General features: G+C 47.2%; 3 protein-coding genes across 3 annotated transcripts; 2 read left to right on the top strand and 1 right to left on the bottom strand.

Moving 5' to 3' along the window:
* The first annotated feature begins 32838 nt into the window (after positions 1-32838).
* LOC139402790 (proline-rich protein HaeIII subfamily 1-like) lies at positions 32839-33978 on the top strand. The gene has a single exon (XM_071146707.1). It carries the CDS (start codon positions 32839-32841, stop codon positions 33976-33978), a length of 1140 nt encoding a protein of 379 aa, XP_071002808.1.
* A 3980-nt stretch (positions 33979-37958) lies between these two features.
* LOC139402793 (RNA-binding protein 25-like) lies at positions 37959-79496 on the bottom strand. The gene is made up of 18 exons (XM_071146709.1): positions 79366-79496; positions 78891-79002; positions 78325-78374; positions 77993-78166; positions 74164-74221; positions 70561-70721; positions 69934-70134; positions 66616-66699; positions 63326-63684; positions 63127-63238; positions 60280-60369; positions 58214-58287; positions 56690-56840; positions 54896-55364; positions 43862-44172; positions 41972-42070; positions 40301-40348; positions 37959-39991 (listed from the first exon to the last, which is right to left on the bottom strand). Exons 2-18 carry the CDS (start codon positions 78982-78984, stop codon positions 39899-39901), a joined length of 2628 nt encoding a protein of 875 aa, XP_071002810.1. The 5' UTR covers positions 78985-79002; positions 79366-79496; the 3' UTR covers positions 37959-39898.
* Positions 79497-80496: 1000 nt separating this feature from the next.
* On the top strand, positions 80497-90948 carry LOC139402792 (arginase-2, mitochondrial-like). Its single transcript, XM_071146708.1, has 8 exons — positions 80497-80722; positions 80828-80900; positions 85541-85715; positions 85961-86120; positions 86894-86988; positions 89128-89232; positions 89414-89550; positions 90485-90948. The coding sequence occupies exons 1-8, from the start codon at positions 80612-80614 to the stop codon at positions 90670-90672; spliced, it is 1044 nt and encodes a 347-aa protein (XP_071002809.1). The 5' UTR covers positions 80497-80611; the 3' UTR covers positions 90673-90948.
* Positions 90949-124237: the final 33289 nt, after the last annotated feature.

The raw sequence follows: 124237 nt of genomic DNA, 5'->3' as shown, positions 1-124237 counted from the left end.
GAGACAACAACAACCCACAACCCATAGTGGGAAAACAGGCTGCCTAAGTATGGTTCTCAATCAGAGACAACAACAACCCACAACCCATAGTGGGAAAACAGGCTGCCTAAGTATGGTTCTCAATCAGAGACAACAACAACCCACAACCCATAGTGGGAAAACAGGCTGCCTAAGTACGGTTCTCAATCAGAGACAACAACAACCCACAACCCATAGTGGGAAAACAGGCTGCCTAAGTATGGTTCTCAATCAGAGACAACAACAACAACCCACAACCCATAGTGGGAAAACAGGCTGCCTAAGTACGGTTCTCAATCAGAGACAACAACTACCCACAACCCATAGTGGGGAAACAGGCTGCCTAAGTATGGTTCTCAATCAGAGACAACAACTACCCACAACTAACAGTGGGGAAACAGGCTGCCTAAGTATGGTTCTCAATCAGAGACAACAACTACCCACAACCCATAGTGGGAAAACAGGCTGCCTAAGTATGGTTCTCAATCAGAGACGACAACAACCCACAACCCATAGTGGGAAAACAGGCTGCCTAAGTACGGTTCTCAATCAGAGACAACAACTACCCACAACCCATAGTGGGAAAACAGGCTGCCTAAGTATGGTTCTCAATCAGAGACGACAACAACCCACAACCCATAGTGGGAAAACAGGCTGCCTAAGTACGGTTCTCAATCAGAGACAACAACAACCCACAACCCATAGTGGGAAAACAGGCTGCCTAAGTATGGTTCTCAATCAGAGACAACAACAACCCACAACCCATAGTGGGAAAACAGGCTGCCTAAGTATGGTTCCCAATCAGAGACAACAACAACCCACAACCCATAGTGGGAAAACAGGCTGCCTAAGTATGGTTCTCAATCAGAGACGACAACAACCCACAACCCATAGTGGGAAAACAGGCTGCCTAAGTATGGTTCTCAATCAGAGACAACAACAACCCACAACCCATAGTGGGAAAACAGGCTGCCTAAGTATGGTTCTCAATCAGAGACAACAACTACCCACAACCCATAGTGGGAAAACAGGCTGCCTATGTATGGTTCTCAATCAGAGACAACAACAACCCACAACCCATAGTGGGAAAACAGGCTGCCTAAGTATGGTTCTCAATCAGAGACAACAACAACCCACAACCCATAGTGGGAAAACAGGCTGCCTAAGTACGGTTCTCAATCAGAGACGACAACAACAACCCACAACCCATAGTGGGAAAACAGGCTGCCTAAGTATGGTTCTCAATCAGAGACAACAACCCACAACCCATAGTGGGAAAACAGGCTGCCTAAGTACGGTTCTCAATCAGAGACAACAACAACCCACAACTAACAGTGGGAAAACAGGCTGCCTAAGTATGGTTCTCAATCAGAGACAACAACCCACAACCCACAACCCATAGTGGGAAAACAGGCTGCCTAAGTATGGTTCTCAATCAGAGACAACAACAACCCACAACCCATAGTGGGAAAACAGGCTGCCTAAGTATGGTTCTCAATCAGAGACAACAACAACCCACAACCCATAGTGGGAAAACAGGCTGCCTAAGTATGGTTCTCAATCAGAGACAACAACTACCCACAACTAACAGGGGGAAAACAGGCTGCCTAAGTATGGTTCTCAATCAGAGACAACAACAACCCACAACCCATAGTGGGAAAACAGCCTGCCTAAGTACGGTTCTCAATCAGAGACAACAACAACCCACAACCCATAGTGGGAAAACAGGCTGCCTAAGTATGGTTCTCAATCAGAGACAACAACAACAACCCACAACCCATAGTGGGAAAACAGGCTGCCTAAGTATGGTTCTCAATCAGAGACAACAACAACAACCCACAACCCATAGTGGGGAAACAGGCTGCCTAAGTACGGTTCTCAATCAGAGACAACAACTACCCACAACTAACAGTGGGAAAACAGGCTGTCTAAGTATGGTTCTCAATCAGAGACAACAACTACCCACAACTAACAGTGGGGAAACAGGCTGCCTAAGTATGGTTCTCAATCAGAGACGACAACAACAACCCACAACCCATAGTGGGAAAACAGGCTGCCTAAGTATGGTTCTCAATCAGAGACAACAACAACAACCCACAACCCATAGTGGGAAAACAGGCTGCCTAAGTATGGTTCTCAATCAGAGACAACAACAACCCACAACCCATAATGGGAAAACAGGCTGCCTAAGTACGGTTCTCAATCAGAGACAACAACAACCCACAACCCATAGTGGGAAACAGGCTGCCTAAGTATGGTTCTCAATCAGAGACAACAACTACCCACAACCCATAGTGGGAAAACAGGCTGCCTAAGTACGGTTCTCAATCAAAGACAACAACAACCCACAACCCATAGTGGGAAAACAGGCTGCCTAAGTATGGTTCTCAATCAGAGACAACAACAACCCACAACCCATAGTGGGAAAACAGGCTGCCTAAGTATGGTTCTCAATCAGAGACAACAACAACCCACAACCCATAGTGGGAAAACAGGCTGCCTAAGTAGGGTTCTCAATCAGAGACAACAACAACCCACAACCCATAGTGGGAAAACAGGCTGCCTAAGTATGGTTCTCAATCAGAGACAACAACCCACAACCCATAGTGGGAAAACAGGCTGCCTAAGTACGGTTCTCAATCAGAGACAACAACAACCCACAACTAACAGTGGGAAAACAGGCTGCCTAAGTATGGTTCTCAATCAGAGACAACAACCCACAACCCACAACCCATAGTGGGAAAACAGGCTGCCTAAGTATGGTTCTCAATCAGAGACAACAACAACCCACAACCCATAGTGGGAAAACAGGCTGCCTAAGTATGGTTCTCAATCAGAGACAACAACAACCCACAACCCATAGTGGGAAAACAGGCTGCCTAAGTATGGTTCTCAATCAGAGACAACAACTACCCACAACTAACAGGGGGAAAACAGGCTGCCTAAGTATGGTTCTCAATCAGAGACAACAACAACCCACAACCCATAGTGGGAAAACAGCCTGCCTAAGTACGGTTCTCAATCAGAGACAACAACAACCCACAACCCATAGTGGGAAAACAGGCTGCCTAAGTATGGTTCTCAATCAGAGACAACAACAACAACCCACAACCCATAGTGGGAAAACAGGCTGCCTAAGTATGGTTCTCAATCAGAGACAACAACAACAACCCACAACCCATAGTGGGGAAACAGGCTGCCTAAGTACGGTTCTCAATCAGAGACAACAACTACCCACAACTAACAGTGGGAAAACAGGCTGTCTAAGTATGGTTCTCAATCAGAGACAACAACTACCCACAACTAACAGTGGGGAAACAGGCTGCCTAAGTATGGTTCTCAATCAGAGACGACAACAACAACCCACAACCCATAGTGGGAAAACAGGCTGCCTAAGTATGGTTCTCAATCAGAGACAACAACAACAACCCACAACCCATAGTGGGAAAACAGGCTGCCTAAGTATGGTTCTCAATCAGAGACAACAACAACCCACAACCCATAATGGGAAAACAGGCTGCCTAAGTACGGTTCTCAATCAGAGACAACAACAACCCACAACCCATAGTGGGAAACAGGCTGCCTAAGTATGGTTCTCAATCAGAGACAACAACTACCCACAACCCATAGTGGGAAAACAGGCTGCCTAAGTACGGTTCTCAATCAAAGACAACAACAACCCACAACCCATAGTGGGAAAACAGGCTGCCTAAGTATGGTTCTCAATCAGAGACAACAACAACCCACAACCCATAGTGGGAAAACAGGCTGCCTAAGTATGGTTCTCAATCAGAGACAACAACAACCCACAACCCATAGTGGGAAAACAGGCTGCCTAAGTAGGGTTCTCAATCAGAGACAACAACAACCCACAACCCATAGTGGGAAAACAGGCTGCCTAAGTATGGTTCTCAATCAGAGACAACAACAACCCACAACTAACAGGGGGAAAACAGGCTGCCTAAGTATGGTTCTCAATCAGAGACGACAACAACAACCCACAACCCATAGTGGGAAAACAGGCTGCCTAAGTACGGTTCTCAATCAGAGACAACAACAACACACAACCCATAGTGGGAAAACAGGCTGCCTAAGTATGGTTCTCAATCAGAGACAACAACAACCCACAACCCATAGTGGGAAAACAGGCTGCCTAAGTACGGTTCTCAATCAGAGACAACAACAACCCACAACCCATAGTGGGAAAACAGGCTGCCTAAGTACGGTTCTCAATCAGAGACAACAACAACCCACAACCCATAGTGGGAAAACAGGCTGCCTAAGTATGGTTCTCAATCAGAGACAACAACATCCCACAACCCATAGTGGGAAAACAGGCTGCCTAAGTATGGTTCTCAATCAGAGACAACAACAACCCACAACCCATAATGGGAAAACAGGCTGCCTAAGTATGGTTCTCAATCAGAGACAACAACAACCCACAACCCATAGTGGGAAAACAGGCTGCCTAAGTATGGTTCTCAATCAGAGACAACAACTACCCACAACCCATAGTGGGAAAACAGGCTGCCTAAGTATGGTTCTCAATCAGAGACAACAACAACCCACAACCCATAGTGGGAAAACAGGCTGCCTAAGTACGGTTCTCAATCAGAGACAACAACAACCCACAACTAACAGTGGGAAAACAGGCTGCCTAAGTATGGTTCTCAATCAGAGACAACAACAACCCACAACCCATAGTGGGAAAACAGGCTGCCTAAGTATGGTTCCCAATCAGAGACAACAACAACCCACAACCCATAGTGGGAAAACAGGCTGCCTAAGTATGGTTCTCAATCAGAGACAACAACAACCCACAACCCATAGTGGGAAAACAGGCTGCCTAAGTACGGTTCTCAATCAGAGACAACAACAACAACCCACAACCCATAGTGGGAAAACAGGCTGCCTAAGTATGGTTCTCAATCAGAGACAACAACAACCCACAACCCATAGTGGGAAAACAGGCTGCCTAAGTACGGTTCTCAATCAGAGACAACAACAACCCACAACCCATAGTGGGAAAACAGGCTGCCTAAGTACGGTTCTCAATCAGAGACAACAACAACCCACAACCCATAGTGGGAAAACAGGCTGCCTAAGTACGGTTCTCAATCAGAGACAACAACAACCCACAACCCATAGTGGGAAAACAGGATGCCTAAGTATGGTTCTCAATCAGAGACAACAACTACCCACAACCCATAGTGGGAAAACAGGCTGCCTAAGTATGGTTCTCAATCAGAGACAACAACAACCCACAACCCATAGTGGGAAAACAGGCTGCCTAAGTATGGTTCTCAATCAGAGACAACAACAACCCACAACCCATAGTGGGAAAACAGGCTGCCTAAGTATGGTTCTCAATCAGAGACAACAACTACCCACAACCCATAGTGGGAAAACAGGCTGCCTAAGTATGGTTCTCAATCAGAGACAACAACAACCCACAACCCATAGTGGGAAAACAGGCTGCCTAAGTATGGTTCCCAATCAGAGACAACAACAACCCACAACCCATAGTGGGAAAACAGGCTGCCTAAGTATGGTTCTCAATCAGAGACAACAACAACCCACAACCCATAGTGGGAAAACAGGCTGCCTAAGTACGGTTCTCAATCAGAGACAACAACAACAACCCACAACCCATAGTGGGAAAACAGGCTGCCTAAGTATGGTTCTCAATCAGAGACAACAACAACCCACAACCCATAGTGGGAAAACAGGCTGCCTAAGTACGGTTCTCAATCAGAGACAACAACAACCCACAACCCATAGTGGGAAAACAGGCTGCCTAAGTACGGTTCTCAATCAGAGACAACAACAACCCACAACCCATAGTGGGAAAACAGGCTGCCTAAGTACGGTTCTCAATCAGAGACAACAACAACCCACAACCCATAGTGGGAAAACAGGCTGCCTAAGTATGGTTCTCAATCAGAGACAACAACTACCCACAACCCATAGTGGGAAAACAGGCTGCCTAAGTATGGTTCTCAATCAGAGACAACAACAACCCACAACCCATAGTGGGAAAACAGGCTGCCTAAGTATGGTTCTCAATCAGAGACAACAACAACCCACAACCCATAGTGGGAAAACAGGCTGCCTAAGTATGGTTCTCAATCAGAGACAACAACTACCCACAACCCATAGTGGGAAAACAGGCTGCCTAAGTATGGTTCTCAATCAGAGACAACAACAACCCACAACCCATAGTGGGAAAACAGGCTGCCTAAGTATGGTTCTCAATCAGAGACAACAAAAACAACCCACAACCCATAGTGGGAAAACAGGCTGCCTAAGTATGGTTCTCAATCAGAGACGACAACAACCCACAACCCATAGTGGGAAAACAGGCTGCCTAAGTATGGTTCTCAATCAGAGACAACAACAACAACCCACAACCCATAGTGGGAAAACAGGCTGCCTAAGTATGGTTCTCAATCAGAGACAACAACTACCCACAACCCATAGTGGGAAAACAGGCTGCCTAAGTACGGTTCTCAATCAGAGACAACAACAACCCACAACCCATAGTGGGAAAACAGGCTGCCTAAGTATGGTTCTCAATCAGAGACAACAACAACAACCCACAACCCATAGTGGGAAAACAGGCTGCCTAAGTACGGTTCTCAATCAGAGACAACAACAACCCACAACCCATAGTGGGAAAACAGGCTGCCTAAGTACGGTTCTCAATCAGAGACAACAACAACCCACAACCCATAGTGGGAAAACAGGCTGCCTAAGTACGGTTCTCAATCAGAGACAACAACAACCCACAACCCATAGTGGGAAAACAGGCTGCCTAAGTATGGTTCTCAATCAGAGACAACAACTACCCACAACCCATAGTGGGAAAACAGGCTGCCTAAGTATGGTTCTCAATCAGAGACAACAACAACCCACAACCCATAGTGGGAAAACAGGCTGCCTAAGTATGGTTCTCAATCAGAGACAACAACAACCCACAACCCATAGTGGGAAAACAGGCTGCCTAAGTATGGTTCTCAATCAGAGACAACAACAACCCACAACCCATAGTGGGAAAACAGGCTGCCTAAGTACGGTTCTCAATCAGAGACAACAACAACCCACAACCCATAGTGGGAAAACAGGCTGCCTAAGTATGGTTCTCAATCAGAGACAACAAAAACAACCCACAACCCATAGTGGGAAAACAGGCTGCCTAAGTATGGTTCTCAATCAGAGACGACAACAACCCACAACCCATAGTGGGAAAACAGGCTGCCTAAGTATGGTTCTCAATCAGAGACAACAACAACAACCCACAACCCATAGTGGGAAAACAGGCTGCCTAAGTATGGTTCTCAATCAGAGACAACAACTACCCACAACCCATAGTGGGAAAACAGGCTGCCTAAGTACGGTTCTCAATCAGAGACAACAACAACCCACAACCCATAGTGGGAAAACAGGCTGCCTAAGTATGGTTCTCAATCAGAGACAACAACAACAACCCACAACCCATAGTGGGAAAACAGGCTGCCTAAGTACGGTTCTCAATCAGAGACAACAACAACCCACAACCCATAGTGGGAAAACAGGCTGCCTAAGTACGGTTCTCAATCAGAGACAACAACAACCCACAACCCATAGTGGGAAAACAGGCTGCCTAAGTACGGTTCTCAATCAGAGACAACAACAACCCACAACCCATAGTGGGAAAACAGGATGCCTAAGTATGGTTCTCAATCAGAGACAACAACTACCCACAACCCATAGTGGGAAAACAGGCTGCCTAAGTATGGTTCTCAATCAGAGACAACAACAACCCACAACCCATAGTGGGAAAACAGGCTGCCTAAGTATGGTTCTCAATCAGAGACAACAACAACCCACAACCCATAGTGGGAAAACAGGCTGCCTAAGTATGGTTCTCAATCAGAGACAACAACTACCCACAACCCATAGTGGGAAAACAGGCTGCCTAAGTATGGTTCTCAATCAGAGACAACAACAACCCACAACCCATAGTGGGAAAACAGGCTGCCTAAGTATGGTTCCCAATCAGAGACAACAACAACCCACAACCCATAGTGGGAAAACAGGCTGCCTAAGTATGGTTCTCAATCAGAGACAACAACAACCCACAACCCATAGTGGGAAAACAGGCTGCCTAAGTACGGTTCTCAATCAGAGACAACAACAACAACCCACAACCCATAGTGGGAAAACAGGCTGCCTAAGTATGGTTCTCAATCAGAGACAACAACAACCCACAACCCATAGTGGGAAAACAGGCTGCCTAAGTACGGTTCTCAATCAGAGACAACAACAACCCACAACCCATAGTGGGAAAACAGGCTGCCTAAGTACGGTTCTCAATCAGAGACAACAACAACCCACAACCCATAGTGGGAAAACAGGCTGCCTAAGTACGGTTCTCAATCAGAGACAACAACAACCCACAACCCATAGTGGGAAAACAGGCTGCCTAAGTATGGTTCTCAATCAGAGACAACAACTACCCACAACCCATAGTGGGAAAACAGGCTGCCTAAGTATGGTTCTCAATCAGAGACAACAACAACCCACAACCCATAGTGGGAAAACAGGCTGCCTAAGTATGGTTCTCAATCAGAGACAACAACAACCCACAACCCATAGTGGGAAAACAGGCTGCCTAAGTATGGTTCTCAATCAGAGACAACAACTACCCACAACCCATAGTGGGAAAACAGGCTGCCTAAGTATGGTTCTCAATCAGAGACAACAACAACCCACAACCCATAGTGGGAAAACAGGCTGCCTAAGTATGGTTCTCAATCAGAGACAACAAAAACAACCCACAACCCATAGTGGGAAAACAGGCTGCCTAAGTATGGTTCTCAATCAGAGACAACAACAACAACCCACAACCCATAGTGGGAAAACAGGCTGCCTAAGTATGGTTCTCAATCAGAGACAACAACTACCCACAACCCATAGTGGGAAAACAGGCTGCCTAAGTACTGTTCTCAATCAGAGACAACAACAACCCACAACCCATAGTGGGAAAACAGGCTGCCTAAGTATGGTTCTCAATCAGAGACAACAACAACAACCCACAACCCATAGTGGGAAAACAGGCTGCCTAAGTACGGTTCTCAATCAGAGACAACAACTACCCACAACCCATAGTGGGGAAACAGGCTGCCTAAGTATGGTTCTCAATCAGAGACAACAACTACCCACAACTAACAGTGGGGAAACAGGCTGCCTAAGTATGGTTCTCAATCAGAGACAACAACTACCCACAACCCATAGTGGGAAAACAGGCTGCCTAAGTATGGTTCTCAATCAGAGACGACAACAACCCACAACCCATAGTGGGAAAACAGGCTGCCTAAGTACGGTTCTCAATCAGAGACAACAACAACCCACAACCCATAGTGGGAAAACAGGCTGCCTAAGTATGGTTCTCAATCAGAGACGACAACAACCCATAGTGGGAAAACAGGCTGCCTAAGTATGGTTCTCAATCAGAGACAACAACTACCCACAACCCATAGTGGGAAAACAGGCTGCCTAAGTATGGTTCCCAATCAGAGACAACAACAACCCACAACCCATAGTGGGAAAACAGGCTGCCTAAGTATGGTTCTCAATCAGAGACGACAACAACCCACAACCCATAGTGGGAAAACAGGCTGCCTAAGTATGGTTCTCAATCAGAGACAACAACAACCCACAACCCATAGTGGGAAAACAGGCTGCCTAAGTATGGTTCTCAATCAGAGACAACAACTACCCACAACCCATAGTGGGAAAACAGGCTGCCTAAGTATGGTTCTCAATCAGAGACAACAACAACCCACAACCCATAGTGGGAAAACAGGCTGCCTAAGTATGGTTCTCAATCAGAGACGACAACAACAACCCACAACCCATAGTGGGAAAACAGGCTGCCTAAGTATGGTTCTCAATCAGAGACAACAACCCACAACCCATAATGGGAAAACAGGCTGCCTAAGTACGGTTCTCAATCAGAGACAACAACAACCCACAACTAACAGTGGGAAAACAGGCTGCCTAAGTATGGTTCTCAATCAGAGACAACAACCCACAACCCACAACCCATAGTGGGAAAACAGGCTGCCTAAGTATGGTTCTCAATCAGAGACAACAACAACCCACAACCCATAGTGGGAAAACAGGCTGCCTAAGTATGGTTCTCAATCAGAGACAACAACAACCCACAACCCATAGTGGGAAAACAGGCTGCCTAAGTATGGTTCTCAATCAGAGACAACAACTACCCACAACTAACAGGGGGAAAACAGGCTGCCTAAGTATGGTTCTCAATCAGAGACAACAACAACCCACAACCCATAGTGGGAAAACAGGCTGCCTAAGTATGGTTCTCAATCAGAGACAACAACAACCCACAACCCATAGTGGGAAAACAGGCTGCCTAAGTATGGTTCTCAATCAGAGACAACAACTACCCACAACCCATTGTGGGAAAACAGGCTGCCTAAGTACGGTTCTCAATCAGAGACAACAACAACCCACAACCCATAGTGGGAAAACAGGCTGCCTAAGTACGGTTCTCAATCAGAGACAACAACAACCCACAACCCATAGTGGGAAAACAGGCTGCCTAAGTATGGTTCCCAATCAGAGACAACAACAACCCACAGCCCATAGTGGTAAAACAGGCTGCCTAAGTATGGTTCTCAATCAGAGACAACAACTACCCACAACCCATAGTGGGAAAACAGGCTGCCTAAGTATGGTTCTCAATCAGAGACAACAACAACTACCCACAACTAACAGGGGGAAAACAGGCTGCCTAAGTATGGTTCTCAATCAGAGACAACAACAACCCACAACCCATAGTGGGAAAACAGGCTGCCTAAGTATGGTTCTCAATCAGAGACAACAACAACAACCCACAACCCATAGTGGGAAAACAGGCTGCCTAAGTATGGTTCTCAATCAGAGACAACAACAACCCACAACCCATAGTGGGAAAACAGGCTGCCTAAGTACGGTTCTCAATCAGAGACAACAACAACAACCCACAACCCATAGTGGGAAAACAGGCTGCCTAAGTATGGTTCTCAATCAGAGACAACAACAACCCACAACCCATAGTGGGAAAACAGGCTGCCTAAGTACGGTTCTCAATCAGAGACAACAACAACCCACAACCCATAGTGGGAAAACAGGCTGCCTAAGTACGGTTCTCAATCAGAGACAACAACAACCCACAACCCATAGTGGGAAAACAGGCTGCCTAAGTACGGTTCTCAATCAGAGACAACAACAACCCACAACCCATAGTGGGAAAACAGGCTGCCTAAGTATGGTTCTCAATCAGAGACAACAACTACCCACAACCCATAGTGGGAAAACAGGCTGCCTAAGTATGGTTCTCAATCAGAGACAACAACAACCCACAACCCATAGTGGGAAAACAGGCTGCCTAAGTATGGTTCTCAATCAGAGACAACAACAACCCACAACCCATAGTGGGAAAACAGGCTGCCTAAGTATGGTTCTCAATCAGAGACAACAACTACCCACAACCCATAGTGGGAAAACAGGCTGCCTAAGTATGGTTCTCAATCAGAGACAACAACAACCCACAACCCATAGTGGGAAAACAGGCTGCCTAAGTATGGTTCTCAATCAGAGACAACAAAAACAACCCACAACCCATAGTGGGAAAACAGGCTGCCTAAGTATGGTTCTCAATCAGAGACGACAACAACCCACAACCCATAGTGGGAAAACAGGCTGCCTAAGTATGGTTCTCAATCAGAGACAACAACAACAACCCACAACCCATAGTGGGAAAACAGGCTGCCTAAGTATGGTTCTCAATCAGAGACAACAACTACCCACAACCCATAGTGGGAAAACAGGCTGCCTAAGTACGGTTCTCAATCAGAGACAACAACAACCCACAACCCATAGTGGGAAAACAGGCTGCCTAAGTATGGTTCTCAATCAGAGACAACAACAACAACCCACAACCCATAGTGGGAAAACAGGCTGCCTAAGTACGGTTCTCAATCAGAGACAACAACTACCCACAACCCATAGTGGGGAAACAGGCTGCCTAAGTATGGTTCTCAATCAGAGACAACAACTACCCACAACTAACAGTGGGGAAACAGGCTGCCTAAGTATGGTTCTCAATCAGAGACAACAACTACCCACAACCCATAGTGGGAAAACAGGCTGCCTAAGTATGGTTCTCAATCAGAGACGACAACAACCCACAACCCATAGTGGGAAAACAGGCTGCCTAAGTACGGTTCTCAATCAGAGACAACAACAACCCACAACCCATAGTGGGAAAACAGGCTGCCTAAGTATGGTTCTCAATCAGAGACGACAACAACCCATAGTGGGAAAACAGGCTGCCTAAGTATGGTTCTCAATCAGAGACAACAACAACCCACAACCCATAGTGGGAAAACAGGCTGCCTAAGTATGGTTCCCAATCAGAGACAACAACAACCCACAACCCATAGTGGGAAAACAGGCTGCCTAAGTATGGTTCTCAATCAGAGACGACAACAACCCACAACCCATAGTGGGAAAACAGGCTGCCTAAGTATGGTTCTCAATCAGAGACAACAACAACCCACAACCCATAGTGGGAAAACAGGCTGCCTAAGTATGGTTCTCAATCAGAGACAACAACTACCCACAACCCATAGTGGGAAAACAGGCTGCCTAAGTATGGTTCTCAATCAGAGACAACAACAACCCACAACCCATAGTGGGAAAACAGGCTGCCTAAGTATGGTTCTCAATCAGAGACGACAACAACAACCCACAACCCATAGTGGGAAAACAGGCTGCCTAAGTATGGTTCTCAATCAGAGACAACAACCCACAACCCATAATGGGAAAACAGGCTGCCTAAGTACGGTTCTCAATCAGAGACAACAACAACCCACAACTAACAGTGGGAAAACAGGCTGCCTAAGTATGGTTCTCAATCAGAGACAACAACCCACAACCCACAACCCATAGTGGGAAAACAGGCTGCCTAAGTATGGTTCTCAATCAGAGACAACAACAACCCACAACCCATAGTGGGAAAACAGGCTGCCTAAGTATGGTTCTCAATCAGAGACAACAACAACCCACAACCCATAGTGGGAAAACAGGCTGCCTAAGTATGGTTCTCAATCAGAGACAACAACTACCCACAACTAACAGGGGGAAAACAGGCTGCCTAAGTATGGTTCTCAATCAGAGACAACAACAACCCACAACCCATAGTGGGAAAACAGGCTGCCTAAGTATGGTTCTCAATCAGAGACAACAACAACCCACAACCCATAGTGGGAAAACAGGCTGCCTAAGTATGGTTCTCAATCAGAGACAACAACTACCCACAACCCATTGTGGGAAAACAGGCTGCCTAAGTACGGTTCTCAATCAGAGACAACAACAACCCACAACCCATAGTGGGAAAACAGGCTGCCTAAGTACGGTTCTCAATCAGAGACAACAACAACCCACAACCCATAGTGGGAAAACAGGCTGCCTAAGTATGGTTCCCAATCAGAGACAACAACAACCCACAACCCATAGTGGTAAAACAGGCTGCCTAAGTATGGTTCTCAATCAGAGACAACAACTACCCACAACCCATAGTGGGAAAACAGGCTGCCTAAGTATGGTTCTCAATCAGAGACAACAACAACTACCCACAACTAACAGGGGGAAAACAGGCTGCCTAAGTATGGTTCTCAATCAGAGACAACAACAACCCACAACCCATAGTGGGAAAACAGGCTGCCTAAGTATGGTTCTCAATCAGAGACAACAACAACCCACAACCCATAGTGGGAAAATAGGCTGCCTAAGTATGGTTCTCAATCAGAGACAACAACTACCCACAACCCATTGTGGGAAAACAGGCTGCCTAAGTACGGTTCTCAATCAGAGACAACAACAACCCACAACCCATAGTGGGAAAACAGGCTGCCTAAGTACGGTTCTCAATCAGAGACAACAACAACCCACAACCCATAGTGGGAAAACAGGCTGCCTAAGTATGGTTCCCAATCAGAGACAACAACAACCCACAACCCATAGTGGTAAAACAGGCTGCCTAAGTATGGTTCTCAATCAGAGACAACAACTACCCACAACCCATAGTGGGAAAACAGGCTGCCTAAGTATGGTTCTCAATCAGAGACAACAACAACAACCCACAACCCATAGTGGGAAAACAGGCTGCCTAAGTACGGTTCTCAATCAGAGACAACAACAACCCACAACCCATAGTGGGAAAACAGGCTGCCTAAGTATGGTTCTCAATCAGAGACGACAACAACAACCCACAACCCATAGTGGGAAAACAGGCTGCCTAAGTATGGTTCTCAATCAGAGACAACAACAACAACCCACAACCCATAGTGGGAAAACAGGCTGCCTAAGTATGGTTCTCAATCAGAGACAACAACAACCCACAACCCATAATGGGAAAACAGGCTGCCTAAGTACGGTTCTCAATCAGAGACAACAACAACCCACAACCCATAGTGGGAAACAGGCTGCCTAAGTATGGTTCTCAATCAGAGACAACAACTACCCACAACCCATAGTGGGAAAACAGGCTGCCTAAGTACGGTTCTCAATCAAAGACAACAACAACCCACAACCCATAGTGGGAAAACAGGCTGCCTAAGTATGGTTCTCAATCAGAGACAACAACAACCCACAACCCATAGTGGGAAAACAGGCTGCCTAAGTATGGTTCTCAATCAGAGACAACAACAACCCACAACCCATAGTGGGAAACAGGCTGCCTAAGTAGGGTTCTCAATCAGAGACAACAACAACCCACAACCCATAGTGGGAAAACAGGCTGCCTAAGTATGGTTCTCAATCAGAGACAACAACAACCCACAACTAACAGGGGGAAAACAGGCTGCCTAAGTATGGTTCTCAATCAGAGACGACAACAACAACCCACAACCCATAGTGGGAAAACAGCCTGCCTAAGTACGGTTCTCAATCAGAGACAACAACAACACACAACCCATAGTGGGAAAACAGGCTGCTTAAGTATGGTTCTCAATCAGAGACAACAACAACCCACAACCCATAGTGGGAAAACAGGCTGCCTAAGTACGGTTCTCAATCAGAGACAACAACAACCCACAACCCATAGTGGGAAAACAGGCTGCCTAAGTACGGTTCTCAATCAGAGACAACAACAACCCACAACCCATAGTGGGAAAACAGGCTGCCTAAGTATGGTTCTCAATCAGAGACAACAACAACCCACAACCCATAGTGGGAAAACAGGCTGCCTAAGTATGGTTCTCAATCAGAGACAACAACAACCCACAACCCATAATGGGAAAACAGGCTGCCTAAGTATGGTTCTCAATCAGAGACAACAACAACCCACAACCCATAGTGGGAAAACAGGCTGCCTAAGTATGGTTCTCAATCAGAGACAACAACTACCCACAACCCATAGTGGGAAAACAGGCTGCCTAAGTATGGTTCTCAATCAGAGACAACAACAACCCACAACCCATAGTGGGAAAACAGGCTGCCTAAGTACGGTTCTCAATCAGAGACAACAACAACCCACAACTAACAGTGGGAAAACAGGCTGCCTAAGTATGGTTCTCAATCAGAGACAACAACAACCCACAACACATAGTGGGAAAACAGGCTGCCTAAGTATGGTTCCCAATCAGAGACAACAACAACCCACAACCCATAGTGGGAAAACAGGCTGCCTAAGTATGGTTCTCAATCAGAGACAACAACAACCCACAACCCATAGTGGGAAAACAGGCTGCCTAAGTACGGTTCTCAATCAGAGACAACAACAACAACCCACAACCCATAGTGGGAAAACAGGCTGCCTAAGTATGGTTCTCAATCAGAGACAACAACAACCCACAACCCATAGTGGGAAAACAGGCTGCCTAAGTACGGTTCTCAATCAGAGACAACAACAACCCACAACCCATAGTGGGAAAACAGGCTGCCTAAGTACGGTTCTCAATCAGAGACAACAACAACCCACAACCCATAGTGGGAAAACAGGCTGCCTAAGTATGGTTCTCAATCAGAGACAACAACTACCCACAACCCATAGTGGGAAAACAGGCTGCCTAAGTATGGTTCTCAATCAGAGACAACAACAACCCACAACCCATAGTGGGAAAACAGGCTGCCTAAGTATGGTTCTCAATCAGAGACAACAACAACCCACAACCCATAGTGGGAAAACAGGCTGCCTAAGTATGGTTCTCAATCAGAGACAACAACAACCCACAACCCATAGTGGGAAAACAGGCTGCCTAAGTACGGTTCTCAATCAGAGACAACAACAACCCACAACCCATAGTGGGAAAACAGGCTGCCTAAGTATGGTTCTCAATCAGAGACAACAACAACAACCCACAACCCATAGTGGGAAAACAGGCTGCCTAAGTACGGTTCTCAATCAGAGACAACAACTACCCACAACCCATAGTGGGGAAACAGGCTGCCTAAGTATGGTTCTCAATCAGAGACAACAACTACCCACAACTAACAGTGGGGAAACAGGCTGCCTAAGTATGGTTCTCAATCAGAGACAACAACTACCCACAACCCATAGTGGGAAAACAGGCTGCCTAAGTATGGTTCTCAATCAGAGACGACAACAACCCACAACCCATAGTGGGAAAACAGGCTGCCTAAGTACGGTTCTCAATCAGAGACAACAACAACCCACAACCCATAGTGGGAAAACAGGCTGCCTAAGTATGGTTCTCAATCAGAGACGACAACAACCCACAACCCATAGTGGGAAAACAGGCTGCCTAAGTATGGTTCTCAATCAGAGACAACAACAACCCACAACCCATAGTGGGAAAACAGGCTGCCTAAGTATGGTTCCCAATCAGAGACAACAACAACCCACAACCCATAGTGGGAAAACAGGCTGCCTAAGTATGGTTCTCAATCAGAGACGACAACAACCCACAACCCATAGTGGGAAAACAGGCTGCCTAAGTATGGTTCTCAATCAGAGACAACAACAACCCACAACCCATAGTGGGAAAACAGGCTGCCTAAGTATGGTTCTCAATCAGAGACAACAACTACCCACAACCCATAGTGGGAAAACTGGCTGCCTATGTATGGTTCTCAATCAGAGACAACAACAACCCACAACCCATAGTGGGAAAACAGGCTGCCTAAGTATGGTTCTCAATCAGAGACAACAACAACCCACAACCCATAGTGGGAAAACAGGCTGCCTAAGTACGGTTCTCAATCAGAGACGACAACAACAACCCACAACCCATAGTGTGAAAACAGGCTGCCTAAGTATGGTTCTCAATCAGAGACAACAACCCACAACCCATAGTGGGAAAACAGGCTGCCTAAGTACGGTTCTCAATCAGAGACAACAACAACCCACAACTAACAGTGGGAAAACAGGCTGCCTAAGTATGGTTCTCAATCAGAGACAACAACCCACAACCCACAACCCATAGTGGGAAAACAGGCTGCCTAAGTATGGTTCTCAATCAGAGACAACAACAACCCACAACCCATAGTGGGAAAACAGGCTGCCTAAGTATGGTTCTCAATCAGAGACAACAACAACCCACAACCCATAGTGGGAAAACAGGCTGCCTAAGTATGGTTCTCAATCAGAGACAACAACTACCCACAACTAACAGGGGGAAAACAGGCTGCCTAAGTATGGTTCTCAATCAGAGACAACAACAACCCACAACCCATAGTGGGAAAACAGGCTGCCTAAGTATGGTTCTCAATCAGAGACAACAACAACCCACAACCCATAGTGGGAAAACAGGCTGCCTAAGTATGGTTCTCAATCAGAGAAAACAACTACCCACAACCCATTGTGGGAAAACAGGCTGCCTAAGTACGGTTCTCAATCAGAGACAACAACAACCCACAACCCATAGTGGGAAAACAGGCTGCCTAAGTACGGTTCTCAATCAGAGACAACAACAACCCACAACCCATAGTGGGAAAACAGGCTGCCTAAGTATGGTTCCCAATCAGAGACAACAACAACCCACAACCCATAGTGGTAAAACAGGCTGCCTAAGTATGGTTCTCAATCAGAGACAACAACTACCCACAACCCATAGTGGGAAAACAGGCTGCCTAAGTATGGTTCTCAATCAGAGACAACAACAACAACCCACAACCCATAGTGGGAAAACAGGCTGCCTAAGTACGGTTCTCAATCAGAGACAACAACAACCCACAACCCATAGTGGGAAAACAGGCTGCCTAAGTACGGTTCTCAATCAGAGACAACAACAACCCACAACCCATAGTGGGAAAACAGGCTGCCTAAGTACGGTTCTCAATCAGAGACAACAACAACCCACAACCCATAGTGGGAAAACAGGCTGCCTAAGTATGGTTCTCAATCAGAGACGACAACAACCCACAACCCATAGTGGGAAAACAGGCTGCCTAAGTATGGTTCTCAATCAGAGACAACAACAACCCACAACCCATAGTGGGAAAACAGGCTGCCTAAGTATGGTTCCCAATCAGAGACAACAACAACCCACAACCCATAGTGGGAAAACAGGCTGCCTAAGTATGGTTCTCAATCAGAGACGACAACAACCCACAACCCATAGTGGGAAAACAGGCTGCCTAAGTATGGTTCTCAATCAGAGACAACAACAACCCACAACCCATAGTGGGAAAACAGGCTGCCTAAGTATGGTTCTCAATCAGAGACAACAACTACCCACAACCCATAGTGGGAAAACAGGCTGCCTATGTATGGTTCTCAATCAGAGACAACAACAACCCACAACCCATAGTGGGAAAACAGGCTGCCTAAGTATGGTTCTCAATCAGAGACAACAACAACCCACAACCCATAGTGGGAAAACAGGCTGCCTAAGTACGGTTCTCAATCAGAGACGACAACAACAACCCACAACCCATAGTGGGAAAACAGGCTGCCTAAGTATGGTTCTCAATCAGAGACAACAACCCACAACCCATAGTGGGAAAACAGGCTGCCTAAGTACGGTTCTCAATCAGAGACAACAACAACCCACAACTAACAGTGGGAAAACAGGCTGCCTAAGTATGGTTCTCAATCAGAGACAACAACCCACAACCCACAACCCATAGTGGGAAAACAGGCTGCCTAAGTATGGTTCTCAATCAGAGACAACAACAACCCACAACCCATAGTGGGAAAACAGGCTGCCTAAGTATGGTTCTCAATCAGAGACAACAACAACCCACAACCCATAGTGGGAAAACAGGCTGCCTAAGTATGGTTCTCAATCAGAGACAACAACTACCCACAACTAACAGGGGGAAAACAGGCTGCCTAAGTATGGTTCTCAATCAGAGACAACAACAACCCACAACCCATAGTGGGAAAACAGGCTGCCTAAGTATGGTTCTCAATCAGAGACAACAACAACCCACAACCCATAGTGGGAAAACAGGCTGCCTAAGTATGGTTCTCAATCAGAGAAAACAACTACCCACAACCCATTGTGGGAAAACAGGCTGCCTAAGTACGGTTCTCAATCAGAGACAACAACAACCCACAACCCATAGTGGGAAAACAGGCTGCCTAAGTACGGTTCTCAATCAGAGACAACAACAACCCACAACCCATAGTGGGAAAACAGGCTGCCTAAGTATGGTTCCCAATCAGAGACAACAACAACCCACAACCCATAGTGGTAAAACAGGCTGCCTAAGTATGGTTCTCAATCAGAGACAACAACTACCCACAACCCATAGTGGGAAAACAGGCTGCCTAAGTATGGTTCTCAATCAGAGACAACAACAACAACCCACAACCCATAGTGGGAAAACAGGCTGCCTAAGTACGGTTCTCAATCAGAGACAACAACAACCCACAACCCATAGTGGGAAAACAGGCTGCCTAAGTACGGTTCTCAATCAGAGACAACAACAACCCACAACCCATAGTGGGAAAACAGGCTGCCTAAGTACGGTTCTCAATCAGAGACAACAACAACCCACAACCCATAGTGGGAAAACAGGCTGCCTAAGTATGGTTCTCAATCAGGGACAACGATCGACAGCTGCCTCTGATTGGGAACCACACCAGGCCAAACACAGAAATACAAAACCTAGAACACACAACATAGAATGCCCACCCCAACTCACTGACCAAACTAAAACAGAGACATAAACAAGGAACTAAGGTCAGGACGTGACACCTGACATAAGGTCAAGACATGGTAGATAGATTCTGTCTCTTTGGAGCAGAAACTCTCTACAATTTTGATTTCAACTGTTTCTTTCCATCGAGGGAGTATATTGTGATGTTTATGTCTGTATCACGCCCGATTTCTGAGAAACGCACCGCTTCCTGCTTTCCTGCCCACACAGACAGGAAGTTTCCGTGACACTCTGCAGCGCTGCAGTGCATCATGGTCTCAGACCTACCGACGCTCAGGTGGAACAGATATACATCGCCTTCAGAAAGTATTCTGTGTTATTTTGTTGTTACAGCCTGAATTCAAAATGGATTTAATATAAACACATTTACCTGTCTACACACAATACCCCATAATGACAACGGGAAAACGGGTATTTAGACATTTTTATGAATTCATCTGAGTCAAATCTTATTTTTCCACAAATAAGGGGAGTTGCGTTCACAACAGTCTAAAATCATGCAAGTTGAACACTGAGCGAAACATTAGGAACACTTGTTACAGTATTTACAGTACCAGTCAGTTTTTGACGAAGACTGATGAGATGAGAATCGCCCAGCCCATTGGGTACAGTGCGTTCAGGAAGTATTCAGACCCCGTCAATTTCTTGTTACTTTACAGACTTATTCTAAAATTGATCAAATATATATTTTTTCTCATCAATCTAAACATAATACCCCATAATGACAAATCAAAAACAGGTTTTTAGAAATGTTAGCAAATTTCTAAAAGATTAAAAAACAGAAATATCACATTTACATAAGTATTCAGACCCTTTACTCAATACCTTGTTGAACCACCTTTGGCAGTGAGGCAGATGTTAATGTGAGGGTAGCAAAATGCTTGTGTTTCTAGTTCCGACAGTGCAGTAATATCTAACAAGTAATCTAACAATTCCCTAACAACTACCTAATACACACAAATCTAAAGAGGTGAACGAGAATATGTACATGTCAGTATATGGATGAGCGATGGCCGAGCGGCATAGGCAAGATGCAGTAGATGGTATAGAATACAGTATATACATATGAGATGAGTAATGTAAGATATGTAAACATGATTAAAATGGCACTGATTTAAAGTGACTAGTAATCCATTTATTAAAGTGTCCGGTGATTGGGTCTCAATGTAGGCAGCAGCCTCTGAGTTAGTGATGGCTGTTTAACAGTCTGATGGCCTTGAGATAGAAGCTGTTCTTCAGTCTCTCGGTCCCAGCTTTGATGCACCTGTACTGACCTCGCCTTCTGGATGATAGCGGGGTGAACAGGCAGTTTGGGTGGTTGTTGTCCTTGATGATCTTTTTGGCCTTCTTGTGACATCGGGTGGTGTAGGTGTCATGGAGGACAGGTTAGTTTGCCCCCGGTGGTGCGTTGTGCAGACCGCACCACCCTCTAGAGAGCCTTGCTCAAAGACATTCAGGGACTTGTCCCAAAGCCACTCCTGTGTTGTCTTGGCTGTGTGCTTAAGATCGTTGTCCTGTTAGAAGGTGAACCATTGCCCCAGTCTGAGGTCCTGAGCGCTCTGGAGCAGGTTTTAATTAAGGATCTCTCTGTACTTTGCTCCGTTAATCTTTCCCTCAATCCTAGCTAATCTCCCAGTCCCTGCCCCTGAAAAACCTCCCCACAGCATGAGGCTGCCTCCACCATGCTTCACCGTAGGGATGCTGCCAGGTTTCCTCCAGACGTGACGCTTGGCATTCAGGCCAACGAGTTCAATGTTGGTTTTATCAGAACAGAGAATCTATTTTCTCATTGTCCGAGAGTCCTTTAGGTGCCTTTTGGCAAACTCCATGTGGGCTGTCATGTGCCTTTTACTGAGGAGTGGCTTCCGTCTGGCCACTCTACCATAAAGGCGTGATTGGTAGAGTGCTGCAGAGATGGTTGTCCGTCTGGAAGGTTCTCCCATCTCCACAGAGGAACTCTGGAGCTCTGTCAGAGTGACCATTGGGTTCTTGGTAACCTCCCTGACCAAGGCCCTTCTCCCCCAATTGATCAGTTTGGCCAGGCGACCAGCTCTAGGAAGAGTGTTGGTGGTTCCAAACTTCTTCCATTTAAGAATGATGGAGGCCACTGTGTTCTTGCGGTCCTTCTATGCTACAGAAATGTTTTGGTACCATTCCCCAGATCTGTGCCTCGACACAATCCTGTCTCGTAGAGCTACAGATAATTCCTTCAACCTCATGGCTTGGTTTTTGCTCTGACATGCACTGTTAACTGTGGGACCTTTATATAGACAGTTGTGTGCCTTTCCAAATCATGTCCAATCAAAATAATTGACCACAGGTGGACACCAATCAAGTTGTAGAAACATCTCAAGGATGATCAATGGAAACATGATGCACCTGAGCTTAATTTCAAGTCTCATAGCAAAGGGTCTGAATACTTATGTAAATAAGGTATTTCTGTTTTTATTTTTTAATAAATTTGCTAAAATTTTGAAAAACCTGTTTTCTCATTGATGAGGGAAAAAAATACATGTATTCCATTTTAGAATAAGGCTGTAACGTAACAAAATGTGGAAAAAGTCAAGGAGTCTGAATACTTTCCGAATGCACTGTACATACTATGAATTAAGACTGACACTTAAGTACTGTGGTCGGTTTGTATTACCTTATGAACTAAATTAAAGTATAGTGGTTGGTGGTGGTCTACTTGGGGGGGAGTTGGTCCACCTAGATGAGGGGTGAGTGGAGGCCCCACGCACACCTCAGAGAAGTGTCTGATACCCTCCCAGTCACCCCATCCCAGTCACCCCATCCCAGTCACCCCATCCCAGTCACCCCATCCCAGTCACCTCAGAGAAGTGTCTGATACCCTCCCAGTCACCCCATCCCAGTCACCCCATCCCAGTCACCCCATCCCAGTCACCCCATCCCAGTCACCCCATCCCAGTCACCCCATCCCAGTCACCCCATCCCAGTCACCTCAGAGAAGTGTCTGATACCCTCCCAGTCACCCCATCCCAGTCACCCCATCCCAGTCACCTCAGAGAAGTGTCTGATATCCTCCCAGTCACCCCATCCCAGTCACCCCATCCCAGTCACCCCATCCCAGTCACCCCATCCCAGTCACCCCATCCCAGTCACCCCATCCCAGTCACCTCAGAGAAGTGTCTGATACCCTCCCAGTCACCCCATCCCAGTCACCCCATCCCAGTCACCCCATCCCAGTCACCTCAGAGAAGTGTCTGATACCCTCCCAGTCACCCCATCCCAGTCACCCCATCCCAGTCACCTCAGAGAAGTGTCTGTTACCCTCCCAGTCACCCCATCCCAGTCACCTCAGAGAAGTGTCTGTTACCCTCCCAGTCACCCCATCCCAGTCACCCCATCCCAGTCACCTCAGAGAAGTGTCTGATAACCTCCCAGTCACCCCATCCCAGTCACCTCAGAGAAGTGTCTGATACCCTCCCAGTCACCCCATCCCAGTCACCCCATCCCAGTCACCTCAGAGAAGTGTCTGTTACCCTCCCAGTCACCCCATCCCAGTCACCTCAGAGAAGTGTCTGTTACCCTCCCAGTCACCCCATCCCAGTCACCTCAGAGAAGTGTCTGTTACCCTCCCAGTCACCCCATCCCAGTCACCCCATCCCAGTCACCTCAGAGAAGTGTCTGTTACCCTCCCAGTCACCCCATCCCAGTCACCCCATCTCAGTCACCTCAGAGAAGTGTCTGATACCCTCCCAGTCACCCCATCCCAGACACCTCAGAGAAGTGTCTGATACCCTCCCAGTCACCCCATCCCAGTCACCTCAGAGAAGTGTCTGATGTCCTCCCAGTCACCCCATCCCAGACACCTCAGAGAAGTGTCTGATACCCTCCCAGTCACCCCATCCCAGTCACCCCATCCCAGACACCTCAGAGAAGTGTCTGATGTCCTCCCAGTCACCCCATCCCAGTCACCTCAGAGAAGTGTCTGTTACCCTCCCAGTCACCCCATTCCAATCCCCCAGATAAAGCCCCTCTCTATTCTCACCATTAAATCTTCGTTATTATGAGGAATAATACAGATTCCTAATCTGTCCAGAACTCTTATTCATTTTACAATGGATTTGCAATTCACACAAATATTGAATACATTTACATTGTAGAATAATGAAGTCCTTCATTCTCCCTCTCCCAAACTAAATCCATCCCTCTCCACCAGCCCCTCCCAGTTCTCCCCCTTTACCTCTACCAAGCCAAGCTTATCCCAACCTCCCATCTTTACTCAACCATGCCAATCCTATCACCACCTTCCAGCCCTATCTGCCCTCAGAACAGCCTCAATTCGTCAGGACTCTCCAAGGTGTCAAAAGCGTTGGATGGTGGACCGTTCTCAATACACACAGGAAACCCAGCAGCGTTGCAGTTCTTGACACAACCAGTGTGCCTGGAACCTTCTACCGTACTCCGTTCACAGGAGCTTAAATCATTTGTCTTGCCCATTCATCCTCTGAACGGTATACATACACAATCCATGTCTCAATTGTCTCCAGGCTTAAAAATCTTTATTTAACCTGTCTCCTCCCCTTCATCTACCCTGATTGAAGTTGCGTAAGGCATATAATATGATACAAGACATATAATATGATGCAAGACATATAATATGATGCAACATATAATATGATACAACATATAATATGATACAAGACATATAATGTGATACAAGACATATAATATGATACAACATATAATATGATACAAGACATATAATGTGATACAAGACATATAATATGATACAACATATAATATGATACAAGACATATAATGTGATACAAGACATATAATGTGATACAAGACATATAATGTGATACAAGACATATAATATGATACAAGACATATAATATGATACAAGACATATAATGTGATACAAGACATATAATATGATACAACATATAATATGATACAAGACATATAATATGATACAAGACATAGAATGTGATACAAGACATATAATGTGATAAAATACATATAATATGATACAACATATACTATGATACAAGATATAATATGATACAACATATACTATGATACAAGATATAATATGATACAACATATAATATGATACAAGACATATAATGTGATACAAGACATATAATATGATAAAAGACATATAATATGATACAACATATACTATGATACAAGATATAATATGATACAACATATAATATGATACAAGGCATATAATATGATACAACATATGTGCAACAAAACAACAGCAAGGTGACAGGAAGTTCGATGCTCTCTCCATCACGTAGAGGAATGGGGGGGGGTGTTAGCAGTTAAGGTGAAACTGGGCCCTGGAGGCCTGCAGCTCTGTGGGGGTGGAGGTGGAGAGAGAGGAGAGAGAGAGAGAGAGAGAGAGAGAGAGAGAGAGAGAGAGAGAGAGAGAGAAACAGCCGATGAGAGGATATGGTGAGAGAGAGAGAGAGAGAAACAGTCGATGAGAGGATGTGGTAAGAGAGAGAGAGAGAGAGAGAGAGAGAGAGAGAAACAGAGAGAGATGAGGAGAGGAGAGGAGAAGAGAGGATGTGGTGAGAGACACAACACCCTGAGTGCTGAAACACAGGCAGGATGATGAGAAACAACGAACGTGTACCCTTCCATCTCACCACAACCCAAACCACCCCTCTTCTCTGCTCAGGTTTCTGCAAACACAACCGTTTGTCACAGGGGTGTTTGACGCGGGACAATGTTCCATTTCTATCTGTGTCACACATGTTGTCACAGTCACATACACAGCTGTTCCTGTTGAATCTGGTGCAAAGAAATGACAAGTAGTGTAGCCTATCTAGTTTAGTATAGTGCCCAATGCACATACTGTGTCGTATCTCTCCTGGGTCATGTCTCTATGTTCTATGAATGTAGTTGTACATTATATACAGCTCCCTATACTGTTCTGAAATCAAGGAGTTTCTGAGACTCACGTCTCCAGTAATGTTACTGTGAGTCCCTGGGAATATAGTGTTCTAGCTACAGCAATGGTCATGATGCCATCTGTTGATTTGGAAAGAGGAGAAGATAATGATTCCTGTAATCAACTCACTGTAAATAGCAGCACCACATTTAAACACATGCTGTAACATTTAGTCCCTGTGAGAGTTAATGACTCTTAATGATAGTGTGTGTGTGTGTGTGTGTGTGTGTGTGTGTGTGTGTGTGTGTGTGTGTGTGTGTGTGTGTGTGTGTGTGTGTGTGTGTGTGTGTTTGTGATGGTGGGTTTTCGTACAGCGCCCTGGCGGACCTGTCATAGTGTGGGCGCTGGCAGCACAGTACCAGACAGACAAGACAGACCAGACAGTACCAGACAGACCAGACAGTACCAGACAGTACTAGATAGACCAGAGAGTACCAGACAGACCAGACAGTATCAGACAGACCAGACAGTACCAGACAGACCAGACAGTACCAGACAGTACCAGACAGACCAGAGAGAACAGACAGTACCAGACAGACCAGACAGTACCAGACAGACCAGACAGACCAGACAGACCAGTCAGACCAGAGAGTACTAGACAGACCAGACAGTACTAGACAGTACCAGACAGACCAGAGGGTACTAGACAGACCAGACAGACCAGACAATACCAGACAGACCATACAGACCAGACAGTACTAGACAGACCAGACAGTACCAGACAGACCAGACAGTACCAGACAGACCATACAGACCAGACAGTACTAGACAGACCAGAAAGTACCAGACAGACCAGACAATACCAGACAGACCAGGCAGACCAGACAGACCAGAGAGTACCAGACAGACCAGACAGACCAGACAATACCAGACAGACCAGGCAGACCAGACAGACCAGACAGTACTAGACAGACTAGACAGTACCAGGCAGACCAGACATACCAGACAGACCACACAGTACCAGACAGACCAGGCAGTACCAGGCAGACCAGACAGTACCAGGCAGACCAGACAGTACCAGACCGTACCAGACAGTACCAGACAGACCAGACAATACTAGACAGACCAGACAGTACCAGACAGACCAGACAGTACCAGACAGACCAGACAGTACCAGACCGTACCAGACAATTCCAGACAGACCAGACAATACTAGACAGACCAGACAGTACCAGACAGACCAGACAGTACCAGACCGTACCAGACAGTACTAGACAGTACCAGACAGTACTAAACAGACCAGACAATACTAGACAGACCAGACAGTACCAGACAGACCAGACAGTACCCGACCGTACCAGACAGACCACACAGACCAGACAGTACCAGACAGTACTAGACAGTACCAGACAGTACTAAACAGACCAGACAGTTCCAGACAAACCAGACAGTACCAGACAGTACCAGACAGACCAGAGGGTACCAGACAGGCCAGACAGACAGTACCAGACATATCAGACAGTACTAGACAGACCAGAGGGTACCAGACAGTACCAGACAGTACCAGACAGTACCAGACAGACCAGACAGTACCAGACAGTACCAGACAGACCAGACAGACCTGAGGGTACCAGACAGACCACACAGTACTAGACAGTACCTGACAGACTAGACAGACCAGACAATACTAGACAGACCAGACAGTACTGGACACACCAGACAATACCAGACAGTACCAGACAGTACTAGACAGTACCAGGCAGACCAGACAGACCAGAGGGTACCAGACAGACCAGACAGACCAGACAGATAGTACCAGACAGACAAGACAGTACCAGACAGATCAGACAGTACTAGACAGACCAGATAATACCAGACAGTACCAGACAGTACTAGACAGAACCAGACAGTACCAGGCAGACCAGACAGACCAGAGGGTACCAGACAGACCAGACAGACAGTACCAGACAGACAAGACAGTACCAGACAGATCAGACAGTACTAGACAGACCAGAGGGTACCAGACAGTACCAGACTGTACCAGACAGACCAGACAGTACCAGACAGTACCAGACAGTACCAGACAGACCAGACAGTACCAGACAGTACCAGACAGACCAGACAGTACCAGACAGTACCAGACAGACCAGACAGACCAGAGGGTACCAGACAGACCAGACAGTACTAGACAGTACCTGACAGACTAGACAGACCAGACAGACCAGACAATACTAGACACACCAAACAGTACCAGGCAGACCAGACAGACCAGAGGGTACCAGACAGACCAGACAGACAGTACCAGACAGATAAGACAGTACCAGACAGATCAGACAGTACTAGACAGACCAGAGGGTACCAGACAGAGGGTACCAGACAGTACAATACCAGCCAGTACCAGACAGACCAGACAGTACTGGACACACCAGACAATACCAGACAGTACCAGACAGTACTAGACAGTACCAGACAGTACCAGGCAGTCCAGAGGGTACCAGACAGACCAGACAGACAGTACCAGACAGACAAGACAGTACCAGACAGATCAGACAGTACTAGACAGACCAGAGGGTTCCAGACAGACCAGACAGTACCAGACAGACCAGACAGACCAGACAGACCAGAGGGTACCAGACAGACCAGACAGTACCAGACAGACCAGAAAGTCACAGAGAGCTATTGTAAGAAACTACATCAGATAATTTTTGGATATTACTGACATTTTTTTAAATATATATATACTTTTTTGGAGAGTTTGAAATTGGGATCCTTTGCTCCAAACAAGGGCATTTCCAGACTGACATGGAAATAAATAACATTCAATGTATTTAGAAAATTCCCAAAACAAGTATATTCTCTATAAAAAAATATATTTTCCATGCCGGACAAGGATTGTCTTGACTTTCAAGATTCTCTGATCTAATTTCCTGCTATTCTACACATTTTGAAATGAGACAGAGAAAAATCTGCAGTTTTAATGTTAATTTCCTGTTATTCTAAACATTTATTTCATGACTTATGGCATGTTAATGTGCTATCTGGGGGACCCGGTGGACGGTTAAACTCACACTGAAAGAAAAGAAGAGTGGGCAACTTCATGATTGGTTCCTGTAAAAATGACTGAAAAAGTGGAAACTACAGGTGTCACCACCACGTTTAAAAACCCCATCTCAAAGTAATACTAAAGTGGGTGTACACACACACGTAACAGATCCAGTGTTAACACCAGTCTCAGGTTTAGCATGTCCTCTAGTGGTTATGAGTGGTAGTACACCAGTCTCAGGTTTAGCCTGACCTCTAGTGGTTATGAGTGGTAGTACACAAGTCTCAGGTTTAGCCTGACCTGTACTGATTATGAGTGGTAGTACACCAGTCTCAGGATCATAGCCTGACCTCTAGTGGTTATGAGTGGTAGTACACAAGTCTCAGGTTTAGCCTGACCTGTACTGATTATGAGTGGTAGTACAACAGTCTCAGGATCATAGCCTGACCTCTAGTGGTTATGAGTGGTAGTACACCAGTCTCAGGTTTAGCCTGACCTCTAGTGGTTATGAGTGGTAGTACACCAGTCTCAGGATCATAGCCTGACCTCTAGTGGTTATGAGTGGTAGTACACCAGTCTCAGGTTTAGCATGTCCTCTAGTGGTTATGAGTGGTAGTACACCAGTCTCAGGTTTAGCATGTCCTCTAGTGGTTATGAGTGGTAGTACACCAGTCTCAGGTTTAGCCTGACCTCTAGTGGTTATGAGTGGTAGTACACAAGTCTCAGGTTTAGCCTGACCTGTACTGATTATGAGTGGTAGTACACCAGTCTCAGGATCATAGCCTGACCTCTAATGGTTATGTGTGGTAGTACACCAGTCTCAGGAGCATAGCCTGACCTCTAGTGGTTATGAGTGGTAGTACACCAGTCTCAGGTTTAGTCGGACCTCTAGTGGTCTCAGGTTTAGCCTGACCTCTAGTGGTCATGATGGTATGGCCTATTTTCTTTACTGCCAATGCTTCCTATGGAGCATCTTGAGTTCTTCAAGCTGATGACTATTCTGTAGGGACTTGGTGAGAGTCAAGAGGCATTGTTCAAGAGGTTCTGATAGACTCGGCCACAACATATTTAATCAAAATCAAATTTTTTATTAATCCCAATAATTACAAACAGTAGAATGAAACAAAAATTAACCAAATGAGTCAATACGATACAGCAGCAACAGCGATTAAGAGTGGAGTTTATCTGGTACAGCAGGAAGACAATTTGTCAGTGGAAGAACAATGGAGTGGCTGTTGAATTGACTCAGTTTAAATAAAAATCGACCTGTAGCTGACTACAAGGAAAGAAGAGCCCTGACCTCACAGATGCCTGTGTCTCTGTGGGAGGGGAGGGGGGGGTCCCTCATCTCCACAACAACCAGTCCCTCTTAGCTCCACAACAACCAGTCCCTCTTAGTTTCACAGCAACCAGTCCCTCTTAGTTCCACAGCAACCAGTCCCTCTTAGTTCCACAGCAACCAGTCCCTCTTAGTTCCACAGCAACCAGTCCCTCTTAGTTCCACAGCAACCAGTCCCTCTTAGTTCCACAGCAACCAGTCCCTCTTAGTTCCACAACAACCAGTCCCTCTTAGTTCCACAACAACCAGTCCCTCTTAGTTCCACAACAACCAGTCCCTCTTAGTTCCACAACAACCAGTCCCTCTTAGCTCCACAGCAACCAGTCCCTCTTAGTTCCACAGCAACCAGTCCCTCTTAGTTCCACAACAACCAGTCCCTCTTAGTTCCACAGCAACCAGTCCCTCTTAGTTCCACAGCAACCAGTCCCTCTTAGTTCCACAACAACCAGTCCCTCTTAGTTTCACAACAACCAGTCCCTCTTAGTTTCACAACAACCAGTCCCTCTTAGTTCCTCAACAACCAGTCCCTCTTAGTTCCACAACAACCAGTCCCTCTTAGTTTCACAGCAACCAGTCCCTCTTAGCTCCACAGCAACCAGTCCCTCTTAGTTCCACAACAACCAGTCCCTCTTAGTTCCACAACAACCAGTCACTCTTGTACAGTACAGTATAGTACATTCCCTGAACAAAAGCATGATCTAGATTATACAGCTCTATCTGAACAGATGCAGGCAAACATAGTCAGTCCCTTTGATTCTTGATGACAACCCCTTTGATTCTTGATTACAGTCCCTTTGATTCATGATGACAGTCCCTTTGATTCATGACGACAGCCCCTTTAATTCATGATGACAGCCCCTTTGATTCATGATGACAGTCTTTTTGATTCTTGACGACAACCCCTTTGATTCTTGATGACAGCCCCTTTGATTCATGATGACAGCCCCTTTGATTCATGATGACAGCCCCTTTGATTCATGATGACAGCCCCTTTGATTCATGATGACAGTCCTTTTGATTCATGATGACAGTCTTTTTGATTCTTGACGACAACCCCTTTGATTCATGATGACAGTCTTTTTGATTCTTGACGACAACCCCTTTGATTCTTGATGACAGTCTTTTTGATTCTTGACGACAACCCCTTTGATTCTTGATTACAGTCCCTTTGATTCATGATGACAGTCCCTTTGATTCATGACGACAGCCCCTTTAATTCATGATGACAGCCCCTTTGATTCATGATGACAGTCCCTTTGATTCATGATGACAGTCTTTTTGATTCTTGACGACAACCCCTTTGATTCTTGATGACAGCCCCTTTGATTCATGATGACAGCCCCTTTGATTCATGATGACAGCCCCTTTGATTCATGATGACAGCCCCTTTGATTCATGATGACAGTCCTTTTGATTCATGATGACAGTCTTTTTGATTCTTGACGACAACCCCTTTGATTCATGATGACAGTCTTTTTGATTCTTGACGACAACCCCTTTGATTCTTGATGACAGTCTTTTTGATTCTTGACGACAACCCCTTTGATTCTTGATGACAGCCCCTTTGATTCATGATGACAGTCCCTCTGATTCATGATGACAGTCCCTTTGAATCATGATGACAGCCCCTTTAATTCATGATGACAGCCCCTTTGATTCATGATGACAGTCCCTTTGATTCATGATGACAGTCTTTTTGATTCTTGACGACAACCCCTTTGATTCTTGATGACAGCCCCTTTGATTCATGATGACAGCCCCTTTGATTCATGATGACAGCCCCTTTGATTCATGATGACAGTCCTTTTGATTCATGATGACAGTCTTTTTGATTCTTGACGACAACCCCTTTGATTCATGATGACAGTCCCTTTGATTCATGATGACAGTCTTTTTGATTCTTGACGACAACCCCTTTGATTCTTGATGACAGTCCCTTTGATTCATGATGACAGTCCCTTTGATTCATGACGACAGCCCCTTTAATTCATGATGACAGCCCCTTTGATTCATGATGACAGTCCTTTTGATTCATGATGACAGTCCTTTTGATTCATGATGACAGTCTTTTTGATTCTTGACGACAACCCCTTTGATTCATGATGACAGTCCCTTTGATTCATGATGACAGTCTTTTTGATTCTTGACGACAACCCCTTTGATTCTTGATGATAGTCCCATCGATTTTTACACAGTGAATGATTGAGACATGACGACAGTCCTTTTCCATAGATGCTGAAGACCTAAGGGCTGTTTGGCGGTTCAGAGTTAAGGGGCCAGTTTCCCAGACCCAGGTTAATTAAGACCAGTCCTGGACTGAAAAAGAGATTATAAATTGAAAGTGTTTTTAGTCCATGCAGCACTGGGCTTTTAATCTGAATGCCGGAAACGGGCTCCAAGTGTTCCAGGTTTTATACTAGTGCCCTTCCACAGGGCCCCAACCTCAACCCTTCCCCTCCACAGGGCCCCAACCTCAACCCTTCTCCTCCACAGGGCCCCAACCTCGACCCTTCCCCTCCACAGGGCCCCAACCTCAACCCTTCCCCTCCACAGGGCCCCAACCTCAACCCTTCCCCTCCACAGGGCCCCAACCTCAACCCTTCCCCTCCACAGGGCCCCAACCTCAACCATTCTCCTCCACAGGGCCCCAACCTCGACCCTTCCCCTCCACAGGGCCCCAACCTCAACCATTCTCCTCCACAGGGCCCCAACCTCGACCCTTCCCCTCCACAGGGCCCCAACCTCGACCCTTCCCCTCCACAGGGCCCCAACCTCAACCCTTCACATCCACAGGGCCCCAACCTCGACCCTTCCCCTCCACAGGGCCCCAACCTCAACCCTTCCCCTCCACAGGGCCCCAACCTCGACCCTTCTCCTCCACAGGGCCCCAACCTCAACCCTTCCCCTCCACAGGGCCCAAAACTCAACCCTTCCCCTCCACAGGGCCCCAACCTCAACCCTTCCCCACCACAGAGCCCCAACCTGGACCCTTCCCCTCCACAAAGCCCCAACCTGGACCCTTCCCCTCCACAGGGCCCCAACCAGGACCCTTCCCCTCCACAGGGCCCCAACCTGGACCCTTCCCCTCCACAGAGCCCCAACCTGGACCCTTCCCCTCCACAGGGCCCCAACCTGGACACTTCCCCTCCACAGGGCCCCAACCTGGACCCTTCCCCTCCACAGGGCCCAAACTTGGACCCTTCCCCTCCACAGGGCCCCAACCAGGACCCTAACCAGGAACCTTCCCCTACACAGAGCCCCAACCTGGACCCTTCCCCTCCACAGGGCCCCAACCTGGACCCTTCCCCTCCACAGGGCCCCAACCTGGACCCTTCCCCTCCACAGAGCCCCAACCTGGACCCTTCCCCTCCACAGAGCCCCAACCTGGACCCTTCCCCTCCACAGAGCACCAACCTGGACCCTTCCTCTCCACAGGGCCCCAACCTGAACCTTTCCCCTCCACAGGGCCCCAACTTGGACCCCTTGTTTGTAAACAATGTCATTGTAAATGCTGTGTAGCCTCAAAAGATGGTTAAAACTATAATTGTGACATCATGGATGGTCAGTCCTTGCATCCATAGCTCTGTGAATAAATTTGAAAGCATCATTCCTCAGACGGACAACACAGACAACTAACAACAACATGATATTGGGTGGTGGTCTGTTTCCCTGTCTTTCTAGTCACTGAGCACAGAACAGCGCCCCCTTCTGGATGACAGAATTCTCCTCCCTGGATCATACATCATTACACACCATGATCACAGGGGACAGTGTTTATTTTATTCCTCATGTTTGTGAAACTACTGATGGTCAGTGTTCAATAAATGTGTTTCAAACAGTGAATTCTACTCTTTATTACATAAAAAACAAGTGAATATAGAGTTATAGTTATAGGACTTATGTTGTTTATGTTCAGTACTGTCTGGTATGCTTCTGTTTCAGTGTGTTTGAAAGCTTGCACGTGCGTGACCTATATTATGAACTGTTAGTAGTGGCCGGGGGGGGGGGCGGGGGGGGGGGATCTCAGGCAAGCAACTGGAAACTGCATCTTTAGTCCCCGTAGATAGGGTTTAAACACCTTGTGATCTTTAGTCCCCGTAGATAGGGTTTAAACACTGTGATCTTTATTCTCAAACAGTCGTGAAATAACGCTGCATTTGAATCATCACAGATGAGACTTCAGATTGTCCGAGAGAGGCGTAATTAAGAGTAGGTAACAAGGGAAATGGAGTAATTAAGAGTACGTAACTAGGGTATTGGAGTAATTAAGAGTACGTAACTAGGGTATTGGAGTCATTAAGGGTGTCACTAGGGTATTGGAGTCATTAAGGGTACGTAACTAGGGTATTGGAGTCATTAAGGGTACGTAACTAGGGTATTGGAGTCATTAAGGGTACGTGACTAGGGTACGTAACTAGGGTATTGGAGTAATTAAGAGTACGTAACTAGGGTATTGGAGTAATTAAGAGTACTTAACTAGGGTATTGGAGTCATTAAGGGTGTCACTAGGGTATTGGAGTCATGAAGGGTATGCAACTAGGGTATTGGAGTCATTAAGGGTACGTAACTAGGGTATTGGAGTAATTAAGAGTACGTAACTAGGGTATTGGAGCCATTAAGGGTGTCACTAGGGTATTGGAGTCATTAAGGGTACGTAACTAGGGTATTGTAGTCATTAAGGGTACGTGACTAGGGTATTGTAGTCATTAAGGGTACGTGACTAGGGTACGTAACTAGGGTATTGGAGTAATTAAGAGTGCGTAACTAGGGTATTGGAGTAATTAAGAGTACGTAACTAGGGTATTGGAGTAATTAAGAGTACGTAACTAGGGTATTGGAGTCATTAAGGGTGTCACTAGGGTATTGGAGTCATTAAGGGTACGTAACTAGGGTATTGTAGTCATTAAGGGTACGTGACTAGGGTATTGTAGTCATTAAGGGTACGTGACTAGGGTACGTAACTAGGGTATTGGAGTCATTAAGGGTACGTGACTAGGGTATTGGAGTCATTAAGGGTACGTAGCTAGGGTATTGGAGTCATTAAGGGTACATAACTAGGGTATTGGAGTCATTAAGAGTACGTAACTAGGGTATTGGAGTCATTAAGGGTACGTGACTAGGGTACGTAACTAGGGTATTGGAGTCATTAAGGGGTACGTAACTAGGGTATTGGAGAAATTAAGAGTACATAACTAGGGTATTGGAGTCATTAAGGGTACGTAACTAGGGTATTGGAGTCATTAAGAGTATGTAACTAGGGTACGTAACTAGGGTATTGGAGTCATTAAGGGTACGTAACTAGGGTATTGGAGTCATTAAGGGTGCGTAACTAGGGTATTGGAGTCATTAAGGGTACGTAACTAGGGTATTGGAGTCATTAGGGGCGGCAGGGTAGCCTAGTGGTTAGAGCGTTGGACTAGTAACCGGAAGGTTGCAAGTTCAAACCCCCGAGCTGACAAGGTACAAATCTGTCGTTCTGCCCCTGAACAGGCAGTTAACCCACTGTTCCTAGGCCGTCATTGTAAATAAGAATTTGTTCTTAACTGACTTGCCTAGTTAAATAAAGGTAAAACTTAAAAAAAAAATTAAGAGTATGTAACTAGGGTATTGGAGTCATTAAGAGTATGTAACTAGGGTACGTAACTAGGGTATTGGAGTCATTAAGGGTACGTAACTAGGGTATTGGAGTCATTAAGGGTACGTAACTAGGGTATTGGAGTCATTAAGGGTACGTAACTAGGGTATTGGAGTAATATTGGGTACGTAACTAGGGTATTGGAGTCATTAAGGGTACGTAACTAGGGTATTGGAGTCATTAAGGGTACGTAACTAGGGTATTGGAGTCATTAAGGGGTACGTAACTAGGGTATTGGAGTCATTAAGGGTACGTAACTAGGGTATTGGAGTCATTAAGGGTACGTGACTAGGGTACGTAACTAGGGTATTGGAGTCATTAAGGGTACGTAACTAGGGTATTGGAGTCATTAAGGGTACGTGACTAGGGTATTGGAGTCATTAAGGGTACGTAACTAGGGTATTGGAGTCATTAAGGGTACGTAACTAGGGTATTGGAGTCATTAAGGGGTATGTAACTAGGGTATTGGAGTCATTAAGAGTACGTGACTAGGGTACGTAACTAGGGTATTGGAGTCATTAAGGGTACATAACTAGGGTATTGGAGTCATTAAGAGTATGTAACTAGGGTACGTAACTAGGGTATTGGAGTCATTAAGGGTACGTAACTAGGGTATTGGAGTCATTAAGGGTACGTAACTAGGGTATTGGAGTCATTAAGGGTACGTAACTAGGGTATTGGAGTAATATTGGGTACGTAACTAGGGTATTGGAGTCATTAAGGGTACGTAACTAGGGTATTGGAGTCATTAAGGGTACGTAACTAGGGTATTGGAGTCATTAAGGGGTACGTAACTAGGGTATTGGAGTCATTAAGGGTACGTAACTAGGGTATTGGAGTCATTAAGGGTACGTGACTAGGGTACGTAACTAGGGTATTGGAGTCATTAAGGGTACGTAACTAGGGTATTGGAGTCATTAAGGGTACGTGACTAGGGTATTGGAGTCATTAAGGGTACGTAACTAGGGTATTGGAGTCATTAAGGGTACGTAACTAGGGTATTGGAGTCATTGAGGGGTATGTAACTAGGGTATTGGAGTCATTAAGAGTACGTGACTAGGGTACGTAACTAGGGTATTGGAGTCATTAAGGGTACGTAACTAGGGTATTGGAGTCATTAAGGGTAGGTAACTAGGGTATTGGAGTCATTAAGGGTACGTGACTAGGGTACGTAACTAGGATATTGGAGTCATTAAGGGTACGTAACTAGGATATTGGAGTCATTAAGGGTAGGTAACTAGGGTATTGGAGTCATTAAGGGTAGGTAACTAGGGTATTGGAGTCATTAAGGGTACGTAACTAGGGTATTGGAGTCATTAAGGGTAGGTAACTAGGGTATTGGAGTCATTAAGGGTACGTGACTAGGGTATTGGAGTCATTAAGAGTACGTGACTAGGGTACGTAACTAGGGTATTGCAGTCATTAAGGGTACGTGACTAGGGTATTGGAGTCATTAAAGGTAGGTAACTAGGGTATTGGAGTCATTAAGGGTACGTAACTAGGGTATTGGAGTCATTAAGGGTACGTAACTAGGGTATTGGAGTCATTAAAGGTAGGTAACTAGGGTATTGGAGTCATTAAGGGTACGTAACTAGGATATTGGAGTCATTAAGGGTAGGTAACTAGGGTATTGGAGTCATTAAGGGTAGGTAACTAGGGTATTGGAGTCATTAAGGGTAGGTAACTAGGGTATTGTTGTCATTAAGGGTACGTGACTAGGGTATTGGAGTCATTAAAGGTAGGTAACTAGGGTATTGGTGTAATATTACGAGGTTCATTCCCAACTCCTTTGGTGAAAAACAGAAAACTAAATAATTACTTCCAGTATTGACTTCTTATTTCAGTTTGAACAAAACTGCACCACTTTATTTTATTTTTAAAAGCTTCTTTAATTTCATCATCATTAGATCACACAGTGGAGCGAATCCTCCAATCAGACGGTACCAACGAGATAAGAGATACCTTCCTGACAATACTAAACCATAAAGCCCAACGTGTCAGTGAGACGCAGTGGAGCAGACAAAAATAATCATGGATAAAAACACACAGCTGAGACGGCTTTGACAGGCTCTCTCACACCAGCTTAGAAACAAAACCATTTGGATACCATGCAGTGGGCTTGTGGGCACTTTCACATTCAACACAGTCAAGCTCTCTCTTGCAGACACACACACATACAGACACACACAGACACACACACAGACACACACACACACACAGACACAGACACAGACACACACACACACACAGCAGCTGTTGTTGTTCTTTACTGATGGAATGGGGTTTGGGGAGCGGTAGAGGGGGATGAGTGGTAGAGGGGGATGAGTGGTAGAGGGGGTTTGTTGCGTGGTAGAGGGGGTTTGGTGCGTGGTAGAGGGGGTTTGGTGCGTGGTAGAGGGGGTTTGGTGCGTGGTAGAGGGGGTTTGGTGCGTGGTAGAGGGGGTTTGGTGCGTGGTAGAGGGGGTTTGGTGCGTGGTGGAGGGGGTTTAGTGCGTGGTAGAAGGGGTTTGGTGCGTGGTAGAGGGGGTTTGGTGCGTGGTAGAGGGGGTTTGGTGCGTGGTAGAGGGGATTTGGTGTGTGGTGGAGGAGGGATGTGTGGTAGAGTGGGGTTGGGGAGAGGTAGAGGGGGTTGGGGAGCAGTAGAGGGGGTTTGGGGAGCGGTAGAGGGGGTTTGGGGAGCGGTAGAGGGGGTTTGGGGAGCGGTAGAGGGGGTTTGATGCGTGGTAGAGGGGGTTTGGGGAGCGGTAGAGGGGGTTTGGGGAGCGGTAGAGGGGGTTTGATGCGTGGTAGAGGGGGGTTGGGGAGAGGTAGAGGGGGGTTGGGGAGAGGTAGAGGGGGTTGGGGAGAGGTAGAGGGGGTTGGGGAGCGGTAGAGGGGGGTTGGGGAAAGGTAGAGGGGGGTTGGGGAGCGGTAGAGGGAGGTTGGGGAGCGGTAGAGGGGGGTTGGGGAGCGGTAGAGGGGGTTTGGGGAGCGGTAGAGGGGGTTTGGGGAGCGGTAGAGGGGGTTTGGGGAGCGGTAGAGGGGGTTTGGGGAGCGGTAGAGGGGGTTTGGGGAGCAGTAGAGGGGGTTTGGGGAGCAGTAGAGAGGGGGTAGAGGGGGGTTGGGGAGCGGTAGAGGGGGTTTGGGGAGCGGTAGAGAGGGTTTGGGGAGCGGTAGAGGGGGTTTGGGGAGCGGTAGAGGGGGTTTGGGGAGCGGTAGAGGGGGTTTGGGGAGCGGTAGAGGGGGTTTGGGGAGCGGTAGAGGGGGTTTGGGGAGCAGTAGAGGGGGTTTGGGGAGCAGTAGAGGGGTGTTGAGGGGGATTGGGGTAGAGGGGGTTGGGGAGCGGTAGAGAGGGGGTAGGGGAGCGGTAGAGGGGGGTAGGGAGGGATTGGGGTAGAGGGGGTTGGGGAGAGGTAGAGAGGGGGTAGAGGGGGTCGGGGAGCGGTAGAGGGGGGTAGGGAGGGATTGGGGTAGAGGGGGTTGGGGAGAGGTAGAGAGGGGGTAGAGGGGGTCGGGGAGCGGTAGAGGGGGGTAGGGAGGGATTGGGGTACAGGGGGTTGGGGAGAGGTAGAGAGGGGGTAGAGGGGGTCGGGGAGCGGTAGAGGGTGGTTGGGGGGTAGAGGACTGGTAACAGGCCCATGTTCATAGTCTCGACACCCTACTGAGTGAGAGGTGTCCGTGTGATCAGTCGATCAGTCAGAGACATAAAGAGACTTGAAGCCAGAGGGAGAAAAAAAACTGTCCTTGACAGCAGTAATACTGTAGTAGTACTAGATAGTAGTACTGTAGTAGTACTAGATAGTAGTACTGTAGTAATACTAGTCTTCATTTCCCCAGGCCAATCTTCTTGGCCTCCGTTTCGTAGATCAACAGCCTCCACATTTTAACTATGAACACCTCGGCCTCTTCGTCCAGAACCTGCAGGTACAGTACATCATTCAGTCAAGTTAGTTAGTGATCTCGTCTCTTAACACTTTTATAGCCAACTCAAATGTAGGATTTACATGTCCTTTAGCAGACTCTTATCCAGAGCGACTTACAGTTGAGTGCAGTCATCTTAAAAATAACTGAGGTGAGACAACTACACATCTCAAGTCGTAGAAAGTCTGAACGAGTGGAACAAGCTAGAAGTAGCTCATACGTGTGAACATACGATCACTATTAGTGGTTCAGCCTTGAAGATCGTTCTAATGACCATGTTTAATGATTGGCTAATGATCTACTCACCATGGCAACATCATCCAAGATCCCCTGCGGTGTGCCGTGAGACATGACCTTTAGGAGATAACATAACAAGCTGGTCAGACATCACACCGTGAGACATGACCACTACAGTAGTGAGTCATTTAGCAGACTCTCTGATCCACTACAGTAGTGAGTCATTTAACAGACTCTCTGAGCCAGAGCCACTACAGTAGTGAGTCATTTAACAGGCTCTCTGATCCAGAGCCACTACAGTAGTGAGTCATTTAGCAGACTCTCTGATCCACTACAGTAGTGAGTCATTTAACAGACTCTCTGAGCCAGAGCCACTACAGTAGTGAGTCATTTAACTTCTTGACCATACTTGAGACGCAGACGTCTCAAGTATGCCCCTGGAAATGCAAATGCGCTACGCTAAATGCTAAATGTACTCGTTACAACTCAATCTTTGATCAAAATTCACAAGCAGGGTATTGAATTAAAGCTACACTCGTTGTGAACCTAGCCAGCAAGTCAGATTTTTAAAATGCTTTTCGGCGAAAGCATGAGAAGCTATTATCTGATAGCATGCACCCCCCAAAATGCCAGCCCGACACGTAAACAACAGATTTTGCGGTAGCCGGCGCTACCCAAAACGCAGAAATAAAATATAAAACATTCATTACCTTTGACGAGCTTCTTTCTTGGCACTCCTATATGCCCCATAAACATCACTATTGGGTCTTTTTTTCGTTTAAATCGGTCCATATATACCCAAAATAGCTTTGTATGGAAGCTGTGTCATTCAGAAAAAAACATCGTTTTTAAACGCTGCGTAATTTTTTAAAATTAAAAAAGTCGACGATAAACTTTCACAAAACACTTCGAAATCCTTTTGTAATCCAACTTTAGGTATTAGTAAACGTTTATAATCTATCAAAATGATTACAGGGCGATGTATTTTCAATAGGTCTTCACTTGCAAAACAATGGCTTCTAATGTCTTCATCAACTACATCCGGGTGAAGACTGGGAAAATGGAGGTCAGATAGATGGATTTTCCAACAATTAATTCAATTGAAAATGAGGACAATGGCGCCATCGTGCGGAATTTGTATGAATTGCAGGCAGTTCGATATTAAATTCTGTTCTCTTTTAACAACTCGTGGAAGTGACTTATGGAAATTATTTTTAGCTTTCAGAGAGCAGTTTTTCTTGCGTTTTTCAATGAAACACACGATCTGTTATAGTCACAGCCGTGATTTAACCAGTTTTATAAACTTCAGAGTGTTTTCTATCCACACATACTAATCATATGCATATACTATATTCCTGGCATGAGTAGCAGGACGCTGAAAAGTTGCGCGATTTTTAACAGAATTTTCGAAAAAGGAGGGGGTAGAAGTAAGATTAACAGACTCTCTGAGCCAGAGCCACTACAGTAGTGAGTCATTTAACAGACTCTCTGATCCACTAAAGTAGTGAGTCATTTAGCAGACTCTCTGATCCAGAGCCACTACAGTAGTGAGTCATTTAACAGACTCTCTGAGCCAGAGCCACTACAGTGGTGAGTCATTTAACAGACTCTCTGATCCAGAGCCACTACAGCAGTGAGTCATTTAACAGACTCTCTGATCCAGAGCCACCACAGTAGTGAGTCATTTAACAGACTCTCTGAGCCGATTACAGTTAGTGCAGAAAGACAGGTACAACTCACCTTCGAACAAACGAAGTCGACTAGCGTAGCTTCCTCCTCTCCGATATATTCTATAATCTTCTTGTTGATCCAGGGTCTGATGCGACGGTCCATCAGAGTCTGAGGAGAAGAACAAAAAGGTGGCAGACTTGGTGTTTTAAAAAGAGACACAGGAACGACACAGGAACGTTTACCCCCCTTATAAAACGTACACACACACACGCCCAAATTCCTACCGGCGCGATTAAACGGTTAGCCGCGGCGCCTCGGAAATGTAAAAGGGAGAGAGCACATCTCCAACAAGATTCCCCGGGACAAGATGAAAAAAATAAATAATGAAAAGAGGCATTCGTGGCTCATTCCGGCTGCAACCGAACTCTAATTTACAAAACGAGAGACTTTATTCCAGACCTCGGGACGACTAAGTATAAATCCACTCCTACAAAACATAGCTAAGAGAGATTACAACACAACATTCAGGTTCTACTTCGCTATCGAACAAGCTGAGTCGACAAAAACATGTTTACAATAGTGGTGGTATATGTACCCCACTTTGGGCGGAGTCTCCTCCTCCTCCTCGCTAAATCATTGCATCTTTATTGCTAGGCAGGAAACTAAAGTGATACGGACAACAAACTGTTCCTTCTCCCTGACCTCGACCCCGCCCCTTAATTAAACGTGACCTGACCTCGACCCCGCCCCTTAATTAAACGTGACCTGACCTCGACCCCGCCCCTTAATTAAACGTGACCTGACCTCGACCCCGCCCCTTAATTAAACGTGACCTGACCTGACCTCGACCCCGCCCCTTAATTAAACGTGACCTGACCTCGACCCCGCCCCTTAATTAAATGTGACCTGACCTCGACCCCGCCCCTTAATTAAACGTGACCTGACCTCGACCCCGGCCCTTAATTAAACGTGACCTGACCTCGACCCCGCCCCTTAATTAAACGTGACCTGACCTCGACCCCGCCCCTTAATTAAACGTGACCTGACCTCGACCCTGCCCCTTCATTAAAAAACGTGACCTGACCTCGACCCCGCCCCTTCATTAAAAAACGTGACCTTACCTCAACCCTGCCCCTTAATTAAACGTGACCTGACCTCGACCCCGCCCCTCTTCATCACTAATACATGACTCTCTCCCCTTATCAATGCCTGCCACATGTGATCGTCCTCTCTAACACTCCCAAGCTTAATTGCACACACACTATATACCTTCCTCCTACAGATACCCCATTAACCTCTGGTGTACACACTCTAAACCATAGCACTCAATAATTCAATAGAATACCTGATAATTCACCCTATTTCAAGTGTGGGAGTTAGAATCCATCACTCTATATTTAGAGAAGAGAGCTCTAGCCTGGGTCTGTTTGTGCTATCATCTATTGGGAGTTGAAATGAAACATACCAGATACCAGGCTAGAAGAGCTCATCCTAAATGAGTCCACAGCAGTCTGTTTGATGTAAATCTCAGTAATCTATCCATAAGACCAGGTCATATAGTCTCTCCACAACCCCTCTTCATCCTAAATGAGTCCACAGCAGTCTGTTTGATGTATATCTCAGTAATCTATCCATAAGACCAGGTCCCATAGTCTCTCCACTGCCCTCCTCATCATCCTAAATGAGTCCACAGCAGTCTGTTTGATGTATATCTCAGTAATCTATCCATAAGACCAGGTCCCATAGTCTCTCCACTGCCCTCCTCATCATCCTAAATGAGTCCACAGCAGTCTGTTGATGTAAATCTCAGTAATCTATCCATAAAACCAGGTCCTAAAGTCTCTCTGCCCCCTCTTCATGCTTAATGAGTCCACAGCAGTCTGATTGATGTAAATCTCAGTAATCTATCCATAAGACCAGGTCCTATAGTCTCTCCACTGCCCTCCTCTTCATCCTTACCGAGTCCACAGCAGTCCAGTCCAGAGGGTAGTTAAACAGCTCCGGTCTGGCTGTAGGGATCTTCTCAATGAGACTCCTGATGTGTTTCCGTTTCTCCTCTGTGTTTTGTCCTCCTTTCCCTCCGGGTACCTCTGCCCCGTCCAGACCCAAGCTCTTATCATCCTCGCCGTAGTCCAGCGGAACCAGCTTACGTTTACGAGGCGCCTCGTCGGCCTCCTCCTCGCCGAACTTGTTGAAGACGCTGTCGACGTTGGCAAGCTTCTTACGTTTACTCCCAGTGTGGACCTGATGGCTGGGGCTGGCGCCGGCTCCTGGAGACGGGAGAGGGGGAACAAGAGAGAAACAGTGGGTTATAGTGGGGAAGGAGAGAGAGAGAGGGAAGGAGAGCGAGGAGAGAGGGAAGGAGCGAGAAAGAGAGGGAAGGAGAGCGAGAGAGAGAGGGAAGGAGAGCGAGAGAGAGAGGGAAGGAGAGCGAGAGAGAGGGAAGGAGAGCGAGAGAGAGAGGGAAGGAGAGCGAGAGAGAGAGGGAATGAGAGAGAGAGCGAGAGAGAGGGAAGGAGAGCGAGAGAGAGGGGGAAGGAGAGCGAGAGAGAGAGGGAAGGAGAGCGAGAGAGAGAGGGAAGGAGAGCGAGAGAGAGCGAGAGAGAGGGAAGGAGAGAGAGAGAGAGAAAGAGGGAAGGAGAGCGAGAGAGAGCGAGAGAGAGAGAAAGAGGGAAGGAGAGCGAGAGAGCGAGTTAGTGGGGAAGGATAGAGAGAGAGAGACGGAATGAAAGTGTGTTATAGTGAATGAAGGGCCAAATCGATAAGGCCAGGCTGAGAAATGAAGATGACAACTATTAACTTTTAAATCTATTAGAAGAAAAGTGATGTATCCTTTAACATAAAATGTTAAACTTCTTCAGACACCACTTCACTTTTTCCACATTTTGTTACAGCTTGATATTAAAGATCGGGTCACACACACACTACCCCATAACGTCAAAGTCGAATCATGTTTTTAGAAATACTTTACAAATGAAAAGCCGAAATGTCTTTAGTCAATAAAGTATTCGACCCCTTTCGTTATGGCAAGCCTAAATACATTCAGGAGTAGAAATCTCCTTTAATCTGATCACATACTAAGTTGGCGCATGGACAGCGTAGGCAATAAGTGTGTTTGACATGATTTTTGAGTGACTGCCTCATCTCTGTACCCCACATATAAAACTGTGGCGAAATGAAGCACCGTGCGTTGACACAGAGGGAAAAAGATCGCTCCTTCGGCTCTTTGTGGAGAACTACAGTGCCTTGCGAAAGTATTCGGCCCCTTGAACTTTGCGACCTTTTGCCACATTTCAGGCTTCAAACATAAAGATATAAAACTGTATTTTTTTGTGAAGAATCAACAACAAGTGGGACACAATCATGAAGTGGAACGACATTTATTGGATATTTCAAACTTTTTTAACAAATCAAAAACTGAAAAATTGGGCGTGCAAAATTATTCAGCCCCTTTACTTTCAGTGCAGCAAACTCTCTCCAGAAGTTCAGTGAGGATCTCTGAATGATCCAATGTTGACCTAAATGACTAATGATGATAAATACAATCCACCTGTGTGTAATCAAGTCTCCGTATAAATGCACCTGCACTGTGATAGTCTCAGAGGTCCGTTAAAAGCGCAGAGAGCATCATGAAGAACAAGGAACACACCAGGCAGGTCCGAGATACTGTTGTGAAGAAGTTTAAAGCCGGATTTGGATACAAAAAGATTTCCCAAGCTTTAAACATCCCAAGGAGCACTGTGCAAGCGATAATATTGAAATGGAAGGAGTATCAGACCACTGCAAATCTACCAAGACCTGGCCGTCCCTCTAAACTTTCAGCTCATACAAGGAGAAGACTGATCAGAGATGCAGCCAAGAGGCCCATGATCACTCTGGATGAACTGCAGAGATCTACAGCTGAGGTGGGAGACTCTGTCCATAGGACAACAATCAGTCGTATATTGCACAAATCTGGCCTTTATGGAAGAGTGGCAAGAAGAAAGCCATTTCTTAAAGATCCATAAAAAGTGTTGTTTAAAGTTTGCCACAAGCCACCTGGGAGACACACCAAACATGTGGAAGAAGGTGCTCTGGTCAGATGAAACCAAAATTGAACTTTTTGGCAACAATGCAAAACGTTATGTTTGGCGTAAAAGCAACACAGCTCATCACCCTGAACACACCATCCCCACTGTCAAACATGGTGGTGGCAGCATCATGGTTTGGGCCTGCTTTTCTTCAGCAGGGACAGGGAAGATGGTTAAAATTGATGGGAAGATGGATGGAGCCAAATACAGGACCATTCTGGAAGAAAACCTGATGGATTCTGCAAAAGACCTGAGACTGGGACGGAGATTTGTCTTCCAACAAGACAATGATCCAAAACATAAAGCAAAATCTACAATGGAATGGTTCAAAAATAAACATATCCAGGTGTTAGAATGGCCAAGTCAAAGTCCAGACCTGAATCCAATCAAGAATCTGTGGAAAGAACTGAAAACTGCTGTTCACAAATGCTCTCCATCCAACCTCACTGAGCTCGAGCTGTTTTGCAAGGAGGAATGGGAAAAAAATTCAGTCTCTCGATGTGCAAAACTGATAGAGACATACCCCAAGCGACTTACAGCTGTAGTCGCAGCAAAAGGTGGCGCTACAAAGTATTAACTTAAGGGGGCTGAATAATTTTGCACGCCCAATTTTTCAGTTTTTGATTTGTTAAAAAAGTTTGAAATATCCAATAAATGTTGTTCCACTTCATGATTGTGTCCCACTTGTTGTTGATTCTTCACAAAAAAATACAGTTTTATATCTTTATGTTTGAAGCCTGAAATGTGGCAAAAGGTCGCAAAGTTCAAGGGGGCCGAATACTTTCGCAAGGCACTGTATCAGTTGGCAGTTCGACAGTTTGTGCAACTCTGTAGAAGTCTTGTTAATTTTCAGCGTGTTTAGCTTGTGAAATGTTTAAGTCGATGGCCCTGTGTTAGCGCTCTAGCTCGTGGTTATCTGTTGGGACCGCTCCGGGGTCATCGATCGCATGGAGTGGTAGCAACATCGTTGTGAAGCTACGACAAACAAACCAACCAACCAACCACCAGGTGTATCCGACGGACAGTCAGTGAAACTACAAGGCAAGAAGTCAACAGGTGGAACTACAAGGCAAGAAGTCAACAGGTGGAACTACAAGGCAGGAAGTCAACAGGTGGAACTACAAGGCAGGAAGTCAACAGGTGGAACTACAAGGCAAGAAGTAAACAGGTGGAACTACAAGGCAGGAAGTCAACAGGTGGAACTACAAGGCAGGAAGTCAACAGGTGGAACTACAAGGCAGGAAGTCAACAGGTGGAACTACAAGGCAGGAAGTCAACAGGTGGAACTACAAGGCAGGAAGTCAACAGGTGGAACTACAAGGCAGAAAGTCAACAGGTGGAACTACAAGGCAGGAAGTCAACAGGTGGAACTACAAGGCAGGAAGCCAACAGGTGGCACTACAAGGCAGGAAGTCAACAGGTGGAACTACAAGGCAAGAAGTCAACAGGTGGAACTACAAGGCAGGAAGTGAACAGGTGGAACTACAAGGCAAGAAGTGAACAGGTGGAACTACAAGGCAAGAAGTGAACAGGTGGAACTACAAGGCAGGAAGTCAACAGGTAGAATTACAAGGCAGGAGGTCAACACCGTTCTCTCACCGACAGGGGAGCTCAGGGGATCCAATCTTGCAACTTTACATTTAACTAGCCCAACGCAATAACGACCTGCTTCTCTCTCGTTGCACTCCACAAGGAGACTGACTGCCTGTTAAGCGAATGCAGTAAGCCAAGGTAAGTTGCTAGCTAGCATTACATGTATCTTATAAAAAACAATCATAATCACTAGTTAACTACACATGGTTGATGACATTACTAGATATTATCTAGCGTGTCCTGTGTTGCATATAATCTGACTGAGCATACAAGTATCTGACTGAGCGGTGGTAGGCAGAAGCAGGCGCGTAAACATTCATTCAAACAGCACTTTCGTGCGTTTTGCCAGCAGCTTTTGTTGTGCGTCAAGCATTGCGCTGTTTATGACTTCAAGCCTATCAACTCCCAAGATGAGGCTGGTGTAACTGAAGTGAAATGGCTAGCTAGTTAGCGCACGCCAACTAGAGGGACGGAAGCTATACTGTTACACTGGCAATACTAAAGTGCCAATAAGAACATCCAATAGTCAAAGGTTGATGAAATACAAATGGTATAGAGGGAAATAGTCCTATAAATACTATATTAACTACAACCTAAAACTTCTTACCTAGGAATATTTAAGTCTCATGTTAAAAGGAACCACCACCTTTCATATGTTCTCATGTTCTGAGCAAGGAACTTAAACGTTAGCTTTCTTACATGACACATATTGCACTTTTACTTTCTTCTCCAAAACATTGTTTTCGCATTGTTTAAACCAAATTGAACATGTTTCATTATTTATTTGAGGCTAAATTGATTTTATTGATGTATTATATTAAGTTAAAATAAGTGTTCATTCAGTATTGTTGTAATTGTCATTATTACAAATAAAATTTAAAATAAAATACATTTAAAAAAAATAAAAATAAAAAAATCGGCCGATTAATCGGTATCGGCTTTTTTGGTCCTCCAATAATCGGTATCGGCTTTTTTGGTCCTCCAATAATCGGTATCGGCGTTGAAAAATCCTAATCGGTAGACCTCTACCTTTGATGTTAAGTGTTGCTGGACTGTCATTGCCCTGCCAGACGTATCTGGGCATCTCAGTTAAAGGGAGGTTGCTGCCCGTTTGTTGTTGTTTGAACTCCATTGAGTTGGTACTATTATAATTTGGCTGAGACGAGGTTGGACATTTTAATAAAGGACTTTTGTTTTATCTATGAACACACCCATTCCTACCCCCACCACACACACCCCCCCATTCCTACACACCACCACACCCCCATTCCTACCCCCCACCACACACCCCCATTCCTACACACCACCACACACCCATTCCTACCCCCACCACACCCACCCCCATTCCTACACACCACCACACCCCCATTCCTACCCCCCACCACACACCCCCATTCCTACACCCCACCACACACCCCCATTCCTAACCCCCACCACACACCCCCATTCCTACACACCAACACACACCTCCATTCCTACACACCAACACACACCCCCATTCCTACACACCACCACACACCCATTCCTACCCCCACCACACCCCCATTCCTACCCCCACCACACCCACCCCCATTCCTACACACCACCACACCCCCATTCCTACCCCCCACCACACACCCCCATTCCTACCCCCCACCACACACCCCCATTCCTAACCCCCACCACACACCCCCATTCCTACACACCAACACACACCTCCATTCCTACACACCAACACACACCCCCATTCCTAACCCCCACCACACACCCCCATTCCTACACACCACCACACACCCCCATTCCTAAACCCACCACCACACCCATTCCTACCCCCCACCACCACACCCCCATTCCTACCCCACACCACACAATCCCATTCCTACACACCAACACACACCCCCATTCCTACACACCCCCATTCCTCCACACCACCACACACCCCCATTCCTACACACCCCCATTCCTACACACCACCACACCCCCATTCCTACCCCCACCACACCCCCATTCCTACACACCACCACACCCCCATTCCTACCCCCCACCACACCCCCCCATTCCTACCCCCACCACACACCCCCATTCCTACCCCCACCACACCCCCCCCCCATTCCTACCCCCCACCCCACACACCCCCATTCCTACACACCACCACACACACCCCCATTCCTACACACCACCACACACACCCCCATTCCTACACACCACCACACACACCCCCATTCCTACCCCCCATTCCTACCCCCACCACACCCCCCCATTCCTACACACCACCACACCCCCATTCCTACCCCCCACCACACACACCCCCATTCCTACCCCCCACCACACACACCCCCATTCCTACCCCCACCACACCCCCATTCCTACCCCCAACCACACACACCCCCATTCCTACCCCCCACCACACACCCCCATTCCTACCCCCCACCACACACACACACATTCCTACCCCCCACCACACACACACCCATTCCTACCCCCCACCACACACACACCCATTCCTACCCCCCACCACACACACACCCATTCCTACCCCCCACCACACACACACCCATTCCTACCCCCCACCACACACACACCCATTCCTACCCCCCACCACACACCCATTCCTACCCCCCACCACACACCCATTCCTACCCCCCACCACACACCCATTACTACACACCACCACACTCCCATTCCTACCCCCCTCCTCACTCCCCCCCATACCCCCCCCCCCCCTCGCCCATTCATACCGCCCCTCTCCCCCCACACCCAATCACTCCTCCCACACCCCAGTAGGCTAGTTGAGAACAAGTTCTCAATTACAATTGCGACCTCCCCCCACACCCATTCATACACCAATTAAGTACCTTACTGTAATAGATTTCCATTACAATCACCAGAGCCATTTCTCAAGGAAGAATTTAACTAGGACTGTCTGGGAGTGGTCTGATTGGGTAGAGGAATACTGGAAACTAGTTGTTATTGGCAGAGAGGTTTGGAACTCTGTCATTGGTCTATTAACCAATTTACCACATGGTGATGTAGTATAGGCTTTGACAGCAGCTACAGGTCTGAGTCGGCCCAGTTCTACCTACCCGGCCCAGTTCTACCTACCCGGCCCAGTTCTACCCGGCCGGCCGGCCCGGTCGGCCCAGTTCTACCCGGCCGGCCGGCCCGGTCGGCCCAGTTCTACCCGGCCGGCCCAGTTCTACCCGGCCGGCCCGGCCAGTTCTACCCGGCCGGGCCGGCCGGCCCAGTTCTACCCGGCCGGGCCGGCCCAGTTCTACCCGGCCGGCCCGGCCGGACCAGTTCTACCCGGCCGGCCCGGCCGGACCAGTTCTACCCGGCCGGCCCGGCCGGACCAGTTCTACCCGGCCGGCCCGGCCGGACCAGTTCTACCCGGCCGGCCCGGCCGGACCAGTTCTACCCGGCCCGGCCGGCCGGCCCAGTTCTACCCGGCCGGCCCAGTTCTACCCGGCCGGCCCAGTTCTACCCGGCCGGCCCGGCCGGCCCAGTTCTACCCGGCCGGCCCAGTTCTACCCGGCCGGCCCAGTTCTACCCGGCCGGCCCGGCCGGACCAGTTCTACCCGGCCGGCCCGGTCGGCCCAGTTCTACCCGGCCGGCCCGGTCGGCCCAGTTCTACCCGGCCGGCCCGGTCGGGCCAGTTCTACCCGGCCGGACCAGTTCTACCCGGCCCGGCCGGACCAGTTCTACCCGGCCGGCCCGGCCGGACCAGTTCTACCCGGCCGGCCCGGCCGGACCAGTTCTACCCGGCCGGCCCGGCCGGACCAGTTCTACCCGGCCGGCCCAGTTCTACCCGGCCGGCCCGGCCGGACCAGTTCTACCCGGCCGGCCCAGTTCTACCCGGCCGGCCCAGTTCTACCCGGCCGGCCCGGCCGGACCAGTTCTACCCGGCCGGCCCGGTCGGCCCAGTTCTACCCGGCCGGCCCGGTCGGCCCAGTTCTACCCGGCCGGCCCGGTCGGGCCAGTTCTACCCGGCCGGACCAGTTCTACCCGGCCCGGCCGGACCAGTTCTACCCGGCCGGCCCGGCCGGACCAGTTCTACCCGGCCGGCCCGGCCGGACCAGTTCTACCCGGCCGGCCCGGCCGGACCAGTTCGACCCGGCCGGCCCAGTTCTACCCGGCCGGCCCGGCCGGACCAGTTCTACCCGGCCGGCCCAGTTCTACCCGGCCGGCCCGGCCGGACCAGTTCTACCCGGCCCGGCCGGCCGGCCCAGTTCTACCCGGCCCGGCCGGCCGGCCCAGTTCTACCCGGCCGGGCCGGCCCAGTTCTACCCGGCCGGCCCGGCCGGACCAGTTCTACCCGGCCGGCCCGGCCGGACCAGTTCTACCCGGCCGGCCCGGCCGGACCAGTTCTACCCGGCCGGGCCGGCCGGCCCAGTTCTACCCGGCCCGGCCGGCCCAGTTCTACCCGGCCGGCCCGGTCGGCCCAGTTCTACCCGGCCGGCCCGGTCGGCCCAGTTCTACCCGGCCGGACCGGTCGGCCCAGTTCTACCCGGCCGGACCAGTTCTACCCGGCCGACCCGGCCGGACCAGTTCTACCCGGCCGGCCCGGCCGGCCCAGTTCTACCCGGCCGGCCCGGCCGGCCCGGCCGGACCAGTTCTACCCGGCCCGGCCGGCCGGCCCAGTTCTACCCGGCCGGGCCGGCCCAGTTCTACCCGGCCGGGCCGGCCCAGTTCTACCCGGCCGGGCCGGCCCAGTTCTACCCGGCCGGCCCGGCCGGACCAGTTCTACCCGGCCGGCCCAGTTCTACCCGGCCGGCCCGGCCGGACCAGTTCTACCCGGCCGGCCCAGTTCTACCCGGCCCGGCCGGCCGGCCCAGTTCTACCCGGCCGGGCCAGTTCTACCCGGTCGGACCAGTTCTACCCGGCCCAGGCCTACCCGGCCCGGTCGGACCAGTTCTACCCGGCCCAGTCCTACCCGGCCCGGTCGGACCAGTTCTACCCGGCCCAGTCCTACCCGGCCCAGTCCTACCCGGCCCGGTCGGACCAGTTCTACCCGGCCCAGTCCTACCCGGCCCGGTCGGACCAGTTCTACCCGGCCCAGTCCTACCCGGCCCGGTCGGACCAGTTCTACCCGGCCCGGTCGGACCAGTTCTACCCGGCCCAGTCCTACCCGGCCCGGTCGGACCAGTTCTACCCGGCCCAGTCCTACCCGGCCCGGTCGGACCAGTTCTACCCGGCCCAGTCGGACCAGTTCTACCCGGCCCAGTCCTACCCGGCCCGGTCGGACCAGTTCTACCCGGCCGGCCCAGTTCTACCCGGCCGGCCCGGCCGGACCAGTTCTACCCGGCCGGCCCAGTTCTACCCGGCCGGCCCGGCCGGACCAGTTCTACCCGGCCCGGCCGGCCGGCCCAGTTCTACCCGGCCGGGCCAGTTCTACCCGTTCGGACCAGTTCTACCCGGCCCAGGCCTACCCGGCCCGGTCGGACCAGTTCTACCCGGCCCAGTCCTACCCGGCCCGGTCGGACCAGTTCTACCCGGCCCAGTCCTACCCGGCCCAGTCCTACCCGGCCCGGTCGGACCAGTTCTACCCGGCCCAGTCCTACCCGGCCCGGTCGGACCAGTTCTACCCGGCCCAGTCCTACCCGGCCCGGTCGGACCAGTTCTACCCGGCCCGGTCGGACCAGTTCTACCCGGCCCAGTCCTACCCGGCCCGGTCGGACCAGTTCTACCCGGCCCAGTCCTACCCGGCCCGGTCGGACCAGTTCTACCCGGCCCAGTCGGACCAGTTCTACCCGGCCCAGTCCTACCCGGCCCGGTCGGACCAGTTCTACCCGGCCCAGTCGGACCAGTTCTACCCGGCCCAGTCCTACCCGGCCCGGTCGGACCAGTTCTACCCGGCCCAGTTCTACCCGGCCCAGTCCTACCCGGCCCGGTCGGACCAGTTCTACCCGGCCCAGTCCTACCCGGCCCAGTCCTACCCGGCCCAGTCGGACCAGTTCTACCCGGCCCAGTTCTACCCGGCCCGGTCGGACCAGTTCTACCCGGCCCAGTTCTACCCGGCCCAGTCCTACCCGGCCCAGTCGGACCAGTTCTACCCGGCCCAGTTCTACCCGGCCCAGTCCTACCCGGCCCAGTCGGACCAGTTCTACCCGGCCCAGTTCTACCAGTTCTACCCGGACCAGTTCTACCCGGCCCAGTCCTACCCGGCCCAGTCCTACCCGGCCCAGTCGGACCAGTTCTACCCGGCCCAGTTCTACCAGTTCTACCCGGACCAGTTCTACCCGGCCCAGTCCTACCCGGCCCAGTCCTACCCGGCCCAGTCGGACCAGTTCTACCCGGCCCAGTTCTACCCGGCCCAGTCGGACCAGTTCTACCCGGCCCAGTTCTACCCGGCCCAGTTCTACCCGGCCCAGTCGGACCAGTTCTACCCGGCCCAGTTCTACCCGGCCCAGTCGGACCAGTTCTACCCGGCCCAGTTCTACCCGGCCCAGTCGGACCAGTTCTACCCGGCCCAGTTCTACCCGGCCCAGTCGGACCAGTTCTACCCGGCCCAGTCGGATCAGTTCTACCCGGCCCAGTTCTACCCGGCCCAGTCGGACCAGTTCTACCCGGCCCAGTCGGACCAGTTCTACCCGGCCCAGTTCTACCCGGCCCAGTCGGACCAGTTCTACCCGGCCCAGTCGGACCAGTTCTACCCGGCCCAGTTCTACCCGGCCCAGTCGGACCAGTTCTACCCGGCCCAGTCGGACCAGTTCTACCCGGCCCAGTTCTACCCGGCCCAGTCGGACCAGTTCTACCCGGCCCAGTCGGACCAGTTCTACCCGGCCCAGTCGGACCAGTTCTACCCGGCCCAGTCCTACCCGGCCCAGTCGGACCAGTTCTACCCGGCCCAGTCGGACCAGTTCTACCCGGCCCAGTCCTACCCGGCCCAGTCGGACCAGTTCTACCCGGCCCAGTCCTACCCGGCCCAGTCGGACCAGGTCTACCCGGCCCAGTCCTACCCGGCCCAGTCGGACCAGTTCTACCCGGCCCAGTCCTACCCGGCCCAGTCGGACCAGTTCTACCCGGCCCAGTCCTACCCGGCCCAGTCGGACCAGTTCTAACCGGCCCAGTCCTACCCGGCCCAGTCGGACCAGTTCTAACCGGCCCAGTCCTACCCGGCCCAGTCGGACCAGTTCTACCCGGCCCAGTCCTACCCGGCCCAGTTCTACCCGGCCCAGTCCTACCCGGCCCAGTCGGACCAGTTCTACCCGGCCCAGTCCTACCCGGCCCAGTCGGACCAGTTCAACCCGGCCCAGTCCTACCCGGCCCAGTCGGACCAGTTCTACCCGGCCCAGTCCTACCCGGCCCAGTCGGACCAGTTCTACCCGGCCCATTCAGAATAGTTCTAACTCACCCAGTTTGAGGCTGAGGCCTATCTTGGGCCGGTGTTCATCTGTGGGATGGGCGTCTGGAGAGTTCTCATGAGGAATGATGATGCCACACGGAGACTCGTTGCCAGGGGAGTTGGGCGTGGCGCCGCCGCTGCCCGACGACACAGAGGGTGCCGACGTGATTGGCCGCAGTGTGGGCTTGAGGTGTGGGTGTGTCCTGGCGTCTGACGAGTCGTCCCCGTCACGATCGTCAAGCTCCTCTCCATCCTCCACGTCATCGTCTGATTGGGACTGAGGGTGTTCGGGAGGAGGCCTGTCTGCACCTCCTCCTCCTCCTCCTCCTCCTCCTCTCCTGTCCCTTTGGTGCTCCCTCTCTCGGTGCTCCCTCTCTAGGTGCTCCCTGTGCTCCCTCTCCCTGTGTGGTTTCTCCTGCTGCACCTCCTCCTCCGGCTTCACTGGGGGCTGCCGCCTCCGCTCTGCCTCCTCCTCCATCTTGGTTTAAAATCAAATCACTATTTATTTAAAGTCTCAACACACTTTTACAAATGAAAATAAAGAAAAACAAACTGTCATGAATGTGCCTTGTTGATTAGTGTGTATTGTCCCCATTGGACAGGTACAATACACACTGATCAACATTTCTCCTTTCTGTTACTGTGCCAAAGTTAACCAGCTGGCTGATTTTACTCTGTAGTACAGGAGACAGACAGGAGGCGCACAAGAGACGCATGAGAGACAGGCAGGAGACAGGCAGGAGACACACAGGAGACACACAGGAGACACACAGGAGACACACAGGAGACACACAGGAGACACACAGGAGGCGTTTTCCCTTGCAAAACGCATTGTTACGATATGCCCTTCTGAACACGACCTTGGTCATATAGGAGCTCCACAACAGCCAGACAGACAGACATACCCTCTGCAGCTCCTGTTCTACAACAGACAGACATACCCTCTGCAGCTCCTGTTCTACAACAGACAGACATACCCTCTGCAGCTCCTGTTCTACAACAGACAGACATACCCTCTGCAGCTCCTGTTCTACAACAGACAGACAAACCGTCTGCAGCTCCTGTTCTACAACAGACAGACAGACATACCCTCTGCAGCTCCTGTTCTACAACAGACAGACATACCCTCTGCAGCTCCTGTTCTACAACAGACAGACAAACCGTCTGCAGCTCCTGTTCTACAACAGACAGACAAACCGTCTGCAGCTCCTGTTCTACAACAGATAGGCAGACATACCCTCTGCAGCTCCTGTTCTACAACAGACAGACAGAGACAGACATACCCTCTGCAGCTCCTGTTCTACAACAGACAGACATACCCTCTGCAGCTCCTGTTCTACAACAGACAGACATACCCTCTGCAGCTCCTGTTCTACAACAGACAGACATACCCTCTGCAGCTCCTGTTCTACAACAGACAGACATACCCTCTGCAGCTCCTGTTCTACAACAGACAGACATATCCTCTGCAGCTCCTGTTCCACAACAGACAGACAGACATACCCTCTGCAACTCCTGTTCCACAACAGACAGACATACCCTCTGGCTCCTCTTCTACAACAGACAGACAGACAGACCCTCTGGCTCCTGTTTTACAACAGACAGACAGACATACCCTCTGCAGCTCCTGTTCCACAACAGACAGACATATCCTCTGCAGCTCCTGTTCCACAACAGACAGACAGACATACCTTCTGCAGCTCCTGTTCCACAACAGACAGACATACCCTCTGGCTCCTCTTCTACAACAGACAGACAGACAGACCCTCTGGCTCCTGTTTTACAACAGACAGACAGACATACCCTCTGCAGCTCGGCCTCAGGGTCTGGGTGTCCCTCAGCTAACAGTCTCTGTCTGATCTGATCATGCTCCTCCTTCTCCCTCTTCCGGTCTCTCTCATCCAGCTCCGTCTCCTTCTCACGGTCTCTCAGACGTTTCTGTAAAGCACTACCCCTGAGGGGAGGGGGACAGAGAGACAGTCAGTCATACAGACTAACACTACAGACCTGGGTTCAAGTACTATTTGTAATCATTCAAATACTTAGCATTTGCTTTAGGCTGCCTATAGCGCCAGATGGGCGGGGTTTGCTATTTGTTTTACACCACACAAACTCAAAATCAAGCCCAACTTGAGTTTATGAAATGATTTAAAATAGCATTGGAACAGCAGGCTCCTTTGTTTGTGGCTTCCACAGACCAGTTCCTACAGCTAGTATTTTGACTCGTCTCACCTGTAGTATTTGGACTCGTCTCACCTGTAGTATTTTGACTCATCTCTGTTATAAACGGTGTCATCTCACCTGTAGTATTTTGACTCGTCTCACCTGTAGTATTTGGACTCGTCTCACCTGTAGTATTTGGACTCGTCTCACCTGTAGTATTTTGACTCGTCTCACCTGTAGTATTTTGACTCGTCTCACCTGTAGTATTTTGACTCGTCTCACCTGTAGTATTTTGACTCATCTCTGTTATAAACGGTGTCATCTCACCTGTAGTATTTGGACTCGTCTCACCTGTAGTATTTTGACTCGTCTCACCTGTAGTATTTGAACTCGTCTCACCTGTAGTATTTGGACTCGTCTCACCTGTAGTATTTGGACTCGTCTCACCTGTAGTATTTGGACTCGTCTCACCTGTAGTATTTGGACTCGTCTCACCTGTAGTATTTGGACTCGTCTCACCTTTAGTATTTTGACTCATCTCACCTGTAGTATTTTGACTCATCTCACCTGTAGTATTTTGACTCATCTCACCTGTAGTATTTGGACTCGTCTCACCTGTAGTATTTGGACTTGTCTCACCTGTAGTATTTTGACTCGTCTCACCTGTAGTATTTTGACTCGTCTCACCTGTAGTATTTTGACTCGTCTCACCTGTAGTATTTTGACTCGTCTCACCTGTAGTATTTTGACTCATCTCTGTTATAAACGGTGTCATCTCACCTGTAGTATTTTGACTCGTCTCACCTGTAGTATTTTGACTCGTCTCACCTGTAGTATTTTGACTCGTCTCACCTGTAGTATTTTGACTCGTCTCACCTGTAGTATTTTGACTCGTCTCACCTGTAGTATTTTGACTCGTCTCACCTGTAGTATTTTGACTCGTCTCACCTGTAGTATTTTGACTCGTCTCACCTGTAGTATTTTTACTCGTCTCACTTGTAGTATTTTGACTCGTCTCACCTGTAGTATTTTGACTCGTCTCACCTGTAGTATTTTGACTCGTCTCACCTGTAGTATTTTGACTCGTCTCACCTGTAGTATTTTGACTCGTCTCACCTGTAGTATTTTGACTCGTCTCACCTGTAGTATTTTGACTCGTCTCACCTGTAGTATTTTGACTCATCTCTGTCATCATCATAATCTTCCAGGAACTCTTTCAGACGCTTGCCTTCTTTGGTCTGGAGGAAGAGGAAGAACACTGGATGACATACTAACTCTAAGTCTCCACACATCACAGATTTAGGACAGAATCAGAGGCAACTAAACGGATAACATGTACGTGGCATTACTGTCACGTTCGTTAGTATAGACGAACCAAGGTACGTAGAGTTCCACGTTATTTATTAGAGAGTGAAACTTAGAAAAAGCAAAACAATAAACGAACCGTGACGACAATGCAGAGCGAACAGGCAACGAAACATAAACAATATCCCATCACCCACAGGTGGGAAAAAAAAATGCTACTTAAGTATGATCCCCAATTAGAGACAAAGATAACCAGCTGCCTCTAATTGGGAATCATACAAATCACCAACGTAGAAAATCAAACCAAGAACCCCACATAGAAAATATAAACTAGAACACCCCCCACGCCCTGACCTACTCTACCATAGAAAATATAAACTAGAACAACCCCCCAGTCACGCCCTGACCTACTCTACCATAGAAAATATAAACTAGAACAACCCCCCCAGTCACACCCTGACCTACTCTACCATAGAAAATATAAACTAGAACACCCCCCGTCACACCCTGACCTACTCTACCATAGAAAATATAAACTAGAACAACCCCCCCAGTCACACCCTGACCTACTCTACCATAGAAAATATAAACTAGAACACCCCCCCCCCCCCCGTCACACCCTGACCTACTCTACCATAGAAAATATAAACTAGAACAACCCCCCGTCACGCCCTGACCTACTCTACCATAAAAAATATAAACTAGAACAACCCCATCAGTCACGCCCTGACCTACTCTACCATAGAAAATATAAACTAGAACAACCCCCCCAGTCACGCCCTGACCTACTCTACCATAGAAAATATAAACTAGAACAACCCCATCAGTCACGCCCTGACCTACTCTACCATAGAAAATATAAACTAGAACAACCCCCCCCCCAGTCACGCCCTGACCTACTCTACCATAGAAAATATAAACTAGAACACCCCCCCCAGTCACACCCTGAACCTACTCAACCATAGAAAATATAAACTAGAACAACCCCCCCAGTCACACCCTGACCTACTCTACCATAGAAAATATAAACTAGAACAACCCCATCAGTCACGCCCTGACCTACTCTACCATAGGAAATATAAACTAGAACAACCCCCCGTCACGCCCTGACCTACTCTACCATAGGAAATATAAACTAGAACAACCCCATCAGTCACGCCCTGACCTACTCTACCATAGAAAATATAAACTAGAACAACCCCCCCAGTCACGCCCTGACCTACTCTACCATAGAAAATATAAACTAGAACACCCCCATCAGTCACGCCCTGACCTACTCTACCATAGAAAATATAAACTAGAACAACCCCATCAGTCACGCCCTGACCTACTCTACCATAGAAAATATAAACTAGAACAACCCCCCCCCCAGTCACGCCCTGACCTACTCTACCATAGAAAATATAAACTAGAACAACCCCCCCAGTCACGCCCTGACCTACTCTACCATAGAAAATAAAAGCTTTCTATGGTCAGGACATGACAGTTACAGGTTGACAGAGTCAGGAAGATTGCGTTCAATAAGTATACATATACAGTGGGGCAAAAAAGTATTTAGTCAGCCACCAATTGTGCAAGTTCTACCACTTAAAAAGATGAGAGAGGCCTGTAATTTTCATCATAGGTACACTTCAACTATGACAGACAAAATGAGGGGGAAAAAATCCAGAAAATCACATTGTAGGATTTTTAACCTCATGGGACGAGCAAACCCGTATCCGGGAGCGTAATCATAGCCTCAAGCTCATTAGCATAACGCAACTTTTCCTATTCAAGAAAATCGCAAATGAAATAAAATGAATATATTCAAACACAAGCTTAGCCACAATTACAGGCCTCTCTCATCTTTTTAAGTGGGAGAACTTGCACAATTGGTGGCTGACTAAATACTTTTTTGCCCCACTGTATAGAATCATCTCTCTGACCATCTCATGGCGTCTCTCCTCCTCTCTCTGGTTCTCTTTGTCGTAGTCCCGAGCCTTCTTCCTCTCCCTGATCTCCCAGTTCTTCAGACGCTGAGAAGAAGAGCAACAGCATCTGATATATATACACACACACACACACACGGAATGCTGTTTCAGCCAATCAGCATCCAAAACCAACTGTAATTTGCATCTACACATAGACAGGTGTTCAATTGAGTTGTCTGAAGACAGAGCACAGTGGTTGTGTCTCAAAAATAACCCTGCTCTGGTCTAAAGTAGTGCACTATATAGGGAATAGGGCTCTGGTCTAAAGTAGTGCACTACATAGGGAATAGGGCTCTGGTCTAAAGTAGTGCACTATATAGGGAATAGGGCTCTGGTCTAAAGTAGTGCACTACATAGGGAATAGGGCTCTGGTCTAAAGTAGTGCACTACATAGGGAATAGGGCTCTGGTCTAAAGTAGTGCACTATATAGGAAATAGAGTGGCATAGGGCTCTGGTCTAAAGTAGTGCACTACATAGGGAATAGGGTGGCATAGGGCTCTGGTCTAAAGTAGTGCACTACATAGGGAATAGGGTGGCATAGGGCTCTGGACTAAAGTAGTGCACTACATAGGACTCTGGTCTAAAGTAGTGCACTACATAGGGAATAGGGCTCTGGTCTAAAGTAGTGCACTATATAGGGAATAGGGAGGGCTCTGGTCTAAAGTAGTGCACTATATAGGGAATAGGGAGGGCTCTGGTCTAAAGTAGTGCACTATATAGGGAATAGGGCTCTGGTCTAAAGTAGTGCACTATATAGGGAATAGGACTCTGGTCTAAAGTAGTGTACTACATAGGGAATAGGGCTCTGGTTTAAAGTAGTATACTACATAGGGAATATGGTTCTGGTCTAAAGTAGTGCACTATATAGGGAATAGGGCTCTGGTCTAAAGTAGAGCACTATATAGGGAATAGGGCTCTGGTCTAAAGTAGTGCTCTATATAGGGAATAGGGCTCTGGTCTAAAGTAGTGCACTATATAGGGAATGGGCTCTTGTCTAAAGTAGTGCACTATATAGGGAATAGGGTTCTATAGGGCCCTGGTCTAAAGTAGTTCACTACATGGGAATAGGGCTCTGGTCTAAAGTAGTGCACTACATAGGGAATAGGGCTCTGGTCTAAAGTAGTGCACTATATAGGGAATAGGGCTCTGGTCTAAAGTAGTGCACTACATAGGGAATAGGGCTCTGGTCTAAAGTAGTGCACTACATAGGGAATAGGGCTCTGGTCTAAAGTAGTGCACTATATAGGGAATAGGACTCTGGTCTAAAGTAGTGCACTATATAGGAAATAGAGTGGCATAGGGCTCTGGTCTAAAGTAGTGCACTACATAGGGAATAGGGTGGCATAGGGCTCTGGTCTAAAGTAGTGCACTACATAGGGAATAGGGTTCTATAGGGCCCTGGTCTAAAGTAGTGCACTATATAGGGAATAGGGCTCTGGTCTAAAGTAGTGCACTATATAGGGAATAGGGAGGGCTCTGGTCTAAAGTAGTGCACTATATAGGGAATAGGGCTCTGGTCTAAAGTAGTGCACTATATAGGGAATAGGACTCTGGTCTAAAGTAGTGTACTACATAGGGAATAGGGCTCTGGTTTAAAGTAGTATACTACATAGGGAATATGGTTCTGGTCTAAAGTAGTGCACTATATAGGGAATAGGGCTCTGGTCTAAAGTAGAGCACTATATAGGGAATAGGGCTCTGGTCTAAAGTAGTGCTCTATATAGGGAATAGGGCTCTGGTCTAAAGTAGTGCACTATATAGGGAATGGGCTCTTGTCTAAAGTAGTGCACTATATAGGGAATAGGGTTCTATAGGGCCCTGGTCTAAAGTAGTTCACTACATGGGAATAGGGCTCTTGTCTAAAGTAGTGCACTATATAGGGAATAGGGCCCTGATCTAAAGTAGTGCACTACATAGGGAATAGGGATCTTGTCTAAAGTAGTGCACTATATAGGGAATAGGGCCCTGATCTAAAGTAGTGCACTATATAGGGAATAGGGCTCTGGTCTAAAGTAGTGCACTACATAGGGAATAGGGCTCTGGTCTAAAGTAGTGCACTATATAGGGAATAGGGCTCTGGTCTAAAGTAGTGCACTATATAGAGAATAGGGCCCTGGCCTAAAGTAGTGCACTATATAGGGAATAGGGCTCTGGTCTAAAGTAGTGCACTATATAGAGAATAGGGCCCTGGCCTAAAGTAGTGAACTATATAGGGAACAGGGTGGCATAGGGCTCTGGTCTAAAGTAGTGCACTATATAGGGTATAGGGAGGCATAGGGCTCTGGTCTAAAGTAGTGCACTATATAGGGAATAGGGTGGCATAGGGCTCTGGTCTAAAGTAGTGAACTATATATTGGGAATAGGGTGGCATAGGGCTCTGGTCTAAAGTAGTGCACTATATAGGGAATAGGGCTCTGGTCTAAAGTAGTGTACTATATAGGGAATAGGGCCATGGTCTAAAGTAGTGCACTATATAGGGAACAGGGTGCCATTTGGAACAGATGCCTAAGTGCCTTAATTAAGCCTGAGGGAATCAGAAAGAGTTGTCAGACTGGTTGTGTTCTCATGCTACGACAGTATATTGCAGTAGTGCCTAAAGTAAAGCCTAATTTACCCTACACACACACACGTATGTGATGCAAGAAAGCTGTTAGCAAATAAGAATGTTAATCGTGTTTGTGTATTTTTGCAACGTCACAGAACTACCACCATTCCTCCGTGGGTAATGTAGTTCTTACGTTGTGTACTTGCATAGGGTATAAATTCAGCCTCGTCAAACATGGACTACATGTCAAACTTACTTCCTGGTAAGCAGTCTCCTTGTCCCTCATCTTCCTCTCCAGTTTCCTGCGTTCGTACGCCTCCTCCTGATCTTCCTCGCGGTCGTGTTTCTTCTCATCGCGGCTCCGTTCTCTACAGGCAGAGACGTGAGTTCAAACACTCGCCACTTGGACAGCTGACCAGCGCCTCAGAGTGCTGAACTAGGGACCTCATACCAACCTGGATTTACTGCGGTCTTTGCTGACTTCTCGACTCCGCTCCTTCACGCGTTCCCTCTCTCCTCGTTCCCTCTCTCCTCGTTCCCTCTCTCCTCGTTCCCTCTCTCCTCGTTCCCTCTCTCCTCGTTCCCTCTCTCCCCTCTCCCTTTCTCTCTCCTTCGTCCGTTCACGTTCCCGATCGATCCGGTCCCGGTCTCTGTCCCGCTCTCTCTCCTTGATGTTGTCGTTTCTCTCCTTCTCCTTCTCCCTCTCGCGGTCCCGGCGCTCCCTCTCTCGCTCCCTCTCTTTGTCCCTCTCCCTCCTGTCCTTATCGATCTCTTGCCGTTCCTGCTCTTTCTTTCCCTTCTCCTCCTCCAGTTTCTACGGGAAGAAGAGGAGTACCCGTGTTAGTCACTCTACTGTTGTATCCCCCATAGACAACACAGTCAATACAGCGAGAGAGAGAACAAGCTACCTGAACCATGAAAAAACAGCCCTAGACCATTATTTCTCCTACACCAAACTTTACAGTTGGCATTCTGCATTGGGGCAGGTAGCGTTCTCCCGGCATCCGCCAAACCCAGATTCGTCCGTCGGACTGCCAGATGGTGAAGTGTGATTCATCACTCCAGAGTCCAATGGCGGCGAGCTTTACACCACTCCAGCTGACGCTTGGCATTGAGCATGGTGATCTGAGGCTTGTGTGCGACTGCTCGGCCATGGAAACCCATTTCATGAAGCTCCCGACAAACAGGTATTGTGCCGAAGTTGCTTCCAGAGGCCCATGTGACACCTGAACTGGACTCGATCGTAAGGAATGCACGCATTGGGGTCTAGGAAACTGTGCAGTATCCCAACATCCCTACGGACGATGCCCACTACCCACCTGGACAAAAGGAATGCATTAGTGAGGATGCTGTACATCGACTTACCAAACTCACCACAATGCTCACAGCCCTGGGACTGAACTCCTCCCGACGCAACAGCTCCTATCTCAAGGCCATCAGACTGTTAAATAGCCATCCCTAGCCGGCATCCACCCTGCACCTTAAGAGGCTGCTGCCCTACATACATAGACATGTCACTAGTCACTTTAATAATGTTTACATACTGCTTTACTCATCTCATATGTACATACTCAGTTTTAGTTAATGCCACTCTGACATTGCTCGATTTAATATCTATATCTTAATTCATTCCATTATTTTTACTTTTAGATGTGTGAATTGTTAGATACAACTGCAATGTTGGCGCTAGGAACACAAGCATTTCGCTACACCCGCAATAACATCTGCTAAACACGTGTATGTGACCAACACAATGTGATTTGATTTATACAGTGAATTTGGAAAGTATTCAGACCCCTTCCCCTGTGTCCACATTGTGTTACGTTACAGCCTTATTCTACAATAGATTGAATTTTAAAAATGGTCCTCATCAATCTACACAAAATACTCCACAATGACTCAATACCCCACAATGACTCTATACCCCACAATGACTCTATACCCCACAATGACTCTATACCCCACAATGACTCAATACCCCACATTGACTCAATACCCATAATGACAAAGCAAAAATAGGTTTTTGCAAATGTATTAAAACAGAAATACATTTACATAACTATTCAGACCCTTTGCTATTAGTCTCGAATTTGAGCTCAGGTGCATCCCCTTTCAATTGATCATCCTAGAGATGTTTCTACAACTTGATTGTAATTGTGGTAAATTCAATTGATTGTACATTATTTGGAAAGGCACACACACCTGTCTATATAAGGTCCCACAGTTCACAGTGCATGTCAGAGCAAAAACCAAACCATTAGGTTGAAGGAATTGCCCGTTGAGCTCCTGAGGCAGGATTGTGTGGAGGCACAGATCTGGGGAAGGGTACCAAAACATGTCTGCATCATTGAAGGTCCCTAAGAACACAGTGGCCTCCATCATTCTTAAATGGAAGAAGTTTAGAACCACCAAGACTCTTCCTAGAGCTGGCCACCCGGCCAAACTGAGCAATCAGGGGAGAAGAGGCTTGGTAAGGGAGGTGACCAAGAACCCGATGGTCACTTTGACAGAGCTCCAGAGTTCCTCTGTGGAGATGGACGACCATCTCTGCAGCACTCCACCAATCACGCCTTTATGGTAGAGTGGCCAGATGGAAGCCACTCCTCAGGAAAAGACACATGACAGCCTGCTTGGAGTTTGCCAAAAGGCACCTAAAGACTCTCAGACCATGAGGAACAAGATTCTCTAGTCTGATGAAACCAAGATTGAACTCTTTGGCCTGAATGCCAAGCGTCACGTCTGGAGGAAACCTGGCACCATCCCTACGGTGAAGCATGGTGGTGGCAGGATCATGCTGTGGGGATGTTTTTCAGCGGCAGGGACTTGGAGACCAGTCAGGATCGAGGGGAAGATAAACGGAGCAAAGTACAGAGAGATCCTTGATGAAAACCAAGGATCCAGAGCGCTCAGGACCTCAGACTGGGGTGAGGGTTCACATTCCTATTCCCTACATGGAGGCGGCCTAGTGGTTAGAGTGTTGGGCTAGTAACCGAAAGGTGGCAAGTTCGAATCCCCGAGCTGACAAGGTCCAAATCTGTCGTTCTGCCCCCTGAACAAGGCAGTTAACCCACTAGGCCGTCATTGAAAATAAGAATTTGTTCTTAACTGACTTGTTAAATGAAGATATAATAAACATATTACACTCCTTTTGACCAGCGTCGGGTGCATAGCGTATATATATATATATAGTGCAGTAACAGTCTCAGAGCCAGCTGCCCCTACGCAAGTCCTCCAGAAAGGAACGCCTGAGACGTAGAGAGGAGGAATTAAAAGATGATGCTTACATCATCCCCAAAGCTCTGAGATTCATCAATATATCGTCTACCATAATGGTTGGGGGTTTATAATCAATAGATTTAAAAGAACCATTACATTACATCCACCTTACTCTCTAGCTGGTAGTTCTACTGCGTAGTTTCATCTCAAGTCACTATTAGTTAACAGTTGATCCTACGATGTTGGGGCTACTGAAATAGCAGGACATTGTCGACTGATGGATACATATTGTTTATAAAATATTATAAGTTCAATTGATCTAATGCACAAAATGAGGAAATATCAACTAATGTTGTTGACAATATGAATGAATGATCTTAGGAAGGGTGTTCAATACATGAATTTGAAGTCCAATAGGTAACAGGATGTTAAAACTACACTAGGTGTAGTGTAGATGTGGGTATTGTAGTTCTTTTCTCTCCAAAACCTAATGTGAGTGGTAAGGTAAGAGAACAGTGGGCTGTGTTACCTTGTGAGTGTCCCGGAACTTAGAGATCTCTCTGGATATCAGGTCTCTTTTGTCATCCTCCATCTCCATCACATTGATGTCCTCCTGGGAAAAACATGTCACGAAACAGGTTATCCAATGGCTGGAGGTAATACAGTACAGGAAGACAAGTCACGAAACAGGTTATCCAATAGCTGGAGGTAATACAGTACAGGAAGACAAGTCACGAAACAGGTTATCCAATAGCTGGAGGTAATACAGTACGGGAAGACAAGTCACGAAACAGACTACTGTACATACAATAACATTACCAAAAGTACGTGGCCACCTGACAGATTCGTCCGTCAGAACGCCAGATGGTGAAGTGTGATTCATCACTCCAGAGAACGTGTTTCCACTGCTCCGGAGTCCAATAGAGGTGAGTTTTACACCACTCCAGCCGACGCTTGGCAATATGAGGCTTGTGTGCGGCTGCTCGGCCATGGAAACCCATTTCATGAAGCTCCTGACGAACAGACAGCTCTTGTGCTGAAGTTGCTTCCAGAGGCAGTTTGGAACTCAGTAGTGAGTGTTGCAACCGAGGACAGACGATTTTTACGCGCTACTCGCTTCAGAACTCGGTGGTTCCGTTCTGTGAGATTGTGTGGCCTACCACTCTGCGGCTGAGCCGTTGTTGCTCCTAGACGTTTCCACTTCACAATAACACCACTTACAGTTGATCCGAGGCAGAGCTAGCAGGGCAGAAATGTTACGAACTGACTCGTTGGAAAGGTGACTTCCCGTCGACGGTGCCACGTTGAAAGTCCCTGAGCTCGTCAGTAAAGGGCCATTCTACAGCCGATATGCCAATGTTTGTCTATGGAGATTGCATGGCTGCGTACTCGATTTTATACACCTTTCAGCAACGGGTGTGGCTGAAATATCCAAAACCCACTAATTTGAATGAGTGTACCGGTAAATGTATGTAAATGAGTTTGATAAGATGGCATTCTCTCACCATAAAATGGCTAGTATTTAAATATGACCAATGGGGTGAGACCACCTTTATGATTTCAGGTCAACCAGAATCACTAATTGTAGTAGCATTTGTTGGTAGCTCTCAGTCGGGCTGAATTAATACATGCATTTACATTGACCAACTTCATTTCATCTCTAAGTCGTCGATGTCCTCCTGGAACATACAGCGCCTTGCGAAAGTATTCACCCCCCTTGGCATTTCTCCTATTGTGTTGCACTTTCAACCTGGAATTAAAAATCTATTTTTGGGGGGAGGATGTATCATTTGATTTACACAACATGCCTACCACTTTGAAGATGCAAAACATTTTTTTGTGAAACAAAACAAATAAGACATAAAAAAACTGAAATCTTGAGCATAACTATTCACCCCAAAAACGCCAAGGGGGATGAATACTTTCGCAAGGTTCACGTAAGTAAAGAAACAAACACACTCCGTAAGCCAATCAGATTGATAAGATGACAATCTCTCACAAAATGGTGACTCAAGAATTTAAAGGGCCAGCGCATTTAAAATGTGATATCCTGTGTTTGATATATATTTCCACACTAATAGGTTAAAATAATACTGTGAAATTGCGAAAATTATGATCATGCCCATTTAGTGTAAGAGCTGTTTGAAAAGAACGAACAGAAATGTCTACCTGTTTTGGTGGGATGGAGTTTTGTCGTTCCACTGTGACATCACCAGGCGGTGAATTAGTTAATAGACCAGTCATACTACTACCTCCTCGAAATGGGACTAGGACTTACAGATGGTAAATTCTACCAGAAGGCAGTGGTAGCTTACTGGTAGCCTGCAGTCATACATGCAATTCTACACCAATTTACAAACATACATTTCTAGTAGAACGGGCGCTACTACCTCCTCTGTCCGGCGGAACGGACGCTACTACCTCCTCTGTCCGGCGGAACGGACGCTACTACCTCCTCTGTCCGGCGGAACGGACGCTACTACCTCCTCTGTCCGGCGGAACGGACGCTACTACCTCCTCTGTCCGGCGGAACGGACGCTACTACCTCCTCTGTCCGGCGGAACGGACGCTACTACCTCCTCTGTCCGGCGGAACGGACGCTACTACCTCCTCTGTCCGGCGGAACGGACGCTACTACCTCCTCTGTCCGGCGGAACGGACGCTACTACCTCCTCTGTCCGGCGGAACGGACGCTACTACCTCCTCTGTCCGGCGGAACGGACGCTACTACCTCCTCTGTCCAGCGGAACGGACGCTACTACCTCCTCTGTCCGGCGGAACGGACGCTACTACCTCCTCTGTCCGGCGGAACGGACGCTACTACCTCCTCTGTACTGCGGAACGGACGCTACTACCTCCTCTGTCCGGCGGAACGGACGCTACTACCTCCTCTCTCCGGCGGAACGGACGCTACTACCTCCTCTGTCCGGCGGAACGGACGCTACTACCTCCTCTGTCCGGCGGAACGGACGCTACGCCCTCCTCTGTCCGGCGGAACGGACGCTACTACCTCCTCTGTCCGGCGGAACGGACGCTACTACCTCCTCTGTCCGGCGGAACGGACGCTACTACCTCCTCTGTTCAGCGGAACGGACGCTACTACCTCCTCTCTCCAGTGGAACGGACGCTACTACCTCCTCTCTCCAGTGGAACGGACGCTACTACCTCCTCTCTCCAGTGGAACGGACGCTACTACCTCCTCTCTCCAGTGGAACGGACGCTACTACCTCCTCTCTCCAGTGGAACGGACGCTACTACCTCCTCTCTCCGGCGGAACGGACGCTACTACCTCCTCTGTCCGGCGGAACGGACGCTACTACCTCCTCTCTCCAGTGGAACGGACGCTACTACCTCCTCTCTCCAGTGGAACGGACGCTACTACCTCCTCTCTCCAGTGGAACGGACGCTACTACCTCCTCTCTCCAGTGGAACGGACGCTACTACCTCCTCTGTCCGGCGGAACGGACGCTACTACCTCCTCTCTCCAGTGGAACGGACGCTACTACCTCCTCTCTCCAGTGGAACGGACGCTACTACCTCCTCTCTCCGGAGGAACGGACGCTACTACCTCCTCTCTCCAGTGGAACGGACGCTACTACCTCCTCTCTCCAGTGGAACGGACGCTACTACCTCCTCTCTCCGGAGGAACGGACGCTACTACCTCCTCTCTCCAGTGGAACGGACGCTACTACCTCCTCTCTCCAGTGGAACGGACGCTACTACCTCCTCTCTCCAGTGGAACGGACGCTACTACCTCCTCTCTCCAGTGGAACGGACGCTACTACCTCCTCTCTCCAGTGGAACGGACGCTACTACCTCCTCTCTCCAGTGGAACGGACGCTACTACCTCCTCTTTCTTCTCTCTCTTCTTCTTGCGGGGCTGGTTGTCTCCGTCCTGAGAAGGGGCGTTGAGCTCACTGCCGTACTCCCGGATCAACCCCTCGATGGCCCCTTTCACTATCTGGTCACGGCGCTTTGTGTCCTCATCAAGATCCTCCTCCTCCTCTTCCTCTTCCTCCTCCTTGAGCCCGTCCTCTGACATGGCTCCCTATGAGACAGAAACAGAAAGCGGAGACGGATGGTTCTCATTATGAATTCCCATTTCTAATGGATATGATATTTACCTAAATGGAATCATAGGTTGTATCCCAAGTGGTGCAGCGGTCTAAGGCACTCCATCTCAGTGCTAGAGACGTCCCTACAGACACCCTGGTTCAAATCCAGGCTGTATCACAACCGGCCGTGATTGGGAGTCGCATAGGGCGGCACACAATTGGCCCAGCTTCTTCCCGGGTTTGGCCGGTGGTAGGCCGTCATTGTAAATAAGAATGTGTTCTTAACTGACTTGCCTCGTTAAATAAAAGGTTAAATTAAATATGTAATTAAATCTGAGTCGGTCCTTCATCACCTCTGATGATAGACAGGACATAGGTCTACTGATCACCCCATGTTCTGTGTGTGTGTGTGTGTTCACCCCGTTGGAGTTCCTCTTCCTAGCTTTCCATTCTTCAAGCTGGGCCTTGGTCTTAGCATCCACCTTGACCAGCAGCTTCTTGTCTCCCAGCAACAGCTCATGTAGCAGACGAAGGGAACGCAGGGTGGACTCTGGCTCCTTGTACTCACAGAAACCAAACGCTACAGAGACACAGACAGAGAGGAAGGGAGCGAGGGAGATAGAGAGAGTGAAAGAGAGAGAGCGAAAGAGAGAGGAAGGGAGCGAGGGAGAAAGAGAGAGAGCGAAAGAGAGAGGAAGGGAGCGAGGGAGAAAGAGAGAGAGCGAAAGAGAGGGGAAGGGAGCGAGGGAGAAAGAGAGAGAGCGAAAGAGAGAGGAAGGGAGCGAGGGAGAAAGAGAGAGAGCGAAAGAGAGAGGAGGGGAGCGAGGGAGAAAGAGAGAGAGCGAAAGAGAGAGGAGGGGAGCGAGGGAGAAAGAGAGAGAGCGAAAGAGAGAGGAAGGGAGCGAGGGAGAAAGAGAGAGAGCGAAAGAGAGAGGAAGGGAGCGAGGGAGAAAGAGAGAGAGCGAAAGAGAGAGGAAGGGAGCGAGGGAGAAAGAGAGAGAGCGAAAGAGAGAGGAAGGGAGCGAGGGAGAAAGAGAGAGAGCGAAAGAGAGAGGAAGGGAGCGAGGGAGAAAGAGAGAGAGCGAAAGAGAGAGGAAGGGAGCGAGGGAGAAAGAGAGAGAGCGAAAGAGAGAGGAAGGGAGCGAGGGAGAAAGAGAGAGAGCGAAAGAGAGAGGAAGGGAGCGAGGGAGAAAGAGAGAGAGCGAAAGAGAGAGGAAGGGAGCGAGGGAGAAAGAGAGAGAGCGAAAGAGAGAGGAAGGGAGCGAGGGAGAAAGAGAGAGAGCGAAAGAGAGAGGAAGGGAGCGAGGGAGAAAGAGAGAGAGCGAAAGAGAGAGGAAGGGAGCGAGGGAGAAAGAGAGAGAGCGAAAGAGAGAGGAAGGGAGCGAGGGAGAAAGAGAGAGAGCGAAAGAGAGAGGAAGGGAGCGAGGGAGAAAGAGAGAGAGCGAAAGAGAGAGGAAGGGAGCGAGGGAGAAAGAGAGAGAGCGAAAGAGAGAGGAAGGGAGCGAGGGAGAAAGAGAGAGAGCGAAAGAGAGAGGAAGGGAGCGAGGGAGAAAGAGAGAGAGCGAAAGAGAGAGGAAGGGAGCGAGGGAGAAAGAGAGAGAGCGAAAGAGAGAGGAAGGGAGCGAGGGAGAAAGAGAGAGAGCGAAAGAGAGAGGAAGGGAGCGAGGGAGAAAGAGAGAGAGCGAAAGAGAGAGGAAGGGAGCGAGGGAGAAAGAGAGAGAGCGAAAGAGAGAGGAAGGGAGCGAGGGAGAAAGAGAGAGAGCGAAAGAGAGAGGAAGGGAGCGAGGGAGAAAGAGAGAGAGCGAAAGAGAGAGGAAGGGAGCGAGGGAGAAAGAGAGAGAGCGAAAGAGAGAGGAAGGGAGCGAGGGAGAAAGAGAGATAGCGAAAGAGAGAGGAAGGGAGCGAGGGAGAAAGAGAGAGAGCGAAAGAGAGAGGAAGGGAGCGAGGGAGAAAGAGAGAGAGCGAAAGAGAGAGGAAGGGAGCGAGGGAGAAAGAGAGAGAGCGAAAGAGAGAGGAAGGGAGCGAGGGAGAAAGAGAGAGAGCGAAAGAGAGAGGAAGGGAGCGAGGGAGAAAGAGAGAGAGCAAAAGAGAGAGGAAGGGAGCGAGGGAGAAAGAGAGCGAAAGAGAGAGGAAGGGGGCGAGGGAGAAAGAGAGCGAGCGATAGAGAGAGGAAGGGAGCGAGGGAGAAAGAGAGAGCGAAAGAGAGAGGAAGGGGGCGAGGGAGGAAGAGAGCGAGCGATAGAGAGAGGAAGGGAGCGAGGGAGAAAGAGTGAGCGATAGAGAGAGGAAGGGAGAGAGGGAGGGAGAAAGAGAGCGAGCGATAGAGAGAGGAAGGGAGCGAGGGAGAAAGAAAGAGAGTGAAAGAGAGAGGGGAGCGAGGGAGAAAGAGAGAGAGTGAAAGAGAGGAGGGGAGCGAGGGAGAAAGAGAGAGAGTGAAAGAGAGTGAAAGAGAGAGGAAGGGAGCGAGGGAGAAAGAGAGAGTGAAAGAGAGAGGAGGGAGCGAGGGAGAAAGAGAGAGAGTGAAAGAGAGAGAGGGGGGAGGGGGAGACGGAGAGAGAGAGAGAGAGAGAGAGAGAGAGAGAGAGAGAGAGAGAGGAAGGGAGCGAGGGAGAAAGAGAGAGAGAGAGTGAAAGAGAGAGGGGGGAGGGGAAGATGGAGACGGGGGAGAGAGAGAGAGAGAGAGAGAGAGAGAGAGAGAGACATGGAAGATGTCACTAACGTTACAAACAGAGAGTGGTTACTAGTGTACACTCAGGTGGGGAAAAGACAGGACAAGAGTACCGAACATCAGCGATCAAAAAAAAAAGTGCATTTGTTTCTAAAAACCCATCTGTTGTACAGAACTAGAGCCAACTCCTTAACTAAACATGAAGCTGGTCTCATCACCTCACTATGTAAACAGTCATCATGAGGCTGGTCAACCATGACATTCTAGAGACGTGGTGGTAACAACACGGTAACAACACGGTAACAACACGGGCTTGGCGGTAACAACACGGTAACAACACGGGCTTGGAGGTAACAACACGGTAACAACACGGGCTTGGAGGTAACAACACGGTAACAACACGGGCTTGGAGGTAACAACACGGTAACAACACGGGCTTGGAGGTAACAACATGGTAACAACACAGGCTTGGAGGTAACAACACGGGCTTGGCGGTAACAACACGGTAACAACACAGGCTTGGAGGTAACAACACGGTAACAACACGGGCTTGGCGGTAACAACACGGTAACAACACGGGCTTGGCGGTAACAACACGGTAACAACACGGTAACAACACCGGCTTGGAGGTAACAACACGGGCTTGGCGGTAACAACACGGTAACAACACAGGCTTGGAGGTAACAACACAGTAACAACACGGGCTTGGCGGTAACAACACGGGCTTGGAGGTAACAACACGGTAACAACACGGGCTTGGAGGTAACAACACGGTAACAACACGGGCTTGGCGGTAACAACACGGTAACAACACGGGCTTGGCGGTAACAACACGGGCTTGGAGGTAACAACACGGTAACAACACGGGCTTGGCGGTAACAACACGGTAACAACACGGTAACAACACGGGCTTGGAGGTAACAACAAGGTAACAACACGGGCTTGGCGGTAACAACACGGGCTTGGAGGTAACAACACGGTAACAACACGGGCTTGGAGGTAACAACAAGGTAACAACACAGGCTTGGCGGTAACAACACAGGCTTGGAGGTAACAACACAGGCTTGGAGGTAACAACACGGTAACAACACGGTAACAACACGGGCTTGGCGGGTAACAACACGGTAACAACACGGGCTTGGCAGTAACAACACGGTAACAACACGGTAACAACACGGGCTTGGAGGTAACAACACGGTAACAACACGGGCTTGGAGGTAACAACACGGTAACAACACGGGCTTGGAGGTAACAACACGGTAACAACACGGGCTTGGAGGTAACAACACGGTAACAACACAACAAGGAAAGGGGGGAAAGTATAGTAGAAGTATTGTACCTGTTTTGTTTTTACCTTGCAGTTTCCCAGAAGCCCCTTGGACCCTCTTCCAGCTCAGGACCAGGCCACATTTCTACAGGATGGAGGAAAGGAGGGGACCTCATCTGAGACTAAACACCAATGTCAGAGTGATCCATCATCATTCAATCACATTACTTAATATTAGAAGTCGACCTCTACTTAATATATGCCCTTTTTATGTAAAACGGTTGTCTCAAAGTGTTTTACATTTTAACACGGACTAGAACCCAAAGAACAGGCAGAAGAAAAGTGCCCAAAGGAAAAATAAAACGCAAGAAGAACCAGAACAAACACAAACTAGAAATGGGTCATTTTCTTGAAGATACATTATGTGTGGGGTTTACAGTAATATGACTGAAACTCATATTGATCTCAGATGGATTGTCTGGGGCCAAAGTTAACCCTTTCATGTCAGAAAGTCATGACCATCATGTTTTTAGGGAAAGAGGATCATTTTGTACATTTTGCGAGTTTGACCAATTCCAGTCCCGTTGCTGAAGGACTCCGGGGGATTCTCTTCTCTATAATGAATTTATTTTATTTATTATGCTGACATCATCAAAACTATCATTTTTCACCTCTAGAAATGAGCCCAATAACATATTGGTAAAAATTATTTTTAAATATTGGACCATGGATATGGGGCTCCCGAGTGGCGCAGGGGTCTAAAGGCACTGCATCTCAGTGCTTGAGGCGCCACTACAGACACCCTGGTTCGAATCCAGGCTGTATCACAACCGGCCGTGATCGGGAGTCCCATAGGGCTGCGCACAATTGGCCAAGCGTCATCCGGGTTTGGCCAGTGTAGGGTGTCATTGTAAATAACAATTTGCTCTTAACAGACTTGCTTAATTAAATAAAGGTTAAATGAAATACAAATAATATAGCCCAGGGTTCTCTAATATTGTACCTGGAGAGCTACCGTTCTGTAGGTTTTTGCTCCAACCCTAATCTAGTGCACCTGATTCTAATAATTAGCTGGTTGACAAGATTAATCAGGTTTGTAACAACTGGGTTTGGCCCGAAAACATACAGGAGGGTATCTCTCCAGGAACAGGGTTGGAGAGTCCTGGACTAGATAGATGTCAACCTACAGTAGATATCTCTCCAGGAACAGGGTTGGAGAGCCCTGGACTAGATAGATGTAAACCTACAGGAGGGTCTCTCTCCAGGAACAGGGTTGGAGAGCCCTGGACTAGATAGATGTAAACCTACGGTAGGTATCTCTCCAGGAACAGGGTTGGAGAGCCCTTGCCTAGATAGATGTAAACCTAAAGTAGGTATCTCTCCAGGAACAGGGTTGGAGAGCCCTGGACTAGATAGATGTAAACCTACAGTAGGTATCTCTCCGGGAACAGGGTTGGAGAGCCCTGGACTAGATAGATGTAAACCTACAGGAGGGTCTCTCTCCAGGAACAGGGTTGGAGAGCCCTGGACTAGATAGATGTAAACCTACAGGAGGGTCTCTCTCCAGGAACAGGGTTGGAGAGCCCTGGACTAGATAGATGTAAACCTACAGTAGGTATCTCTCCAGGAACAGGGTTGGAGAGCCCTGGTCTAGATAGATGTAAACCTACAGTAGGTATCTCTCCAGGAACAGGGTTGGAGAGCCCTGGACTAGATCAATATAAACCTACAGTAGGTATCTCTCCGGGAACAGGGTTGGAGAGCCCTGGACTAGATAGATGTAAACCTACAGGAGGGTCTCTCTCCAGGAACAGGGTTGGAGAGCCCTGGTCTAGATAGATGTAAACCTACAGTAGGTATCTCTCCGGGAACAGGGTTGGAGAGCCCTGGACTAGATAGATGTAAACCTACAGTAGGTATCTCTCCAGGAACAGGGTTGGAGAGCCCTGGTCTAGATAGATGTAAACCTACAGTAGGTATCTCTCCAGGAACAGGGTTGGAGAGCCCTGGACTAGATCAATATAAACCTACAGTAGGTATCTCTCCGGGAACAGGGTTGGAGAGCCCTTGCCTAGATAGATGTAAACCTACAGTAGGTATCTCTCCAGGAACAGGGTTGGAGAGCCCTGGTCTAGATAGATGTAAACCTACAGTAGGTATCTCTCCAGGAACAGGGTTGGAGAGCCCTGGACTAGACTTGCAACTTCAATGCTCCTCGATAGGAATATTTATCTGGCATTGGACAAGTCGACTAAGTAAACAGGCCAACTATTCTATAGGGTTGGCCGAGTTTGTTCTTAATAACAACATTACATGCAAAAATAGTCGACTGGAAAGGTACATCCTGAGACCTGAGTGATAAAGTAGAGGCTTTGAATGACTTTGCCAGCAGGCTACATTAGGCTACACACCACTGTCTGAGTGGAGCGCCGCGTGGTAAGCATTACAGATGGTTTGATTCCTTTCATCTGAACATCGGAGTGTCAGCAACAATCATGCATGTCAGTGCCGTGCACACAGCGTAACAGAGAAAATGTCATATTTGAGAACACATTAGGGAATATATTTATTTGGGAATATATTTAATAAAGGGAATATATTTATTCAGGATTATATTTAATAAAGGGAATATATTTATTTGGGATTATATTTAATAAAGGGAATATATTTATTCAGGATTATATTTAATAAAGGGAATATATTTATTCAGGATTATATTTAATAAAGGGAATATATTTAATAAAGGGAATATATTTAATAAAGGGAATATATTTAATAAAGGGAATATATTTAATAAAGGGAATATATTTAATAAAGGGAATATATTTAATAAAGGGAATATATTTAATAAAGGGATTATATTTAATAAAGGGAATATATTTAATAAAGGGAATATATTTAATAAAGGGAATATATTTAATAAAGGGAATATATTTAATAAAGGGAATATATTTAATAAAGGGAATATATTTAATAAAGGGAATATATTTAATAAAGGGAATATATTTAATAAAGGGAATATATTTAATAAAGGGAATATATTTAATAAAGGGAATATATTTAATAAAGGGAATATATTTAATAAAGGGATTATATTTAATAAAGGGATTATATTTAATAAAGGGAATATATTTAATAAAGGGATTATATTTAATAAAGGGAATATATTTAATAAAGGGAATATATTTAATAAAGGGAATATATTTAATAAAGGGAATATATTTAATAAAGGGAATATATTTAATAAAGGGAATATATTTAATAAAGGGAATATATTTAATAAAGGGATTATATTTAATAAAGGGATTATATTTAATAAAGGGAATATATTTAATAAAGGGATTATATTTAATAAAGGGAATATATTTAATAAAGGGAATATATTTAATAAAGGGAATATATTTAATAAAGGGAATATATTTAATAAAGGGAATATATTTAATAAAGGGAATATATTTAATAAAGGGAATATATTTAATAAAGGGAATATATTTAATAAAGGGATTATATTTAATAAAGGGATTATATTTATTCAGGAATATATTTAATAAAGGGAATATATTTATTCAGGATTATATTTTGTAGAACAGACATGCTTCTGTATTAGGCTATGTGATCTCCATACCCCCCTCTGTGTGATCTCCATACCCCCCCCTGTGTGTTCTCCATACCCCCCTCTGTGTGATCTCAAAAACGACCTCTCCAGAATCCATATGACGGAAATCCGTCACAGTGACTGAGAGCTTTAACCCCCGTGTGTGATCTCCACACCCCCCCCTCTGTGTGATCTCCACACCCCCCCCCCTCTGTGTGACTGAGAGCTTTAACCCCCGTGTGTGAGACTTGGTTAAGCTGAACAAAAGTATTATTTCTATATAAAATTCTAACCCGTGTTTCCAATCCCAGGCTTGCTTACCGCTAGCAGCTGTCTGACCAGCATGTCTGAAGCCTTCTCGGAGATGTTCCCTACAAACACTGTGGTGGTGGGACCACTGCCCCCCTCCTGGTTCTCCTTGGCTCTGACTGGGTTCAGCTCTTTCCTCTGAGCAGGAGGCTTCTGGACCATAGACACTGTGGTAGGAACCAGGACCTGCAATACAACACAATACACACATTAGGAAATAGAGTTGTCTGCCAGCCAGTGTGATGAACGTATACCTGTGTGTGTGTGTGTGTGTGTGTGTGTGTGTGTGTGTGTGTGTGTGTGTGTGTGTGTGTGTGTGTGTGTGAATAACAGTTCAAGCTCACCGTAGGTGCAGAGGTCATTATCCCCATGTGGACTGGAATCATGGGCGTACCTGGAAGAAAACCGAGAGACATCATCATAATCTATCACCTTCAAACTCTCCCCTCGGTAGAGCTGAATATCAATATCCCTTAAAGTGGACGAAGAATGTTCTGATATCAATGAAATATGTTTGCTAATATGGGAGATTGTTAATGGGACAATTGATGAGGGGCGGCAGGGTAGCCTAGTGGTTAGAGCGCTGGACTAATAACCGGAAGGTTGCAAGTTCAAACCCCCGAGCTGACAAGGTACTGCCCCTGAACAAGGCAGTTAACCCACTGTTCCTAGGCCATCATTGAAAAATACGAATTTGTTCTTAACTGACTTGCCTAGTTAAATAATGGTAAATTAAATAAAAATGACTACAACAAACTAGTTGTTTGAAATATCTTTTTTTTTTTTTACGGTGGTGCACATTAATGTTATAAACGTATCGTTCCATGTATCGTAATCGCATCAATTCAGGCAATGTTTTGCGCTATGGATATTTGTCCATATTGCCCAGCTCTACTAGACTTTAACCCACCTGCTGGGACTCCCTGGGGGAACCCTGCGAAGTGGGGAGGGCGAATCCCGGGGGGCAACTGGGGGAGGCGGTTCAGGTGAGGGGGGTACGACATCTTGGGAGGCGGAGTGACCTGGGGGAACAAGAAGAGACGCACAGGTTTAGGGACTACCATGGGGGTACCCATGGATAGATTCTGGCCTGCGGGGATAAACTAGCTAGGCTGGCTATACCGGCTAGCTTAGGTTACTGCTATCCTTAGGTATTTGGTTAGCCTACACAACCTAAAAAAAAAATCCATGCATTTAAACATAGAATAGAAGGTTCAATTCTACATACTGGCTGGTTAGCTAGCTAATCAATACAACAACATTGATTTCACATTCCCTGCTAGTTCACATTCCCTGCTGGCTGGTAGATACCACCGCTACCACGCAAGTTAGCTAGCTAGCTAACGTTATGGACTATTTACTAAAATAGTTTAGTGTTAACATACCTGAAAACAGGCGTCGTGCACACAATGTACTCGTGTAATCAACGTATTATATCTGTTTTCATATAAGTCAGTCTAAATTACTATATGAACGATATTTGATCGGTCTTTCAATAGCTAACTTGCTAGCTACGTTATGCCTCTAACAAGGACCTGTGTTTTTTGCAATGCATTGTGGGATATGCCATTGAAACATAAATTAAAAAGTTTACAATTGTTCAACACTTGGGGGCGACAGGGGTACATACCGGTCCAAAATACCCCTGTTTATTATATATAGTACGGTACCCTGGCCCCATACCACCGTTTAGTTTTTTTCATGTTTTTGCTCCATAACATGTCAACGGAACAGACACAAACCACTGTGTTTAGGTGATGAGAAGCTGTACCCATGGGCAACGTTCTGTTACATTATGTTCTTCAATAACAACAACACAATTCATCTAAATTATTGTATTTCCACAAAATAAAACAATGGTTGACTTTTACTGTATAGCCCATAATAAAAATATACCTATTTGCTATTTTAATAAGCCTATCCTAGCCCCCCCCCCCCCCCCTCAAAAAAAAAACAGGCTTATTGAAAGAGCAAATTGGTATATGGTCAATCGGTCGCACTCCAATGCAAGTAAACAGAGGGTACAGACTGATATCTAATATGTTTTTCACAACTATGGAAAGCAGACATCGAGGTCAAGCAACATGTTTGGCAACCGCAGTTTGCTGTGTTGGTGGAAATTTCCGCCCCTGCGAAATTGCGGGATCATGGGTGCGTTTCAGAAACACAAGACACTCCTTCGGAACAAACCCATCTATTGGACTCATCTCATTGGCTTGTGCGAAGGTGTGGCATGCGGTATTGACGCACGTTCCCCAATGAGGTTTGTCCTGTGTAGGCCGTCATTGTAAATAATAATTTGTTCTTAATTAACTGACGTGCCTAATTAAATAAAGGTTCAATCATGATTTGGGGTTTAAAAATAATAATAATTATAATTATAATTATACTGCCCAGTGATGCTTAGAAACAAATGAAGGATTACACATTTCAGTTGATCGTGCTCTTGGCATCCTCTCATGAATATTAATGAGATCAAAGGGGAGCATAAGACCAGCCCCCGGTAGAGCATCAACATCATAAGAGAGAGGGGGGGATCTTACAGAAGACCTTTTGAATCGCAGCCTTGGTCGTTAAACGGCTGTTATCAATTATTTTGAAGTTAACGGATAAATTAAATAGGATTTAAACATGACTTTAAGAGGGCCACTGTGTCGTCTCCTACGGACGCAACTCAACAATACCTGTCAGAGCAGAGCGCATTCTGTGGCTGTTTTAGGAGCACCATTCTCAAAAGGACAGGTAAGGAAAAAGCTCATATACTATTAGGATTAATTTATTTAATGATTATTTGATTGGGCTATTTCGTTTACCAGAATTATTGAACGTTGTCGTTTTTTCTTTTAGAAAAGGGGAGGGGTGGAAAATGGACCCAAAGCCATCAGAGATGCTGGTCTGATCGAGAGACTTTCACATCTGGGTAAGTGATGGAAAATCTTAAAATTATAAAACAAACTTAGAAATGTACTGGTGGATTAAAATAATTGTGTATAAAACCTATTCTAACCTTGAAATAGGTTAATGTTTTATGTGAGAGCTGCTTCCTCTTTTCCTTCTATTACGGGAAGTAAAAGCATTATGTATTACATCAGTCTGTTACAATAAATGGGTCTAAGCTAATGTTGCCAAACAAAGAAAACAATCATATTTAGGATATTGTTTAGACCTTGAATGCTGGCGATCTAAACAGATGTATTTATTTATTTTTAATCTAAAACGATTATTATCTCGTAAATAAAACGGTAAAAGAGCGGTTTTATTGGGCCACATGGGCGAGAAAGAATGAGCAAGTCTCTGCTGTCGTCACGCCTTACGCACATACAGAACCTTCCCCGAAAAAGCGAACTCTCTCCTCCCATGTAGGACTACAGCTCTCCCTTTGTACGCTCGCGACTATAATAGATTCATTGGAGGCCCTATCGCTGTCTTGAATGTTTGAAAGATGAAACGAAAAAAGTTTGTGTAAACCTAACAGTGAGATTATATCACCCATCCGGCTCCACGTGACTGCATACTGTAACGTTAATGTCTTTGGTAATATACAGACTGTGTTCCAATCCAGAGTAAACCATGGTCACAAATTGCCTCAGACAATATTCTTACACTTCCAAATACTTAATAATTAAATAATTAAAAGGGTCAGATCTTAATTGTGAAAAGATAAAATAATCTACACAGGCTAGGCTAGGCCACACAGAACGAGTTTTTCTCAGCAAAACAGTAGAGCAGTAAGTTGGTAAATCGTAGAACATTGTCCATGTGTGAGGCTACTTGTCTGCCTAAGGACACTATATGGACCGGGTCTTAGCAGAGGCTCATTCATTTCCTCAGACAAGATGATTCCACTTCTTAACCAATGGGATTATTGTCAGGTCATAAATAGCGAGTCCTATGATGTCCCAGAGAATGGCAAGTTCTCAGCACACACAACACAGCTGAATGAAGTGCAGCAAGCCTAGTTGAGTGTAAACGTTTAAGTGAGACACAAATGTTCCAGTGTAGAGAACGCCAGGTTCAGTTCTGGAATGTGCAAGTCATTTCCTGTAATCTTAGCTTCATCTCATCCCTGAGCACTCAGCTGTGGGACAGATCAACAGCTTGCACTCATGGTGCTTTTTTTTTGGGCAGTTACCCAATCAACCGTCCCACCCAGTCAACCATTCCCAGAGACGGTCTGTGGTGTAATATGAGAAGCCTATCTTTAGATGGTGTGTTTTCTCTCTCTCTCTCTGTTGTCGGATGTGGACCACTGGCATACTTTTAACAAGACATCAAACCCCATAAGAAACACCAACATTTTTAAATACACGAATCCAAGGGGATTTTATGGCATTTAAGTGCTTTTATTTTTAGTTTTATATGAGCCCAGACTACTGGTACATTTATAAGTATTTGTGACCTCTGTTGTAACTTGCAGCTCATTGGGAAAAAAATGTTCCGGTTTACTCATCCTTAAGGCCTTTAGTCAATCTTTGAGAACAATGCTCTGTTCATCTCCTGCTGTGTCCAAGCACGTGCCTTGTTGATATGACTCATGATCTCTTGTAAAATCATTCACTTGCTATGTAATATAGTGCTATTTCAGTTGTTTGAAAACGGGGACTTAAACTGCTGAGATGAGACGTTTATTAAAAACAAAAAGCATGAAAAGTAAATTAACTTTTTTTCTGATGCTAATTTGGCAACAAGGAGACTAAAAATGAAAATCCTCCTTTTAATATCTAGAAGACTGAGATGTTCAGTCATTGAAGACTGAGATGTTCAGTCATTGAAGACTGAGATGTTCAGTCATTGAAGACTGAGATGTTCAGTCATTGTGCACTTTTCAAGATGGGGAAACATCCCTTTGAACTGCATCGAATATCACTGACGTTGTGTCAAGTGTAAATACATACTGTATTAGATCATGATTGCATGAACAGAGATGCCCCCCCCCCCACCCCCTCCCGAGTACAGGATTCAGCTATTCCTGTCCAGCGGTCTAAGATGGGGGTGTGTTAGACATAACGAGGTACCACATTGGTCTTGATCAGCAAAGTAACTCTACACCCACCAATCCAGTGGAATATTGTCACCCACAGATGTTGTTTCAAATCCCTTGTTGACTTCAACTCGTAAGTCATTAGTCCGAGGTGCCGATACTAGTAGATTGGGGTGCATTGCAACTCAATTTCGTCGCAACCGTAGCAGTGGTAGCAGGGAGGTGATCTTGTCTTGGAGAAACCTGAGAGGACACACATGGGAAATGGGACACGTGGAAAGTAGTGCCCAGTCAGACATACAGGGGTTCCAGCTACAGCTTGAATGACTCCGTCTCGGGCAATCAGAGATGCTATGAGAGGGGGAGGGGGTGTAAAGAGAGCAAGGGTAGAGGGGGTTGGACATCAGAGCCTGGAGAAAGACCCTTTGGGGTGGCGAGTAACCTAGTGGTTAGAGAGTTGGGCCAGTAACCCGAAAGGTTGCTGGATCGAATCCCTGAGCTGACAAGGTAAAAATCTATCGTTCTTCCCCTGAGCAAGGCAGTTAATCTACTGTTCCCCTGTAGGCCGTCATTGTAACTAAGAATTTGTTCTTAACTGACTTGCCTAGTTAAATAAAGGTTAAAAAAATGTATATACAGTTGAAGTCAGAAGTTTACATGCACCTTAGCCAAATTCATTTAAACTCCGTTTTTCAAAATTCCTGACATTTCATCCTATTAAAAATTAATTGCCTGTCTTAGGTCTGTTAGGATCACGTTAGTTTAAGAATGTGAAATGTCAGAATAATAGTAGAGAGAATTATTTATTTCAGCTTTTATTTCTTTCATCACATTCCCAGTGGGTCAGAGGTTTACATACACTCAATTAGTATTTGGTAGCATTGCCTTTAAATTCTTTAACTTGGCTCAAAAGTTTCGGGTAGCCTTCCACAAGCTTCCCACAATAAGTTGTGTGAATTTTGGCCCATTCCTCCTGACAGAGCTGGTGTAACTGAGTCAGGTTTGTAGGCCTCCTTGCTCGCACACGCTTTTTCAGTTCTGCCCACAAATGTTCTATAGGATTGAGGTCAGGGCTTTGTGATGGCCACTCCAATACCTTGACTTTGTTGTCCTTAAGCCATTTTGCCACAACGTTGGAAGTATGCTTGGGGTCATTGTCCATTTGGAAGACCCATTTGCGACCAAGCTTTAACTCCTGACTGATATCTTGAGATGTTGCTTCAATATATCCACATAATTTTCCTGCCTCGTGATGCCATCTATTTTGTGAAGTGCACCAGTCCCTCCTGCAGCAAAGCACCCCCACAACATGATGCTGCTACCCCCGTGCTTCACGGTTGGGATGGTGTTCTTCGGCTTGCAAGCCTCCCCCTTTTTCCTCCAAACATAACGATGGTCATTAAGGCCAAACTTTTCCATTTTTGTTTCATCAGACCAGAGGACATTTTTCTAAAAAGTACGATCTTTGTCCCCATGTGTAGTTGCAAACCGAAGTCTGGCATTTTTATGGCGGTTTTGTAGCAGTGGCTTCTTTCTTGCTGAGCGGCCTTTCAGGTTATGTCGAAATAGCACTCGTTTTACTGTGGATATAGATACTTTGTACCTGTTTCCTCAGCATCTTCACAAGGTCATTTGCTGTTGTTCTGGGATTGATTTGCACTTTTCACACCAAAGTATGTTCATCTCTAGGAGACAGAACACGTCTCCTTCCTGAGCGGTATGACGGCTGCTTGGTCCCATCGTGTTTATACTTGCGTACTATTGTTTGTACCTTCAGGCGTTTAGAAATTGCTCCGAAGTAGGAACCAGACTTGTGGAGGTCTACAATTTTTTTCTGAGGTCTTGGCTGATTTCTTTTGATTTTCCCATGATGTCAAGCAAAGAGTCACTGAGTTTGAAGGTAGGCCTTGAAATACATCCACAGGTACACCTCCAATTGACTCAGCCTATCAGAAGCTTCTAAAGCCATGACATCATTTTCTGGAATTTTCCAAGCTGGTTTAAGGCACAGTCAACTTAGTGTATGTAAACTTCTGACCCACTGGAATTGAAATAATCTGTCTGTAAACAATTGTTGGAAAAAATGACATGTGTCATGCACAAAGTAGATGTCCTAACTGACTTGCCAAAACTATAGTTTGTTAACAAGACATTTGTGGAGTGGTTGAAAAACCTCAGACTTCAACTGTATATGTGTGTATATGTATGTATGTATATATGTATGTATGTGTGTGTGTAGCTTAATGTGACAGTGAAAATTCTGCCACAATCGTCTGGGCCACAAACTCACATCCCTTCAACACAACAAGCTCTAAAAGCAGCGTCCATCCAACAAACCCAGAAAAGCCAAGGCCTGTTTCTCGATCTGGGATCTAGATCCTTCTAGGTCTCAGGAATCCATCAGTTATGCACTTAGCCATGAACAATGTTCCTCCATTTGTTGTTAAATTAATCCAGTTTTAATTTTTTTAAAACAATAATGAATATAAAAAATAACTTTAATTTCCTCATCAGACATTTATTTAATTTCATTGTGCAGATTACCCAGTGCATGACATTTATGTGATTTCATTGTGCAGATTACCCAGTGCATGACTTCGGAGACCTGAGCTTCCAGTATCTGGAGAAGGACGAGCCCTACATGCACGTCCCCTTCCCTCGCACTGTGGGCAGAGCTAACAAACTGCTGTCAGGGGCCGTCAGCAACGCGGTGGGAGCCGGACACACTACCATCATGCTGGGAGGAGACCACAGGTACACATCAGAACAACAACCCTTCATGTTCTCGGAGAACACTGTGGTTATTTTAGCAACAGCGACTTATAGAACTGTCAACGTTGACAGTGTTAGGAAATGAAGTATTAGGCTTAGGACCCTAGACACAGCGAGAGTAAACTGGGTAAGCATATGATAGGGACAACATATAGGTCAGTGTTCCCAAAGAGGGTCGAATAATGGTGATTGGATACTAACTCACTTCCTGATCTCTCTCCTCGCAGCCTGGCCATTGGTTCAGTGGAAGGCCACGCCAAGCAGTGTCCTGACCTGTGTCTGATCTGGGTCGACGCCCACGCTGACATAAACACGCCCTTCACCTCTCCCTCAGGCAACCTCCACGGACAGTCGGTGGCCTTCATGCTCAAAGAGCTGCAGAACAAGGTCAGAGAACGGGGCCTTGGGGCATTCTCACTAGCCTGGTTCTTCCCCTGAGACATGCCTGTAGACTATTATAACTATCTGCCTGGTCCCAGATCTGTTCGTGCTGCATAACCTTCTTTAAGATACCATAGGAGTCTACAGCCATGTCTCAGGACAAGCCTGTTCCCAGATCTGTTCGTGCTGCATAACCTTCTTTTAGATACCATAGGAGTCTACAGCCATGTCTCAGGACAAGCCTGTTCCCAGATCTGTTCGTGCTGCATAACCTTCTTTTAGATACCATAGGAGTCTACAGCCATGTCTCAGGACAAGCCTGTTCCCAGATCTGTTCGTGCTGCATAACCTTCTTTTAGATACCATAGGAGTCTACAGCCATGTCTCAGGACAAGCCTGTTCCCAGATCTGTTCGTGCTGCATAACCTTCTTTTAGATACCATAGGAGTCTACAGCCATGTCTCAGGACAAGCCTGTTCCCAGATCTGTTCGTGCTGCATAACCTTCTTTTAGATACCATAGGAGTCTACAGCCATGTCTCAGGACAAGCCTGTTCCCAGATCTGTTCGTGCTGCATAACCTTCTTTTAGATACCATAGGAGTCTACAGCCATGTCTCAGGACAAGCCTGTTCCCAGATCTGTTTGTGCTGTGTAACCTACTCCTATTGGCATGTCATGTTCTGGGAGCAGGATATATTCTCACTACAACAATGCTACACTTTACGACAGTAAAACTCCTCTGCCCTGATACTCACCTCCTTGTTATTGTTGTCTGTAGATGCCAGAGCTCCCAGGGTTCTCCTGGGTGAAGCCCTTCCTGTCGGCTAAAGACCTGGTCTACATTGGCCTGAGAGACGTAGACCCGGGAGAGTAGTAAGTACACTTCTCTGTACACTACTAAGTACAATAATCTGGATTATAACACACAGTTAAACCCTTGGTTTAAGTAGTAGTATAGTAGTATTGCCGATTACAACAGGTGTAGACCGTACAGTGAAATGCTTTCTGAAAAGCCCCTAACCAACAATGCAGTTTAAATAAAATACAGATAAGAATAAGAGATAAAAGTAACAAGTAATTAAAGAGCAGCAGTAAAATAACAATAGTGAGACTATAGACAGGGTTGTACCAGTACAGAGTCAATGTGCGGGGGCACCGGTTAGTTGAGATAATATGTACATGTAGGTAGAGTTATTAAAGTGACTATGCATAGATGATAACAGAGAGCAGCAGTGGTGTAAAGAGAGGGAGGGGGGATGAAAATAGTCAACCTGTCAGAATGCTCTCGATGGTGCAGCTGTAGAACCTTTTGAGGATCTGAGGACCCATGCCAAATATTTTCAGTTTCCTGAGGGGGGAATAGGTTTTGTCGTGCCCTCTTCAAGACTGTCTTGGTGTGCTTGGACCATGATAGTTTGTTGGTGATGTGGACACCAAGGAACTTGAAGCTCTCAACCTGCTCAACTGCAGCCCTGTCGATGAGAATGGGGGCGTGCTCGGTCCTCCTTTTCCTGTAGTCCACAATCATCTGCTTTGTCTTGATCACGTTGAGGGAGAGGTTGTTGTCCTGGCAACACACTGCCAGGTTTCTGACCTCCTCTCTATAGGCTGTCTCGTCGTTGTCTGTGATAAGGCTGTTGTGTCGTCTGCAAACTTAATGATGGTGTTGGAGTCGTGCCTGGCTGTGCAGTCATGAGTGAACAGGGAGTACAGGAGGGGACTGGGCACGCACCCCTGAGGGTTCCCCTGTGTTGAGGATCAGCGTGGCGGATGTGTTGTTACCTACCCTTACCACCTGGGGGCGGCCCGTCAGGAAGTCCAGGATCCAGTTGTAGAGGGAGGTGTTTAGTCCCAAAATCATTAGCTTATTTATGAGCTTTGAGGGCACTATGGTGTAGAACGCTGAGCTGTAGTCAATGATGGTTTGCCGCCTCTGGATGGGCGTTTTCTTGTTTGCTTATGGCGGAATACAGCTCATTCAATGCTGTCTTAGTGCCAACCTCAGTCTGTGGTGGTATGTAGACAGCTACAAAAAACACAGATGAAAACTCTCTCTAGGTAGATAGTGTGGTCTAAAGCTTATCATGAGAAACTCTACCTCAGGTGAGCAATAGCTCGAGACTTCCTTAGATATCGTGCACCAGCTGTTATTTACAAAAATACATAGTCCGCCGCACCTTGTCTAACCAGACACCGCTGTTCTATCCTGCCGAGACAGTGTATAACAGCCAGCTAGCTGTATGTTGATAATGTCGTCGTTCAGCCACGACTCTGTGAAGCATAAGATATTACAGTTTTGAATGTCCCGTTGGTAGTTTAATCTTCCACGTAGGTCTTCTATTTTATTCTCCAAAGATTGAACGTTTGCTAGCAGAATGGAAGGAAGTGGCGGTTTATTCAATCGCCTAGGAATTCTCAGATGGCAGCCTGCCTTCTTGCCCCTTTTTCTCTTCCTCCTCTTCACGCAAATCACGGGGATCTGGGCCTGTTCCCGAGAAAGCAGTATATTGTTCGCGTCGGGCTCGTCAGACTCATTAAAGGCAAAAAATGATTCTGCTAGTCCATGCTGAGTAATCGCAGTCCTGATGTCTAGAAGTTATTTTCGGTCATAAGAGACGGTAGTGGCAAAATTATGTACAAAATAAGTTTAAAAAAATAATAAGTTACAAACAATGCAAATAAACAAACAAACAAACTTATAGCTGTAGTGTATTGTAGCAGTAGTATACACTTCCATTACATTTTAGTCATTAGCAGATACTCTTATCCAGAGTGACTCACAGTGCATTCAACTTAAGGTAGCTAGGTGGGACAACCACATACCAGTCATACCACAGGTAAACCACAGTCACTTGGTTTCGTCTTTGTGTTTCTGTATTCTGATAGTAAAGTTGATCTGGATAAGATTGTCTGCTAACTGACTCAAATATGAATTGACTTATTTTTTATTTACATCCAAATATACTTCCAGACATGATACTAATGACATTCTACTCTCCTTTCTCCTCACAGCGACATCCTGAAGGACTTGGGTGTCCAGTACTTCACAATGAGAGACATCGACAGGCTCGGCATCCAGAGAGTCATGGAAGTCACTTTCCACCACCTCTTGTCAAGGTCATTTAATTACACCATACCATTGTGGTCGATAGTTTGGATGTATTTAGCCATTGTGGTTGATCGTTTGGATGTATTTAGTTGACAATTTGGATGCATTCAGTTGACAGTTGAATTTGAGTTGAAAGTTGATTCGCAGAACTGTATTCCGAACCCGTTTTCTTCTTCTCTTGTCCAACAGGAAGCAGCGGCCGATCCATCTGAGTTTTGACATTGATGCGATGGACCCGTCTTTGGCCCCCGCCACAGGAACACCAGTGAACGGAGGACTGACCTACAGAGAAGGAATCTGGATCACAGAGGAGATCCACAACACAGGTATGTTAGGGCTATAATGATCCACAACACAGGTATGTTAGGGCTATAATGATCCACAACACAGGTATGTTAGGGCATGCTATAATGATCCACAACACAGGTATGTTAGGGCTATAATTATTCTGTTTTGAGAAGAGGGAGTTTAAAAAATATATATATTCACATGGCAGCCATACGTAGCCGATGTGAAATTGCTAGCTAGTTAGCGGTGGTGCGCGCTAATAGCATTTCAATCGGTGACGTCACTCGCTCTGAGACCTTGAAGTAGTGGTTCCCCCTTTGCTCTGCAAGGGCCGCGGCTTTTGTGGAGCGATGGGTAACGATGCTTCGAGGGGTGACTGTTGACGTGTGCAGAGCGTCCCTGGTTCGCGCCCGGGTCGGGGAGAGGGGACGGACGTAAGGTCTAAACTGTTACACATAGACACTGAAATACATGGATAATGATCAGAAATTTTTACTTCAAACAAAGAAACTGTCACACAAACACATTCAGAAGAAATAAGGAGGGAAGGTCTGTCGTTAAACTTGGAGAAGTTTCTTCAAGTAGGAATGAAGGATTGTTCTACTCCGTTATTTCACCAGCTGGGTGTTCTGTGGATGAAGGATGTAGGTAATGTTGTCAGTCTGGTGTAGAAGGATTGTTCTACTCGGTTATATCACCAGCTGGGAGTTCTGTGTGCAAGGAGTTTAGAATGTTTGATTTAGTTCCTCTAGGTTATGGCCGACTCTTGGTAGGATGAGAATAGTGGGTACGTAACCTTTATTATATTTATACTTGTGGTACGATGAGAATATAAACGTTGTCTAGGAAGTAACATTTCGATCTGAAACATTGTTCGACGTCCAGTTTCTTTGTTTGAAGTAAAATTTCTGATTTCTGTCTGCAACGTTCTACCAAAGGAACTGAAACTAATAGATTGTGTTTAATCTCCAGGGTTGTTGTCAGTGATGGACCTTGTTGAGGTCAACCCAGACCTGGGGGCGAGTCGTGAGGCGGTGGAGAGCACTGCTTCCATGGCGGTGGACGTCATCGCATCCGCCCTAGGGCAGACCCGCGAGGGAGGTCCCATCACTCAGGAGTCACAAACGCTTAAAGAGGACACGGAACAGCTCCGGCTCTAGAACACACAGCTTCTAGAACACACAGCTTCTAGAACACACAGCTTCTAGAACACACAGCTTCTAGAACACACAGCTTCTGGAACACACAGCTTCTGGAACACACAGCTTCTAGAAGACTAAGAACTTTCAACATGTGACCACTTGGCATTCCTGAATTCTAAAAGACTTTACATACACACACTGATGCAGTAGTTGGAAAGTGTTTTGTTACATCTTCTGTGTGTATGGTGCTGTATGGCAACCTGTCCAACAGACAGTCAAACTTCAATCATGACTGAACTTATAATAACTAATAAGCCCAATTAAAGGCTTCATACGCCTTATTTACTAAGATGACTTGAAAAACTTAGCCTGGGCCCAGATCTTTGCTATCATATCATCTGTTTGGCAGGACAAGGAATCGCACAAAATAGTCACACAAACAGACTGGTACCCAGGCTATAGAAAGCTCTCATCTAAAATGTCAACTGTAATTGATGTGATCAGCTGGTCTCCCTGGCCTTTGGAAAGACAGCCTCCCTAGCTCCACTAGGGAAATGTTGACTGTATTTGACTGTGATCAGCGGTATGCCATAGACATAGTGATCAGCGGTATGCCATAGACATAGTGATCAGCGGTATACCATAGACATAGTGATCAGCAGTGTGCCATAGACATAGTGATCAGCAGTGTGCCATAGACATAGTGATCAGTGGTATGCCATAGACATAGTGATCAGCGGTGTGCCATAGACATAGTGATCAGCGGTATGCCATACACTTTATTTAACTAGGCAAGTCAGTTAAGAACAAATTATTATTTTCAATGACGTCCTAGGTTAACTGCCTTGTTCAGGGGCAGAACGACAGATTTGTACCTTGTCAGCTCGGGGGATATGAACTTGCAACTTTTACGGTTGCTAGTCCAACGCTCTAACCACTAGGCCGCCTGCTGCCGGCTAGTTGCTGACGACTTGACCCTGCAGTTCTGTAATGGGGTTGTATGAAGCCGGACACAACGACAAGCATGAAACTGCCTCAAAACTACGTTTAGGTGCAGACTGTTATTATTACCCCAGACACTGTTTGGTTTGGACATATACCTCAGCTAAAATACGAAGTGGCTGTGCCAGTTGAGTTGTCGTAGGGATGCTGTGCCAGTTGAATTGTCGTAGGGATGCTGTGCCAGTTAAAGTTGTCGTAGGGATGCTGTGCCAGTTGAGTTGTCGTAGGGATGCTGTGCCAGTTGAGTTGTCGTAGGGATGCTGTGCCAGTTGGTAGGGATGCTGTGCCAGTTGAATTGCCATAGGGATGCTGTGCCAGTGGAGTTGTCGTAGGGATGCTGTGCCAGTTGGTAGGGATGCTGTGCCAGTTGAATTGTCGTAGGGATGCTGTGCCAGTTGAATTGTCGTAGGGATGCTGTGCCAGTTGGTAGGGATGCTGTGCCAGTTGAGTTGTCGTAGGGATGCTGTGCCAGTTGATAGGGATGCTGTGCCAGTTGGTAGGGATGCTGTGCCAGTTGGTAGGGATGCTGTGCCAGTTGGTAGGGATGCTGTGCCAGTTGGTAGGGATGCTGTGCCAGTTGGTAGGGATGCTGTGCCAGTTGAGTTGTCGTAGGGATGCTTTTGCACTTTTGGACCAGATGTGGTTTTGACACATTTTATTAGAAGTATTGTGTTTTGTAGTTTTACATTGAATAATCACTTATGAATCCATGTTTATATATTTACTGTATGTTTATACATTTGTCAGTTTTAAATGACTAGGTAACGCTTTTCTCCAGTAAATTTATATCAGTTAAAAGTACTGTACGTAATGGATATGGTAAATGCTGATAAGAGTGAAGTAATATTATTTTATTTACTAAATGTAAAAACATGCCTTTTGATGTGACCACTAAATCTGTATTTTAAATAAAGTAATTTAGTCTTTCCACAACGACGTCAGTCTGTGTTTATTACTAGTTACCACGGAGATGTGTGTTCATTACTAGTTACCGCGGAGACGCGTGGCTTTATGACTGGCAGAGCAAATCTAGTTGGTTTTACTCTATTATATAATGTTCAGTCTTATATAACCAGGTCTATATATGGAGTGTTCAGTGTGCCCAGTCTGGTTTCATGAGGCTACAAGGCACCGATATGTTCTGGAATAATCACATACTCTAAAGACTGTCATTATATAGTCTTTCCATCTGTCCTCTCCCCGCATTTCTCTCTCAACTTCAGTAGGAAGCAAAGAGAGGATTTCAAGTAAAGGACACAAGGAATCGTGAGAAGACCATGGTAAAAATCCTTGCCGCCTCTTCAAAACCCATCGGATGAGAACGGTTCAAGGGGGCTTAACTTAACACCTTTGGTTCAATTTACCCCCACTCTCCCCTAAACAAAATATATTTCTCTGAGCAATTGTATTAGTATAAAATAATATCATTTGCCAAATATTTTGAGCATACATTATAGCTCCGTATTTGAATTACTTCCTTAATACAGTCATTCGTGTTCATATTTATTAAAGGGAGTTAGTTTGTATCTCTAAACTATATTTCCCTGGGAGTGACGCTGAATGGAAAAACACACAAAATAATAACTGATCAGCCACGTGTGGGAAGTCATTGGATAGTAACAGGTGTTGTTAACAACACAACATGCTGTTATCCACACCACGCCCCTGTTGTATTTGTAACCACGATACAATGACTTCATTGGAGGAGGTCTAGGTAGACAGATATAACCAGTGTTGTGGAGGAGGTTTAGGTAGACAGATGTAACCAGTGTTGTGGAGGAGGTTTAGGTAGACAGATATAACCAGTGTTGTGGAGGAGGTTTAGGTAGACAGATATAACCAGTGTTGTGGAGGAGGTCTAGGTAGACAGATATAACCAGTGTTGTGGAGGAGGGTTAGGTAGACAGATATAACCAGTGTTGTGGAGGAGGTCTAGGTAGACAGATATAACCAGTGTTGTGGAGGAGGTCTAGGTAGACAGATATAACCAGTGTTGTGGAGGAGGTTTAGGTAGACAGATATAACCAGGGTTGTGGAGGAGGCCTAGGTAGACAGATATAACCAGTGTTGTGGAGGAGGTCTAGATAGATATACATAATATGACATTTGTAATGTCTTTATTCTTTTGAATCTTCTGTATGTGTAATGTTAACTGCTCATTTTTATTGTTTATTTCAATTTTGTATATTATCTACCTCACTTGCTTTGGCAATGTTAACATATGTTTCCCATGCCAATAAAGCCCCTTGAATTGAATTGATTTGATAGACAGATATAATTGTCACTCCCGCACTTCCCCCCTGGCGCTCGAGGGCGCCAGGCTAACCTGCATTGCGCCCTCCTGCCATCATTACCCATAACTGCCTTCCCCTCGTCACGCACATCAGCGATTATTGGACTCACCTGGACTCAATAACGTCTGTCATTACCTCCCCTATATCTGTCTGGTTCCCCCGTTCTGTTCCCTGCTGCAGCATTGACTGTCTTATGTCCTTGCTTCTCATCGCCGGCGTCGGTCCTTACAGAAAGCAGTAGCCACCATACGAAGCATCGGGGTGTGCTGACATTCTGGTTGGTGGTGACGTCGGAGACGGGGCTCGACACCGATGCAACCGGGGTTGCCTAAGCCAGCATGTGGGGCTGTCACGCCCTCGTTGGCTTAAGAGGTTTCTTGCCCCGTTTGACTCAGCCGGATCGTCAGGTTTTGACGCCTCTGCCAGTTCGTCAAGGTTTCACGCCCAGCCGGCTCGTCAGGCTCGCCCAGATGGCACCGCTAGAGGGAGGGGTGCTGTCACGCCCGCTCCCGCACTTCCCCCCTGGCGCTCGAGGGCGCCAGGCTAACCTGCATTGCGCCCTCCTGCCATCATTACCCATAACTGCCTTCCCCTCGTCACGCACATCAGCGATTATTGGACTCACCTGGACTCAATAACGTCTGTCATTACCTCCCCTATATCTGTCTGGTTCCCCCGTTCTGTTCCCTGCTGCAGCATTGACTGTCTTATGTCCTTGTTTTCCCGCGTACTGACGTTGTTCCTGTCTTGTTTTATGTCTGTTCCTGATTAAATGTTTGACTCCCTGTACCTGCTTCTCATGGCCGGCGTCGGTCCTTACAATAACCAGTGTTGTGGAGGAGGTCTAGATAGACAGATAGTGTAGTGGAGGAGGCTGGGAGGGACTCGGGACCAGGCTAGGAGAGACTCGGGACCAGGCTGGGAGAGACTCGGGACCAGGCTAGGAGAGACTCGGGACCAGGCTAGGAGAGACTCGGGACCAGGCTGAGAGAGACTCGGGACCAGGCTAGGAGAGACTCGGGACCAGGCTAGGAGAGACTCGGGACCAGGCTGAGAGAGACTCGGGACCAGGCTAGGAGAGACTCGGGACCAGGCTGCGAGAGACTCGGGACCAGGCTAGGAGAGACTCGGGACCAGGCTGGGAGAGACTCGGGACCAGGCTAGGAGAGACTCGGGACCAGGCTAGGAGAGACTCGGGACCAGGCTGAGAGAGACTCGGGACCAGGCTAGGAGAGACTCGAGACCAGGCTGCCATAGTTCTGACACATAGGCCCATATCCACAAAGCATCTCAAAGTAAGAGTGTTGATCTAGGATCTGTCCATATCATCTCATTCATTATGATCTAGGATCTGTCCATATCATCTTCCATTCATTCTGATCTAGGATCTGTCCATATCATCTTCCATTCATTCTGATCTAGGATCTGTCCATATCATCTCATTCATTCTGATCTAGGATCTGTCCCTATCAGCTCATTCATTCTGATCTAGGATCTGTCCATATCATCTCATTCATTCTGATCTAGGATCTGTCCATATCATCTCATTCATTATGATATACAATACAAAACTGATCCTAGATCAGCACTCCTACCAGGAGAAGCTTCCCCAATACCTTCCCACTCAGAGCCTTATGTCTCCAGACTCTTCCTACTGACTCACTCTGTCTCTGATGCGGTTTCGTCTGTTCTCTCTGATTACCCAGCTCTTGGATGATGTCTGCGCCGATCTGGTCTGTCTCGGCGGCGATCTGGTCTGTCTTGGCAGCGATCTGGTCTGTCTCGGCGGCGATGCTCTAACTCCTCTCTATACTCTGACTGCCGTTGTTCAGGTGCTCGTGTCCCTGGAGCAGCAAGGCCCTCTGAGACTGAAGCTAAAGGTCTGAAACCAAACAGATAATATAATATAAATCAATCAAGTAATAATCAATCAATACCTGCATGGAAAGTGCAATAAGCTGTAAGCCCTGAATATGTTCTTCATTGGGTCCCCTTTCAGGAACGTTGTCTTAACCCTACACTACTCATCGTACTGTAGGGTTAAGGTGAATGGTGCATGTACGTTACTCCTCGGTACAGATCTAGGATCAACTTCCCCTTTCCCCAATTGTAACCATAACCATTAGTGGTGGGAAAATTGCAAAACTGACCCCTCAGATCAGCGTCTAGGGGCAACCTCCCACTATACACTATGTAAAGTCAGTAGACTCACACTTGTGTTCGTTCTGAGGAGAAAATGCTGTAGACACATCATCTACATACAGTACAATACAGATATGGAGATTGACCAATGAGAAACACGTCATAGACACATCATCTACATACAGTACAATACAGATATGGAGATTGACCAATGAGAAACACGTGCCATTTAAACAAATCATAAGTCAAATGTCTACTCAGTTCAATGGTAGTACTGGTTAGAGGTGAATTTAACCTGTATGCCAGTAGCAGGTCTATGTAATCCAGGTTAAATCAGTGAACCGTTACAGCTCACTAGTGCCCCCTGGTGTAGAAAATCAATGATTACGTGCTAAAAAAATTGATTTGGATATTAACCTATTGTTTTATATTTATTTCACCTTTATTTAACCAGGTAGGCTAGTTGAGAACAAGTTCTCATTTACAATTGCGACCTCTGGTCAAGATAAAGCAAAGCAGTGCGACACAAACAACAACACAGAGTTACACATGGAATAAACAAACATACAGTCAATAATAGAGTAGAAAAAGTCTATATACAATGTGTGCAAATGAGGTAGGATAAGGGAGGTAAAGGCAATAAATAGGCCACAGTGGCGAAGCAATTACAATATAGCAATTAAACACTGGAATGGTAGATGTGCAGATGAATGTGCAAGTAGAGATACTGGGGTGCAAAGGAGCAAGATAAATAAATATATACAGTATGGGGATGAGGTAGGTAGATAGATGGGCTATTTACAGATGGGCTATTTACAGGTGCAGTGATCTGTGAGCTGCTCTGACAGCTGGTGCTTAAAATTAGTGAGGGAGATATGAGTCTCCAGCTTCAGTGATTTTTGCAGTTCGTTCCAGTCATTGACTACATGACTGTCATAGTACTTACCACTTCCTCTGCTTCTTGTCTTTCATCAAAATATCTCACCAATCTCTCATTCTCCTCTGAAAACAGGAACACTGATGTTACTATCAAAAGATTATGAACTTTTAAAGGTTGAGCTGTTGGGCTTGGAAGAGGAAGATGGCTCTGACAGAGAAGGTCGCCTCACGTCAGGTCCTTAGAAAACTATGCAGTTATTTGTTTTTTAATGTGTTATTTCTTACATTGTTAGCCCAGAAAATCTCAAGTGTTGTTACATACAGCTGGGAAGAACGATTGGATATAAAAGTGATGTCAACTAACCATAATTATGACCAGGAATACAACTAACCATCATTATGACCAGGAATACAACTAACCATCATTATGACCAGGAATACAACTAACCATCATTATGACCAGGAATACAACTAACCATCATTATGACCAGGAATACAACTTACCATCATTACGACCAGGAATACAACTAACCATCATTATGACCAGGAACACGTCTTTCCCGTGTTCGGACCTTAACCCCGGACGTGGGATCTAATCCCAGAGACCCGACCCAAAACAACGCGGTCACCGCAGGAGAGGCGGACGGAGCAGCCTACTGGTCAGACTCAGACGGCGAGCACACCACCCACCGCTTCCGAGTATATTACTCGCCAATGTCCAATCTCTAGATAACAAGGTGGATGAAATTAGGGCACGAGTTGCCTTCCAGAGAGACATCAGAGATTGTATCATTCTCTGTTTCAAGGAAACATGGCTCTCTCGGGATACGTTGTCAGAGTTGGTACAGCCACCCAGTTTCTTCACGCATCACGCCGACAGAAACAAACATCTCTCTGGTAAGAAGAAGTGCGGGGGTGTGTGCCTTATGACTAACGACTCATGGTATAATCACAACAACATACAGGAACTCAAGTCCTTTTGTTCACCTGACCTAGAATTCCTTACAATCAAATGCCGACCGCATTATCTACCAAGAGAATTATCTTAGATTATAGTCACAGCCGTGTATATCCCCCCCAAGCAGATCCCTCGTCGGCCCTGAAAGAACTTCACTGGACTCTATGTAACCTGGAAACAATACATCCTGAGGCTGCATTTATTGTAGCTAGGGATTTTAACAAAGCTAACCTAAGATCAATACTTTCTAAATTCTATCAGCACATCGAATGCGCGACACGAGCTGGTAGCATTCTGGATCATTGCTACTCGAACTTCCGCGATGCATACAAAGCCCTCCCCCGCCACGCCTTCGGCAAGTCTGACCACGACTCCATTTTGTTGCTCCCAGCCTATAGACAGAAACTAAAAACAGGAAACGCCCGTGCTCAGGTCAATACAACGCTGGTCTGACCAATCGGATTCCACGCTTCAAGATTGCTTCGATCACGTGGACTGGGATATGTTCCGGATAGCCTCAGACAACAACATTTGTTGATGTATACGCTGACTCGGTGAGCAAGTTTTTTTAGCAAGTGCATCGGAGATGTCATAACCTCTGGGACTATTAAAACCTTCCCCAACCAGAAACCGTAGATTAATGGCAGATGATCGTGGACTTGAGGAAACAGCAGAGGGAGCATCCCCCCCCTTATCCACATCGACGGGACAGTAGTGGAGAAGGTGGGAAGTTTTAAGTTCCCATCACGGACAAACTGAAATAGTCCACCCACACAGACAGCGTTGTGAAGAAGGCGCATCAGCGTCAATTCAACCTAAGGAGGCTGAAGAAATGTGGCTTTGTCATCTAAAACACTCACAATCTTTTACAGATGCACAATCAAGAGCATCTTGTCGGGCTGTATCACCGCCTGGTATGGGAATTGCACCGCAGGGCTCTCCAGAGGGTAGTGCGGTCTGCACAACGCATCACCGGGGGCAAACTACCTGCCCTCCAGGACACCTACACCACCCGATGTCACAGGAAGGCCAAAAAGATCATCAAGGACAACAACCACCCGAGCCACTGCCTGTTCACCCCGCTATCATCCAGAAGGCGAGGTCAGTACAGGTGCATCAAAGCTGGGACCGAGAGACTGAAAAACAGCTTCTATCTCAAGGCCATCAGACTGTTAAACAGCCACCGTTATGTTTTTGGTCGTTGCAAACAGGAGGACGGGGAGTCCATTGACAGCTTTGTCACTAGGTTAAGGGTAAAGGCTACATGTGACTATGGTGACTATGGTGCTTTAAGAGATGAACTGATCAGAGATAAGATTGTGCTTGGCATAACGGATGAGGGCACCCGCAGACGTTTGCTGAGAGAACGTGACCTGACGCTGGCCTTGGCAGTGGAGACATGCCGTGCAGCAGAGCTTACTGATATACGGATAAGGTCCATGGAGCTAGAAAGGCAACATACGGACAATGTCAATGCTACATTCAGGCAGCCAGTAAAGAAATCCCCCTTTGCAACAGCTAATGCTAATACTACAGCCAACTCTGCAGTAGACAACCCCAATACATGCCGATATTGTGGCATTTCTCATGGACGAGGAAAAGAACACTGCCCAGCCTATGGAAAAATATGCAAATCCTGTGGTACAGCTAATCACTTCGCAAGGGTCTGCATGAAAAGCAAGAGAAAGGAGGGTAAAGTGCACTCCATGGAAACAAACACAGATGAAGGGAACGACAGCACAGAGGATGTATATGCTAGCGAGTGCATAGGGGCAGTGAGGGCAAAAGGACAAAAGTGGTTTGTCACTCTGCTACTTAATAATAAACCACAGCAATGCCAGCTAGATTCAGGGGCCACATGCAACGTTATGAGCCTTAAAGACAAAAGGAGGCTCACGCCCAGAGACAAACTCACACAGAATAGCACCAAGCTGAAACTGTATTCAGGCCAGTTCATGACCTCTTTAGGCCTGTTTGTGATAGAGTGTGTTTTACGTGGCCAGAAATACACCCTTGAGTTTGAAATAGTTGAGGCTAGTCAACAGCCATTACTGTCAGGTTCTACATGCGAGCGCCTTGGACTTATTAACTTCACCATCCCAGCTGATCTTAGCATTATAGACAAAGTCCAGGCTGGGCCCCTGAGCAAGGAGACACTCCTAAGCAAGTACCATGATGTCTTCAACGCACCGGTCGAGTCAGTTCCTGGGGAAGTCCACTTTGAGTTGGACGCAGCAATCCAGCCTGTCCAGTGTGCACCCCGCAATGTACCAGTGGCCATGAAAGCAGCTACGAAGGCTCAGCTTGACAAATACGAAGCAGATGGCCACATCATATCCGTCACCGAGCCTACGGACTGGATAAGTAATATGGTTATCGTCAAGAAACCAGACAAGCTACGGATATGCATTGATCCTAAACACCTCAACCGGGCTCTGCGACGTTCACATTACATTATGCCCACGTTGGAGGATGTTCTTTACAAGCTCCCAAAGGCCAGAGTCTTCACGCTCGTGGATGCCAGAGATGCCTTCCTGCAGTGCAAGCTTGACGAGCCCAGCAGCTACATGACCACCTTTTGGACACCCTGGGGCAGGAAGAGGTGGTTGAAGCTTCCGTTTGGTGTCTCCGTGGCTCCAGAGGTGTATCAGCGGAAACAGCATGCTGTTGATGGGACTCAGTGGCGTGGAACCCATAGCAGATGACATCCTCGTAGTGGGCTGTGGGGACAGTGATGAGGAGGCAGAATGTGACCATGACGCCAAGCTGCTGGCCCTGATGGTCAGATGCAGACAGGTCAAGCTAAGGCTAAGCATAAAAAAGCTTCAGTTTAAAGTGCCAGAGGTCCGCTTTCATGGGCACATCTTGTCCTCCACCGGATTGAAGGCGGATCCTGAAAAAGTGAAGGCTGTCTTGGAAATGCCCCACCCATCTGACGTGAAGGGAGTGCAGCGCTTCGTCGGATTCGTCACCTACCTGGCCAAATTCCTACCGCGGCTCTCTGAAGTGTGTGAGCCACTGAGGAGGCTCATGGACAAGGACACCATCTGGCATTGGCTCCCAAAACATGACGCAGCGGTGAGGGAAATAAAACAACTGGTCACCCAGACACCTGTACTGCGATACTACAATGTGTCAAAATCTGTCACGATTCAGAGTGACTCAAGCCAGTATGGACTTGGCTGTTGCCTCATGCAGGAGGGCCAGCCTGTGGCATTCGCCTCTAGGGCACTCACCCCAACAGAGCAGAACTATGCCCAGATAGAGAAGGAGTGCCTCAGCATTGTGTTTGCATGCCAACGCTTCCACCACTACCTGTACGGGCGCGACAATATTACCGCAGAGACAGATCACAAGCCCCTTATTGCTATATTCAGCAAGCCTCTCCTGAATGCCCCAAAACGACTGCAGAGCATGCTACTGGCCCTACAAAACTACAACCTCAAGGTGGTGTATAAGCCAGGGCCAGAGATGTATGTGAGTGACACGCTCAGCAGGGCTACTGCATCAGGCACTCACACACGCTCCATGCATGAACAACACGCAGTGTGCAGCTTACAAACAGAGCAAGTGGATGTTGAACACATCAACCAGGCTGACTACCTTAATGTTACGGACCAGCGCCTTATACAAATCAGACAGCACACAGACAGGGACGGGCAACTCCAGGCATTGAGGTCTGTGATTCTGATGGGCTGGCCCGACTGCAGGGAAGAAACTGCTTTAGCCGTCAGAGAATATTGGCCAGTCAAAGAGGAGCTCAGTGTTCAAAACGGAGTAATATTCAAGAGTCAGAGAGTTGTTATTCCCCGGTCTCTGCGCCCTGAGATGTTGGCGTGTGTGCACTCAAGTCACATAGGAGGTGAGGCCTGTTACAGACAAGCACGTGACACACTGTATTGGCCAGGAATGCAGAGTGAAATCAAAGACTATGTCAGTAAATGCACAATCTGCAATGAATATGCCATTGAGCAACAGAGAGAGACGATGATGTCCCACGAGCTACCGATGCGCCCCTGGCAGATAGTAAGTCTAGATCTCTTCCAGCACAGTGGCAAAGACATTCTGCTGGTAGTCGATCATTACTCAGACTTTTGGGAGATCGACCTCCTCCCCGACCTCTCAGCAGAGACAACGATCAAACGCTGCAAGGCTCAGTTTGCCCGCTATGGCCAGCCAGATAGGGTAATTTCAGACAATGGACCCCAATTCTCCGGAGTTGAGTTCCGAAAATTTGCTGCAGGATGGGAATTCGAGCATGTCACTTCATCACCACGACACCCAAAAGCTAATGGGAAGGCAGAGTCCGCAGTAAAAATCGCAAAGAACCTCTGCAAAAAGGCTCTGCGAGAGGGCAAAGATGCCTGGAAAGCAATCCTGCAGTGGCGCAATACCCCGACAGAAGGCATGGACAGCAGCCCGGCACAGCGCCTCATGGCACGGCGCTTAAAAGCAGCTCTGCCAGTAGCCAGCACTCTCCTGGAGCCATGTGTGGTGACAGACGTGCTGGTGAAGCTACGTCACAGAAGACAGGTCTCCAAGTTCATCTACGACAAATCAGCAAAAGACTTACCTGAGCTCAGGGTGGGTGAAACGGTGCGAATGAAGCCACTACCAGGGGACCGGACAGGCCTCTGGAGACTCGGATCCTGTGTACAGAAAGTGGCACCACGCTCCTGCTTGGTCGAAGTGAATGGATCACTGTACCGTCGTAACAGGGTTGACCTTCGGATTGCTGAGCCAGCACCTACTCAGAACCCTGATGGTCAAAGGGGTCGCATGACAAAAGACAGAACCCCAGCAAGTCACATGGGGCCTGAGGCACTGGGCGAAGAGCCAGGGGATCACAGGTCGGCCGCTCCCTCGCCCATCAATTCTCCCCTTAGACATTCAGGTGACACGCCTGTGCGGGAACCCGCAGTCCTCGCAGACAAGCCCCCTGTTTTTTCACGATGCGGGCGTCTGTCCCAGCCACCAAAAATACTTAATCTGTAGGTTTCCCATCAGGGATTGTTGACAGAGATAAAAGTGAAGAGAATATCAAAATGTGTTGTTGTTCTGGAAAAAAAAAAAAAAAAAAAAAAAAATACTAAACTGTTCATGTTGGAAATTGTTACTAGGTTTGTTTTGTTAGTGAATTGACACCTCCTGTCCTATTTTATTAAAGGGAAGATGTTATGGGTGGAAGATGGCACAGTGATGCCATCTGTTGGTAAATGTTCATTACTGCAACTCTTGTGTTTTACCGGGGTGCTTGAGATACCCGGATGTGTTGTGATGTACTGAACAAGACTGGTTACTCGCATCAATGCCTCTGTCTCGTCATTTAGCATTCAAACAGCTGTTATCAAACAGAAACGCATTGATACTGGAGGCTGTTATCAAACAGAAACGCATTGATACTGGAGGCTGTTATCAAACAGAAACGCATTGATACTGGAGACTGTTATCAAACAAAACACGTGTCACCTAGCATCTAAGAAACGCATTGATACTGGAGACTGTTATCAAACAGAAACGCATTGATACTGGAGACTGTTATCAAACAGAAACTCGTTCTTAGATGCTAGGTGACGGGATGACCCAGCTATATTGTGTGCCTCTGTGTGTTCATGTATGACCTACACTCCCCAAAGAGCAAAAGGGTTTAAGTAATACCCTTGCAAATTACCATTTAGTCCATCACAAATCATTATTTGTATTATTGTTTTAAAAAGGAAAACGGTCATCAAATTATTTGCAGCTGAAAAGATCGTCTGAGAGACCAGCGATTGACCTGAAAGCAACGCAGGGATACTGGAGACTGTTATTGCACAAATCTGGCCTTTATGGAAGAGTGGCAAGAAGAAAGCCATTTCTTAAAGATATCCATAAAAAGTGTTGTTTAAAGTTTGCCACAAGCCACCTGGGAGACACACCAAACATGTGGAAGAAGGTGCTCTGGTCAGATGAAACCAAAATTGAACTTTTTGGCAACAATGCAAAACGTTATGTTTGACGTAAAAGCAACACAGCTCATCACCCTGAACACACCATCCCCACTGTCAAACATGGTGGTGGCAGCATCATGGTTTGGGCCTGCTTTTTTTCAGCAGGGACAGGGAAGATGGTTAAAATTGATGGGAAGATGGATGGAGCCAAATACAGGACCATTCTGGAAGAAAGATTTGTCTTCCAACAAGACAATGATCCAAAACATAAAGCAAAATCTACAATGGAATGGTTCAAAAATAAACATATCCAGGTGTTAGAATGGCCAAGTCAAAGTCCAGACCTGAATCCAATCGAGAATCTGTGGAAAGAACTGAAAACTGCTGTTCACAAATGCTCTCCATCCAACCTCACTGAGCTCGAGCTGTTTTGCAAGGAGGAATGGGAAAAAATGTCAGTCTCTCGATGTGCAAAACTGATAGAGACATACCCCAAGCGACTTACAGCTGTAATCGCAGCAAAAGGTGGCGCTACAAAGTATTAACTTAAGGGGGCTGAATAATTTTGCACGCCCAATTTTTCAGTTTTTGATTTGTTATAAAAGTTTGAAATATCCAATAAATGTCGTTCCACTTCATGATTGTGTCCCACTTGTTGTTCATTCTTCACAAAAAAATACAGTTTTATATCTTTATGTTTGAAGCCTGAAATGTGGCAAAAGGTCGCAAAGTTCAAGGGGGGCCGAATATTTTCGCAAGGCACTGTATGTGACTGGTTGCGAGCTTGTTGACGGAGAACAAATGGAGGTTGTGGTCTTTCTGACTAAAGTTTGGGAAGATCCCAAAAGAGATGGCGCCATCTCATGGTGTTGCAACTGATGCCCTCCTCTATTGAGCAGTCAGAGTCAGTGCAGGGTAAGAATTTATAACTGGAAATCAGTTAAGTATTGAGATGACACATTGTTCAGGATTGTGTTGATATCGCATCATTTTGCACACAATAAAACGGCAGGTCAGGCTGTCTGTACGTGGAAAAGTAGTTGCTTCATCTCTGACCTAAGATATTGTCTTATATATATATATCATCTCTGACCTAAGGTTTAATCCCAATCTATAGACACACCTTTTGTCTGGTTTAGCCCTGACAGTCATGATGGACATGTTTCTATATTTATATATATATATATATATATTATTTTTATTTAACCTTTATTTAACTAGGCAAGTCAGTTAAGAACAAATTCTTATTTACAATTGACGGCCTACCCCGGGCCAAACCTGGACGACGCTGGGCCAATTGTGCGCCGCCCTATGGGACTCTCTATCACGGCCAGATGTGATGCAGCCTGGATTCGAACCAGGGTCTGTAGTGACGCCTCCTGAACGCTGCGCCACTCGGGAGCCCCTATATCTTACTGTGTGCTGGTCCCACCACCTCCTGGATCTGCATAGCTACTTCCTGTTACTTTATACTCCTATCACCACCTCCTGAATCTGCATAGCTACTTCCTGTTAATTTATACTCCTATCACCACCTCCTGAATCTGCATAGCTACTTCCTGTTAATTTATACTCCTATCACCACCTCCTGAATCTGCATAGCTACTTCCTGTTACTTTATAGTCTTTTATCGCTGTGTCCTGGTCCCACAACCACCTGCTGTCACATGCCTTTCCAATACATATCCCAGAAACACGAGTGCCCCCTTCTCTGCTTAACCCTTTACACTCATACCTGTACACAGGTTGGAAATGGCTGTCCAGTAACATGCTATACATCAGGTCAGGCTGTCCAGTAACATGCTATACATCAGGTCAGGCTGTCCAGTAACATGCTATACATCAGGTCAGGCTGTCCAGTAACATGCTATACATCAGGTCAGGCTGTCCAGTAACATGCTATACATCAGGTCAGGCTGTCCAGTAATACATCAGGTCAGGCTGTCCAGTAACATGCTATACATCAGGTCAGGCTGTCCAGTAACACATCAGGTCAAGGTGTCCAGTAACATGCTATACATCAGGTCAGGCTGTCCAGTAACATGTTATACATCAGGTCAGGCTGTCCAGTAACATGCTATACATCAGGTCAGGCTGTCCAGTAACATGCTATACATCAGGTCAGGCTGTCCAGTAACATGCTATACATCAGGTCAGGCTGTCCAGTAACATGCTATACATCAGGTCAGGCTGTCCAGTAACATGTTATACATCAGGTCAGGCTGTCCAGTAACATGCTATACATCAGGTCAGGCTGTCCAGTAACACATCAGGTCAGGCTGTCCAGTAACATGCTATACATCAGGTCAGGCTGTCCAGTAATACATCACATCAGGCTGTCCAGTAACATGCCACACATCAGGTCAGGCTGTCCAGTAACATAATATACATCAGGTCAGGCTGTCCAGTAACATGCTATACATCAGGTCAGGCTGTCCAGTAACATGCTATACATCAGGTCAGGCTGTCCAGTAACATGCTATACATCAGGTCAGGCTGTCCAGTAACATGCTATACATCAGGTCAGGCTGTCCAGTAACATGCTATACATCAGGTCAGGCTGTCCAGTAATACATCAGGTCAGGCTGTCCAGTAACATGCTATACATCAGGTCAGGCTGTCCAGTAACATGCTATACATCAGGTCAGGCTGTCCAGTAACATGCTATACATCAGGTCAGGCTGTCCAGTAACATGCTATACATCAGGTCAGGCTGTCCAGTAACATGCTATACATCAGGTCAGGCTGTCCAGTAACATGCTATACATCAGGTCAGGTCAGGCTGTCCAGTAACACATCAGGTCAGGCTGTCCAGTAACATGCTATACATCAGGTCAGGCTGTCCAGTAACATGCTATACATCAGGTCAGGCTGTCCAGTAACATGCTATACATCAGGTCTGGCTGTCCAGTAACATGTTATACATCAGGTCTGGCTGTCCAGTAACATGCTATACATCAGGTCAGGCTGTCCAGTAACACATCAGGTCAGGCTGTCCAGTAACATGCTATACATCAGGTCAGGCTGTCCAGTAATACATCAGGTCAGGCTGTCCAGTAACATGCTATACATCAGGTCAGGCTGTCCAGTAACATGCTATACATCAGGTCAGGCTGTCCAGTAACATGCTATACATCAGGTCAGGCTGTCCAGTAACATGCTATACATCAGGTCATAAAAGCATAACCCCTGTGAGATCATATTTCATAACTTAGCTACTTTAGTTGGCAATAGACCAAGCTTTCAAATCATGCCCACCTGACCCAGATTGTAATTTATTAACGGATGGTTTTGGGATTATGTAAACAACAATTATTGACTATAGGAACACACGGCTGACTACTGCACTTGAAAAGTAAACCACTTTTTTTTTTACAATGTTATCTCCATCATATTTGTCCGACTGTATTGGTATATGTACAGTATATTACGGTACAGAGTCAATGTGGAGGATATATACAGGGGGTACCGGTACAGAGTCAATGTGGAGGCTATATACAGGGGGTACCAGTACAGAGTCAATGTGGAGGCTATATACAGGGGGTACCGGTACAGAGTCAATGTGGAGGCTATATACAGGGGGTACCGGTACAGAGTCAATGTAGAGACTATATACAGGGGGTACCAGTACAGAGTCAATGTGGAGGCTATATACAGGGGGTACCGGTACAGAGTCAATGTGGAGGCTATATACAGGGGGTACCGGTACAGAGTCAATGTGGAGGCTATATACAGGGGTTAGCGGTACAGAGTCAATGTGGAGGCTATATATGTACGTACTGGTTCAGAGTCAATGTGGAGGCTATATACAGGGGGTACCGGTACAGAGTCAATGTGGAGGCTATATATAGGGGGAACCGGTACAGAGTCAATGTGGAGGCTATATACAGGGGGTACCAGTACAGAGTCAATGTGGAGGCTATATACAGGGGGTACCGGTACCGAGTCAATGTAGAGACTATATACAGGGGGTACCAGTACAGAGTCAATGTGGAGGCTATATACAGGGGGTACCGGTACAGAGTCAATGTGGAGGCTATATACAGGGGGTACCGGTACAGAGTCAATGTGGAGGCTATATACAGGGGTTAGCGGTACAGAGTCAATGTGGAGGCTATATACAGGGGGTACCGGTACAGAGTCAATGTGGAGGCTATATACAGGGGGTACCGGTACAGAGTCAATGTGGAGGATATATACAGGGGGTACCGGTACAGAGTCAATGTGGAGGCTATATACAGGGGGTACTGGTACAGAGTCAATGTGGAGGCTATATACAAGGGGTACCGGTACAGAGTCAATGTGGAGGCTATATACAGGGGGTACCAGTACAGAGTCAATGTGGAGGCTATATACAGGGGGTACCGGTACAGAGTCAATGTGGAGGCTATATACAGGGGGTACCAGTACAGAGTCAATGTGGAGGCTATATACAGGGGGTACCAGTACAGAGTCAATGTGGAGGCTATATACAGGGGGTACCGGTACAGAGTCAATGTAGAGACTATATACAGGGGGTACCAGTACAGAGTCAATGTGGAGGCTATATACAGGGGGTACCGGTACAGAGTCAATGTGGAGGCTATATACAGGGGGTACCGGTACAGAGTCAATGTGGAGACTATATACAGGGGGTAGCGGTACAGAGTCAATGTGGAGGCTATATACAGGGGGTACTGGTTCAGAGTCAATGTGGAGGCTATATACAGGGGGTACCGGTACAGAGTCAATGTGGGGGCTATATACAGGGGGTACCGGTACAGAGTCAATGTGGAGGATATATACAGGGGGTACCAGTACAGAGTCAATGTGGAGGCTATATACAGGGGGTACCGGTACAGAGTCAATGTAGAGACTATATACAGGGGGTACCAGTACAGAGTCAATGTGGAGGCTATATACAGGTGGTACCGGTACAGAGTCAATGTGGAGGCTATATACAGGGGGTACCGGTACAGAGTCAATGTGGAGGCTATATACAGGGGGTACCAGTACAGAGTCAATGTGGAGGCTATATACAGGGTGTTACGGTACAGAGTCAATGTGGAGGCTATATATAGGGGGTACCGGTACAGAGTCAATGTGGAGGCTATATACAGGGGGTACCAGTACAGAGTCAATGTGGAGGCTATATACAGGGGGTACCGGTACAGAGTCAATGTGGAGGCTATATACAGGGGGTACCGGTACAGAGTCAATGTGGAGGCTATATACAGGGGTTAGCGGTACAGAGTCAATGTGGAGGCTATATACAGGGGGTACCGGTACCGAGTCAATGTAGAGACTATATACAGGGGGTACCAGTACAGAGTCAATGTGGAGGCTATATACAGGGGGTACCGGTACAGAGTCAATGTGGAGGCTATATACAGGGGGTACCGGTACAGAGTCAATGTGGAGGCTATATACAGGGGTTAGCGGTACAGAGTCAATGTGGAGGCTATATACAGGGGGTACCGGTACAGAGTCAATGTGGAGGCTATATACAGGGGGTACCGGTACAGAGTCAATGTAGAGACTATATACAGGGGGTACCAGTACAGAGTCAATGTGGAGGCTATATACAGGTGGTACCGGTACAGAGTCAATGTGGAGGCTATATACAGGGGGTACCGGTACAGAGTCAATGTGGAGGCTATATACAGGGGGTACCAGTACAGAGTCAATGTGGAGGCTATATACAGGGTGTTACGGTACAGAGTCAATGTGGAGGCTATATATAGGGGGTACCAGTACAGAGTCAATGTGGAGGCTATATACAGGGGGTACCAGTACAGAGTCAATGTGGAGGCTATATACAGGGGGTACCGGTACAGAGTCAATGTGGAGGCTATATACAGGGGTTAGCGGTACAGAGTCAATGTGGAGGCTATATACAGGGGGTACCGGTACCGAGTCAATGTAGAGACTATATACAGGGGGTACCAGTACAGAGTCAATGTGGAGGCTATATACAGGGGGTACCGGTACAGAGTCAATGTGGAGGCTATATACAGGGGGTACCGGTACAGAGTCAATGTGGAGGCTATATACAGGGGTTAGCGGTACAGAGTCAATGTGGAGGCTATATACAGGGGGTACCGGTACAGAGTCAATGTGGAGGCTATATACAGGGGGTACCGGTACAGAGTCAATGTGGAGGATTTATACAGGGGGTACCGGTACAGAGTCAATGTGGAGGCTATATACAGGGGGTACTGGTACAGAGTCAATGTGGAGGCTATATACAAGGGGTACCGGTACAGAGTCAATGTGGAGGCTATATACAGGGGGTACCAGTACAGAGTCAATGTGGAGGCTATATACAGGGGGTACCGGTACAGAGTCAATGTGGAGGCTATATACAGGGGGTACCAGTACAGAGTCAATGTGGAGGCTATATACAGGGGGTACCGGTACAGAGTCAATGTAGAGACTATATACAGGGGGTACCAGTACAGAGTCAATGTGGAGGCTATATACAGGGGGTACCGGTACAGAGTCAATGTGGAGGCTATATACAGGGGGTACCGGTACAGAGTCAATGTGGAGACTATATACAGGGGGTAGCGGTACAGAGTCAATGTGGAGGCTATATACAGGGGGTACTGGTTCAGAGTCAATGTGGAGGCTATATACAGGGGGTACCGGTACAGAGTCAATGTGGGGGCTATATACAGGGGGTACCGGTACAGAGTCAATGTGGAGGATATATACAGGGGGTACCAGTACAGAGTCAATGTGGAGGCTATATACAGGGGGTACCGGTACAGAGTCAATGTAGAGACTATATACAGGGGGTACCAGTACAGAGTCAATGTGGAGGCTATATACAGGTGGTACCGGTACAGAGTCAATGTGGAGGCTATATACAGGGGGTACCGGTACAGAGTCAATGTGGAGGCTATATACAGGGGGTACCAGTACAGAGTCAATGTGGAGGCTATATACAGGGTGTTACGGTACAGAGTCAATGTGGAGGCTATATATAGGGGGTACCGGTACAGAGTCAATGTGGAGGCTATATACAGGGGGTACCAGTACAGAGTCAATGTGGAGGCTATATACAGGGGGTACCGGTACAGAGTCAATGTAGAGACTATATACAGGGGGTACCAGTACAGAGTCAATGTGGAGGCTATATACAGGGGGTACCGGTACAGAGTCAATGTGGAGGCTATATACAGGGGGTACCGGTACAGAGTCAATGTGGAGGCTATATACAGGGGTTAGCGGTACAGAGTCAATGTGGAGGCTATATACAGGGGGTACTGGTTCAGAGTCAATGTGGAGGCTATATACAGGGGGTACCGGTACAGAGTCAATGTGGAGGCTATATACAGGGGGTACCGGTACAGAGTCAATGTAGAGACTATATACAGGGGGTACCAGTACAGAGTCAATGTTGAGGCTATATACAAGGGGTACCAGTACAGAGTCAATGTGGAGGCTATATACAGGGGGTACCGGTACAGAGTCAATGTGGAGGCTATATACAGGGGGTACCGGTTCACAGTCAATGTGGAGGCTATATACAGGGGGTACCGGTACAGAGTCAATGTGGAGGCTATATACAGGGGGTACCGGTACAGAGTCAGTGTGCGAGGGTACAGGTTAGTTGAGGCAATGTGTACATGTAGGTTGGGGTAAAGTGACTATGCATAGATAATAAACACCTGTTGACTACGTTCACAGGACCACCCAAACGTTAGCACGCATGACTAAGTCACTTTTGGATAAAAGCCACTGCAAAATGGCATATATTATATTATTACACTGGCAAAATAACATTAGTATTTTGAAAATGGTGTCAGCACTGAAACACCTCATCCATTACAGTGTGGTAAATTAGTTTACACACATTAAACCATTTCTCATTCAGAACTTACACTTTCTACAACAGAAATAAATTCTGGTCATTGACGACAATGATTTATCATGTAGTACACGTTTGCTGTGCAAAGTCAAGAGTTAAAATCTGTTGTTAATCTGGAATTGAGTACTGAACTAAGCCAAACATCATTCACAATATACAAAGCTTGTAGTGTTGTAGTGGAAATTTCCTGTATTTACCAAATCATGAGAGCAAACCACACACAAGTCAGAGTTATCATAAAGTCCATCTTTAATTATATGAGCTCCATCACAACCCTGTGACTCTCAGATCAATTCAGTGTCTATAAATGAATTCTCTGAGAGTCCCTTACACATTGCAACTGAGTTCCTGATGTGCAGGTTTCCATCCAATAGGGTACAGACTTGTGAATATTCTAAAATCTCCATTAAAAACTATGCGATTTCAGTTTCCTTTATGAAGGCTACGCTGCCTCCCCTTCACCATGTAGACCTCTGGTCTGCTTCTATCTTCACCATGTAGACCTCTGGTCTGCTTCTATCTTCACTGTGTAGACATCTGGTCTGCTTCCACCTTCACCATGTAGACCTCTGGTCTGCTTCTATCTTCACCATGTAGAACTCTGGTCTGCTTCCATCTTCACCGTGTAGACCTCTGGTCTGCTTCTACCTTCACCGTGTAGACCTCTGGTCTGCTTCTATCTTCACCATGTAGACCTCTAGTCTGCTTCCATCTTCACCGTGTAGACCTCTGGTCTGCTTCCACCTTCACCATGTAGACCTCTGGTCTGCTTCCACCTTCACCGTGTAGACCTCTGGTCTGCTTCCATCTTCACCATGTAGACCTCTGGTCTGCTTCTATCTTCACCATGTAGACCTCTGGTCTGCTTCTATCTTCACCATGTAGACCTCTGGTCTGCTTCTATCTTCACCATGTAGACCTCTGGTCTGCTTCCATCTTCACCGTGTAGACCTCTGGTCTGCTTCCACCTTCACCGTGTAGACCTCTGGTCTGCTTCTATCTTCACCATGTAGACCTCTGGTCTGCTTCCACCTTCACCGTGTAGACCTCTGGTCTGCGTCCACCTTCACCGTGTAGACCTCTGGTCTGCTTCCACCTTCACCGTGTAGACCTCTGGTCTGCTTCCATCTTCACCATGTAGACCTCTGGTCTGCTTCTATCTTCACCATGTAGACCTCTGGTCTGCTTCTATCTTCACCATGTAGACCTCTGGTCTGCTTCCATCTTCACCGTGTAGACCTCTGGTCTGCTTCCACCTTCACCGTGTAGACCTCTGGTCTGCTTCTATCTTCACCATGTAGACCTCTGGTCTGCTTCCACCTTCACCGTGTAGACCTCTGGTCTGCTTCCACCTTCACCGTGTAGACCTCTGGTCTGCTTCCATCTTCACCATGTAGACCTCTGGTCTGCTTCTATCTTCACCATGTAGACCTCTGGTCTGCTTCTATCTTCACCATGTAGACCTCTGGTCTGCTTCTATCTTCACCATGTAGACCTCTGGTCTGCTTCCATCTTCACCATGTAGACCTCTGGTCTGCTTCTATCTTCACCATGTAGACCTTTGGTCTGCTTCTATCTTCACCATGTAGACCTCTGGTCTGCTTCCATCTTCATCATGTAGACCTCTGGTCTGCTTCTATCTTCACCATGTAGACCTCTGGTCTGCTTCTATCTTCACCATGTAGACCTCTGGTCTGCTTCTACCTTCACCGTGTAGACCTCTGGTCTGCTTCTATCTTTACCATGTAGACCTCTGGTCTGCTTCCACCTTCACCATGTAGACCTCTGGTCTGCTTCCACCTTCACCGTGTAGACCTCTGGTCTGCTTCTACCTTCACCGTGTAGACCTCTGGTCTGCTTCCACCTTCACCATGTAGACCTCTGGTCTGCTTCTATCTTCACCGTGTAGACCTCTGGTCTGCTTCTATCTTCACCATGTAGACCTCTGGTCTGCTTCCACCTTTACTGTGTAGACCTCTGGTCTGCTTCTATCTTCACCATGTAGACCTCTGGTCTGCTTCCATCTTCACCATGTAGACCTCTGGCTGCTTCCACCTTCACCGTGTAGACCTCTGGTCTGCTTCTATCTTCACCATGTAGACCTCTGGTCTGCTTCTATCTTCACCATGTAGACCTCTGGTCTGCTTCCATCTTCACCATGTAGACCTCTGGTCTGCTTCCACCTTCACCATGTAGACCTCTGGTCTGCTTCCATCTTCACCATGTAGACCTCTGGCTGCTTCCACCTTCACCGTGTAGACCTCTGGTCTGCTTCTATCTTCACCATGTAGACCTCTGGTCTGCTTCTATCTTCACCATGTAGACCTCTGGTCTGCTTCCATCTTCACCATGTAGACCTCTGGTCTGCTTCCATCTTCACCTTGTAGACCTCTGGTCTGCTTCCACCTTCACCGTGTAGACCTCTGGTCTGCTTCTATCTTCACCATGTAGACCTCTGGTCTGCTTCCACCTTCACCGTGTAGACCTCTGGTCTGCTTCCACCTTCACCGTGTAGACCTCTGGTCTGCTTCTATCTTCACCATCCCCTTGTGGCGTCAAGCGGAGGTTATTTTCTCCATGCATGTCAGTTGTTTCCACTCTGGACAGCTGGGCAAGCTGTTTGGACAGGGGAAAAGAGTTCCTGGTTCAAATGCGGATCGGTGGCCATCCGGCTCCTCGACAGCAGCAACTTTCTGGCCTGAATCCAGGTCCGTTTAGTCTTTGCATCCTGGGAAAGGGTTACGTACGACTCTCAGGCCCATTAAACAGGGTGTTCCTGCAAGAGTTAATGACATTTAAGAGTAGTGGAGCACTTCATCTTCGGTCATTAATACTCACAATTCCTCTACTAGGGCTCTGTACACCATTTACCTCAAAGTCCGTCACTGCAAAGCCTTCATGTTCATTTATTCGGGGACTCTCCTGTGTCCATGGAACCAGCAGGGACATTTTGATCAAACACACACTGTCTCATCATTGGCACTTGCGAGCCTGTGTCTAAGAGCCCCTCGAAAGGTATCTTGTTAATCAAAACTTTGACAGTAGGGCAGTTTCCTATAAAAGGTAGACCCAGTATTTTGCACGTCCCCAATCCCTGCCACGCGGGCCTCAGCAGCAGTGTTTTCTAGTTTCAAATGCAGGTTAGATTCAGACTGGCCACGGCAAAACCTGAGAACGATTCATACGGACTCACTTACAGCATGACAAGTTGATTGTGGCCTGGGGTTAGGCATGTTAGTTTAAACTCATCTGCAGTCTTGAGAGAAAGATAGATTTTGACAGTAAAACAATACATTGATAGATCTGAAAAAATCGACATGAATGACATGTTCTGCAGTTTTAATGCTAATTTGCTGTAATTCTACACATCTTGCCAAGTCTTGTGTATTTTTATGATACCAGTGGTCGAAGCCTGACAATATATACAATGTTTTGCCGGGACCTGCAGTCCCATTGTCCCCGTCCTGGGTCCGGCCCACCTATTGAGTAGGGGGGGGGGGTTTATACAATGTACACTGAGGCTACGTTTACACAGGCAGCCCAATTCTGATATTTTGCCCACTAATTGATATTTTTACATATCACATCAGATCTTTTCACATCAGATCTTTTGAGAGCTGATCTGAATGGTCAAAAGATCAATTAGTGAAAGAAAAATATCAGCCCGAAGCGTCTGGCAGATCAGGGAGGAAATCATGGAAATGTGGGACCATGGTCTGGTGTAGGTAAAGGCTTGAATTTACCGGTAGGTAGTTGGCAAGGGATCTTTTCCCATGCACAGACGGGACAGGAAATAACATAATCTCGTACGTCTGCTGTTAGGGATGACCACCAGAACTTGCTTGTTAATAGCTCTGTGGTCCGGGTGATCCTGGGATGGCCAGAACTCAGCGAGGTAGGGCACCACTGCATTAGTTGGGGTCTTGACGTCGGAAGGTAGGTCTTGCGTGTAGGGGTATCGGGAGGTGCTGGGTCGGAGCGTAGGGCCTCTTGGACGTCTGATTGGATTTCCCACTGTGTGGGTCTGACGACACAATATGGAGGCAGGATGGTCTCGGGAGCTGGGTTAGAGGAAGGGGAGTCAAATAGACGGGATAAGGAGTCAGCCTTCACATTTGTCTTGCCTGGCAGATCGGTGACGGTGAAGTTGAAGTTGAGTCAGGTGAAGAAGAGTGCTCAGCAAACCTGTCTGGGGTTGAGCCTCTTAGCACTTCTTCTTAAGTACTCCAAATTGCGGTGGTCGGTAAGGACCAGGAATGGGTGAAGAGCTCCCTCTAACCAGTGGCGCCACTCTTCGATAGCCAGCTTAATGGCGAGGAGCTCTCAGTTCCCGACATCATAGTTCCTCTCAGCGGGTGACAGTTTCTTGGAAAAGAAGCCACATGGGTGTAATTTGGGAGGTGTCCCTGCCCGCTGAGAGAGAACCGCTCCTACACAGACCTTGGATGCATCAACCTCCAGAACAAAAGGAAGAGCTTTGCCTGTGAGTAGGGAGATGACGAAGTCCACCCTGTCTTTGTCAGAGGTGAAGTCAGAGCGGTGATGGTCTATGTACAGGTACAGGAGAAATCTCCCTGGGGACCCGTCGTATTTATTAGGCATGGTGAGGTACTCTGTAATGAATATGATGGGAGACAGAGTGCTGGTTTCAAGGCGCAGCAGGTGTTTATTAGCAAACGACCACAGGAAGAGGCAGGTCTTGGGTCTTGGGGCAGGCAGAAGGTCATACACAGGAAGAGGCAGGTAGCTGGGTCTTGGGACAGGCAGAAGGTCATACACAGGAAGAGGCAGGTAGCTGGGTCTTGGGACAGGCAGAAGGTCATACACAGGAAGAGGCAGGTAGCTGGGTCCAGGGGCAGGCAGAAGGTCATACACAGGAGGAGGCAGGTAGCTGGGTCTTGGGACAGGCAGAAGGTCATACACAGGGACTCCAACAAGGTAACAGTACAGGCAGGGAAAAGGCTAATAACGTAGTCCAGGAGATCAGGCAAGAGATTAACGACAGGAAATCTGATTGGCAAAAGTACAGGCAGGTAATAGGCAAAAAGGCATCGTTAGTGAGGATGGCCAAAAACTACGATACACGGGAGGACTAATATGGAAATAAACAGAGCCCACGAATAGAACGTGTATCACAACAAACAATACCTCACAATGATGGGGTGCAAAGAACTGAACTAAATAGTGTGTGTAAATGACATACAGGTGTGTGAACAGGTGATCATAATTCAGGTGATTGGGATCTGGAGAGTGAGCTGCGTTCAGGGGATCTATGTGTTTGAGAGTGTGAGTTGGAAGCAGACGTTACACACAGACTGTAATATGTTCCGGGATTCCTTCAGTGGCATTGAGGAGTACACCACATCTGTCATTGGCTTCATCAATAAGTGCATTGATGACATCGTCCCCACAGTGACTATACGTACATACCCCAACCAGAAGCCATGGATTACAGGCAACATCCGCACTGAGCTAAAGGGTAGAGCTGCTGGTTTCAAGGAGCAGGACTGTAACCCAGAAGCTTATGAGAAATCCTGCTCTGCCCTCCAACGAACCATCAAACAGGCAAAGTACCAATACAGGACTAAGATTGAATCGTACTACACCGGCTCTGACGCTCGTTGGATGTGGCAGGGCTTGCAAACCATTACAGACTACAAAGGGATGCACAGCTGAGAGCTGCCCAGTGACACGAGCCTACCAGACAAGCTAAACTACTTCTATTCTTGCTTCGAGGCAAATAACACTGAAACATGCATGAGAGCACCAACTGTACCGGAAGATTGTGTAATAACACTCTCCGCAGCCGATGTGAGTAAGACCTTTAGACAGGTCAACATTCACAAGGCCGCAGGGCCAGATGGATTATCAGGACGTGTACTGCGAGCATGCGCTGACCAACTGGCAAGTGTCTTCACTGACATTTTCAGCCTCTCCCTGTCCGAGTCTGTAATACCAACATGTTTTAAGCAGACCACCATAGTGCCTGTGCCCAAGAACACTAAGGTAACCTGCCTAAATACAGTGCCTTGCGAAAGTATTCGGCCCCCTTGAACTTTGCGACCTTTTGCCACATTTCAGGCTTCAAACATAAAGATAGAAAACTGTATTTTTTTGTGAAGAATCAACAACAAGTGGGACACAATCATGAAGTGGAACGACATTTATTGGATATTTCAAACTTTTTTAACAAATCAAAAACTGAAAAATTGGACGTGCAAAATTATTCAGCCCCCTTAAGTTAATAGTTTGTAGCGCCACCTTTTGCTGCGATTACAGCTGTAAGTCGCTTGGGGTATGTCTCTATCAGTTTTGCACATCGAGAGACTGACATTTTTTCACATTCCTCCTTGCAAAACAGCTCGAGCTCAGTGAGGTTGGATGGAGAGCATTTGTGAACAGCAGTTTTCAGTTCTTTCCACAGATTCTCGATTGGATTCAGGTCTGGACTTTGACTTGGCCATTCTAACACCTGGATATGTTTATTTTTGAACCATTCCATTGTAGATTTTGCTTTATGTTTTGGATCATTGTCTTGTTGGAAGACAAATCTCCGTCCCAGTCTCAGGTCTTTTGCAGACTCCATCAGGTTTTCTTCCAGAATGGTCCTGTATTTGGCTCCATCCATCTTCCCATCAATTGTAACATCTTCCCTGTCCCTGCTGAAGAAAAGCACTTTATACTCCTATCACCACCTCCTGAATCTGCATAGCTACTTCCTGTTAATTTATACTCCTATCACCACCTCCTGAATCTGCATAGCTACTTCCTGTTAATTTATACTCCTATCACCACCTCCTGAATCTGCATAGCTACTTCCTGTTACTTTATAGTCTTTTATCGCTGTGTCCTGGTCCCACAACCACCTGCTGTCACATGCCTTTCCAATACATATCCCAGAAACACGAGTGCCCCCTTCTCTGCTTAACCCTTTACACTCATACCTGTACACAGGTTGGAAATGGCTGTCCAGTAACATGCTATACATCAGGTCAGGCTGTCCAGTAACATGCTATACATCAGGTCAGGCTGTCCAGTAACATGCTATACATCAGGTCAGGCTGTCCAGTAACATGCTATACATCAGGTCAGGCTGTCCAGTAACATGCTATACATCAGGTCAGGCTGTCCAGTAATACATCAGGTCAGGCTGTCCAGTAACATGCTATACATCAGGTCAGGCTGTCCAGTAACACATCAGGTCAAGGTGTCCAGTAACATGCTATACATCAGGTCAGGCTGTCCAGTAACATGTTATACATCAGGTCAGGCTGTCCAGTAACATGCTATACATCAGGTCAGGCTGTCCAGTAACATGCTATACATCAGGTCAGGCTGTCCAGTAACATGCTATACATCAGGTCAGGCTGTCCAGTAACATGCTATACATCAGGTCAGGCTGTCCAGTAACATGTTATACATCAGGTCAGGCTGTCCAGTAACATGCTATACATCAGGTCAGGCTGTCCAGTAACACATCAGGTCAGGCTGTCCAGTAACATGCTATACATCAGGTCAGGCTGTCCAGTAATACATCACATCAGGCTGTCCAGTAACATGCCACACATCAGGTCAGGCTGTCCAGTAACATAATATACATCAGGTCAGGCTGTCCAGTAACATGCTATACATCAGGTCAGGCTGTCCAGTAACATGCTATACATCAGGTCAGGCTGTCCAGTAGCATGCTATACATCAGGTCAGGCTGTCCAGTAACATGCTATACATCAGGTCAGGCTGTCCAGTAACATGCTATACATCAGGTCAGGCTGTCCAGTAATACATCAGGTCAGGCTGTCCAGTAACATGCTATACATCAGGTCAGGCTGTCCAGTAACATGCTATACATCAGGTCAGGCTGTCCAGTAACATGCTATACATCAGGTCAGGCTGTCCAGTAACATGCTATACATCAGGTCAGGCTGTCCAGTAACATGCTATACATCAGGTCAGGCTGTCCAGTAACATGCTATACATCAGGTCAGGCTGTCCAGTAACACATCAGGTCAGGCTGTCCAGTAACATGCTATACATCAGGTCAGGCTGTCCAGTAACATGCTATACATCAGGTCAGGCTGTCCAGTAAAATGCTATACATCAGGTCTGGCTGTCCAGTAACATGTTATACATCAGGTCTGGCTGTCCAGTAAGATGCTATACCTCAGGTCAGGCTGTCCAGTAACACATCAGGTCAGGCTGTCCAGTAACATGCTATACATCAGGTCAGGCTGTCCAGTAATACATCAGGTCAGGCTGTCCAGTAACATGCTATACATCAGGTCAGGCTGTCCAGTAACATGCTATACATCAGGTCAGGCTGTCCAGTAACATGCTATACATCAGGTCAGGCTGTCCAGTAACATGCTATACATCAGGTCATAAAAGCATAACCCCTGTGAGATCATATTTCATAACTTAGCTACTTTAGTTGGCAATAGACCAAGCTTTCAAATCATGCCCACCTGACCCAGATTGTAATTTATTAACGGATGGTTTTGGGATTATGTAAACAACAATTATTGACTATAGGAACACACGGCTGACTACTGCACTTGAAAAGTAAACCACTTTTTTTTTTACAATGTTATCTCCATCATATTTGTCCGACTGTATTGGTATATGTACAGTATATTACGGTACAGAGTCAATGTGGAGGATATATACAGGGGGTACCGGTACAGAGTCAATGTGGAGGCTATATACAGGGGGTACCAGTACAGAGTCAATGTGGAGGCTATATACAGGGGGTACCGGTACAGAGTCAATGTGGAGGCTATATACAGGGGGTACCGGTACAGAGTCAATGTAGAGACTATATACAGGGGGTACCAGTACAGAGTCAATGTGGAGGCTATATACAGGGGGTACCGGTACAGAGTCAATGTGGAGGCTATATACAGGGGGTACCGGTACAGAGTCAATGTGGAGGCTATATACAGGGGTTAGCGGTACAGAGTCAATGTGGAGGCTATATATGTACGTACTGGTTCAGAGTCAATGTGGAGGCTATATACAGGGGGTACCGGTACAGAGTCAATGTGGAGGCTATATATAGGGGGAACCGGTACAGAGTCAATGTGGAGGCTATATACAGGGGGTACCAGTACAGAGTCAATGTGGAGGCTATATACAGGGGGTACCGGTACCGAGTCAATGTAGAGACTATATACAGGGGGTACCAGTACAGAGTCAATGTGGAGGCTATATACAGGGGGTACCGGTACAGAGTCAATGTGGAGGCTATATACAGGGGGTACCGGTACAGAGTCAATGTGGAGGCTATATACAGGGGTTAGCGGTACAGAGTCAATGTGGAGGCTATATACAGGGGGTACCGGTACAGAGTCAATGTGGAGGCTATATACAGGGGGTACCGGTACAGAGTCAATGTGGAGGATATATACAGGGGGTACCGGTACAGAGTCAATGTGGAGGCTATATACAGGGGGTACTGGTACAGAGTCAATGTGGAGGCTATATACAAGGGGTACCGGTACAGAGTCAATGTGGAGGCTATATACAGGGGGTACCAGTACAGAGTCAATGTGGAGGCTATATACAGGGGGTACCGGTACAGAGTCAATGTGGAGGCTATATACAGGGGGTACCAGTACAGAGTCAATGTGGAGGCTATATACAGGGGGTACCAGTACAGAGTCAATGTGGAGGCTATATACAGGGGGTACCGGTACAGAGTCAATGTAGAGACTATATACAGGGGGTACCAGTACAGAGTCAATGTGGAGGCTATATACAGGGGGTACCGGTACAGAGTCAATGTGGAGGCTATATACAGGGGGTACCGGTACAGAGTCAATGTGGAGACTATATACAGGGGGTAGCGGTACAGAGTCAATGTGGAGGCTATATACAGGGGGTACTGGTTCAGAGTCAATGTGGAGGCTATATACAGGGGGTACCGGTACAGAGTCAATGTGGGGGCTATATACAGGGGGTACCGGTACAGAGTCAATGTGGAGGATATATACAGGGGGTACCAGTACAGAGTCAATGTGGAGGCTATATACAGGGGGTACCGGTACAGAGTCAATGTAGAGACTATATACAGGGGGTACCAGTACAGAGTCAATGTGGAGGCTATATACAGGTGGTACCGGTACAGAGTCAATGTGGAGGCTATATACAGGGGGTACCGGTACAGAGTCAATGTGGAGGCTATATACAGGGGGTACCAGTACAGAGTCAATGTGGAGGCTATATACAGGGTGTTACGGTACAGAGTCAATGTGGAGGCTATATATAGGGGGTACCGGTACAGAGTCAATGTGGAGGCTATATACAGGGGGTACCAGTACAGAGTCAATGTGGAGGCTATATACAGGGGGTACCGGTACAGAGTCAATGTGGAGGCTATATACAGGGGGTACCGGTACAGAGTCAATGTGGAGGCTATATACAGGGGTTAGCGGTACAGAGTCAATGTGGAGGCTATATACAGGGGGTACCGGTACCGAGTCAATGTAGAGACTATATACAGGGGGTACCAGTACAGAGTCAATGTGGAGGCTATATACAGGGGGTACCGGTACAGAGTCAATGTGGAGGCTATATACAGGGGGTACCGGTACAGAGTCAATGTGGAGGCTATATACAGGGGTTAGCGGTACAGAGTCAATGTGGAGGCTATATACAGGGGGTACCGGTACAGAGTCAATGTGGAGGCTATATACAGGGGGTACCGGTACAGAGTCAATGTAGAGACTATATACAGGGGGTACCAGTACAGAGTCAATGTGGAGGCTATATACAGGTGGTACCGGTACAGAGTCAATGTGGAGGCTATATACAGGGGGTACCGGTACAGAGTCAATGTGGAGGCTATATACAGGGGGTACCAGTACAGAGTCAATGTGGAGGCTATATACAGGGTGTTACGGTACAGAGTCAATGTGGAGGCTATATATAGGGGGTACCAGTACAGAGTCAATGTGGAGGCTATATACAGGGGGTACCGGTACAGAGTCAATGTGGAGGCTATATACAGGGGGTACCGGTACAGAGTCAATGTGGAGGCTATATACAGGGGTTAGCGGTACAGAGTCAATGTGGAGGCTATATACAGGGGGTACCGGTACCGAGTCAATGTAGAGACTATATACAGGGGGTACCAGTACAGAGTCAATGTGGAGGCTATATACAGGGGGTACCGGTACAGAGTCAATGTGGAGGCTATATACAGGGGGTACCGGTACAGAGTCAATGTGGAGGCTATATACAGGGGTTAGCGGTACAGAGTCAATGTGGAGGCTATATACAGGGGGTACCGGTACAGAGTCAATGTGGAGGCTATATACAGGGGGTACCGGTACAGAGTCAATGTGGAGGATTTATACAGGGGGTACCGGTACAGAGTCAATGTGGAGGCTATATACAGGGGGTACTGGTACAGAGTCAATGTGGAGGCTATATACAAGGGGTACCGGTACAGAGTCAATGTGGAGGCTATATACAGGGGGTACCAGTACAGAGTCAATGTGGAGGCTATATACAGGGGGTACCAGTACAGAGTCAATGTGGAGGCTATATCCAGGGGGTACCAGTACAGAGTCAATGTGGAGGCTATATACAGGGGGTACCGGTACAGAGTCAATGTAGAGACTATATACAGGGGGTACCAGTACAGAGTCAATGTGGAGGCTATATACAGGGGGTACCGGTACAGAGTCAATGTGGAGGCTATATACAGGGGGTACCGGTACAGAGTCAATGTGGAGACTATATACAGGGGGTAGCGGTACAGAGTCAATGTGGAGGCTATATACAGGGGGTACTGGTTCAGAGTCAATGTGGAGGCTATATACAGGGGGTACCGGTACAGAGTCAATGTGGGGGCTATATACAGGGGGTACCGGTACAGAGTCAATGTGGAGGATATATACAGGGGGTACCAGTACAGAGTCAATGTGGAGGCTATATACAGGGGGTACCGGTACAGAGTCAATGTAGAGACTATATACAGGGGGTACCAGTACAGAGTCAATGTGGAGGCTATATACAGGTGGTACCGGTACAGAGTCAATGTGGAGGCTATATACAGGGGGTACCGGTACAGAGTCAATGTGGAGGCTATATACAGGGGGTACCAGTACAGAGTCAATGTGGAGGCTATATACAGGGTGTTACGGTACAGAGTCAATGTGGAGGCTATATATAGGGGGTACCGGTACAGAGTCAATGTGGAGGCTATATACAGGGGGTACCAGTACAGAGTCAATGTGGAGGCTATATACAGGGGGTACCGGTACAGAGTCAATGTAGAGACTATATACAGGGGGTACCAGTACAGAGTCAATGTGGAGGCTATATACAGGGGGTACCGGTACAGAGTCAATGTGGAGGCTATATACAGGGGGTACCGGTACAGAGTCAATGTGGAGGCTATATACAGGGGTTAGCGGTACAGAGTCAATGTGGAGGCTATATACAGGGGGTACTGGTTCAGAGTCAATGTGGAGGCTATATACAGGGGGTACCGGTACAGAGTCAATGTGGAGGCTATATAC

Source organism: Oncorhynchus clarkii, unplaced genomic scaffold (assembly GCF_045791955.1).
Source record: "Oncorhynchus clarkii lewisi isolate Uvic-CL-2024 unplaced genomic scaffold, UVic_Ocla_1.0 unplaced_contig_1925_pilon_pilon, whole genome shotgun sequence".
Lineage (NCBI taxonomy): Eukaryota > Metazoa > Chordata > Actinopteri > Salmoniformes > Salmonidae > Oncorhynchus > Oncorhynchus clarkii.
Note: the sequence above shows the minus strand (reverse complement) of the source record. Positions and strands in the feature narration are given on the sequence as shown.

What these genes read in the sequence shown, in the direction of transcription:
- LOC139402793 (XM_071146709.1), bottom strand. Translation starts at nt 78,984, where the DNA reads ATGTCGTACCCCCCTCACCTGAACCGCCTCCCCCAGTTGCCCCCCGGG. An exon ending in AAAGACCGCAGTAAATCCAG is followed by an intron (nt 63,239 to 63,325) that starts GTTGGTATGAGG and finishes CTCTGCCTGTAG; the next exon opens with AGAACGGAGCCGCGATGAGA. An exon ending in GATGAGTCAAAATACTACAG is followed by an intron (nt 56,841 to 58,213) that starts GTGAGACGAGTC and finishes CCCTCCCCTCAG; the next exon opens with GGGTAGTGCTTTACAGAAAC.
- LOC139402790 (XM_071146707.1), top strand. Translation starts at nt 32,839, where the DNA reads ATGCCGGAAACGGGCTCCAAGTGTTCCAGGTTTTATACTAGTGCCCTT.
- LOC139402792 (XM_071146708.1), top strand. Translation starts at nt 80,612, where the DNA reads ATGACTTTAAGAGGGCCACTGTGTCGTCTCCTACGGACGCAACTCAAC. An exon ending in ATGCTGGGAGGAGACCACAG is followed by an intron (nt 85,716 to 85,960) that starts GTACACATCAGA and finishes CTCTCCTCGCAG; the next exon opens with CCTGGCCATTGGTTCAGTGG. An exon ending in TTCCACCACCTCTTGTCAAG is followed by an intron (nt 89,233 to 89,413) that starts GTCATTTAATTA and finishes CTTGTCCAACAG; the next exon opens with GAAGCAGCGGCCGATCCATC.